General features: G+C 48.3%; 2 protein-coding genes across 6 annotated transcripts; both read right to left on the bottom strand.

Moving 5' to 3' along the window:
• Positions 1–1095: 1095 nt before the first annotated feature.
• Positions 1096–17568, bottom strand: ASAH2 (N-acylsphingosine amidohydrolase 2). Its single transcript, XM_021537056.2, has 20 exons — positions 17442–17568; positions 15888–15976; positions 15101–15250; positions 13976–14152; positions 13182–13309; positions 12711–12788; positions 12102–12222; positions 11289–11414; positions 10909–10995; positions 9309–9413; positions 9127–9208; positions 8716–8831; positions 7604–7698; positions 6712–6751; positions 5832–5927; positions 5258–5353; positions 4546–4695; positions 3775–3834; positions 2838–2926; positions 1096–1285 (listed from the first exon to the last, which is right to left on the bottom strand). The coding sequence occupies exons 1-20, from the start codon at positions 17566–17568 to the stop codon at positions 1096–1098; spliced, it is 2202 nt and encodes a 733-aa protein (XP_021392731.2).
• Positions 17569–24076: 6508 nt separating this feature from the next.
• On the bottom strand, positions 24077–112686 carry SGMS1 (sphingomyelin synthase 1). 5 transcript variants are annotated; one of them, XM_021537077.2, is made up of 7 exons: positions 112617–112686; positions 88436–88551; positions 36702–37520; positions 32995–33112; positions 29966–30119; positions 29144–29310; positions 24077–26615 (listed from the first exon to the last, which is right to left on the bottom strand). In XM_021537077.2, exons 3-7 carry the CDS (start codon positions 37316–37318, stop codon positions 26436–26438), a joined length of 1236 nt encoding a protein of 411 aa, XP_021392752.1. In that variant the 5' UTR covers positions 37319–37520; positions 88436–88551; positions 112617–112686; the 3' UTR covers positions 24077–26435. The 5 variants fall into 5 exon arrangements, with proteins under 5 accessions (XP_021392752.1, XP_077640935.1, XP_021392750.1 ...); XM_077784809.1 differs by lacking the exon at positions 112617–112686 and adding an exon at positions 95960–96454; XM_021537075.3 differs by lacking the exons at positions 88436–88551; positions 112617–112686 and adding exons at positions 58724–58953; positions 76325–76628.
• Between the last annotated feature and the right edge of the window lie 9210 nt (positions 112687–121896).

Raw genomic sequence — 121896 nt, 5'->3', positions numbered from 1 at the left:
CAGTATTGCAACTGCTTTGAGCTCCTCCGGATGGGGATCTCTGAGGCTGATTGCAGCTGGTTGGAAATGAATAATTCATCCTCTCCTACTGATTTTAAAGAGAGGCAAAATTATCTGATTGATGATTCTCTGAAGAATTAAGGAGATTGCATACAAAATTGGTACACATTATTGGAGCTTATTAAACATTTACAGTTGTTTAGCTGTCAGGCCCTACAAGAATCCTAAATCCAGACCTGAAATATGTTTTCTTCTCCCTGTGGCCTCTGATTCTTCCACTTATAGATGGCAGAGGAGATTTAGGGACTGTAGAGCTGTCCCATGGTAGCGCTGGTGGGAGGCAGCTCAAGAGGGACCTGCCACCAGCACTGGGTCAGGGTGGTCATGGCTTTGTCCAGGCAGCTCTGAAACCCTCCTGGGAAGATCTTCTACATTCCTGTGGTGAATTCCATTCTTTGTGGTGAAACCCTTTCACCTAACAGGTTTGGGCACTGTCCTTGTACCCTGCAATGGTAGCAATCCAAGCTGTGCTTGGATGAACTCTTGTGTGGGTTGGAGAGGGAACACAAACCCTTCCAGTGACCCACCTGTAGGTAACTCTGGGTGGCCCTTCATCCAGCCAGAGCCTGCTGGCCTTGGGTCCTTCATGATGCTCCAGCAAAACAGGCTGGGGTCTGTTCAGGGCTGCCTCACCCACAGCTTTAACTCATAAATTCAATTCTTACTGATTTCCATCTAATTGCCTCCAGGAGAGCCTATTCACCATCAGTAGGCACAGGTTTAATGACTAAAGAGGAATTTACATCATTATTACAGTAAGAATCAGCTGAAACCTGGTCTGGCCAGGATAGAAACCACTTGAGTGACGACACATGAGGAGACTCGCCTGCAGGAAAAAGCCAAAACTTCCCAGGAAGTTGAGCTTTGCACACCAAATGTTGACCAGCAGCACCCAAGGGGCAGCAGTGACATCCAGAGCCACAAAAAAACCCTCCCAGAACATCATGGAATCATCTGGAGTTGGAGAGGAGCCACAAAAACCATCCAAGTCCAGCCACCAAATTTCCTGCCCCTTGCTGTAGGGAATGGGGTCACCTATGGAGCTGTGATGTGAAAAGCTGAGGAGGAGCCCTCAAAGGGGACGGTGATGACACGAAGGAAGGACAATCTTTTCTTGTAGTGCCCGAAGTAGCGGAGCCGGTACACGCCGGGCTCCGCGCCGGCCGCGATGTGCCACTCGATGCTCACGTTGCTCTGGCCACGGGATCCTTTGCTCCAGTAAAACCTGGGAAACAGGCCCAAAACTGCAGTCAGCAAGGAAATCCCCGTTTTCTTGGAGCTCACTACGTGCCACGAGATGAAGACACTCCAAGGAAGTGTATTTTAAGTCCTCCTTGTGCAGGGAGCAGAGCTAAACACAGAGGGTAAATATTCATTTGAATCACTAAGTCTGTCATGTTTAAGCTCAGGACTTCTGGCACCCATTTCCACATCAAAAGCCCATTTTCTTTTACAGAATCCTTTCTGTTCAACCCCCAAAACTCTACAGAGAATGCTCAGCCCCAAAACCCCATATATCTCTTGGACACAAGGGATTGTTCAGCTGGTTCTGAGGGAGCCCTTCTTGGGGAAATGAAGATTCACCTACTGAAAGGTGTCACCAGCCTTGCTGCTTTGTGGATATTTTTCCTGAAGGCTGATATCTCCACCCTTCACTTTTCATTCTTCCAAACTTTTAAAAAAATTGTTGTCTGTTTATGCTACACTGTGGGAACTCAAAATGTCTCTCAGACATTTTTAGAGGTTCCAGGCCTTGGTCAGAAGCATTCTAGACCCTGGCAGACAGCTGAAAAACAACTGTGATTTTGAGTTTGAGCCATGGAATGAATTACCAACTTTGGGGTGGAACAAGCAATCACAAAAGGTTAGATAGTATAGTATAAGTAGTTACGAAGTAGAGGGGGAATTTTTTTAGTATTGTACAGGGGGGTTTTAGCACATGTACAGGGGGGTTTTCACTTTGTACATGGGGGTCAGAAGTTCTAAGATGGAGGAAAGTGGGCTGAACCCATCCTTCTTCCTTCTTCTTCCTTACCTCCATGTTCATGCTGATGTTGGCACTCACAGATTGGTTTAGAGTAGAAAAACACTTGGCAACGTAGGTAGTAGGTATTGGGGAATAATTGTAAACATGTTATACGTAATATATCTTATAAAAGATAGCAGCAGCCCTGGGCGGAGGGAGAGATGAAGAAGGCAGCAGATCGAGAGGATGTCAGGGGGTGTGTGTGCCTCTACCCAGGCCGCTGATCAAAGAGCCGCAGTCCAAGAACATAATCTGTTAGATAACTAGCAATAAACTGCCTTGAGACCGAACAGCTAAAGCCTGCGGAGTTTTTCTTTGGAAGCACGGGTTGGAGGAGGAATTTCACCACCGCATGTGGCCCCAAAACAAGGCTGGGGTTCTCACACTACACACCTGGCCAGTTTTCCCTGTGAGTCTGTCCTGTTTTCTCTTTGGCATCCTGTTTATCCCCACGGTGTGCCACAGGGACGGATATAGGCTAGGAGCAAGCTGGAGCACAAACCTTCTGTAATTCCTGCCCTTCTCTCCTCCCTTTCCCAAATTTGCAAGCCTCCATTCTAGATTCTGGAGGCAAGGGGAAAACAGTTGTGCCAAATTAACCCCACCAAATATGAGCTGATCCTCCTCTGGAGAGCATCACCTGCAGTGCCAAGACTGACCTGCAGCTGGGAGCTCTGGAATGAAGCCCTTAGGTGAGACTGGAATGACTCCCTGGATTCTGTGAGATGGGGAAATTGCTCAGGGAACCCACCTGGTGTCCCAGGAGGCATCGTTCAGCACCACACGCCAGCTGCTGGAAATGTTGGAGTATCTCTCCACCGTCAGGAAGTTGTGCTCAGTCTGGAATAAAACCACCAAAGGTAGGCAGACACTGAGGGACAGGCACGTCCCCACCTTCTGTGGCACTTAAAACTGGACAGGGACTCTGCTTCCTCATGTTTTACCATCTAATGTGGGAATTACTGGCAAAAGTGTTCTGTTTTACTGCCAAAGCACAAATTTAAGCTGATAAATGATGTGAAAAACTTATCTGTAGGAAGAGAATGGTCACAATGTCTACGCAAGGTGAGGGATGGAATGAATTAAGTGCTTTTCTAATTTCCTTTGTTTTGTTAAAGTAAAGCAGCAGGGTGGTAGGATGGAAATTAGAGACCAAGTTTGCCCTGGATACCAGCCTGGTCTAACACATACAACTTTAATAATATAAAGAGATCATAAACAACCCAAATTCACTTTGTTGCCCAAAAAGCTTTCTAGTGGTGTGAATTCCCAAAGCACACATCTTCCCCTGGTCTCCTAGCAAAGAAAAAAAATGCTATCCAAATATCCATTAATCCCAAACACCCCAATTCCAGCATCATTCCATCAATCCCAAACACCCCGATTCCAGCATCATGCCATCAATCCCAAACACCCCAAACTCCAGCATCATTCCATCAATCCCAAACACCCCAAACTCCAGCATCATTCTATCAATCCCAAACTCCAGCATCATTCCATCAATCCCAAACTCCAGCATCATTCCATCAATCCCAAACACCCCAAACTCCAGCATCATTCCATCAATCCCAAACTCCAGCATCATTCTATCAATCCCAAACTCCAGCATCATTCCATCAATCCCAAACTCCAGCATCATTCCATCAATCCCAAACACCCCAATTCCAGCATCATTCCATCACACTTACCGCATTCTCTGCAGAGTTCCTGGGGTTTGCACCCACAAAAGTCACTTTAGCAACTTCTCTCTGGGGGAGAAATTGAGATTTGTATTAAAGGCTGAGCAGCACATTAAAAGCATCCTTTGAAGAGGCTATTTGATGTATTCAGGGGGTGGGCTGGTTTTGTGGTGTTTTCTTGTGCTTGGTTCATTGTTGCTGTTGTTTTAAATTATTTATAATTTCACTTGTTGCAGCAGCAGTGGGCAATCTGTGCTTTGAACTGCTTCTCTGGGCCTTGCAATTCCACTTGTCCTGCTTGCTGGGTAAACTCCACCACTGCCCATAAAAAAGGGAGGAAATAAGGGACATTTTTCAGAATCCCTCCCTGCCTTACTGCAGGGAGTAAGGAGAGAGCAATGAGGTGAAAGCTCTTGCTCTGAACATCTTATCTAAATGCTGAGCATTGAAAACAGAACAATTTCTGACATTTTGATTTAATCTGATTGCTGCTTGTAAAAAAATCACTGTAAAATATTTACCTACTTAAGCTACTGCTATTTTGTTTTGAAGCAGAAGGGGAAATCTTCTTTGTGCTGAGTGAAGGGCTTTTATTTCCCCCTTTATCCACCCATTTTATTCCCATTCAGTACATGGAATGGAAATGCTCTGTCCCTTCTCAGCCGTGCCCACCAGAGAGACGAGACCTGTTTGGTCTGAGGGCACCTCAACTCACAGCCTTGTGGGGTGAGAATTTAAAGGTTTCTCCAGCAGGTTTTAGGGACTCCCTGAAGCTCTCACCTCTCGATACTCTTGCCTCACTTCTTCCAGCACATCCCCAAAGGTTTTGTTGGCTGGCGCGCTCTCGGCGCCGAGAGAAGGCAGCAGGGTCACGCTGGTTACGTTGAAAAGTGGGGGCTCTGGACCAGGGGACAGCTCCTGAGTGGCATTCTGGCAGAGGGAAAATGTGCTTGTCACACATCCACATGATTCCCTGAGGAAGCACAGCTCTGCCTCCCAGCCTCTGCTCGCACGGATTGTAGGGATAATTAAAGTGACGTGAAACCACAGCAGAGGATCTCCAGCCGTGCTCTGCCTGCAGGAGCAATCCCTGCAGGACACTGCTCTGTTGCTGGGGTCTCCTAAATCCAGAACATCCCAGGATATTCCTGCCCATTGCTCCAGCCCATTCACATGGTCACAGCAATAATGGGTGCCGCCAGGTACACCGAAAACACAGATTTTTTTTTTCTTTTTGGTAGAAAAGCAGCAACTTCAGGCTATGCTGAAGGTTTAGAAGTACTGATTGCCTACACTTTGACCTGCAACACCCCCAGAATTTCTCAACGGGTGCCAGAGCCCCATAACAGGAATTATTTTCATACCATTTCTCAAGGTGGGTTCTGAAGAGAGAGGGCAGCAATTGGGTGGCCTCGGTGAGCAACAGCCACCATCACTGACTTAAGATTTAGATGTCCCCAGCAGGCTGTGGCATGTAGGAAATTCTGCTTACCAGAGCAATAGCCTTGGCCAGGCCCCTGTACAGCTGGATGTAAGCAGAAAGGGTGTGTGGCCCATAAATAGTTGAGGCAGCCTCGTATCGTTGAGCCTGGAAAGGAAAATTTGGGAGAGGAGGGTTGGGAGGGCTCCTGGGTGGTTTGCACATCCCATCCCAGCCAGCTCAAGATCAGCAGTGGGCTATTTATTCCCTTTCTGATAAGGAGACAGCCCCAACAATTGGCCAAAGTATTTCTGCTGCAATTTCAGGTTACTCCTCATTCTCCAACCTGCTGCAAACAGGGAGGGCCTGTTTGCTCTTGCAGTTAGCACAGTTTTACCCTCTTTGCTCTTGCAGTTAGCACAGCTTTTACCCTCTTTTAAAGGCTTATGATGCAACTTGCCTCCTCCTCCAACTTTTTGGGGTGGGATTCTTCCAACCCCAGTTCTTCCAACCTTGCCTCCCAGTTCTCCCTGCCTGTTTTTGTGGCAAAGGAGAAGAACTCTAAACACACACCATTTCACATGAATTATTAGCCCTTGATGCCAAAAAGCTGAACTCAGATTCAATCCCCAGTTTTAACATTTACCTGGTATTCCTCATAGGTGGTGATGTAGTGGGTGTAGACATTGCACAGACCTGCAATCACAACGTTCATCCCTGGTGTCCCATGGGAATCAAATTCCTAAGGAGGGAAATAAAAGCCTTACCTTGAAACAACTGCTTAATGCACAACTATACTGTTGTTATTATTGTCATTGTTATTATTATATCAATATTGTTATTGTTGTTATGGTAGTTGGCATTGTTATTGTTGTTATTATAATTATTATTAACTATGACAGAATACAAAGTTATGGGAGGAAGGGGGCTGGATGCCCAGGAATGCAAACCTACAAGTGCAATTTGCCTTTTTTAAGGTCTCATATTCATTCCCCAGTGAAAAAACAGACAAATGACCTCACATTCCCATAAATCGAGGGGGTTTTTGGAAGCTGATGTCTGTATAGTCTTTTTAAAAAATCAGGGATATAAGTATAAGAAGGCCCAGGGAATTGTGGAGACAGCATCTGGGATTGGGTTTTATTTAGGCTGCAACCAGGATGTGTCAATCAAAAGGAAAAACTACTTTTGTCCTTTTTTTTTTTTTCTGCACTTGTTCTCATGTTGCAGAATCCTGGTAGGGATTAAGGAGCTGAACTCCTCCATCCCAGAGCCAAACCCCTGCTGGCATCAGTTGTGCCTGGATCCCTGTGGAATTGGCTTAAAGGACTGAAACCCGAGCAGTTGGTGTTTTGGGGAGGATATTCATTTCTCCTGCCTGTCAGGAAGCAGATGGAAAATCTGTCTGAAGAAAATGGGAGAAGGAAACATTTGTGGGACACGAGCCCCATGAGCCCAGCTGGGAGGAGGCTCAAGAAAAGAGAAGTTCCAGATGTGCTGTGCTCAGGGGAACCTCAGCAACTCACACTTTTAACAGCCTCCCGCAGCCTGCGTCCAGACATGGTCCTGGGGCATGGAGGGAACAAAGTCAGGCTCCAGAATCAGGGAATCCCAGAATCTTTTAGGTAGGAAAATCCCTGCCAGCCCACGGAGTCCCAGCTGTGCCCAGTGCCCACCTTGTCCCCAGCCCAGAGCTCTGAGTGCCACCTCCAGCCCTTCCTGGGACACCTCCAGGGATGGGCACTCCAAAGCTCCCTGGGCAGCCCTGCCAAGGCCTGAGCAGCCTTTCCATGGAGAAATTCCTGCTGCTGTCCCAGCTGAGCCTCCCCTGGCCCAGCTTGAGGCCGTTTCCCCTTGTCCTGTCCCTGTTCCCTGGCAGCAGAGCCCGACCCTCCCTGGAGTTCTGGAGAGCAGGGATCTAAAGCAGGAATTGCTGGCTGGACTTGCAGCACCCACCAGAAATTCCCACAGCAGCTCCAGCACTGCCCAACATCCCTGAAAAGCCTCTGTGCTCCAGTTCAACCAAAACACCTCAAAACATTTCACACCCATCACCACAACCAGGGAGGGGCTGGAGGCACCCCAGGGCAGGGTAGAAATAAAGGTACCAGAGATAAATCATTATGCTATTTAAATTTGCATCACTGCACCACCAACAGTCAGTGCAATTCATCATTGTGGCGTTTCTGGTGCCAAAAACAGAATCAGAATTAGCAAATTCCTTTGGTTTCTTGAAACTGCATTTTGTTACAACCAGAATGATTCAAGAAGCCTGTGTGCATCTCAGTCGTTCTCAGGGTGAGTTTGGGGAGAATTTTGAGGCTACCCTCCCCCTTTCTACCTGCAGGCAGAAGTGTTCCAGGAGGTTTGAGGGAAATCTGGCTGCAGTAAATGCAGCAGGACCCAAGGAATACACACGTGAACTCCCCGGGCACAGCAAGGATTGCCAAGGACCCGATGGCAGCGATCTGCACATCCACGATGTCTGGGTGCCAGGGGTGGGGCCGAGTCATCTGAGGGGCAGGAAAAAGTGCATAGAAATACTCTGGTTTAGTAGCAAAAAACAAAACAAACAAAACAATCTGAGGTGTTTTCCTTCCTACAGTCATCAACCAGGCAGATGGATTTATTTTGTGAATTTACTGGTAAATTAAATTTATTTGTGGAACACGTGAGAGGGTGCTTTACCTTCATATGATGGATCATAAGGCAGAAGTAAATACTATAGGTAAGACCAAAAAAAAAATCCCTAAATAAGGTTGCCAAGAGGGGCAGTTTTAGGCAAAGTGGGTAAAAAAAGGTCAGGGTAGCACCTAAAAACCCCTCACCTGCATGGAAGAAGGATAGAATTGGGATTGATGAGGAGATGAAAAATCCTACTCCAGTGAGCCAAAAAAGGGGTTTTTTTCTGAGGAGCAATTTGCTGGGGGCAAAACATGAATGACAAAAGCTTCTGAAGCACATCAGAAGCAGGAGGCCTGCCAGAGCATCCCTAAAATGTGCTAAAGCTGTAAGAATAAAGTGTAATTTACTCTCAGCAACACCATCCTGCATGGAGGAGGAGGCTGGGAGGAGCTGGGGGCCTCTTTTGGGGAGAGCTGAGGTGAGGAGCTGATTGAACACGAAGTGACAGCAGGGAAGCTTTTAACGAGGCTGGTGAAAGGAATAACAATGAATTTCCTTATGCAGAAGTGCTCTGAAGAACCCTGGACATGATCCCTCTGCACGGCAGCGTTTGCTCAGTGCCAATGGGAGCATCAGGTGGGAAAAGGGGCAGCGATTTCCAGTCAGAGTTGTAAAGCAGGATTTGGGGAGAGCTCAGAAAACACCAAGCCATGCCCTGAGCATGGGCTGGCATCGATGGAGCAGCAGCTCTGCAGAGCCCACGCAGCCCCTGCTCCCTCCTTGTTCTTCACCAGACATCACTGACATTGCCTGGAGCTCCCTGACAAGCCCAGGAGGGATTGGGATCTGTGATCCCAGCCCAGCGACCCCTGCACTCCCCAGGGCACACACAGGTGTGTCCTTACCTCTCCCGTGTTGAAGAGGATGGGCTTGGGCTTGTGGCAGGCTTTGGTTTCGTTCGATGGCTCTCCCAGCAGCTGGTCCCGGATTTGATCCCAAAATGGGTCCCCTTCTACTGAGCCTTAAGGGGGAAACCTCTTTAAAATCTGTTCCTACACCCCCTGCTCGCAGGTAATGAGGAGAAACGAGCAGAACAGTCCCAAACCAGCTCTTCCTTCTCCCTAATCTCCATCCCATCCCTTGCTCTCCTTCCTCCAGGGCATGGCCGTATCTTTTTCCCACATGGACACAGACAAACCTGTGAGGGAGTTTCCTCCACCTCCCCAAAAACCACCCCTTTGGATGCCGAGAAGTGACACTCCAGGGCTTTCAGTCCATCTGGGGGATGCCCCCATTGGGATCTGCCCAAAGATTACCTTGGGTGAAGTTGAAAGCCCCCACTCCGTCAATAGTCCCCGCAGCAAAGCTGTGCCCCAGGGCTGGCTTACAGGTTTTAACCTAAAGCAGGAGGGGAGAAGAAAAGGAAAAAGAGACAAAGCCCACGTTCCCCCGTGGTGGCGGGTGCTGCTGCAGGAACGCGGCGTCTCCCCGCTCTCACCGTGTGCGTGGCGTTGAGCTCCACGGACACGCTGCTCATGTTCACCCACTGGTGGGCTGAGCTCAGGGCTCCCGTCACCTCCTGGGAGGCTTTTTCATACAGCTCCTAAGGGACACATGAGGGGGAAAATAAATTCCTGTGGGACAAGCAGTCAGGAAGAGCCGTACGGATCATTTCCTCATTCCACCTTCCTGGGGCCTCTTCCAGGCGTAAATCTGAAATTCCCAAGTCCCTTTGTTTCTGTCACACTGAGCCCTGCAAGCTGTCCCTGTCTCTTTTACAGCTGAAACATGCCTCTATTTCAGCAGGGTGGCAACTCCCTTCCCCTGTTGGCCGCCTCTTGGCATTCCTCACATCTTAGGCCCAGCAGGAAAATGTTTTCTGTGAGGAAGAAGCGTTCTGCTCCACTCATGGCTCAGAGTGCTGCATGTATCTGCTGCACCCCGGACAGCTGCAGGTATTTCCTGCACACACTCAGCCCCTCGGGGAATGGTTTTCCAGCCCCACGTTGGTCCATGGGGAAGGTTGCCAGAAGTTATACAGGTTTCGTGACATTCCCAGAAGGAGCTGAGGGCACAGCCTTGGAAGGCCAGGAGTCTGGGGTGTTAAAGGCAGCAGCAGGGTTTTTCCCCTGTGTTTGATGCACACACCAGCACTCTTGGACTGGGGACAGAGGCACAACCAGCCTGGAGTGACTTCAGGGCACAGCCTCTGCAGAAACAGAGCAAAAGCCACCACCAAGCTTCCTGGTCCCCCTCCTCTGCTGGACACGCTCCAGTTCCTACAAGCTCCTGTTCCTGAAATGCCACCAAAAGCTCTCCTTGCACTCACTGCTCTCACATCACACAGGAGGGGAACCAGCAAATTCAGTCCAGGGTGGCTTCAGAGCCCACAGGTGACAAAAGGGAACCCTTAGGGCTGAGGAAACGCAGGGTCAAGCAGAGCAAGGGGAGCATCCTCTGTGGGGGTTTCAGCAACACTTTTTACCTCACACTTGTGTCAGTTTGGGAATGTGATGCCAAACTGGCCCACGAGTGGTGTGTGGTGGTGTCTCTGAGCTCTCCCAGGAGGATTTTTCCCATCATGATGTCTTTGAGATGAATGGATGAGGGATCCTCATCATAGCCCAGTGAGGAACATTGAGATCAAAACCCCAAACCAGCATTTTCAAATGACAACACCTGCAAGGATGCATCTAAATAAAAGTATGTGTTATCCAGTCTAAATTCAGGTTTCTAATCAGATGTGTTCTACCTGAGGAAATTTTTCACCACCATTAAGATTTCCTATGCTGTCCTAAGCCTAACAAATTCCAGGCTTTGAGGTCCTCTTGATTCCAGTAGACAGAGACATCACCAGCTGTTTGCAAAGCTCATTTACCCCTTAAAAACAAGATCAAGGAACTTCAGAGTAATTTGAATCTACAAAAATTCACCAAAGGAGACACAAGATATACAGAATATGGAATATAGGAGACAGAAGATAGAATACAGAATATCCAGGGGGAAGGGATCCACAAGGCTCACCAAGTTGTTGAAATGAGCATGAATTCCTGTCTTAGCAGCACTCACACACACTCAGAAAGCAGAATATCCCTTACCTTTGCTTTCAAGTAGATATTTTGCCCTATAATCCTGGTGCTCTCAAACATATCGTTCCCAGGCCCCTTGGCCATGCACATGGCTGCCTGTTGGGAAATTTATTTGGTGATCAGTGACTGTGGAGAGCAGCTGGCACTGCCAGCTGGGAACTGAGGGCTTCTTGCAGGCCACATCACATTTAGCCAGGGGGTTGCCACACTCAAGTTAAATTTGGGGTGACCAACCCAAAAATCGGGTGCGCGAGGAACAGAGCGCGGTCAATCCCTGGAAGTGGCATCCGGGGCAGTGCAAAAAGGCGATTTTTAACTTCCAGTGCCCTCCCCGTGCAGGGGGGTGAAGCACAGGGCCCTGCAGAGGGGGACGGGTGGGTCACACTCACCCCTCCGACGGGACAGGAGCTCTGGGGGTTGTCACAGGACTCGCCCGTGTTGGCGCAGAAGGGACCCCGCGTGTTGGGGGACACGTCTCCCAGGTTGGAGGAGGCAAAGGCGGCCACGAAGGAGCCCTGCCGAGGCCAGGGGAGCGCTGCAGCGCCATGCAGGGAAAGCTGCAAAGCCCACCCGCAGCTCTCCCTGCGGCTGCTGCGCCAAGCAGGGCTCTGGTTCATTCCCAAACTCACTGGCAGCTCTGGAATGGGGGTTTGGGCACATCCCAAGGGGTAGGGCAGGAAGAGCAGGGGAGAATTGGATGCATGTGCTGCCATTGCAGGGAAAAGAGACAAACTTCACACCACCTTGGCGTGCAGACAGTGTTTCCTCCTCCCCCTCTTCCACCTCAGCTCTCCCCAGCTCCTCATGTTGCTGATCAGATGTTTATGGGTCATTGGAGCACCTTGAGCAGGATTTTTTTTCCCTTCCAGGTGTTCACCACGACTGATTTACAAGGTAAGAACTATTGGAACTGGCTGCAGGGACACTTCCCAGGTTGTTCAAGGTTGAACGCTTCCAGGGATGAGGCAACCACAACCTCCCCAGATTTTAATCAAAATAAATGTGAGTTATTCCTCAAGTCTGAATAACTGCCACCAATTACCAGTTTGGAATGTCAAGAGTACACCTTTCAATTTCCCTTCTGAAAAAGGAAATAAATCAAAGCATTCACCTCAATCCTTGTGTTCCTGTGTTTGCCCTGCTGTCCCAGCTCACCCTCCCCGTCCCAGCCCTGTTTCCCCGATTCCTTTGGGTGCTCCCACCTCTCCAGGGAGCATTCCCTTGTTCTTCTCCTGCTCAAACAGGTAGGAGGCGTAGCCCACATTGTCACTGTTCACCAGGTGGTTGGAGTTGTTCATGCTCACCGGGTGCACAGCAAACCAGCTGAGAAGAGGTCAAAAATGAAATTAAAATGAAATAAAAAAGTGAAAATGCTCTGTTCACTCTGTGCAGAGGCAATTGACCTGTTCAATCCTATTGGATTTCAATCCTATTTAATTTTCCTATTCCCAGTTTGGGGGAATTTTCTTTGGGAGAATACACACAGAGGCTCATGGTGCTTAGGGATGGATTAACAAAAGCAGAGTATTCCCATCCTGTCCCTTCCTAACCAAGGGGGCTCATGGCTGAACAATCCAGACCTTGAGGCCTGACAAGAGTTTGTCACTGCCATTGTCAGGGCCACCAAGAGCTCCTTCAGACCTGAACTGACTCTTGCAGTAACCTGGAGAATTACATTTTGCAGATATTTCAATATTCAAAGGAACGAGGAGGAGTCAGTGATGCAAAAATCTGGGAAAAAAGGAACATCTTCATTCCTACAAAAAATAATGAGGGTTTGGAGAAAAACCTGCTGCTCTGGTGGTCAGTACCTGATAAGGCCTAGCTCGTGTCCATCTTCATCTACCATCTTCAGTAGCACCATTTCCTTATCCGTGTTGGATGAATACCTGGATGGGAGCAAAGCAGGGAAATCCCGTCAGAGTCAGGGCTGTGCTCTGGTCCTCTGGCAGGTGAAATCCCCACTAGGCTGAACAAGGATGTGAAAAGGTCATTCCAGGTACCACCAGCACACAGCAAGGCCTTAGAGAAGCACCTGGAACCAGCTGGGAAGGCGAGGGAGGAGCTGTGGCCGTCACTGTCCTCGGGCACTGCTCCTCCAAGGAATGGAGGTAACCCAGATTCCTGCACCGAGGACAACACTTTAATGCCCTCTGCCTCTATTTGTCAAATAAAGCACAAGGTCACATCCCTGACTGATTCCTCATGCTTAGGGAGGGCACCTACAGCTTCCAAGCCCTTTCCTAGCAGTTATTTCTTTCTCCTGCCCGGGGAGGTTTTACCTGTTCCGCTCGGACTCCGGGTTCGCAAGGTAGGAGAAGGGGCTGCGGTTGATCTGGCTGTTTTCTACCGTGCCTCTGTTTATAAAGAGCCTTCCTCTCTTCATGTTCTCGTGGGCAATATCTATGCTCTGCAAAGCAGCAAGACAGGGCCATCAGTCTGTAAGGCACATGGGAAGTTATCTGGAAAAACTCTTTCCTTCCCTCCCTGTCCATCCCCAACCCTTTCTTGGAATTTGGGGGTGCTTGTTTGTGGGACTCAGATTCAGTCAAAGGAAGAAACTGAGAGTTTCTATCCAGGCAAAAGCCTGGGAAAGAACTGGAGAAGAATGTAAATAATTCTTTATCTCTCTTGTTTTTCACATTGTTTATAGTTAAGTTCTATCACTGTGCATCAAGCACTCTGCACCAATGCTTTGGGTTGTTTTCACTTCAGGACTAATGGAGTTGGTCCTCACAAAGCTCTGTATAAAAGAGCAGTGTATTTTGAATAAATGGGAGTTTTACTCTCACAGCCTTCTGATCTGGTCAGTCTCTTCATTCCCGTCCTGCCTTGACAGCGACACTTGTTTGTTTGGGATGTTTTTTCCTAAACTCATCTAAAATTCTCCAAAATTACGACAACATTTTTGAACTACCAACGGCTGTCTCTGAAGAAAGGGTTCAAAGCTCCTGCTTTTTGAGCTGCAAACAAGCAAGCCCACCTCAAAGCGGGCTGTGCCACGTGGAGGTGCCACCCCAAACACCACAGCCAGAGCCGCGCTGGGCACCAGCACGCCGAGCTGGGCGACACCGACCTTCACAATGCCATTCACGATGGAGCTGAGGGCTGGCTGCACGAGCCCCTTGCTGGTGATCCAGAACAGGGTGTACTGGAAGTACCCCCCAGGCCCCGAGTGCGTGTGGGTCCCGCTGAGGATGACGTTGTCCTGCCGGTACAGCTCCCCGTACTTGCTCCGCAGCTGCTTCAGCACCTGAGGGCGAGGAGGTGCTCCTAAAAACCCCAACCAGCCATCCCCCTCCTCACTCTTCTCCTGCTGCCTGGCACAACAACAAGGTCGTAGCTGTTGGCTTGGCAGGAGGCTCAAAATAGGAATATCTGGTAAAAGACCTTTATATCCAACCTGAAGCGCATCCCAGATCATCCCAGAAGGATCCACAGTTCACCAGCACCTCCCTATCATTTTCACCTCTTTGTAATGAAGGGATGGGACTATTTTTGGGCTAAGAACGATTTATTGCTCAGATAAACATCAGTCTCAGAGGCTGTGAGATTTTAGAGGAGCAAGCACTCGGCCATAGCTCAAAGCAGTCACAAGCTCTTCATTACAAGGCAATACAGAACTTTCTCACCCAATGGATAGATACCACAAGGTTTATTTTGCTTTTCTAAGCCATCTCCTTTATTTTACTGTGGATATTTTTGCCCAATAGGCTTCTGTCACACTTATACACATCTGCTTCTGTTATAACTTCTAAACTCTCAGTTTATTCCACACAGCCACACCCCTACACTATAAACCCTTCACCATCTTATCAATGCAGTTTCTCACTTACTTAAGGCATATTCTTACTTACAACTATAGAAACATAAGTTTATGGGTTTTCTGCTTAATGGCTGTGTGCTGTATTTTTACATCAATCCAAGCTTCTCCCAAGGCTGCAGATCAAACCTTTCTGTGTCTGTGGAAGTTTCTGTTTTTCCAATTCCCACACCTCCCTCCCTCCTGCGCTGCACTAGGGGCACCAGGATAATGTATTTGTGATTCCAATGACCTCCTGGTGATTCTCCCGCTAAGAGAAGAACGAGCAAAGTCCAGCCTCATTTGCTGAGGGGCCCAAAGCTCTTCTCCAGCACAGACACAGCATCACCCCGAGGAAATGCCAAAGGATTCTCCAGCCCCTCCTTCACAGCCCTGTACCTCCAGCCTGACTCTCTGGGACACCATCCCGATGTCGGCGCTGACGAACACGACGCGTTTGGAGCCCTCGGGCTCTGCCACGATGAAGGCTCGGCTGTAGAGGCGTGAGAGGAGCCCCCCACCCACCTGGTCGGGGTTGGCATATCCCATCTGCAAGAGAGGAGCTCCATCAGAAACACGGAGCCGTTTATCCCTCTACTTTTCCTGAGTAGATATGCCTGGGGGTCACTCAACAACTCCGAGCTCCCGTTCTGTCTTGCCCCACATTCCATAGAATGGCTGGACTTGGAAGGGGCCTTAAAGCCCATCTCCTTCCAACCCCCCTTCCACCAGCCCACAGCGCTCCAAACCTCAAGGGAATTTCAACTTATGTTTGAAGGCGACACTTCTCCAAAATTACGACAACATCGTAATTTTTCTGGGGACCCCCAGCTCCCCATCTCCCCCAGGTGACGTGGCTGTGCACAGAACTGCAGAAGCAAGGAGCTTTTTGGTGCAGAAAAGGCTGCAAAGACCTCAGCTTAAGTGCTAAGGGCTCGGCAGATCTCTCGGAATGCCTCCCTGCCTGTGGAAATGTGAGGAAGGTGGAAAGTTCCCACAGAGCATCCTCCTTCCCAAGACCAGGAGTCCTCCAGCTTCTTCCCAGTGCCATTTTGTGCCAAATGAGTCTAAAGAAAGTGACATTTGGCAAGGCAGAGGCTCTAAACGAGAAATCCTGCAAAAAAATACTCACAAAGGATGAAAAATCAGCATTTCACCACCCCCATGAGGAATTCCCCCCACTCACCAGAGGGACCTGTGCCACAGGCCCCGTGCAGTCAGCTCTGCCAACACCCACCAAGTACTTTGCCTCCTCTGCAATGTTGTTGGTGCAGCCTGTAACAACAAATGGCAGATCAGTGGGCAGGTGAGTGAGCAGAATTGGGGACAAAAGAGGCCAAAGGGCTCTGGCTGAGTGCTCTGAGGGGATTTCCAGTGGGATCTCAATGTGCTGAGGCTGTGAAGGCCTCTGTGGTGACAAAGGGTGGAGCAGGCATGAAGAACCAGCCAGGGAGCTCTGCAGAGGGGCCACTGGACTGTGTCAGATGGGTGGTGATGCACAGCGAGGGGGAAGCAGCCCAGCATTCCCAGTTAAACCCAGCCCAGCATTCCCAGTTAAACCCAGCCCAGCATTCCCAGTTAAACCCTCCAAGCCCACCAGCACCATGCAGGAACCAGGTCCAAGTGCTGTTTGACACAATTCAGCTCAGCAGCAGTAAGAAAAAAGGGATGGTGTGTCAGGAGCTAATGGGAAAGGACTAGGGGAGAGAGAAGGACATGTCCAACACATCCTGTGTCCAGTGCTGCCTTGGTCTTCCCCCAAAAAATCACAGCAGAGCCAGCCGAAGCTCAGAGAAGGGAAAAACAGCTCTGAGCAGTGATTTCCAGACAAATGCTGAGGGAAAGGTCTCTCTCACCCCAACCACCAGGAAGGTGCAGAATTCCTTCCAGGATGGGCAAACCCATGGAAGAAAAGCCATGGGTGGCTATCAAACCATAATCAATCAGAAAGGTTATCTGCATCTCAGGAAATCCCAGAGCCACAGATCACTGCAGGCTGAGATAACACCGTGGGAAAATATGAAATATTTCTGTGTGCTTGCTCTGTTCCCACAGCCCTCCCCAGGCAGCTGCTTTGGGATCAGGGGACGCTCCATCTTCCCAGCCTGGCCTTTCCTGGGCTGTCACTTGAAACACAGGAGAAGGGAAACACTCACACTGGCCACAGACTGATGCCATTTCTGCATTTAAAATGACACCAGCCAACTGGGCCACCCTTTTGGGACTACCTTCCTCTTCCTCCTCCTCCCCCAAGAGCTCCGATACAGAGGAGAAGCACTTGTGCAAAACTCGGGCATGTTACAGCCTAAAAACATGAAGTTTTGAGTCTCAGGTGTGAACTCCATCCAATCTGAGACCAAAATCTGGAAGCTGGAAGGCCCCACTGGTGAGATGTTGAGTCCAGCTCCTGACACCCTCGTGCCTGTGCCCGGGGATGGGGTTGGAGGCATCAGTGGGCTGTGATGGGGCTGTGAAACCCCTTGGTCAAATCCTGGGAGTGAGAGGCTCTCAGCAGGCACAGAGAGGGAAGGGAGGATGGAAGGAAGGGATCCCATCCCTGGGGCTGCGCATCCACGGCCAGAGAGCTGCTGCTGTGGCTGGGTGAAGGGACCACGTGCAGAGGTGGTGGTGGCAGCTCAGGAGTGACCTGAGACCTCCACCTGTCCCCCTCTGATTTAAATCCTGGCCTGGGCACCCCCTGGAGCAGAGGGCTCGGAGGGGCTGGGATAGCCCCACTTGCCATTGGTGTTTTTGGTGAGGAAGTGCAGGACCAGGAGCACCACGGTGAGGGAGATCATCAGCACCAGGCACGCGATCAGGATCATCTCCAGCCGGGAGCAGGAGCACTTGGATCTCTTTCCAGGCATGCTGGGGCCACTGTGGGAGCAGAAAGGAGCCCGTGGGACATCCCAGGGAGGGGCACATCCCACCCAGAGCTCATATCCCACCTTCAGGGAGCCTCTTGTGTCCCCCAGCCTGGTGTCAGAGACAGCAGCAGCACAGAGGGGGATGAGAAATGGAGATTTCTATTTCAGCTTATGACAAAAATGTGTCTCCTGCTGGCAGCCATCACTTCCTGACACCAGGCCTGACAGGACAGGGAGAGCATCCAAATTCCCCACCCCGTGTCTCCCAAGACACTTTGCTCACCCTTCTGATGAGATCTGGCAATAAGCCCCACAATATTCCACCAGATCCTGTGTTCTCTGAGCAGCTGTAGGAGATGCTGAAGCTCAGAGCACGGCAGAAGATAATACTGTTACCATAATAAACATCATTTTAGGAATCTCAGCTTCAAGGTCCCTCCCAACACACACCAGTCTGTGATTATTCTGTGGTTAGAGAGGGAAGAACGAAGCAGAGAATCTGATTTTCCTGGCAGTGACATTTGCCAGCTCTGGTGAAGCTCCTGCCTGCAGGCCATTCCTCACAGGGAATGTGCCCTGGGAACAATGAGCCCGCAGGAAACACCAGCTGGAATGAGCACTTCTGCTCCTGAAAAGGCTGCAGTGAGACATGACATCAGCAGAGAGCCAAGTGGTCACTCAGACCTGCTCCAGGTGACCTCTCTTATCAGCTTCTTCTGCTACAGCACTCCTGGCTGAATTTCACAGAGCAAACATTGTAGTGACAACAAATCTAAAGTTACAGGTTTCCTGCCTGCCCTCTTTGTTGCCTGAGCGTGGCATTGGCTGCCAGGCACCCTGAGCTGTCCAGAACTATCCCAACCCCAGCCTGAAGCTCCTCAGCATCACACACACCCCCACTCCTCAGCAGCCCACTGATTAAACTGCCCCAAAAATGCTGAAGCCACGAGCCCCGAGCCTACCTGAGCTCTCAGCCGACCCAGCAGCTCCCAGCTGGAAAGTTCACTTGGAAAGTTCTTGTTGAGTAACCCCATGAGTCAAGCGTGGCACAAGATAAGGAGAAACCAATCAATAATTTGAATCCCACGGGGAGGCGATGGGAGGTTTTTCCCCGTGTGTTTCTGTTAAGCTGCAGACAGCATCTCCCTCTCCCAAAATAACCCTTCCAGCAGTGCACTGCTCGGCTCTGCAGCTTGAGGAATTTGGGAATATTGTTTTCCTCCTCTGCCTCATCACAACTTGGGCCAGCCTGTGGAATGGTGGCTGGATGTGACTCCTGATCCTCCTGGAAGTTCAGTGCTCAGGGTTTCCACGCTCTACTAGAAGAACTTGGAAACACGATTGTATTTTAAGTGCAAAACTATTTCTATTAATGCATTTCTATTTAACAAAAACTTTATTTATTAAAACCCACTTTTTTCCCCCACCTGTTTCAAGTCCCAGCTAGGCCTGGATAAATTCTGCAGCTGCTCAAATCGCTTTATCCAAAGGCTTTTGGCACTTGGCTGTCGGAATCTGTGCTATTGATGATCCTGAGATTGTAGAAAGTCTCTGTCTCTCAGCCCCATTGCCAAAGAAGCCATAATTGGTCTGTGCTGGTTCCAGGTTGTTTATTCTGTTTATCTCTCACATGTTCTGCTGCCCTGCCCAGCTCTGTCCTGCAGGGCAGCGTGTGGGGCTCTGCCCTCAGTGGGATGTGACAAACATTAAATACCAGAAACTCCCTGGGCTGCATTTACAAGAACGTGCCAATATCTGTCACCTACGTTGGACAGTGTGTCCCCAGCCTGAACCAACAGAAAAATGCCAACACCACAGTGAGACATGGAGGGCATGAAGGAGGAGAAAAAGGACAAGACACACCCAATTTCCTGCATCTTGTCCCCTTTGGACCCCTAATCTAGAATTCTAAAATTTGACTTTTGCACCCATGCCACGTTTAATTATTACTTCTATCAAACACTCAGAGCTTGTAATTCATCCTGTAAGATGGAAAACTCTTTTCCATGGGCAGAGATCACAGACAGTGTCTCTGGGGGCTCTGTCCAGGGGGACCCCAGACCTGCCAGGGCACAGAGGGAAGCCCTGGATTCCCACACTTGGTCTCTCCCCAAAGCAACAGGACCCATCTCACCCTGAGATGTTGGTGCAGCGGGGAGGGAAGTTCCAACCAGCCCTCTCTCCCTCCACCATTGTGGTGGGGATTAAAAGCTGGGAGCACCTCTGGCATTTTGCCTCCCCTCTCAGGGAAGGGAAAGGAGTTCCCATCACCTTTCCTACAGTGCATCCCTGATCCAAGGGTTAACATTCCTGGCTGTGGCTGCGTCAGCACCTCAAGGTCACGTTCAGCACTGCCCTTTGGCTCCGGTGGTTTTTGGACTGGCTGCTGGGGAGAAACAAGATTTCCTGATACCTTATCTCCTGGCTGGGATTCCCAAGGAACCTGCAGGCCCTGGAGGCAGCCCTGTGGGCTGGCAGATCTCCCTGGACACCGCTGTGCTCCTGGGAATGTTCGGTTCCCAAATTGTGTCCCAAAACCTCAGGGTGAGCTTGGCAAAACCATGGAGCAGCTGCTGTGCTGGCACAGGGATGAGCCAGAACAGGCTGGGCAGGGGCAGGAGCTCTTCCTGCAGGTGATATACATTTGCTGGAGCATCAGGAAAAGCTGATTAGAGATTGAGTTTTAAGGAATTGTTCTTGTGATGGAGAGTCCTGCCAGCCCCACCCCACAAAATGCAAACAGCTGAGGAAAAGTGGCTCTGTAAGCACCTGTGCCTGGGGGTGGAGGAGGAGAAGGAAGACTGGTGACAGCTCAAAACATGCCCTGGGGAATATTTCAAATTGTTTTCCTGTGGAGGTTCTGGGGACCCCCAGCTCCCCATCTCCCCCAGGTGATGGGACTGTGCCCAGAACTGCAGAAGCAAGGAGCTTTTTTGGTGCAGAAAAGGCTGCAAAGACCTCAGCTTAAGTGCTAAGGACTCGGCAGATCTCTCGGAATGCCTCCCTGCCTGTGGAAATGTGAGGAAGGTGAAAAGTTCCCACAGAGCATCCTCCTTCCCAAGACCAGGAGCCTCCAGCTTCTTCCCAGTGCCATTTTGTGCCAAATGAGTCTAAAGAAAGTGATGTTTTCTTTACAATCTTCATCCTCCTGAAACAAGGTTCCTCCCCATCGCTGCTGCCACGGGAGTGCACTCTGTGACCTCCCCAGGGGCTGCAAAAACAGCACAGGGATTTCAGCCTCAGCAGAAGGGTCCAAACCCACCTGGGATTCATGGATCCCCTGAAGGAATCAGGCAGAGCTGACAGAAGGGAAACCACTCAGCACAGGTGGCCAAATGTGCATTCTTCCCTCAGTGAACCTCCAAATCATTAAGAAACAGGATTCAAACTACCTCTATGGAGGAATAATAAATTAATTAAGAAAATTTGTTTTGCAATATAAACCCATAAAGCATTTACTTCCCTTTCCTCTCCTCATTTTCAGTTCCTCATCCCTCCCAAGCAAGACCAGATCATTTTAGAGAGGTGGCCTTTTCCTACAGCACATAAATTTCACTGTAAAACCAGGAGAGCTCCCTTTCTGTAAACCACCCAAGCTGGGACTGGGTAAAACTAAAGTTAACTGGGTAAAACTAAACTCTTCTCTTCAAAATGCTCAGGCCACAATCTTCTCTGTAAACCTTCCGAAACAAAACCTCTTCTGATGGGCAATGAAGAGACTGAAAATAACTTTAAAAATTGCTTTTTTTTTTTTTTTTTTTTTTTTTTTTTTTTAATTTAAATTAAAAGGCCTGGAAGAATTCCTGAAACTGGCTGCATCAAGCCTTTTGGCCCCCTTGTTCTAGGGGCCAAAAATCCCTTTTTTTGCTGAGAAGGCAATGTGGATCAGCTGTAATGATGGGCAACTCCCCAGTGCCAGGGCCTCACTCATCCCTGCAGGACAGAAACCTTGATTGCAGCTTGTTTGCTACACCCTGGCCAGGTCCTGGGCAGAAAATTGGAACAACCATCACCTCAGCATGAGCAGGTGGCTGGTGCAAAACCTGAGATCCTGGGTGTGAGGGCTCTCAGAGCTCTCACAGCCCCCACAATCTTCACAGCAATGAAGAGGCCTCTTACATAATGTTTATTTAACAGAAAATGGCCAAAGTCCTTTTGCTGGGGCTCAGGGTGGCAGGAGATAAAAGTGTTCAGGGTGGCAGGAGATAAAAGTGTTTGCACAGAGCTGACAGCAAGAACCCTGCCAGGCTTTGGCAAGGGCACACCAGGGCTGATTTACATGAAAATCCAACACCACGTGGATTTTCCTCCCTGGTCAAAACACACACCCCAACTCCAAGCAGCAGCTGGAAGTGGGAGCACTTCTTTGTGGTGGTAAAAGGTGATTTTCCTGCTGGAAAGCACACACATAGAGAGTTTAGGAAGGGCAGGCTGAAGGGAAAGGTAGCAGAATTGGAGCAATTGCAGTTTCTGAACTCAAAATCCTGCACTTCACTGGGTGACAGCTGAACTGAAGGGATACCTAACAAATGCAATTAAAATGTTCTGGGGTGCCTCACCTTTCCTTCCCCACCCTCCCTTGCCTTGCCTCAAGAGCAAGAACTCTCCTGCCCTCCTGGAAAATCATGGTGACTTTTTGCTGCTGTTAATTTATGGCCAGACCTGTGAACACCCCAAATTTCCCCAGGTGATGTGCCTTAAATATATCCAGGGCTTAAAGCCTCGCCACAAATAGAGAATATTTTGCTATTCCTCATCAGAAGGTGCAGCAGCAGCCCCAGGGACAGGGCACTTCCCTGGGATGTGGGAGAGCCCAGGGAAGCATCACCCCCCTGGAAGAGCCAAGCAGCACGTGCCAAGGGAAAAAGCTCTGGCACAAAACTGGGAAAACCTCAAAAACAGCAATGCAGACTTGGCAGATCCAAATTCAGTCCCACTAGGTTGTTTTTTTGGGGGGAAAATGGTCATAATATGAATAAGATGGGCTACTCTGTGTCCACCCATAGCAGCAGGGGCTGAGCTGCTGCTGCTGCTGCTGCTGCTGCAAGCCAAATTATGGGAGCCCTGTCTGCTCCCAAAACCTTGCAACACCTGCTCCTTCCATCATCTTGGAATCACAGAGTATCCTGATCTGGGAGAGACCCCCAGGGACCCATCAAAATCCAGCTCCTGCTCCTGTAGAGTGCCTGGGAGTGGTGTCCAAACATTTATTTATTTAAACAAAGGGTGCCGTGCCCAAATCCTGGTGCTCACTGTCATTCCCTACCCAACCTGCAGCACACAGGGACAGCCAGGGGCAGGACAGGCATTGAGGGGGTGCAAAAGGAAACCACAGATCCTTCTGGCAAATATTTGTGGCCAACAGCTGATGAGCTGGATGGGAGAAGTTGCCAAAACAGGAGCTTCTCTTCGGGCAGCGCTCTGATCCGCCGGCACCAGGAGAGAATGAGCACTGAGCTGTGTCCAGAGGAGAAGCAGGAGGGGGAAGCTGATGGGATTGCTCCTTCCAGAGCACAGGAAAGCAAAGGGATCACTGGCCTTCCTCCTCCAACACCTCCCATCCCTGTATTTATGGGTGTAAAACCTGCCCCATTGCTAAAGGCTGTTCTCAGATGGATCTCAGCACCATCAGTGCCCACGCTCCTGGCAGAGATCCTGTTCTGCCCAGCTCTTTCCCCACCCTCCCACCCTGAACCACCCTTTTCCAACCTTTTCTGGTGCAGATCCCTCTTCCCAATTTCACCCTCCTGGCACCTGCACTGCCCTGTCCAGGTTTGTCCCTCTACACCCAAACCTGGCTCCGCCTGTCCTCTAAAGACACCCTCAGCACTCAGCTGGAGACCACAGAGGATGGTTCCACTGGAGATCCACGAGTTCTGCAGGACTGGGGCAGCACAAGGCCGGATTCCAGCTTTTACAGCCTGGTAGTTTGCTGTGCTCACCTCCCTGATGGGCACCAAGCAAAGAGGAGCAGCAGGAGCTGGCAGGGAGAGGCAGCACTGCACCAGTGCCCAGGGCAAGGGAATCACTTGGGTGGTGGCTCAGCCTCTAACTGGGACAAGATTGGGTCCCTGGAAGTCACCCAAGGATCCCAGCCCAGCAACACAAAGCTCACAGGCCAAGTGATGCCAGAGGAGCCCCAGCAGCCCTGGCTGCATTCTCCAGAAAGCAGAGACTCAGGGATGGCTGTAGATGGAGCTTTGGGGGGAACACGGTGGGAAATGTGGGATTCTGCCCATCAGCACCGTGCCCCGACCCCGAGCCACGTCCCATCCCACCCAGGCACAGCGGCTCCCCGGGAAGGAGGAGCACAAGGCAGCACAAGCTCCACAGCCTGGGCTGAGCCAACGCACAGCAGTTCTGTCCCAAATCCACCCCTGGGCCCCTCCTCCAGAGGGGACATCGCCCACCTTGCCAGGCTCCCTTCCTGAGGCAGCAGCACGCCCTGCCCCAGCACAGCTGGGACCGTGAGGAGCCAGAGCCATGCAGAAAGTCAGACACCACAAGGCAGGGTTCAGCAGATTCCATTTAATGTCATGTGCATATATATCCATACATTTACTTATGTCAATGGTTCGGATGTGCGTGATGCCAGGTCTTGAAAAATCTACTCCTCGGGTCTGGGAGCGCCAACTCTCTCAAAAATCAGCTCAAAAATCAGCTGGGGTGGGGTAAAACTGACTTTAGCCCCAAAAGTTGCCAAGGTAAAGCCGTGAATTGAAGGCAGAGCAGCAGAGCTGAGTCCTAAATCCCCACCCAGCTCTGCAAAGCTGCTGCAAAGGGTTTGGCCAAGGAACCCCTCCCTCCTTTCCTTCCCTCCCTCCCTCCCTCCCCCAGGGAGACAGAACTGATCAGGAACCAGCTGCTCTCCTTCAGCACCCCAAGCACACCAGCCAGGCAGAGCAGCAGAAGCAGCACCCCACCAGCTCCCCAGGATTTTGGCCAAGGCAGAGAGGCAGAGATAAAACATCCCCAAAAAAATCAACAATAAGAAAAGAAGGGAAAAAAGACACTTTCACCAGCACGGACGCACAGAAATTGGCTTCTCTTCTCTTTTTTTTCTGGTGTGCAGGGGCCAGCACTGGCAGCTCCTGGGGGAAGGGATGCCCACCCTGCCCTGTGCTGCATCCCAGCAGTTGCAGGGTAGATTTTTCAAGGCCTGGAGATGGCTCCCAGGAAGGCTCCCCCCGCCCGCTCGGCATCGGTTGCATAGCATTTATTTCAGATAAGGCACTGTTTTGCCCAACAGCAATTCCACATCAATGCAGTTTCCATACAGTCCACATCGGATGGCCTACAGTGCAATAACATCAACTTAAAGGCAAGGTTTGGAAGAATAAACCCAGCTTTAAATTTCAACTGAATATTAAGAAGATAAAGGAAACTACATTTTTCAAAAGCCTTTTTTATTTTCCTTCACCATTGTTGTTTTACAATACAAATATCACCTTGTGAATACACAAAAAACCTACAGAAGATAACTCTGCTTCACGTAAAATACAGAATGGATATATATATATATTTATATATATATTTTTCTCTTCTTCATTCTTTTTTTATAAAAACTATTTTTGTTCTGCACATTGGCAAGTTTAGGATAGGAGACTTCCCCAGACATACAGTATGTATGGTAGGAGTGAAAACTTAGAATTACATGCAGTTTCTGCACAAATATTTTAAAGAAATAGATTATCTTTGTTGTTTTTCAACAACACTCCGACAAGGGGATGGAGAAACCATTCATAGTTCACTCAGTGATCATTTGTAAAATTCTTAAAAAACAGGAATTCATGGCTGTTTTGCTCTTTAAAATCCAGCTACCAAGTAGACAATAAAGTGATACTTTTTTAGCTTGACCTGCCCACAATGTGTGAGCGAGGTCGGACCCTTTTTTATTTGGTGGGGTGGGAGGTTTTTCCCTACACGTGGCAATTTCAACATTATAAGCAAATTTCCAGTTTAATTTAGCTATAAATGCAAAAATTAGTAATTATACAGTATATATAATTCTGCTTTCATGGAATACTTTATTTTAAATAAAAACATTTAAGACTGCCTACTGACCATACAATCAAGACAAGAAAGGCACTAGAAACATAGACAAATCTCTCTATCTCTCCCAAGAAGCATTTTCTTTAAATTTTTTTAACTCTCTATTCTCTGACATGTAAAAATCTTTTTAAATTTAATTTTTTTTTCATACACATTTTGAAAAATAAAGTTAGGAAATACTTAGAAAATCACTTTACATATTTTTCTCTTTTTTTTTTTTTGGTTTTTTGTTTTTTGCACTTTTTTGACACAGTCAGTCACTGCAGAATCTACAAAATCAGGATTTACCAAACCTTTCTGTGTCTATCATCTTATTCGTAGCGTGGTGCAACAGGTAGAAAGATTTCTTGATTTCACCCAAGGCAGATATTTAGAAACCTTCATATAGTCATTTGCTAGAAAATGGCTTACAGCCCAATCTTTGGGGCAAGAGATATGAAAAGTATGTTTTCCCAAGAAAATAATATGCTTTGTTCCCAGACGTGACTGGAAAGACCAGAACTTATGATATAAAAGCTTTTCATCTATGTCGTCGCATCATATACAAAGGAACATGGTGATGGGCAAATGCAAATCCCAACTCTATCGACAAGAAATGTGTAACAGTGCATGATCAGTTAAATTCTCTTTATTGTTGTCCAACGCAGATCCTTTGGAGAGAAAAAAAGATCACAGTGCTTACCAGGTAACTGAATAGGTCAGGTCCAGGGAGCTGCTAAAGAAAGGGTCGGGGAGCGGTGGATTTTTGTTTATGGCATCTTCTCTTGGAGGTGTGAGCACTTGGGACAGGTCCTTCCGGGGCCCTGGTGACGCTGTTACGTGTCACTCGCCAGGCGGCTGTACTTCACCTGCCGGCCCCGCGCCAGCGCCGCACACCGCAGGGGCCAGTGGTAGGAGCGAGGTACAATTCCTTGGACATTCTTCTCAAAGTACTGGAAGGGCTTGTACCACCAGACCCTTGCAAGGAGGTTCGTTTGGGAAGCTTCTTTTAGCACCTGCAGGGGGAGGAGGGTTAAAAAAAAGAGGATTAGGGAAGGGCGGGTGCTTCATTCGCATGACTTCACTCGGTGCTGTCCTGCTTCCTGCTGCTCCCAAAATCTCACCTCCCAAACTGAGCCCTGCACACACCAAAGCTGCTCAGCCCTGCCCACAGGACCTCAGCTGGTTGATGGGCCCACAGGAAAGGAATGAGCGGCCCAAAGACGGGTGTCTGCTCTCCTCTGGGAATGAAAATGCCATCCCAAAGCACGGCTGTTCCTTAAGTGCCTCTGAAATTCCACGTGGCTCAGGAATCACTTTGGGCCTGGCTGTGTGCCTGTGGAGCTGTGGGAATAAATCACATGGACTCCATTTTCTTCATGGTGGAAAAAGCCCCTTCTTTAGTCACATAACTCCTTTTTATACAGTTTTACAGACCTCCTGTGTGACTCCAGTTGGTCAGTAGCTTTCTTGCCATTTACTTTATTGGTTATTAACAAGTTGTTATTCTGTATTGATTGCTCTCAAACCCCCAGTGTGTACGTGCAGGAAAAGTTGCTTGTGAGAGATTGTTTTCATTTTTCTATCTAACAGTGCAAAAACAGTTTATGCAGGTGCTGGTTGTTTTTTACCCAGGAATAGATTGTTATGTTAAGGTGCTGCTCACACCAGGATTGCTTTCACATGGGAACTTGCAAAGGGCTAGCTTGACTTAGACAAAATGACAGGCCAGCCAGAGCAGGCTTGATTTTATAAGGCTTTTCTTTATAATTTTCCTACCTTACTGCAAGATGAAGCCCTGAGCAGGGAACGACCCAACCCATGTGGAGGATGTCAGAAGCCTGCCCTGCCCTCCACACGCTCCCAGAGCTCCCACCTACCTTTTGCTTCTCCCAGCCATGAGCAAACCCCAGCCCACAGAGAGTGCAGGTCCTGAGGGAATTATCCAACCCCCCTGCTGCCTATTATCCATGCCAGAGCCAGGGATTCCTGCATCCACCCACGAGCACAGGGCTCCTACACTGAGCTTCATCCCCATGTCAAGCTCGCGTCTCAAATAAATCCACAGCTGCTTTTCATTCTGAGGCCAGGCACAAGCCCCAGCAGGAAGAAGGAGGGAGCAGCACAGCAATGTGTGCTCAGGGAAGGATCAGGGACTGGCATTTCCCAACATCCTGGCAGCTCAGGGCAGCAGTGCTCCCCAGTCACATCAGGCAGCAGAAAGGAATATGTCCTCACCAAGGGCTCTGCTGAAGCAATTCCTCAGCAGGACTGGGGCACTCCTGACTCCAGCACTTCCACCTTGAAGTACCACTGCTCTGAGCCCAGGAGCAGAGCCAAAGCATGGAATCCTCTGAGGCTGTGTGACAAAGCTGCAGAGCGTGGGCACAGAAACACAGCGCCTCCCAAACTGACTGAACATCAAAGGGCACCTAATTTGCAATTAGGCACTTGGCTAGAAATGCACCACAAGGCCTGGCTGTGGTGCATTGCTTCAGGCAGCACCAAACCAGTGGAATAAGGAGGTGGGAACTACAAGGCCTTCAGGGGCCTGGAGCCAGATGACCTTTAGGGCCCCATCTAGCCCAGGTCATTCCACGATCATTCCATGACAGGATCTAAAAGCCTGCACTGTCACAATATAAATTCTTCTTCTACCATTGCAGCAGGTCTTTAATACACATAATAACCACAGCATATGCCACAGATAAGCAAAATATTTTTGATCATGAGCACAGAAAATATTTGGACACCAATATGCTGCTACAGACCTAAAAAACGTCTCTTAACTCCCTTGTCCACTATCCAAAGACTTGTGCATTTCCTCTCAGAGAATCAGGGAACTCCCCAAGTTGGAAGGGACTCACAGAGATTAATCCAGTTCCTGGCCCTGCACAGACACCCCCAACAATCCCACCCTGGGCACCCCTGGGGAGGTGTCCCAACCCTCCTGGAGCTCTGGCAGCTGTGCCCATTCCCTGGGGAGCCTGGGCAGTGCCAGCACCCTCTGGGGGAAGAACCTTTCCTAATCTCCAGCCTGGCACAGCAGAGGTTTCACTTTAGTCAGCATTGTCAGCTCCTCTCTGATTGCCCCAGTTCACCAGCCAGGGGAACTCTCCACCCCCTGAAAACATTTTTAAAAACCAGTTCCTTTTCAGCAAGTCCCCCTCCTGCACCTCGAGAGACCTGTGGCACAAGCCACAGAACACAGGACAACCCCAGCTGGCCTCAACAACCAAACAAAACAAATCCAAGGCAAAAGAATCTAAATGCTTTGTTGTTCTGTCACAAATGTGGCTGCCTGGCCCAAATTCAGAACATTTCAAAAAACTGAGGTTATCCAGGGGCAGGAGGGCCCTGCCTGCCTTTGGGATGACCTTCCCATATTTTTGTGGTCAAGAACCCAATTAATGATGCCTTTTTCTCCCCTGCAAACCCAACAGCTGGGGGGAAGAGAGGGACTCTGCACAGGACATGGGTGAGCCTGGATATTCTCACCCCTCCAGGCTACAGCAGGAGCATCCAAGGAGTGGGAGGCACTCACTTGCTGGTTGGCCATTGTGTGGTACCACCAGAATAGCCTTGTAGTGATGTAGTAAGCCACCACCACGTCCACAGTGTAGTGGTCATGAGCAAGGAGGATGCAGAACATGCCCACCATGCTGAGCGCCCAGCAGAGCCAGTGGTACCACCAGAGTCGCCGTGGGGAATCTGCAAAGAAGCACAAGCAGGGGTTACTCCCAAGTGGAAGCTTATCAGGACTACTGCTGGGATTAGCAGAGGTCATGGACTGCAATCCTGGCTGACACAGGGATGCCTGTGCTGAGATTAGCAGCAGGAATGCTGAGATCACAAAATAAGTATCACTCTCTTAAGGTGTAACTTAAAATTGTACTCGGGGTTAATGAGATCCTTGGAAATGATAAAGGTTATGAAATCTTTGATAAAGATATAATATAAGATGGCCAGTCAAATCAACCTGCTTGTGTTTAGATTGGGTTTTGGGAAGGAATTGTCCCCTGGCAGGGTGGGCAGGCCCTGGCACAGGGTGCCCAGAGCAGCTGTGGCTGCCCCTGGATCCCTGGCAGTGCCCAAGGCCAGGCTGGACAGGGCTGGGAGCAGCCTGGGACAGTGGAAGGTGTCCCTGACATGGCAGGGGGTGAGATGAGATGGCTTTTAGGTCCCTCCCAACTCAAACCATTACAATCCTCCAGTGAAGAATCTTCCCCTAATACCCAGCGTGAGGCAGTTTCCTCTCACCGTGGAGCACGCAGATATTTTAACACAAATTGTGTTCTCCAGTGAGCACACCAGAAACCCCTCAGTCAGGAAGAAGCACACAAGAGAAGGGCAGCAGGGCACTCACACTCTTTGATGAACAGGTAGGTGAGGGTGAGGATGACGGTGTGGCCACTGTACAGGTAGTCCCCACACATGTTGTGGGAGCCCGTGATGGACAAGCCTCCACCAGCAATCAACTTCATTATCCTTCGCAGGTGAGATTCCCAGTCTCCAAAGAGCTGGTGGGACAGCAAAACACAAAAGCACAGTGAAATATCACAGCTCAAAGCAATGGTTTTAACCAGCAATTTGACCTTTCAGTTCTTCTCCCTTTCTGCTTTGATCCACAAGATCAATCAGCAGATAAATAAATCCTCAGCCTTTCCCAAAAGCTGGCAGCACATTTCTAGCAGGAAAAAGACTGGAAATGAGATACAAGTGTTTTGATGTTTTGCACCTCTTGTAGCTGGTGCTCAGGTGAGATTTTCCTTCTGTTCAAGAGGCAGCACATACTTTAAAATGAGGTTTAATTTAGTTCATGTTGTTGGAACAGTGCAGGCTCTACTGGTGATCATCCAACAGAAACCAGGAGGAACTGCCCAGACTGAACAGCCAGCTGCCAAAGCCAGGATCTGATGAACAGAAGAGCATCTCACTCCAAACCCCAAGGCCTTGGAAAAGTCTGCTAATTATTTCTTTCTGCTTCCCATTCCAACAGAAACACGTGTGCTGTCTGTCAGAGCACAGGGCCAGACTTGTGCTTTGAATCCACAGCAGCCCAAACAGGGATCTCCCTCCACACCCAGATTTGCTCTGACCCACCCCTGACCACGGCACTGGTTCACAGAGCATTCCTGGAAAAACTTCAGTTTGCCCAAGAAAACCAAATCCAAGCAAAGCAAGTCCTTCCCAGAGGACACTCTGCTCCCTCTCCCGAGTGACCGAGGGCAGCTGGCACTGCCCAACACTTTTGCTGCTCTCAGCTCTTAGCCTAGGCCAAATTTTGAACAAATCCACAAAACTGCATGCCATGGGACAACCAGGACATGTGGAGAACCTCTGGGACCCATCAGGAAGCAGGGACTAATGGATCAATGCAGAAGTGTGCTGCATCCTCACCTGATTTTATGGTGTTTGAAAATCCATGGAAACCATTGAACTGTCAGAATGAAACACAGATCCCCCCCAGGCTGGCCATTATGTTTTTCTTTTAAAGCTTGGCCTTGCTTTAAGAAGTGGAAATTAATAATTTCTGATGGACTTGAGCATGTTCTTTGCAGGAATTAAACATTTCCTGCTAACAGTTGCTCACAAACACTAAACTGCTCCCCAAAGCCCACTTTTCACAATCACACAGAACTCAAAAAGGTGTTGAGAGGTTATTCTTTTCCCACCAGTACATTTAGGGCTTTCAAGAAAACTCCTTAATCTTATCAGGGCCCTCAGCTTGTCTCTACTTGAGTAATGAGAAGGATTTGCCAATGCCATAAATTCCCCAAACAGGCAGATTTATTCACTTCAGCCCATAAATACCTGTGTTCTCTCTTTTTTAATTTCCTAGCATTAGGCTGCTTAAACACAATGCTGAATCCTCTCCCACTCACTTCTCTTTCCAAAATCCCTCCAAAAGCCACAAAGGTTCCGCCCTGGCAAACACTGGCTGGACTTCATGAGGAACAAAAGCATTTTGGCTTTGTTTGGATGTGCCAATCCTCACCAAAACAACGACAGCACATGGACCAAATCCAATCAGGATTTTACTACCTACACCTCAGCACGTGGATCAAGTCCAGCCAGGATTTTACTACCTGTACTTCAGTGATTTTACAACCTGCCAGCTGATTTATGGCTGTGCTTCTGCCCTTTCTCCTGCTTCAAGTGCATCACAGCACAACCAGCCCCAGGAATTGCAGTAAGCACCAGGATTCCAGCAATGCTGGAGTGACCAGAGGTGGATGCAACACCACCAGCTCTGTCCCATCTCCACCCTGAGCAGGTGAATTACCCTTCCAGGCTGACCACAAGGGTCAACACCTCTGTCTCTGTAGCCTGGTTTCATCCACGGCTTTCACAAGCCTAATTTATCCCTCAGAGTCAGTGCTGGACTGGGGAGGAAGTGAGAAGTCCTTGTGCTAACAGAGTTGCAAAAATATGTGCAGGAGACACCCTTAGGAAAGTCTCTCTGTGCCATTTTCAACCACGAATCATATTTGGATTTGACACACAGAGGTTTGTATTTATTCAGAAATCAGTGAGTGACTCACACGTGGCAAAGGTTCAACAGTTTCAGTGGGGACAGGAACCTGCTGATCATGCAAATTAGTTGAAAATACCACAGAATTTGGGCAGCTCAGTGCTTTGAAAAGGGTGGGAATCGCTGCACTGCCCTGCAGAACCTGTCAACACCTCCACTGAGAGGGCAGCCAGTGACCTACCTGTAGAAGGGTGTCCCTGTCACACCAAACCAGCACTCTCAAAATTATTTGGGCTGATCTGGGCTGGTTTGGGCTTTCAGTTCAACCCATTCCACCCCTGCCATGGGCAGGGACACCTTCCACCATCCCAGGCTGCTCCCAGCCCTGTCCAGCCTGGCCTTGGGCACTGCCAGGGATCCAGGGGCAGCCCCAGCTGCTCTGGGCACCCTGTGCCAGGGCCTGCCCACCCTCCCAGGGAACAATTCCTTCCCAATATCCCATCCAGCCCTGCCCTCTGGCAGTCTGAATCCATTCCCTGTGTCCTGTCACTCCAGTTGCTGTTGCAGGGTCCCTCTCCAGCTCCCCTGTGTCCCTTCAGGCCCTGGAAGGAGCTGTGAGGTGTGTGGAGACCTTCCCTTCTCCAGGCTGAACAGCCCCAGCTCTCCCAGCCTGGCTCCACAGGGAAGATGCTCCAGACCCCTCAGCATCTCCATGGCCTCCTCTGGACCTGCTCCAACAATTCTATGTCTTTCTTATTTTGGGAGAACCAGAACTGTGCACAGTATTCCAGGTGGGCTCTCATGAGAGCAGGGCAGAGGGGCAGAATGCCCTCCCTTAGAAACAATTCTTGAGAAAGCAGTTTTGGGAACAGCAGGACAAGGGGGAAACAGGCAGATTAGGGCAGGCAGGAGGAATTTACCTTTGGAGAACACTTGAAATGCATTCCAGGTACTGGGAGTGTAGTCACGTACATGGTAATACACCGGTACAGGTATAGTGTGCCAACAATACAGAAAAATCTTCTGCTAATTATAGACCTGGCAGGGAGAAAAAACAGGCACAAATAAGGAGGTCGCTGAAGGCAAACAAAATCCACAATGGTAAATAAAACCAACCAGCAGCTGGTTTCTCCTGATGCTTTGGAAACCCGTGACACTATCGGCTTACACCTGGGAATGCTGAACTACTCCACAAATATTCCCACACCTTCCAGGCCAGGAACACAGCAGCAACACAACCCACACTGCCTTTGGAGGTGAGTACAGGAAATCTAAGGATTAGGGTGCAGAAGCCTGTGCAGATTGAGTGCTGAAGCCATTAAAGGGGGTTTCATGCCCCACACCCCTGCATTAGCTGTTGCCAGTCACTGACTTCCTATTCGAGGCAGGGAATAAAGTTACAGGATTTTCATTCCGAGATGAAAAGGAGTAAGTTTATTTCAGCTGACACACAATTTAGCGATTACAAAGGGTCTCCTGTATAACCCAGAGGAGTGAGAGAAGAACACATCTTTGCTGAGCAGCGTTATAAAGGAAGCAGTTCACATCAGCAAGGAAAGCTCCCAAATAAAAATGCAGAGCTGCCCTGGCTGCAGAACAGGGTGTTTGCAGGGAAGCCACTCAGCAGCCACAGCTGCAGAAACATTTATTAGTGAGGGCTGATGTTCACAGAGAGGGAAGATGCAGGTCTGGGGTACCACGAGGTGCTTCTGCAAAACCAGCATGAGCACCCAGGCTAAAGGATGGGCTCAGGAGGGACAGCCAGCCCCAAAACTGCCCCACTGGGGTAACACCTAAAAACACCTCAAAGAAAGACAATTAAACCTCTCCTGGCACATCTACCAGGACAGGGGCAACCCCTGGAGAGGTCTTAAGGAGAATTCACTGCCAGGTTAACAGAAATCAGGGGTGAATCCAATTAAAGCAATCACCCCTCGTGTGCCACTGGCTACAGGCCCTGTGGGGTTTGGCTCATTTTAAATCACTGTTCTTTGCAATTATGGCCATTTCAAGCTGCAGGTTCTGGCATTCACAGAATCCAAGAACAATCTGGATTGGAAGAAACCTTCCAGATCATCTCATCCCACCCCCTGCCATGGCAGGGACACCTTCCACTGTCCCAGGCTGCTCCCAGCCCTGTCCAACCTGGCCTTGGGCACTGCCAGGGATCCAGGGGCAGCCACAGCTGCTCTGGGCACCCTGTGCCAGGGCCTGCCCACCCTGCCAGGGAACAATTCCTAATTCCCAATATCCCATCCAGCCCTGCCCTCTGGCACTGGGAAGCCATTCCCTGTGTCCTGTCCCTCCAGCCTTTCCAAAGAGTCTCTCTCCTTTCTTGGAGTTTCCCTTCAGGCACTGGAATTCAGTTGTTGCTATTTTACTCACTTAAAAAAAAAATAATATTCCTATCAAGCTGAGCTCTTTCAAAATTCCAAATTGGCCACCTTTTAAATTCTCCAGTGCTTTTGGCATGGTTATTAAACTGGAGTGCTCCACTCTTGGAGGAGTATGAGTTTGCAGTGCCAGATCAGTAACACTTTGAGTGCCTTGATTTATCAGGAAAAATTCAACTCTTGCAAGCTAAACACATTTTGCACTGGAGCACTCACTGCTGTAAAACAGTATTCCAGATTTTTTTTTTCCCTCTCTTGGTGTAAACATGGGCAAAGCTGTGAGTTAAGAATGATAATTATTAATTTTGTTCCAAGAACTGAAATTTAAGTGTGGAGGGCACCATTCCAGTGGAGCAGGGGTTCTCCTCTGCAGATTTTTTCCTCTAATATCTCATCTTTGTGGCTTTTAGAACCAGACATGAACCTGCTTTTTCCTTTTTAACATAAAGGCAGATGGGGGTTGGGGATTAAAGGCTGAGCAACACCATATTCTGAAAGACCAAAGAAGAATTTTTCCGAGCACTGTATTTCTTTTCGTAATTAAAACTACCACTTGATTTTGCTGGATTTGGCATATTTTACCTTAGGAAAGTCTGAGAGAGCTCTGCACTGTAATATAAAGAAAAGATAAATGTAAAATGCTTGTATTTCCCTTTCCACCAGGAGGATTTGGATGAGTGTGAGACTCAGAGCTAGCCAACAAGTACAACCTCCACACTTACTCCTGGCCCAGAGAAATCCATTCCAGCTCTGCAGAGCTCAGCAGGGAACAGGCTGCTCCTTCAGCCCCATGAGCCAAAGACATGGCCAATCCTGGCACTGTGCTTCTCCCACAGCATCTGGGAATGCTTCCCAGAGAAGTTCATCTGCCTCAGCAGCTTCCTTGAACTCCCTGTGGGAACTGCAGAGTGCCCAGCCAGACCTGCTCCTGCCTTCTGGAGAGACACCAGCCCAATCCCATGCCTTGGACAGCATTAGAATCATGGAATCAGAGAATGTTGGCCTTGGAAAGGACCTTAAAGCCCTTCCAGTTCCACCTCTGCCATGGGTAGGGAAACTTCCCACTGTCCCAGGCTGTTCCAAGCCCCAGTGTCCAACCTGGCCCTGGACACGTCCAGTGATGAGGAAGCAGAAGTGAGGAAGGCCCATCTGGCCCAATGCCCTCCCTTTATTCCTGAATTAAGTTTCAAAGGGAGGGGATAACCCCAGCACAAAAGGGATTAATCTCTTTCTGCAGCACCAAGTCACCACCCCTTTGGTGTGCCCCATCCAAAATCACAAGAACAAGGTCTTCCAAATAAAGCCACCTTGCTGGGCTCCTGTTCCTGCCAGCACCTCTCCTGCTCTTCCCTTTCTGCTGCTCAGCCACAGCTCGGGCCTCTCAGACCTTGATCCCTCTGCTCATGGACAGAAAAGAGGGATTTTCATCTTCAAAACATTCCATGACCAGTACATACACTGACTAAGCTCTGTGACTCCCTGGCATCTTCTCCTAAGATCAGAAAAAGCCCTTCCAAAGGGGATTTCCCCTTTGGAAATGGGATGACCTTTAGGGTCCCTTCCAGCGGGTGTCTGATCCCTGGCATGGCCCTATTAACCCAACTCCTCCTTCTTGAGGGAAACCCCACACCACCCCCTCTAGCTGTTTCCCTTGGGTTTAAAATCATGGAATATCCTAAGCTGGAAGGGACCCACAAGGATCACTGACCCAGCTCCTGTTCCTTCACAGACACCCCAACGATCCCACTCCATACATCCCTGGGAGCGTTGCACAAACGCTCCTGGAGCTCTGGCAGCTGTGCCCATTCCCTGGGGAGCCTGGGCACTGCCAGCACCCTCTGGGGGAAGAACCTTTCCCTGAACTCCCTGAACTCCCCTGGCACAGCTCCAGCCATTCCCTTGGATCCTGGCTCACAGGTGCCCTGACAAGAGCATGAGTTGTGTCCCCTCTGAACAAACAGTGAGTTCAGAACATCATTTCATCCAATCCATGGCTTCTCCCCCATGAAGAAGGTTTGAGTTAACCACACAGGCAAACACAAGCAGGGGTGTTGCTCAGTTTCTCAGGGAACATTTGGACCTCTTCTGCACAAGCAGCTCACACTCCATGCTATTTCACCTTTGAAAACTGAGATAAGAAGATCACAAGAAGCTTCATTTTGTTTGGGTGCAAACCAGCACCTGCCCTCCAAAAGCTGTCAGAAGCACTCAAGGTTTGAAAAGGTTTTACTTACTTGTATTTTAAGAGCAGCCACTGAACAAACCACAGTCCTACAAGGATCATGCCGTTGATTTCACAAATAGAAAAAGCCCATTGCACCCGATCAAAGCGATCAAAAAATGCATCTGGGAGGGGAGGCTGCACCTCCTTGGGAGGCACTCGTTCATGAACCACCGAGATAGTCACCGTGGTGAAGACGAAACAAAAAAGTGCATAAATAAAAGCCAGGAAAGTCTTGCCCCATTCCATGGGATACTGCGAGCGCTCCGGCTCCGGCATGGGGATCTTGATCATCTCCTTCTTGAACCCGTTGGGGACCCCGTTGAGCTTGAGCGCGGCGCCGAAGCCGTTCTGGCGGGCGGCGTCGCCGGCGCGCACGTGCCCGTTGGCGTGGCCGTTCTTGTGAGCCTCCATGTGGTGAGCCATCTTCAGCCCCTCGATCATGTTCAACAGCCGCTGGCCGCTGTCGGAAGACACCCGGGACAGAGGGGATTTCTTGAAATCCTCCTCCGTCAGGTTGATGAGGTCCCGCCCGGTGAAGTTCTTCAGGGGCTCACAGTACTCCGGCACGGCATTGTCCGTCAGCCAGCCGGTCACCTCCTCGGGTGACCACAGCACCACTTCTTTCATCGCGCCGGGGATGGTGGCACATGGGCTTTAAAGGGGACAGCAGTCACTGCGGCTCCAGCGCGGCGGGGAGCTCCTCCTTGGCTTCATCTTGTCCCAGGAATGGCTTTGGCCAGAGGGGAGAGCCCGTCCCTACCCAGCCGACACCAGCGTGCGGCCAGCATGGGAAGCGCTCTACTTCATCTTCGTGTTGGCATTCTTCCTCCTGGGGAGGGCGAGAAAAACACAAAACCGGGCATTAGGACAGCATTTAGCCCGTGGTTCAGGGCCAAAACCAAAATTCCCACACAAAACCAGCTGTGCTCAGCATGGGCAACAGACTCTGGAGGGAAAAGAGCAGCAGATCTGAGCTCCAGCCTTGTACACACAGCACTGTCCTTCCCAAACTCGCTGTTGATTTCTTAAAAGATTTAACACCACTTTGCAGCTGTGGGAAGCTTCCCTCCTGCTCTGTATTTGTTACATTTTCCATTTCAATGCTCTAGTCCATGAGCAGCACCCAAACACCTCTTACAATCATCCTACTCATGGATTTAAGGAGCTACAGAGCAAATGTTTGGTATTATTTGTGGAAGAAACTTCTTCTACCCTTAACAGACTGGTACCTTAATGCAATGTGTGGCATGAGCAATTGAATAAGAAACCCATTTTTCATTCTGCAAGGCAAAAATCATAAATCACAAAATCCCAGACTGGTTTGGGTTGGAAGGGACCTTAAAGCTCATCCCATTCCACCCCCTGCCATGGGGCAGCCACACCTTCCACTATACCAGCCCCAACCAACCCATCCTAGAACTTCCCCAGGTGCCACATATAGTTATCAACACTAAAAAAATTGATGTAGATAAGCAAGGATCTACACTCTGGGCCAAAAGAGCAGCAGGAAAATCAATAATCAAGCAGATTAGCCTGAGAACAAACAGAAGCCTTTAGGTTTGCAGGTATTTAGCAGCTCTGTGAGGTAAATTTGACTGTTACCAGGGTACCCTGCTCCAATTCAAAGAAATGTTTTCTACTAGCTAAAAAAAGGAACCAGGAGAAAAAAGTTTGTTTTTTGTTTTAAAGAGGAACTAGGTAAGAAACTTCTACACTCAATGAATTGCAGAAATAGCTTAGAAAAGCTGATTGCTTCCAGTACAAAAGTTACAAGAACACACAAGTTGCTTGCTTGAAATCTCTTGAATTTTTGAGATATGAGCAGCAAACAAGGCAGGCAGTGATGGCAGCGACCACCACCAGCAAATCCTCAGGTCTGAGGTGTTTATTCAGCCAAAAACCAAAACTGCTCCTCCCTATAGAGCAAGGAGAGGAAAGCAGTGGCAGCCCCACAGACCACGTGCTCTGCTGCAGCATCACAAACATGAAGTGAGAAGGTAACAGCACAGGGAAAAAAAAACACTTCATATTTTCAGAAGTCAAATCAAGCCTTTATCAGCTGTAAGAATATTTTTAGCCTCTTACAGGCTCCCAAGTCTTTGTGTTTCATCAAAGAGAGCAAAGTTGTGACTGAGGAAAACCAAACTAATTTACCCTACTGGCATGATTTGAGCTGAAGTGGCTCAGAACAGATACAGAGCTTTATTCCTATGCAAACATGACCACACTGCACATCAATTCATTTTTTGACCTGTTACCTCTAAGCTCAGCAAGAAACACAAGGTGCAGTTTTTGTTTTTTCCATGGAAGGAGCTGTGATGGTGGGGAAAAGGAAAAGCCTTGGATGGAAGGACTGGCAGTACTTTGGACACACGAGGCATGTGCACACATTTAAATCCAGGGAGCAAGGCAGGGATGAAGATGACTCTTCCACTTTGTGCATATCTGTGTTGTTTTAAAGCAGAAGTGAGGATACAGCTCCATTTCCTTCCTTTTCTTTCAATACTGAGGAAGGCTTTCAAGCCACAGATTGCTTCATTATTCAAGTTGTGTTTAGCAAATCAGTATTTAGTTACAGAGCTCTGAACATGGAAAAAGGATGGCCTGAATTATGCATGGTAACCCACATTAGAAGCTCCTCCAAGGCCAGGACTGAGCAGCAACTCAGCTCCACCTGCCCATCTCCATGTGCTCACTTCAAATCCCAGCTCTGGCAGCACAAATTCCCAAGAGACAATCCTAACAGACTTCTTGTTGCTTCCCAGGATGGCGCCTCACAATGATAAAGCCAAAGTTATTTATTTTTAATGCTGTTCCCCCACCCGAGCTCCGGGCCCGCAGGAGCCATCCAGCCTGGCTTTGGGGTTGTCTGAACACTCTGTGGGCACCACAAGGTGGGCCAGCATTAACTAAACCTTTTCAGTTTTCAACACTGGAGTGTCTGAATCCCAGTTTCCCAAATCCCTGCCCCTGACAGAGCAGCTTCCTGTCCACCCTGACAACATTTTTAAGGATTTGGAATCCCAAAGACACAGTTCAGGAGCCTGTAGGCGACCTCCAAACTACATCTCCATTGCCAGGGAAGGTCTGGATTGGATACTGGGAAGAATTTCTCCATGGAAAAGGTTGTCCAGCCCTGGAATAGGCTGCCCAGGGCAGTGGCAGAGTCATCATCCCTGCCTGGAGGGATTTAAAACATTTGTAGATGTGGCACTCAGGGACATGGGTTAGTGGTGGCCTTGGGAGCGCTGGGGGAATGATTGGACTTGATGAGCTTAGAGGGCTTTTCCAACCAAACTATTCCCTAATGACATTCCATGAAAGCTTCCAGCAGGCTCCAGATGGAAAAATCTGTTGCCAGCTGCAAACAGCACTTGGATACTGGCACAAGAGTCCCAAAATGCTGGTGTGACCCCAGGATACCTGGCCTGGCAGCCTGACAAAAACCAACAAATGTGTGCCTTGCAGTAAAAATGCAGGTTTGGGCAGTATTGCTGGTAACTACCATCAGTTCCAAAATGTGCTCTCACACCACCAGTGTAAATCACTGTCAAGCACCTTTTGCAAAAGCAGACTAAGTGATAAAGGAGGAAAGGTAATCCTCTGCTAAGGACACAGGCCATGGAGATGAGCTGTTTTCACTGAGAGTTAAAATGAGGAAAACCAACTAAAATTTTTAACACCACTTCTTATTCAAGCCTGTTTTCACAGCCTGTCTAATGGGGGAGGAATAGGCAAAAAAGCTTCTTTACTCACACCTTCCAGTTTGTCACATTAAAAATTCCTCATTCCCTATGGTGCATCCATGAAAGCTTGATGGGTGTGGTGTGCAGAAACTACAGGGGACTCACAGCTCTCACTGACCCCTTCCCTTCCACAAAAGGTCTTCTCCTCTCCACACAAGCTGAAGACAGAAGGTGGGCACCAATGTCAGCTGCATGCCCAGGCTCACATGCCCAGGCTCAGCCTGGTCCCACGAGGATGAGGCACACACAAACCTCCCCAGCTCTGACACAGGTTCTTTAGCCTGGGTGACTAAAAATGCCCTCCATCTGCAGCAGAGCTGCCTCATTAAGGAGCCTGAAACCAACAAGGAATTATAAGTAACAATGTGATTATCATAACAATACCAACTGCACCATGATAATGATGCTGTGGTACCTCAAAATACCCACACCAGAGGGAGCAGGAGGAAACAACCTCATCAAGGGCTCTAGGTGGCACCTCCTCGTGTTTACAGGACCTTTCTTCCCTGTTGCCAGCAAACACTGAAGTGCTAACTCAAAACATGGGGAATAATTCCTACCACCACTTCCATCTACACCTTGGCCATGGCCACATCAGAGGGTTAAATAATTATTTGGGGGACACTGTTACAACCTTGCCTATCAAGACCTGTTCTTCTCAGATCAGCTGGGCACAGGGAGCAAAGGTGGGAGCAGCAGCTTTTTGGTTAAAAAGAAGATAATCAGCCATCAGCTGGTTACTCCTCCACACTGAGAATCATGGAATGATCTGGCTTGGGAGGGACCTTAAAGCCCACCCAGTGCCACCCCTGCCATGTCAGGGACACCTTCCACTGTCCCAGGCTGCTCCAAGCCCTGTCCAGCCTGGCCTTGGGCACTGCCAGGGATCCAGGGGCAGCCACAGCTGCTCTGGGCACCCTGTGCCAGGGCCTGCCCACCCTCCCAGGGAACAATTCCTTCCCAATATCCCATCCAGCCCTGCCCTCTAGCAATGGAAGCCATTCCCTGTGTCCTGTCCCTCCATCCCTTGTCCCCAGTCCCTCTCCAGCTCTCCTGGAGTCCCTTTAGGCCCTGCAAGGGGCTCTGAGCTCTCCCTGGATCTTCTCCTCTCCCAGGAAGCACCCCCAGCTCTCCCAGCCTGGCTCCAGAGCAGAGGGGCTCCAGCCCCTCCAAGGCCTCCTCTGGACCTGCCCTAACAGCTCCACATCCTTCCCATGCTGAGGACAAGGCCAGCTCTGGGGTCTCCTTGCAAACAGAAACGGTTGATTCTCAGTATTAACACTGATGAAACAAAACCACATCAACTTAAACCAGCAAAAAGCCACCTCCCTTATCCGTCTGTTCATCTTGAAACTCCTCCTAAAGTACTTTGAAACCCAACCAAAGCAAAGAAAATCTAAGCCTTCTGAAACCAAACTGTGCCCTGCTCGTGTTTGTGTTTTTACTCTCTAAGCTTTGCTGCCAGGACAACAGTCACTATAGAAATCAGTCAAATAATAAGCTATTTCAGCAACTCGTCACCAGGAGCCAGGAAATCCTTTCAGAGGCAGTGCTGTGCTCCACTTGCAACCCTCAGCATCCTTCCCTGACAGCCCAGAAAAGTTGAGAGGATTTGACCCTCGGTGAAAAAAATGAGGGTCTAAATGAGAGAGGTTGGTAAGCACAGCTGGAAGGTACAAAAATGGTGTTTTGGCCCTTGGAACCCAAACTCTGAGGTTCACACTGATAATGTGTGCACACAAATAAGCAGAGAAACCCAGCTGCTGTAAGGATTGAGGATTTAATGCTTTACAACCCAGCCCAGCAGTGAATTTCCCACCAATGATAACCAGGAGTCACACAGACACCGAGTGCCCTGGGTAAAAGCTGGGAGCTCTTGTCCTGTTTTTAGAGCACAAAACAAACTGTTCACAGCAGCAGGGCCTGACTCACTGCTACAGACACTTCCTCTCCAGGCATTTCATCGTGGCCAACAATAATGCTCTGACACCTCAGTAACTGGACATCCTGTACTTGACAAGCACCTCTGCACACCAATTTGCAAGGGAAGGGACCTGCCTGCCACAAATTATGTGCTGGGTAACCCTAACAAGCTCTCAAGCAGTGTTTCCCTCCCTCCAGGATAGATTTGCCTCCAAACCAGCATCACCCCTTCTGCACCACTAACAAGCAAGAAACTGCTGGCAGGGTAAAACAGGCCAGTAAAGCTGGGTTTGTGCTGGAAATGCAAATATATGCAAATATAAAATAGCTGTAAGTATAACACTGAGGCACAGGTGGGCTCACAAGTTGCACAGAGTTCTAAGATAGGTTTCCAAGGTCAGGCTCAGATGGAAAACAGTGGCCTGTGGACAGGAAGTCGGGGCAAGTGGAGCTACTACTATCAACAGAGAGGCTGGGATGAAAATGCAAAGCAACGCCCACATCCCCTGAACAGCTACTTACACAGCTTCAGAGGGAGAACAAGCTCTGCCTGAATACTACATAAATCCCTGAGCAGCCTGGTTTTTTCTAAATTACTTGATACCAAGAAGAAAAAGAAACCTTCACCATATATTTTCAATCTTAATTGAATTTTAAAAAAACCACCCAGAAATGGAAATCCATTTACGGGTGTAACAGCTCGGAACACAAGCCCAGAGTTGAGCATGGAGGATTTAAAACCTAAAGCACTTGCAGCACATTTGGATAATCAAACAGGTCCCACCTCCAGATGGGAACACCACCAGGGAGCATTTCCCTCTATGAGACTCCACCAGAGTTTGGAGCAGCCTGGTCTTAGTGGAATGTGTCCCTGCCATGGCAGAAGCTGAAACTGGATGGTCTTTAAGGCCCCTTCCAACCCAAACAATCCCCTCATTCTGTGATTTATAGCCCTGCACCTCAGCTTTCTTCCTCTGCCATCTTCCTGGTGCTTGGCAGTAGTTATGAAAACCAGCAAACACTCAGGAGGAGGCCTCACCTGACCAGCAGTCCCACCCCAGGAATACCTGCTAAGCAGGGCTTTTATTTTCCCTGGACAGAAATCCTGCTTCCAATGATCCTGGGATAGAAAGGATGGAGCAGGGAGGAGGGCAGGGCAGGTTTAAGTTGCAATTATTTCAGGCTAGGAAGTTGCCCGAAGTCAGGGAGGCAGAGCCAGCCCTTCTGCCCATTCCAAGGGTAAGCCAAGCACCTATCCCATTCTGTACTCAATTCCACAATCCCAATGTCTCAATCCTAAAAAAAATCAACATCTGCAACGGAAGCAGGACCAATATTGGCTTATTTTTTAACAGCTGCAATAGGAAAACTCTGCTCCCCACCCTAAATGCAAAAGGGGGTGTGAAAATATTAACAGAATATCATAAATCTTTAAAAATTAGTTTAGACTGGGTATTGGGAAAAAAAATCTCCCCTGTGAGGGTGGGCAGGCCCTGGCACAGGGTGCCCAGAGAAGCTGTGGCTGCCCCTGGATCCCTGGCAGTGTCCAAAGCCAGGCTGGACTGGCAGCACCTGCAGAAGGTCCCTGCCTGTGGCAGCAGGTGGAACAAGATGAGCTTTAAGATCCTTCCAACCCAAACCACTTTGTAATTTTATGAATTCCCTGCTCAGACACCAGGATCCCCAATGCTTCAGCAGCTTCCTACAGCCCACCCAGCACCCCCCAAACCAACCCACGCCGCGCTCAAGCCTTGCCCACGTGGGATCTGGCCAGGATCCCTGAGTGCCCGTGGGCTCTGTGCTCTGGCAGCAGCAGGCTCTGGCTGCTGGCCCAGCAGAGCTGAGCACACAGCCCTGTGATGCCTCGGGATCTGGGTCAGCCAGAGCCAGGGCAGGGCTGGGAACGGAGCCCCGCGTCCCCCTGCAACCCCGCTGGTGATCCGGCACTCAGAGCCGTGCTCCTGACACTGCCCAAACCTCCCCACACTGACACACAAACAGCAAAACACTGCAAAGGAAAACAGATCACACACTGGAAAGGCAGAAAGAGTGGGGTTTTTCCCCTACAAGGCAGGGCAGAAGGATGGAAGCAGGAAAATAAGGAGAGACTAAACATTTGTGACATGCTCCATATTCTAATTCAATTAGTGCAGGTGTTTTGAGGTTTTTCTACCTCCAGTGACTACCTAAAAGCCATTTATTATTAGAAAGTCAGATTTGTTGGAAACCTCTGGGAATCTAAGTGGCAGCACAAATTTAAAATTTAAAAAATCATGGGGACAGAAAGGGAAGTTGTGCCCCAGGGAAACTGAGAGCAGTCTTGTGACTGATGGTAACGTAGCTCTGAAATGCAGACTCCAGCATAATTTGCCAAACCAGCCATGCAGATTAGGAAAAGGAAACCTGGCAGAAATCACAGAGAAAGCAGATCCTCACTGAAGACTTAAATCAGTTATTTGACTGATATTTTTTTAATATTAGGGTTTGTTACTGGCCATGTATGAGACAGTAGCCAGACCACAAAAGTTGCTCCCTCCAAACTGCCTTTGCCAGGGTTGTAACTTAAAGCAAAAGAAAACTAAATTTTCACGCTAGGATTCCCAGCCTAGAATAATATTTCCATATTTCATTAGCAATATAAATATTTTATTTCAAACATCCTACTTTTGAAGTCCCAACACATCAGACCCACATCAAAAAGACTTCAAGCCTCCAGAGTTGAAATGTGAATATCTTCATGCACAATGCTGTTCTCTGCACTTTAGCTTTTCATAAACCCACCCAAAAAGACACACCATCAACATTATCCATTTTCAATGCCATTCGTCTTGGAAAACAAAACAATCCATGGGTTTGCCTTTATTAACTTAGTTTAATGTAACACCGAGTGTTCCTTGGTCTGAAAGACAAAACACCACGTGTATTCAAGATTACTTCTGGTATAAATAGTCTGAATTTTTGAACACAGAGTCCTCCTCTTTCCAGCAATACCTGCTCAGAGTTGCACCAAAAATCAAATAAGTCCCTTCAAGACATGTATATGCAGGAAGGAGAGGAAGGCTCTTATTGCATAGTTGGTCTATTAAAATCAGAAACACAGGAAAGGGAAGAAAAAGGAAAAAATCCCAAACCATCTTGACTGCCAACAAATTATGGGTGTACAGCCTGCACGGTGGGGATGTGTCTGACTAGAGCCAGATTTCCTGACACTGCAGATAAACTCCTGGCATCTTCATTTTTGTAGTTATGTTACAAGCAGGAAAAACCCTCTCAGTTTATTTGCCAAATCCTTTTTGCCAAATTTTATTTGCCAAATCCCAGAACCTTCCTTTACTCTCCACCATAGGAAGCCAAATCCTTCTGTTTGCAGTGCAAATCTTCCACGGACACAAATCCTCCCCTTCCCAGCCCAGCCATCCAGCACCTCCTTCTTCAGCAGCCACGAGGAGGGTGCCCAACAATTCAGAGCAGCTCTGGTCCCTGCTCCAAGGGTCTCTGGCTTTTGACTTTTATAGGCAATTTCATCATTGATGCTCAGTGTTTTGGGCACTGAATGAGACACTTTGATGATTCAACAAGCTCCAAATTTCAGAATTTGGTCTCCAGAAACCTAAGCCATTCCTCGCCCAGGGCTGCAAAGTAGCTTTATTTTGTGTCAGACTATTCCTCCTCATTCCATCCACTGTTCCTACTCAGCTGTTCCCAAACCATGTCAGATGTGACACTGCTCCCATCAATGATCTGTGACACCAGCAAATCCTGCTCAAATCTTGCTGCTGACAGCAAGTGAGCACTGAACCCAAAGAACAGGAGTACACAAACATCCTGAAACATGAAGCATTCCTTACTCTTTAACTGACAGATAATTGAAAATCATAAAACAACACTGAAAACGTGCTTCCTTCCACATTGACAGCAATGGTGACAGTGAGTACCACCAGGTACACATCAAACAACTGCCTAGAGCACAAGCAGGGTCACTTGAAGTCATTACAGTGTGTTCAAAGGCTGCAAAATATGTTTTACATATTCCCCTCAGCTCAAAAGTTATGATCAATTAGGTTCACAAAGAAAGAGAAATAAAGGAAGATAAAAACCTCAGCCATCTAACTGTTCTGGAAATGATGAATATTTCAATAACCACCTGAAAGGCTCAGAAGTAAATTCCTCCTGCAGACACATCCAATTGCTTCTAAATTTATTTTCTAGTGGCACAGTTGAGGCACAGGGATGTGCCTGTGTCATGCTGTCCTAACACCTTTATGGAGATGTCCATCACCACCTGGCTACGGATGATCCAGGAAGATCTCTGGAGCTGTGGCTCTCAGCCCTCCTTCCTTCTGCAGGCAGTCACTCCTGGCACACTGAGCAGGAAAGACTGGATGGCTGGGTAACAGCTCCACAGGCTGCACTGGTAGGGTTTGAATACATCAATTAAATCAGTTCCAAAGGCAACCTGTAATTCCAGCCAAACAAGGGAATCTCAGCCGGAGGGGCCGGGTAAGTGTGAGCAGCTTCTGTTCCTCCCACGGAAATCAAGCTGTGTTTAAAAATAGAATCCCAAAATGGTGTGGGGTGGGAGGGACCTTAAATCCCATCCAGTGCCAGCCCTGCCACGGCAGGGACACCTTCCACTGTCCCAGGCTGCTCCCAGCCCTGTCCAGCCTGGCCTTGGGCACTGCCAGGGATCCAGGGGCAGCCCCAGCTGCTCTGGGCACCCTGTGCCAGGGCTCACACCCTCCCAGGGAACAATTCCTAATTCCCAATATCCCATCCAGCCCTGCCCTCTGGCAGCTTGAAACTGAACAATATTTCACCTTCCAAACTCCCCAGCTTGGGGAACACTGTCACCCACCACTCACCCACAACCCATAAAACTGTTGCAAAGCACCCCGAAGCAGAGTGCAGAGCTCAGCCAGAGCTTTGTCCACCCTTCACAGCCAAAAATAACCAAAAACACTTCAATCAGATGCCTCCTGAATGGGTGGGCATGTGATCCCTCTCCTCCTGCCACAGAAGGAATGGAGGGGTGTCCAGCTGACAGCACAGCTTCGAGCAAACTTTCCTTACCAGTCTAAACATTTTCTTTTAACTACAAGAAGGCAAGCCAAAACTTACACTACAGACTGGAGGAGGCCCTCCCGCAGATGTGTTTCCTCTTGTTATAAATAACAAATACAGCTATTGGCTTTCACATTTACGTATTAACTTTTGTTTTGTAAGTTATTATTGATCACAAAAATCTTGACATAGTACAATTTGTAATTACTGCTTTTGATACAGTATAATCTGTCAATTTATGTATATAGCTTTTATAAATAGTGGTGTAATAGATACTATCTCAGACTGTAGCATAATAGAGACTGTGAAATGTTGAAATGGTTTTTCATGTAACTAACTCAGAAAACAGTGTAAAATAATTAAATGATTTCCCACATTCAGGCACTATCTTACCTGAAAGACAAGATAACAGAAACAGAAACCCAAGCGGAGCACCCAATAAAAAGAAGAATTCACTGACCCTCATTATCAGGAAGTGAAAATACAACGAGATGGAACCACAGGAAAAAATAAATTATATTAGTTTCATCTACAAGATGGCATGAAGACAAGTCAAAAGTTAAAACTCAAAGGAATGTTTGAATATGTGTAAACTCTTATGAATATATGTGTACCCCCTATACTGTAACAGTATATAAAGAACGTGGTTTAAATTAATGATGTGCAAGTAGCCAAGCATCCCAACACTTGGATTTATCTCTTTTGTCCCTTAAGAAACTTTTATAAACATTTTAAATAGTGAGCTGTGTTTCTCACAATCTCACGAGGCTGTGCATTAGTGCAGCTCCCTGCGGGGCACCTGCCACACGCTGCTCCCAGCAAACACAGCCCACTGCTTAGATAATCTCAGTTAGTACAGGCACTCAAAAGCCACATCCACCCTTGGAAAAACAATTCATAAAAGTCAGCATTCCATCTTGGGAAGCAGAAATGGGAATTAGCTATTTAATTAATGAAGGGACGCGTCGCTTCACAAAGATCACTGCAAAACCAAGCCTGGGTTTCAGAGCTGCTGCTGCACACACAGTTAACATGCAACAAGGGCCAGCCCTGCATCTTACAGCAGCCAGAACTGCAGGAACCCAGCAGCTCTGTTCTTCCAGAAAGAGGAACCCAAACAAACCAACCTCCGTCCCTTCTGTGGCAAAGTATCGCATGACCAACCAGCTCCAGAGGCATCTGGCTGAAGGATCTTTAATTATTTGTTGTTGTTAAGTGTGAACAGATGAGAGGGAGGGAGAGGAGGAAAGATTTCAATCTGCAGTCACATGCAAGCAGGTGGATGAAGCTCAGATTAGCAAGGTATTAAGGAGAGTAAGGCAGGGATGCCAATGAGGTGCTGCCTGAAAATAGCCCCACTCTGACCTATCTCCTCTCCCAGATGGATCAGGAGATCCATGGCCACAGAGCAAGGGCTCTCTGACTGCTGGAGAAGGATGGGAGATTGCAAGAATATTGGAAAAAGCTGCTGAGGCTGAGGCTGAGGATAAAAGGGGAATGGCCAAGTAGATAATGAAGCAGTTCTGAATTTTTGAACAAAAAGTCCCCTGTTTCCAGCAATACCTGCTCAGAGCTGCACCAAAAATCAAGTCTCTTCCAGACATGTATGTACAGGAAAGAGAGGAAGGCTACCATTGCATAGATGGTCTAGAAAAATCAGAAGGAGATGCAGGAGAGTGTGATGCTCCTTCCCATCTCCCTGCAGCACAGGGAGAGAGCTTGCTGGGAATAAGCCCTTCCCACAGGTAAATACTCAGGAGATACTTTCCCTAGCAGGAATCCAACATCCCTGCTGCGTGTGAGTAAGCAAACAAAAAGGGGAAATGACAATTCTGCTGCTGTTTCTGATGTGCAGGGGCTCCTGTGAGCCGGAAGGGTGAGGTAAGATGTTCTGGTACTGCAGGAATTCATCTGGGGGTTTAGACTGGATGCTGGGAAGAGATTGTTCCCTGGGTGCAGCAAGCTGGGAGAGTGAAAGGTGTCCCTGCCCATAGCAGGGTTTGGGATAAGAGCATCTTTAAGGTCCCTTCCAAGCAGAACCAGATTGTGTGTTCTGACAAGGAGCCCTTGGGAGCAGGACACTGGGAAAAGCCCATGGAGACACCTCATGACAGGCTCTGAGTCCTCAGCATTCCCTCCAGGCCTGGGAAATGCATATGGGCCTCCAGAATATTTTAGGAGTACAAACAAATAAGGGCCACCTTGCACAGCTGCTGCTTTACCCACCCAGCCCACAACCAGACTTGCTCTACAGGCCTGTCCTCGAGCTGTGCTCTGACATGCAGCTTTTAGATATACCTCCAAGACCTTCTAAGGTTGATAAAATATGATATTTCAATAACAGGTTATTAAAAAGGAAAAAAAAAAATCTTCCTGCAAGTCACACAAGAGCTGTTGAAATGACTACTGGTGGGAAAAATACAATGGTATTCTGGAAACAAGATCAAGTACTGTGAGTGTTCACACCAAAAGATGCTAACCTGTCACAGAAGTTGGAATTTGGAGGTTGTTCAGGTCTTTTTGTTTTGTTTGTGTGTTTTTTAGAGGTAAGGGTGGGGCTACTAGATATAGCACAGGATATAAATACACATGAGATTGTCTTTTAAAAGTAAATATATTATTATCTGTCCTTGGGCATTGCAAAAGCTTTTCACTGGGTCTGAAAATAACCTAAGTTCACAAGTATTTCATGTGGGTGAGGGGATAAAAGTGCAGTGGCAGAGATCCTGATGAAATATGCAGCTCACCCTGTGTGGCACCACAACAGCACTGACAACAAGGGTCTAATTCTAGGTTTGATATGACATCAGCAGGGGTCTGGAATTTATCTATCCCAAGACAAACTTGTGCTGGTCTGGATCAGTCTGAAATGTAAGACATGCCACATATGGCACCATGCAAATTCAGATTTAACGGGGACACAGTTGAGCTCAGCCCACAGAAGCCAGCAGCTCTCAGACAGCACAAGGGGGCCACGTTCCTGTCTGGTTTTGGGATTTCTTGCCCTCCCCAAACACGATCTGCAGGAGCCAGGTTGCCAGCAGCAAGGCTGCAGGCTCTCCTTCCTTTCTGGAGGAGCAAGGAGGAAGGATCAATATTCAGAAAGCTCTTGAGAAGCAGTGGAACAGCCCCTGGGGAGCAGAGCAGACACAGCGCCAGCCCAAAATTCAGGAAACCTGGAGCTCCTTAGCCCACTAAAAGCCACTTTTTGCCAAGTAACCAATTTCCTTACACTTTCCATTAAATAAAACATGAAGGGCAGGCAGAGACATAAAATATGAATGCACACACGTCCGAAAGCAACAGGCCCTGTTATTGTAGATGCTGCATAAATCATTGAGGACAAGAGGACTTGTGTCCCCTAAGGGAGGGCACAGAATTTGGGGTCAGTCAGCAAACAAGGGAGTTTGATATTAAGAAATATTGCATCTGTGTTCACCTTTGTGATCTGCACTGCCGAAAATAGCAGAAACCACTTTCGTTCATGTATTATTTAGTCAGGCCAGATGGGTGAAAGGCAGAATCAAGCCTCAAGACAAACATCAGATGATTTTGGTGTGGACCTCCACCAAACACAGCAACTGGAATAGGATGGCACAGCCCAGAATCCCAGAATGGTGTGGAATTGATAAAACCCACCCTGCCATGGGCAGGAACACCTTCCACAGTCCCAAGCAGCTCCAAGCCCTGTCCAGCCTGGCCTTGGGCACTGCCAGGGATCCAGGGGCAGCCACAGCTGCTCTGGGCACCCTGTGCCAGGGCCTGCCCACCCACAGGGAGTCTCACTGGGAATTCAGCCAGAATTACCAAAATGCTCCTTTCTGTCTGATTTCCCTGCCTGGGGCCACAACAGTAGTTTTGAACTGCACTGTTGAAACTCACTGCTATATCTGTTTTCCAGAGCTTTGCACACAAACACAACATCTTTACAATTTCAAGTGTTCGTAGTTACAAGTGTTGCTTTGGCAAATTCCTCCAGGGAGGAGTAATAGCTACTTTATGGAAAACTTGCCCCCAGTCACTGCCATCTCCTCTTTCTTGAGATTTTTTATGTCAGGCAGTTGACTGACAAATAACACTGCTGCTTACAATACACAACATCTTGCCTTTTTTGTGTTTGTACAACTTGATTGAAAAGGCACAGCAGCTTTCACACAGCTGGTGGCAGACAACAACCTCTAAGTTCAGTCAGGACAACCCTTTAAGTAGCTGAAAACCACTCTCCACTGTGAAAATGTGGCCCGAAGTATTTTTGGACTACCTTTTTTCAATGTGGCCTTGAAGTGATCTTGCAGGCAGATGGATGAGCTCAGGATAAAGACTCTACTCAGCTCTGTAAGTGAATTCTCTAGGCAAAACATGCAAAGCTCCAATCCAGTGGTGCTCAGGTCTTTGAGGGACTTCACACTGCTCTTTCCTACCTGACAGGAGTACAGAGCTCAACAGGTCCCCGTTGAAAATCCAGAAATTGCCAAGTCTGCCCTAACACTCAGCTTGTGGATGCCTTCTCCTCTGATTATTCAGAGGTTCAACAGAACTGGAAGTAATCTTCATGCCTAAAGTTATTTCTGAGTATAAATTCACTTCAGAGAATCCCAGAACAGTTTGGGTTGAGAGGGAACTTAAAGCCCATGCAGTTCCACCCCCTACCCCAGGCTGCTCCAGCCTGGCCTGGGACACTTCCAGGGATCCAGGGGCAGCCACAGCTGCTCTTTGCAGCTTCTGCTCACCTGCTTTTAAAGATACTTTTTAGGCAGGACTCCCTCTCTGCATGGAAGAGCATGGAGGCAAGCTGTATTATGCAGGAATCTCACAGAATCAGGGAAATCACAAAGAAAAATCAGGAGCATTCATCTCAAACTGAGACCTAGAGAAGAACCAGCAAGGGGTGTTTGTGCTCTTTGGCTTTTTTCTTTATTTTCCTTTCCATCTCAGTAGAGTCTGTTCTTCCTTCTCTCCTTTCCTCCATCCTTTGAGGCTGCTCCCAGCCCCACATGTCTGACCCTTTCCAGCCCAGTGGCACAATCCATATGAAAAATCACCAGGATCAGGACAAAGTGGGGAGGCTGCTAAACCAGGGGAATGCCAAACCACCACCAGAGAGAACGGGCAAAGTATTTTAGACACCTTTGTGGTGTCTCCTCATCCTCCTCCCCACCCAAAAGAAGGAGAATCAGTGTTAAAGGATCCCAAGAACTGTAAATAAATGATGACCCTGTTCATCAATGAGCTCAGGCTGAAATGAAATGAAAGCCACAGCAGGCTCTGTAATCACTCAAAATAAACCCCTCCAACGGGATCACTCCTGCCCTGATGGCTCAATTATGCCTGGGCAGAACGTTACACAACATTAAACATTAACAAAAGTCTGAGCCCGGCTCACTTTTCTCCCAGATAAATCCAAATCAGTAACCCACTGCTCTTAGCTTAAATAACCCAGAATTACCAGATCAATTCTTTTCCCACCTTTCCCTTCACATCTGATAAAAGCCAGGCCACCAAACAGAGAGAAAAATGTTTGCAAACAGTCCCTGTGCTAAACAGTTATATTGTTAGACTACATGTGGTTTGGGAGAGAGGTGCTGATGTAAATTTACTAGCTCAGAAATTAAACCAGGGCAAATTGTTTTGGGCCATGAGGCTTCACTCTCAGCTCCCCGGAAGGACTTATTCCCTCCTCTAAAATCCTGTTCCCAGCAAACAGTTGCACCACTTCTGTTCCCAGAAACTGCAAGATCTATCAAGGCAAACATAGCAGAAAGCTGCTTTCATTTCTCATCTGGCTTTTGCAATATCACTTTTCATAACTCCACTCGAACTACAGATCCCCTCACCACCTGAAACCTCTGTCGCCTCTCTCTCTGCAACTGTATTAACACAAAATAAAGCTTCTCAAGGTTTGCCCAGGTGAGATCACAGAGTACAGAAAGGCTGAGGCTGGAGGAGCGGAGTGGGCAGCTGGTGGCACCTCCCTGCTCCAGCAGGGCCATCCCAGAGCCCAGGGCACAGCATTGTGTGCACACAGCTCTGCCCCAGCCCCAGGGAGGAGAGCCCCCAGGCTCTGTGCACAATGTGCTCAGGGCTGGCACTGCCCAGGGAAGAAGTTGTGCCTCCTGTGCAGGGGGAATTGCTGGGGCTCCTCTCCAGCCTGAGCAGCCCCAGCTCCCTCAGCCTGTCCTGGGCACCCCGATGCTCCAGGCCCTTGCTCAGCTCCAGCAGCTCCTGGCCCTGCTGTGCTGAGGCTCCAGAGCTGGACACAGCACCCAGAGGTGCCTCCAGGGCTGTCCCCGGGACAGGATCCCTCCCTGACCCGCTGCCAGAGCTCCTCTGCTGCCCCAGCTCCCATTGCCCTCCTTGGTGTCCCCCAGGTCCTTCCCCACGGAGCTGCTCCAGCAGCTCCTCCCCAGCCTGTGCTGTTGGTGGGGTTGTTCTTTGCTGCTTTAACCTCAGTATAACATCCAAACACACTGAGAGAGCTGAACAATGCCAGGATTTAGGTGGGGTGTGACTGGTTTAGAACAGACAAATCAATGTCCCCAGGCTGAGATGAAAAGGGAAAACTTCAAAACACCAAAGGAGTTAGAAATAATATGGAAAAAACCCAGAAAGGTGGGAAGATGAAGAAACTGAAATCAAAGCTGCACCAAAACTCACTTGCTGGTGGTCTTTCAACTAAGTCCTTCCTATCTTTGATATTAATATTCTAAAATCCCAAAGCATCAGCTTCTCCAATACAAATAAACTGGAGTCAGATGTGCTCAGTTTCATTGTTTTAAAAAATAAATCAAGTATTACAGCATCCATATTCTTAGTGATGAAAAACATGTTTGACTGCTGAAGTAGTCTTTTAAATTTACAAGAAAACAGTGTTATATCTATCACTGAGACCAATGAGGTTTTACCACTGGTTATGAAAAGCAGCCCAGTAATTCCTGAGAAATCATGCTGAAGTGTTACGAAACTTAAGTGAGTAAAAATACCTGCTTGTCTTCAACATTCTTTTTCAGAGATTGAAGTGCAACTTCAATTCTTAAATTCACTTTTTTAAAAGGTAGAACAATTCCAGGTAAGGGTAAACTCTGACTTGATAATTAATTCTACTTTGTTTTCACGGCTTCTCAAAATGAATAAATTCTGTTTGTCTTCAAAGTATCTGCCCAGGAAATGAGACAGGTTTTCTGAACCAAGTACTAGATAAACATTCTTTAGCTATGATAAATAACTGCTGTAGTCCCTTCACCAAGTCCTTTGCAGGGAATGCTTGGTACAGGATGCATCCTGGGTTTTAGAATCTGTCTAGGATGGATATCCAGGATATCTGAAATACCCTGGATATTTCTTTCTCAACACTGTACAGAATGGGTCACTGTTTCTCAGTGTGTGGCTGGGAGCGCTACAACAACAGGAGTTGAACCGAAGAGCAGCAGGAGAACTCAAACTGTTCTAAAGGCTGATAAAGAGTTTAAAAAAAGTTAAAGAAAGCAAAGAAAAATAAACTCAAACCCCCAAAACCAAAGACAAAAAAAAACCCCAAAAAAGGCAGCAGGAAACAAACTTTTTGCAAAGAAAATAATGGTTTTCCTAACTGGATTTTAGAAATTCAGTTGTTTAAGGAAAGAAAACAAAAAATATATCAAAAGGACCAGTGATAATCACAAGGAACTGTGATAAACACTGAAGGCTGGTGACAAACACTATAGAGTGAACACTTCCTAAAAGCAGCACTTTGAAAGTCCATGGTTTCCAAAGCACAAGTTATTTCCCCTTGGCTTGTCTGTTGACTCTTTCTCCTGACACTTTACACACTTATTGCAAAATAAAGTCTCTTCTAAGAGTGTCATATTACACATTCACATGCACTGAAATCACACCCTCAGTACTTTTTTGTTTTACTTTTTTTTCCCCCCCAAGTAGAACTCTCCTCATAAAACAGGAGAATAAGAACAATTCAAAGAGCAGAGTAAATCTCCTTAAATCTTTGTCCTTACCTTGGGCACACTAACCCAGATGAACTTAAACCCAGCCTTTCCAATGGAAGCTTTGACCTGAATTCCAGTGCCTGCACACCTGGGACTGTGTCACCTGTGCCAGCAGAGCTCAACAAGCTTTTCTCAGAGGCATCCCCCTCCTCCTCTCCTGTGCCTGGGTAATTCCACGGTGGAAAACCTGCTCTTTTCCTGGTTTTCTGCAGGCAAGGAGCACGAGCAAGTCCTTCCCCTTTCGGTGGCAGCAGCGAGTTGTGAGAGCAGCCCTGCTGGATGCTGAAACCATACCTCACATTTCCTAATCCGCCTTTCTATTTTTAACCAGAGTCATTCCCCCATCTCCTCTGCCATGCAGACAGCTGCAGAAAGCAGCTGGAGACAACAAAGTGCTCCATCAGGGCAATTTTCCTGGCAAAAAAACCATTCTCAGGCCAGAGGACAGGGCACAAGGGACACTCCCAAGGTGTGCTCCTTTCTCCTTTTCCCTTGTGGCCACAAAAGCTCTGACTGCACACAGAGTGTGGCAACCTGGTTACCCCAAAGGCCCGTGGCTAACCTCAACTGGCTGAGATCTCATCAGCACCTCTTGTCCCTAAAAGCTCAAAAGAGGAAGGCTCCAGCAAGGATGCAGAGCATGGATCTGCTCCTGTACTGTGATCCTGCAGGACTGGGAGGAGGAACCACCCTGCCCTCTACAAGGCAGCATCACCACCTGACACAGCACTTGGGAACACTTGCTGGGGTGTCCCCAGCACAGAGAACTCCTTCCACAAGCTCAAACCTCCTGGGGAAAGGTCTGGAGTCACCTTCTGCTCCAGGTTTGGGTATCTCCTCCCGCAGGCACTTGGTGTCGGGTGTCACACGATAAAGCAGCTTTAAAAAGCTCAGCTTTAAAAAGCTAATGCGCAGCCAGGCTGTAAAGTTAACCAAGCAAAAAGGGCACTTTCCTGAGCAGCAGTTTGGAGCTTTCCCAGGCAGCTGGAAAGCTGGGCACACAGAGCACAGGCTGTGCAGGGCGCTGAGCCGTGCCAAACTTGGACACAGAGCACTTGGGGCATGGGCTAGCACTGAAAGTGAGGTCCAGCTTTCTGAGCTGTGCCCTCCAGTTGGACCCGTTTTCTCGTCCTGGAGATGCCTGAAAATGCCCTGGTAGGACCAGGCAGACCTTTGGCAGAAGACAACCAGGCTGCGAGTCTGGCACTTGAAACAGACCCAGCTTAGTGGGGGGAAAGGCACAACTCCAACACCAACTCAGGGAGCTTAGAGGAGTTTAGCTGGAAGTTTTGAGTCATGCTCTTGGACATGGGCAGCTAGAACAGCTTAAGCCCTTCTTGAACCCTTTTTCTTTTGTTCAGGCAACGTCTGCAAACATCACAAATGGAGCTACTTCTGCTGTTGTCCATGTGCTACAGATTTTCCATGCTCTAAGTCACTCACACAAAACAGACTCGCTGCCAACATGATCAATCAAAACATAAAGCGACTGCAGACAGGACTGTACAGACTCTAAGTATTAATGCTTCAGAGAAACCCATCACTTACGTACCTACAGAAACAAAAGTCAACCAAAACAGAAGCCTGGTGTGGAATTAAGCACAGCAAGACCCACAGCAAATCTTCCCAGCTCAAACGGATTTGAATCACAGGATGCCAGGAAACGAAGCTGCGAGCAAAACACTCCGTAAACCCACGTGAAATTAAATTTCATTAATGAATGACAGTGTTTACAAGAAAGTAAATGCTGTGTTTCCCTCTGCCTTAGCTGGAGCTTAGGAAAAAGACCGCAGGGTGTTCAGGTCCTCTCCCATCATTAATCCACTGGACTACAGCACTTTGTTAACAGGCACAGAAACCACGGCAGCAGCAAACACCCACGTATGAAACCAAGATCTGCAAGTAATTTCATTTCTTACCTTCTGGAAAGGGGGAGTTTCAGGGGCAGGAAACCTCTTTAGCATCTTTTACAGGCACCAGGCCTGTGGGTTAATGATTTACCTGACAGTGCTGTTAAGCAGATTAGATAAGAGTGGTTTTGTTATGGTCTGTTTTCCTGCTTTTGTCTGCATAACCAAATCAACTGGCAAATGAAGAAGACAGGGTGTTACTTGACAGAGCAGGAAGAAATTAATGCTCCTCTCAGTGTGCTCACACCATCCTGCTGTAAAACCACATTTTTTATAGACACACATGCCCATATTTACACACACAGCCTAAAAACCAATGCCTGGAGTAGCTCTTCTCTGTGTGTACACTTGTGTGTTCCTATACACAAATATATGTATCAAAAACACATACGGATGAGTCACTGCAGGCAGTTTGTTTTAGCTTCTTACCCAGAAGAAAAGAAAAAACCCTTGACTCATTGCTCTAAATCTATTACAAGGCTTCCAGATTAAAGCATTGAGTTCCAAAGAGGTTTAGGTTGAGAAGAAAAGGCGGCTGTGCCCAAAATGCAGAAATAGGATCACAGTCCCTGGAAAGACTCCACAGCTCACGGATAAAGTTCTGTTCCCCCAGTGCACTCCGAGAGGATCTCTGTGTTCCCCCAGTGACTCAAGGACTGTTCTCCAAACCCAGGGCCACCCTGCTGTACAACCGCAGCTGTGTTCACGCCACGGGGCAGCGGTGACACCGTGACAGACACAGACATGGCACAGGCACAGCCGCTCTAGGACATCACAGAAAGTCTAAAACACCTTCTTGCTCCTGCTCCTTCACACAAACACTGCCAGCAACTGCCCTGGGGATATGAGGCAGCAGTCAAGGGGCAGGTCAGGCATGGGGAGAGCTGCCCGAGGTGCCAAAGGGGACAGCAGATTGTCCCTGGCTGTCAGTTTGTGCAGGCAACGCCGCTGCCACGCTGTGGAACTCCGGTTATCTCCCGCAGGTGTGCCGCAAACAAACCTAGATACCGGGGGAGATTCCGTGCCCCAGCAGGAGATGAGGCTGCCTGATGGAAACACAAGCCTGACACAATCTGGGGGACAAGCCACCGGCAGATCATTGCTGTCCTGCAAGCTGGTTTCGACTAAGAAAGACACCAACCTAAACTAAAAGCCAAGACTAAAACCAAGCAGCAAACAACAAAGTAACCACAAGTTTAAGCGCCACTTTCAAAAAAGTCACCCAAGGAAAAAGTCAACCAACTCCCCAGAGCTGTGCTGTAGACCCGACTGTACCCAAGCCCCTCTGTGGCTCCCCAAACACAGCCCCCGGCCGCCCAAACACTCCTCTACACTCAAACGGGACCGTGCGGAGAGGAAAGCGACTCACTGCGGGAAATCAAACGGGACCGTGCGGAGAGGAAAGCGACTCACTGCGGGAAACGAGGCGGGCGAGAGCAGCAGAAAGGCGGCTTTTCCTCTCGCGGCTGCAGGCAGCCGCGCCGCTCCCGCAGCAGGACGGGGACGCGGCGGCGGCGCGGCCACTCCCGGAGCGCCGAGCGCGCCTCCTTCGCCAGCCCCGACTTCCTCGGCCTTCAAAGTTGCCTTTCAATTTCCCCCGGGCTGCGCTTCCTCAGGGCTCCTCTCCCAGCTGCGGGAAGCGTCTGCGGAGGGAAACGCGGAGAGGTGAGCGCAGATGCAGGGCGGCGGAGCGGCTCCTTCCGCGGGCGCGCCAGTGCGTCAGCGCCGGGAGAGGAGGGGACGGAGCGCCCGCCACAGGAGAGCTGCGGGAGAGGAGGAGGAGGAGGAGGAGGAGGAGGAGGAGGGAGTGCCAGCCCGGCCCCGCTGGTGCAACCGCTCCCGGCAAATGCACCGGGAAATCGGGACACCGCCGAGGTCCAGGCTGATTCCTACTGTATGCGTGGAACGCTTTCATCAAGTGTCACTTTTGAAAGCTGAACACAGCACCTAAACCACAGGGAAATGGGTACATCACCGAAGTTCAGTCTGCTGATTCCTACTGTACCCGTGGAACGCTTTCCTGAAGTGTCACTTTTGAAAGCTGAAAAAGTCACTGCAGGGAGGAAGGATTCATTTTTCCAGTATATATGTTAAGTCCTACCCTACAAATAAAAAAAAAAAAAAAACTTCCACCACAAAGAAAAATCGTGTTCCACCACACAAACACGAAGCAAAACAACCAACACCCCGAGCTTTCCATGAATTTTTTGGCTCCACCCCACTGGTGCCACCAGCAGCAGTCTCTGGGCAGGCAGCATCAGCGGCCCCCGAGGCTGGCATCCAGCCTCTGTCCCAAAGGGCACAGCAAGGACTGGAAGCACACAGGACCTCCTGCCCGCGGATCCAGCGGGAAAGGCTGCTGAAAGCATCCCAGGTGAGAGGGAGCAGAGGATGTCTGCTGGCTGCTGCCTCGGGCCAGCGGGGAGTTGCTGTAATTCGGTACAAAACCACAACACAAAGCAGGCTGAGTCATGTTGGGAACACTGATGGGATGAGCAGCGCTGGCAGTGTTTTCCAGCACAGCACGGACTCTCCCCAGTCTGCTGCCTGCTGGAGCCAACAGAGACACTGTCCAGGAGTGAAGTCAGAGGCGTAGGAAGCCGCCTGCTTCCACTCCACAGATGAAATAATGTGGAAAGTGAAAAATAGGCAACGGCAGTAACAAATAGCAGCATCAAGTTTTCTGAGCTCCATCCCGAGAGAGGGAGCCTGTTGCCAGGAATACCGAGGAATCTGCAGAGCCACATCGAAGAAGCACAGGGTGGAAAAAGAACTTTCACAAGCTGCGCACAGAAATCCTTCCACACTCATCCTATCATACAGAAAACAAGTATTTTAAAGGATTAGTTGCTTTGGGGTTTTTTAATAGATTCACACCCCTGAACATGGCCCAGAAGTGCTCGTTCCTAACACATGGAGACAGCCAAGTATCCAGTGGAACAATGTGCTCACCATCAGCTCCTCCACAAAGTTTACACACCTGAAAACAGCCCATGGTCAAGTCCAACTCAGCTCATTTTATTTAAAATCTGAAGAGATGTGGAATGAGCTACCAGTGAGCTCTGTATTTTTTCCCAGCAGTCTTTTAATAACTGGACTCTGTAACACTCAACAGATGTCATCTGCCCAGCCTGGCCCCCCTTTCCAGCAGGGATTCTGGGGTGAAAACAGTAATTGCTCATCACCTGAAGATTCCTTAGACGTAATTCAGTCGGTACCAATCCTGTAAATCCCTCCCACTGAGAATATATATAAGGAATCTACAGCTTAATTAGAAGATGCCACAGGCCAAGGACTCCTTGTTATGCTGACAACACTCATGTCTAATTTGGGCCCTCACACACCTCCCAGGACAGCAGAAGTCACCTGGTGAGGCCAGAGGCCAACTCAGTAACTCCCTCCAGACAATAAATGCCTTCATATTTGACAGAAATGCTCTTGTGTTTCTTCAGCAGATCTTATCTTGGCAATATTTTTTCCCCCATGATCCAGGCCTGTGTGAGTTCAGTGACCTCAAGGCACGTAAGAAAGCCAGCCCTGTGTTCCCACGAGTCAGGTGGGGCCAGAAGGGAGAAGAGAAGACAGTTGGACAAGTATTACAGGTAATTAAAGGTGTGCTTTGAGAACACTTTTTCAACCATGGTGCATTTAAATACTGCATGTGTCCAGACAGATACAACATAACACCCTGTAATGCCCTAAACAAATAAAAAGAAACACAATGAACTCTCCCACTGGATGTGCAAAGAAGAGCTTGTTTTCTTTTTCTCCTACACAGTCCTGCCAGGACATATTTAGCCTAAGGGCTGAAAGAGAGGACAGCCTGAGCTGATGACATAATTTTCTTTCTATAGGATTGAGTATCTGGGACTGCTGCCCTCAGTTCAGTGGCTGTTGCTGTTTCACCTCTACCTTCCCCCCTCCTGCTTCAACAGGAGAGTGACAGTCGCCTGAAAAACGCCTGAAGAATAGAGATGGCCACAGAGATGTTGCTTCTTTCCCACCAGAACATGAGCAATGTGACAAAAACCAGATTTGAGGTTGACTGCTGGCACTGAGGAGGAAGGGCTGCTACTGAGCTCCAGTGTTGATGTGTGTTGATCATTCAAGAACCACATGCATTTGGAATGTCTTTTCAAAGGCCTGGGGAAAGGCCTTCCTCTGCCTAAACATCAGAAACAGTCAGATTATGTTGAGCACCCTTTTACCCTGCCCATCAGAAAAGAATTGTGTATTAGCAGATGAAATCCAGCACTGAGGGTGGCAAAAAAAGTCTCGGGTAAGTAAGAAAAAACTGCTCAGAACGCCAGGGTCCCTGGGGCAGGAAAATCCCTGCCAGCCCACAGAGTCCCAGCTGTGCCCAGTGCCCAGAGCACTGAGTGCCACCTCCAGCCCTTCCTGGGACACCTCCAGGGATGGGCACTCCAAAGCTCCCTGGGCAGCCCTGCCAAGGCCTGAGCAGCCTTTCCATGGAGAAATTCCTGCTGCTGTCCCAGCTGAGCCTCCCCTGGCCCAGCTTGAGGCCGTTTCCCCTTGTCCTGTCCCTGTTCCCTGGCAGCAGAGCCCGACCCCCCCTGGCTGTCCCCTCCTGGCAGGAGCTGTGCAGAGCCACAAGGTCCCCCCTGAGCCTCCTTTGCTCCAGGCTGAGCCCCTTCCCAGCTCCCTCAGCCGCTCCTGGGGCTCCAGCCCCTTCCCCAGCTCCCTTCCCTGCCCTGGCCACGCTCCAGCCTCTCCATGGGACTGGGGACCCAGAACTGGACACAGCCCTGGGGTCCCTCAGCAGGGCCAGCTCAGCACTGTGACTGTGTGATGTGTTCAAAGGGCTTCATACAAGCAATTTAAGTCTATACGTCCACCCCATGTATCCCAAAAAACCTTCAAAGTTTTTTTTTTTGTCTGTCGGTTCAAGTAACTTGTCCTGGTCAGTGACACATCAGAAAAAATGTGCTACAGGAGCATTATAAAGCTACTCTGACCTTTGCTTGCATTAAAACACTTTGAAAAGTAATGTGAAACTTTGTTATTACCTGTGTAATTAAATAATAATTATTATTTCATCTGTGTTACAGCATTAACAGCCATTACAACTTATGTAGAACACTGTTAATGGACAGTTGCTTTTGAAACTAAAAATATTTAAATTAATGGGGTTCTGAAAGAAACTAAAAAATATGAAACAGCTTCGTGTACAATCTCTGAAGTCCTATCAGAACAACTTCCAGAAGCACCAGATGAAATGCTTAGGTGTGTTTGCTGACACAAAGGGAGATTCCAGAGCCTGACGTGCTCATCAGTTCCAGCAATTAAGTTTCCCGGAGGAATGCTGTGTCATGGAACTGTGACTCACAGAGCAACGTCCGCAGGAAACCACTCTTCTCCCTGTCTCCCTATAAAAAGCTCAGCCTTGCCTGCAAGTTGAACTGAGTTCCCTCAGCAGAATTCCTCCAATTTCAGCATCATGTGCTCCAGCACGAATGCAAGAGCGAAGGTGTATTTTAAACCCTGGCAGCAAACCAGAATCCTCTGGAAAACCAGCTGGAAGCTCCTCCTGTTCCTGGTTCAGCAGGGAGTTAAGAAACACCTGGTGCTGCTGTGTTTGGCCACGTGGGATGTCCTTTGCCCTCGCAGCAGTTCTGCAAGCCGGGATGCTCTGCCTGGCTGAGCTGATCCACTGCCTCCCTCCAAACCCCCAGACATGGGGCTGCACCCGCTGGGACAGCCCTGAGGGATCACACACCCTCCTTGAGCACACCTGTAACTCTAAAAGGGATGGCAGGAGCAGCAGTGGGATCCCAAACCCCCGGAGGTCCACCAGGATATGGGACTCACAGTGAAGTGTCCTCACTCTGTCCCAGTCGTCATCCAAGCAGCTCCTGGAGATCTCATCTAATCTAAATGGCTAAAATCCTCACTGTGCTCATCATGTGTGCTTCCCAGGTGCCCAGCCTTCTGTTCTTTTCAATTCAAGGTCGTGGTTGACCTTTAGCTCCTTGGAGAAACACATGGACCATCCCAGGAGTGGCTCTGCAGAGCCAAACACCCAGCACTTCTTCAGGGGAAAAGCTCTGGAATGGCAATTCCATCCAGGGCATGTGCAATTACATACCCATGTCAAAGTAAGAATTTAATACCACTGAGGTCCCTTTTGAGCCTGGGAGAGTTAGGCTTTCTATAAAAGAGAAAAACAGAAACAAGAAGGCCTTTTCAAACCCTCCACTCAACTATAAGGACATTTTTCACAGGGCAGGGTATCACTCCCACGTGTGTATCCCATATCCAGCTACAGCACTTCCAGCTTGGGAAGTGCCACTCCTAATTCCCTGATCCACTAATTCTGCCCTCCCAGAAGTCTCATCACCCAGGTGTGCTAAAAACCTCCAGTTAAAAAAGTCACCACCTCAAAATTCCAATCTGCTTTTGTCTTTTCCAAACCCAAAATTTCAACCCAACGGCCTCCGTTACAGATAGTTTCTCACCAAATAGTGTAATGGAACACAGATTGGTGTCCCACTGATTTTTCCATCTAAAGAGTTTGCTGTTTGCCCCACACCTTGGGACAAGGGCTATGGTTTGTATACCAGCAGTTTGGAACTATCAGATGCTCTGCCTTCTTTAAGGCCTTAGACATATCAAGCAAAATAAAACAACAACCCCAAACTACTAAAACTAAAGCCAGCCAACAACCCCAAAAACAAAGCAAGAGTTAATACAGGATGATGTTTGGTGCTAAAGTTCAACAGCAGGGCTCGTGGGTGTGGAGGGGGCTTTTTTCCTGTTAAAGATAAATCAACCCTGTCTCCACATCCTGAGTGTTTTCTTGCATGCCACACCGAGCAGGAAGGCAGTGAGAAATCCACTCCCTGGGGCTCTTCAGCAAGATGTTTGTTTGTTATCCCAAACACCCGACCTACACCTGCTGCTCCTGCCAGGAGCATCTCCCTCCCAGCCAGGCAGCAGACCCAGACCGACACACACTCCACTCCAAGAGTCTGAACGTAAAACTTCCATTACCAATTCATCCCAGCCTCCAGTTCCCTTCTCCCTGCGGAGCTGGCAGCCACCATCCAAAGGTTAAATGGCCCTGACACCTCCACCTATCCAATAGCTTTGTAATTAATAAGCATGATGTGGATTAATATTCAAATACACACTTCCTCTGCCCCAAGGGCAAAGGGAACATTTCATCAGGAGTGATAAGGAGCTGTTTGTGAGGGTGCACGGTGTTGTATTCCCAGTATCCTGTGTCAGGGCTCTGCACACAGGTGAGCTGTGCAATTCCATCATTCCAGCTCTCATCCTCCTTCTTGTGACTTCCCTGGCCACAGGTTCACCTGGGTTCTAAGGATGACCTTAATTAAGAGCTGGAAAGAACAGATTATGCTCAGGAAGCCAGAGCCATTAATCTCAAAGGCTTAAAAGGTTTACAGGGGAAGTATGTTTAAAGTCCCCTTACCTCATCCTACAAAAAAGGGAATAGGCAGCAATGCCACCACAAACAAAGGCTGCTTTTGGTGGCACTCAGATAAAATCTAACTGTACTTTTATCTCCACCAATGATCAAAATGCAATAAAAATTAGGCCTGCTAGACCTTATTTTTATGACCTTGACCTCCAGTCCAATTTATTCTTAAAAGATGCTCAAGCATAAGCTTTGTATAAGCATGAAAAACAATAGCCTGGTCCTTCTACCAGGACCATAAAAATTCTGCTTTCTGGAATATATGTCCTAAAAAAAATCCACATTCAATGAAATCCCAACTCGTATTTCTTACAGGGACACTTTTCTACAAGCACCTGAATTATGTATCTCTCACTACAATTCCAAACAGGAACTTGAACAGGGACCTGAAGGAACTTCATCCTGCTCCCACCAAAGCCAAGTCTCAGCAGCTTTGACCACAAAAGGCATAAAATCATGGAATAGTTTGGATTGGAAGGGACTTTAAAGCTCACCCCATCCCACCCCTGCCATGGGCAGGGACACCTTCCACTGTCCCAGGCTGCTCCAAGCCCTGTCCAGCCTGGCCTTGGGCACTGCCAGGGATCCAGGGGCAGCCACAGCTGCTCTGGAAACCTGCTCTGTCTGGGCTTCAGCATGTGTTGGAATTTGAAATATAACGAACTTTTAAAACTTTGGGGTTGTAAGTTAAAGTTTAGAATTAAATATAGGAATTGATTTGAAATCTTGGGAAGGGATTTGAACTTAAGTATTAGAAGTGAAAATGTAGATTTATAGTTTAAAGTAGAAACATGTTAAACTAAATTTTTTAAAAATTAGAGTTTTAGAATTTAAAATATAAAAAATAAAGTAGTTTAAAAATAAAGATATTAAAATATAGTACTGTAAGTTTGTGTGTTATAACATAATTAACTAAAAAACTTACACAATAACATAAAGCCAAATATTTTTAAATTAAGTAAAAAACATAAATATCCTTATTAGCAGTGTTTTATTAGTAAATAACTCCATTAAAAGTCTTGTAACTAAAAGTCTTGTGACCTTCTAAACCATACTGTAGCAATATGAACCAAACTCAACCTTTCTACCTATAAAAAGATAAAAAATAAACCCACATAATCAAAAACAACTCCAAAGTCCTATCTCTAACTCATTCAAAACACCTTCAAAAATCCCCATAATCACACACTAATTCAACTAAACTTCTATTTCCAACACCAACATATTATGCTGCAGTATACACAGAGCAGCTAAATCAAGCCATGGCCAAATACCTTTCCCCTGGCATTCATCATGCATATTTTGGCTGGCATTTACTGTGCTGGCACTTGCGTTTCTGTTCTTGACACCAGTCACAACACACAGATTATGTTTGTGTTTTCAAACCCCCAAACACCAAAAACCCCTCTCCAGGAGCACAGACAAGGGGATTCACTCTGCTTGATACCAACAGCAGGAGGACCTGGAGCTGTGGAGCCAGTCCAGAGGAGACCATGGGAATGCTCCAGGGCTGGAACCCCTCTGCTCTGGAGCCAGGCTGGGAGAGCTGGGGGTGCTCCCCTGGAGAGGAGAAGGGTCCAGGGAGAGCTCAGAGCCCAAAGGGGCTCCAGGAGAGCTGGAGAGGGACTGGGGACAAGGGATGGAGGGACAGGACACAGGGAATGGCTTCCCAGTGCCAGAGGGCAGGGATGGATGGGATATTGGGAATTAGGAATTGTTCCCTGGGAGGGTGGGCAGGCCCTGGCACAGGGTGCCCAGAGCAGCTGGGGCTGCCCCTGGATCCCTGGCAGTGCCCAAGGCCAGGCTGGACAGGGCTGGGAGCAGCCTGGGATTGTGGGAGGTGTCCCTGCCATGGCAGGGGGTGGCACTGGATGGGCTTTAAGGTCCCTTCCACCCCAAACCATTCTGGGATTTTGATTCTGTGATTCTGTAATAGCCTGCTGCCTCTTGGTTATTCCGAGTGGTTTACCCAAGGTTGTCACAGAGCTGATTCCACAGGAGTTATGTGGGGTAGGTGTGTATCTCAAACTGGGGACACCACATCCCTGCCATGCTCTCAGTCAAAGAAACCTCTGGTATTTTTTAAGGACCTGTAACTACTCCCAAAGGCTGACTTCGCTTGGGTACTGTTTTGCTGCATCCACAATTTCCTAGAGCAAGAATAGCTCAATTTCTCCTCCATCCACACCAAAGAGCTCCAATCCAGAACATCTCCACAGAACTTCCACTGTATGTTGTGTTTCCTAAAAATCACTGTCAGAGGTTTTACCCCTGCAATTACAGGTCACAAAAATGCAGCTTGGTTGGGAGTTAAAAATATCTAATAGGGAGTAAAACGGTGAAGGTAAATGCTTCAACTTTCTAGAGAGGTAGACTCACCTTCTTGGCTGTTTATTTACGCTGAACTGTTATATTTGCTGTGGGTTTGGCACTTCTGCAATGAAATAGGGCTCAAACATGCTCAGCTTCATACTGAGCTCTTCAAAACCTTCAGGTGTTACTTTCTGTGTCTTCTACAGCTCACAAGCAGCAAAAAGTAGCAAATGCAGCTTCAGATGTCAGAAAATCTGACCTTAAACAAATGTCTTTAGATTGCAAACTAGGCTACAAACACAATACAGACTATTCAGTTTATACCTTTATAAAACTATCACCCAAATTCCTTATTTTAGACTCAGACCGAGCACAATAAGAATAGAAAGGCTTGGGAAGTTTCAGAGCCAGGGCTCTGAAGGGCTTAGAAAGCTACAGATGAGGCAAAATTCAGTTTTACTGTAAGGAAATCACTTCCACAGTGCAACCACAATATTTGGGGAGCAGGGGGGAGAAGCAAAAGCTGCTGAGCATCACCCGATGAGGGGGGCCAGCACCCCCTGAGCTGTGCATGCAAGCAGCTGATGAGACAAGTCCTGCTGGATTATTAAAGAGCCCTTGTCCTGAGCCTGGAGGCTTTCAGCAACTCATTTCACAGCTCCTCTCTAAAACCACCCCAGAGTTTCACGCCTCCACCCCTCGGAATGAGAAGTTCACTGTTTTTGGGGGTGGATGTCAGTGCATTAGTCAAACAGAAAAAGGCGTTTACCTTGCCAGGCTTCCTGTCCTTCCCAGGTGATAATTTCTCTGACTCTCCAGGCCTCCCTTCTCCCCAGCAGGAGAAGAAAGGAACGCTTTCTCCTGCAGGTTTGCTTTCAGTTTGGCTCAGACCGAGAGATTTCTTCCAAAGCAAACACTCCTGCAACGTCACCGCGGATATAAATAGGCAGAGGAGAAGGAGGGAGAAGCACAGCCCTTCTGGAGAGACTGGAAACACGCAAGTGAGGGAGAAGATCAGACAGAAATAAAGCCTTTCTTTTCCTAAAGCGACACGCACAGCCTCGGCTCGGACACCACAACCGGGCTGAAGGATCCAAGAGAAACATTGCATCCATCCATCAGAGTGGAGGTTCTCACAAAGCCTGGCTTTTGCCAGGAGCTGAGCTGTTCTGCTGCCACCCTGGAGCTCACACACAGGGCTGCACGTCCAAATAAACACCAGGAGAGCCACCTGCAGCCACCCACCCAGGTGGGCACGCAGGAGAGCCTGCAGGGCTCCAGGGGCCATTGCCCTGGATCCCTGGAAGTGCCCATGGCCAGGCTGGATGGCGAAGGAACACCCTTGAGAGGGGATCTCATCCATCTCATCTCTCTCTCCTGCCCCTGGGAGTGGATCTCAGCCTTACAGAGAGGAAAGAACTGGTCAGGGATGTGAAGGTCTGGGCACCTCTGCCTGCACTGACCATGGAGTTCAGAGCCCTCAAAGGAAGGAGCTGAGGGAAAGCTGCACCACAGCCCTGGGCTTTAGGAGAACAGGCTTTGGCATCATCTGCAGGGGTGTGCCTGGAGAACCCCCTGGGCTTGGAGAGGAAAGGGACCCAAAGGAGCTGGTTGGTAAATGGATCACCTCCTCCAGGCTGAACAACATCCCAGCAAGCAGCTGATGGAGCTGAAGGGACAGGAGGCCCCCATGGAGAAGCACAGAGCTCCTGAGCAGAGCCAAGTGCAAAGAGCAGGGCAGGGGCAGGTGATCCAGCAGGAATCTCAGAACACTGATCCTGCAAGGTCAGATGATCCACGAGGAATCTCAGAACACTGATCCTGCAAGGTCAGATGATCCACGAGGAATCCGGGAACACTGATCCTGCAAGATCAGATGATCCACAAGGAATCCGGGAACACTGATCCTGCAGGGGCAGGTGATCCAGGAGGAATCTCAGAACACTGATCCTGCAGGGGCAGATGATCCACGAGGAATCTCAGAACACTGATCCTGCAGGGGCAGATGATCCACGAGGAATCTCAGAACACTGATCCTGCAGGGGCAGATGATCCACGAGGAATCCGGGAACACTGATCCTGCAAGGTCAGATGATCCACGAGGAATCTCAGAACACTGACCCTGCAGGGGCAGGGGATCCAGCAGGAATCTCAGAACACTGATCCTGCAAGGTCAGATGATCCACAAGGAATCCGGGAACACTGACCCTGCTGGGGCAGGTGATCCAGGAGGAATCTGGGAACACTGATGGGGCAGGGGTGGGGCTAAGAGAACCAAAACACATCTGGAATTGAATCTGGCAAGGGATGTGAATTGAAGGGTGCCAGCGAGGCCAGCCTTTGGGAACTGCAGGCCCCTGAGGCCAAAGGGGAGATCCAGACAAAGAAGACTTCTCCTCAGTGGAAGAGGATCAGGTTAGAGGCCAGGAGGCTGGACATATTCATCCCATGGGACCTGGTGCTGAGGGAGCTGGCTGCTGTCACTGTGAGGCCACACTTGATGAACTTTGGAAACCATTTCCAGTTACCTCAAGGACAAGAGGGTGATCAGAAGTAGTCAGCAGGGACATATGAAGGGAAAAAATCCTGCTTCACCAGCCTGGCCTCCTCCTAGGATGAAACAATCCTGGTGGATGAAGGGAGTGCAGAGGATGCTGTCTGTCTTGGCTTTGGCAAGACTTTCAACACTGGCTCTTCTCACACCCTCAGATGAGCTGGCAAAGTATGGGGCAGCCAGAAGGGCAGGGAGGTAGGTGGAAAAGTGGCCAAATGGGCAGGCCCAGCAGGGAGAGGTCAGTGCCACAAAAGTCCAGTTGGAGGACACTTCCCACAGGTTGATATGAGAGCCAAAATCCTTTAACCTCTTTTAATGACCTGGAGGATGCACAGAGTGTGCTGGTGACACAATAACTGGGGTGAGTGGCCAAGACACCAGAGGGTCACACTGCCACTTGGATCAACTCTAAAAGGCTGGAGCAAAGGGCAGGCAGGAGCCTCACGTGTTCAAACAAAGGAAAGGCAGAATCCTTCCTCCACCTGGGGGGGAGTAACCCTGGGAGCCAGCACAGGCTGGGAGCTGACAGACTGGGAACAGCTCTGCCAAGCAGGACCTGTGGGTCTGGTTGACAACAAGCTCCCAGGAGCCAGCAATACACCCTCCCAGCAAAAAAAAAAAAACCACACCAGCTGCATCACAGGAGTGACCCTTCCCCTCTGCTCAGCACAGGTGACACCATTCCTGAAGTGCTGGGCCCAGTTCTGCACTCCTCAGTGGGAAAGAGACACAAAGAGAATCTGGCAAAAGGCCCTGGACAAGCAGCTCTGGGTGACCCTGCTCAACAAGGTGACCTTCCAAAGGTCCATGGACCTTCTAGAGGTCCATGCCAAGCTCAGCTGGGCTGTGATCCTGGGAGCCTTCAGCCAGTCCACTCTCACAGCCTGACATCATTTGTGAGAGCCACAGGAATTCAGAAGCAGCAGCTCAGCCCTGTGTAAGGCACAGTGCCACAGTGTCACAGGCTGACAGTCACAGCCCAGCTCAGCAGGAGCACCTGACATGGGCCCTGTCTCACGCCTGGGGTTGAGATTCAGTTCCCAGCCCTTGGCCGTGATTTGACTCCATTTCTGCTTTCTCAATGTGACACAGGGGTCAGAGACTGGCAACAGACCAGTCAGGAGGTGTTTCATCACTCACATTCCATAAAGATCCCTTACAGTCTCCCTCTCCCTGAGTTTTGCTTTCCTTTTGCCCTTTTTTTTTTCCTCAAACATCACCATTGGGATGAACGCTTTAAAAAAGCCCTCAGCTCCACAAATGCTCTGTTACACCTCTAAAAACCAGAGGATGATTATCCTTCTTATAACAATGCAAGAAGAGTCAGACATGGATATCATTTAAGTTTTCAAGCCAAAATCTTCATTAACTTAGCAGGCAACTACTTCTTGCTGGTGTAAAACAACAGAAATACTAAAGTTTTTTTATTTTAAGGCCAAAAGATAAATGAAAGTTGTAATTTCTTTAAATGTCCAGCATACCCTGTTCCCACAGCTGGAAGTGGTCTAGCAAAAAGAGGCCAAGTGAGAGAAATCAGCAAAACTGTACAGAATTGATCTTACCTATCAATATTTCACCCTAAAAAGGAGGGACAGGGAAGAGTCCATGCAATATCCAGGTTTTTGTCCAAAAGCTCCCAATAAAACATGTTTTTCTGTAACTGTCAGTGCATTTGCCTTGCCTGGTTCTCAGTTTAGCACACCTCCTCCTCCTCTCTTTGCACATACACTGGGGGCAGAGCAGGGACAGGGAGAGCCCAGCTGGGCTCTGCTGTGCTGGCAGCTGGCACAGCTGGGGCCAGGGCACTCGAGGTCTCTTCACACAGCTAAAGAGAAAGGCACCAGTGCAGTTTTAAACTGACTCCCTGCAAGCATTGGTTCACAAGGATTTAAGGCCATGCACGGTTCTGGCTTCTTGCCATGGGTGTTCTCCCAGTGTCAGCCTGGTGTCACCAAACCCAGATGCTCCACGTCACAAGGGACTGCTGGGGTCAGCTGGCCCAGGCCCTGCCCCAACCAGGTGCATTTTCTGGTAGGGTCTATGGCCATACCATGGTTCCATCCAGGAGCTTGGAAAGGTTTTATGGACTGTTCCTCTTGTGGCTACCAAGCTGGATTCTAGTATAACACAAAAGGTTGGGCTGGAAGTGTCTGAGAGCAGCCCTGGAGAAGGACCTGGGGGTGCTGGGGGTGAGAGCTGGGCCCCAGAACCCCCCCGTGCCCTGGGCTGAGCCCCAGCGTGGGCAGCAGGGGAGGGGGGGATTCTGCCCCTCTGCCCCTGTGCTCAGGTGAGACCCCACCTGCAGAGCTGCCCCAGCCCTGGGGCCAGCACAGGAGGGACCTGGAGCTGCTGGAGAGAGCCCAGGGCAGGCACCAGGATGAGCAGAGGGATGGAGCAGCTCTGCTGGGAGGAAAGGCTGCACAGCTGGGATTGTTCACCTGGAGAGGAGAAGCTCTGGGGTGACCAAATTGTGGCCTGAAAGAGCTACAAGAGACATGGAGAGAGACTCTGTACAAGGGATGGAGGGACAGGACACAGGGAATGGCTTCCCAGTGCCAGAGGGCAGGGATGGATGGAATATTGGGAAGGAATTGTTCCCTGGCAGGGTGGGCAGGCCCTGGCACAGGGTGCCCAGAGCAGCTGTGGCTGCCCCTGGATCCCTGGCAGTGCCCAAGTCCAGGCTGGACTTTGGGGTTTGGAGCAGCCTGGGACAGTGGAAGGTGTTGTTGCCTGTAGCAGGGGTGAAATGAGATGGGCTTTAGGGTTCCTTCTACTGTTCTGGGATTCCATGAGTAGGTGCACAAAGGCAGCCCCAAAACAACACACATTCCCTGCAAAGATCCACACAGGGGCTCAGGTCCTCAGCTCACAGATTCATCTTTAAAATTCCTGCAGCTGTGAACTTGAAGACTAGACCAGCATCTCCAACCATCCAAGCAGCTCTTCCTGGGGAGGCTGAGGAGTTGCCTTACACCTGTGGCACTCGGGGCACACAACAAATCCCATTTATACAGGACTTTTGGGTAGCACAAGCCACTGTTTCATACTGAATTAAACCCCATAAAGCAGAAGCAACAAAACACAGAAAGAACTACTCTGGACTTGCAAGGGAAAGGAGAGGCTGCTAATTACAGCCCAACTCAGCTCCTCACTGTCAGCCAAGCATCACCAGCCCTGTCTCTGTGTCACCCTGCTGGAGGACATTACCAGGAGGTTATAGGTGGCATTGAAACCCAGAACAAAGCAAACCAAGGGGGAATCAGGGATGCTGCATGTCCAGCACATTGCTGTGCCATCCACCCCAAGGATCCTGGGATGCTGCTGGCAGAGAAAGGAACAATTGGGAACTAAAACCACAGGCACACACACATGAAGAGAAATTATTATATATTGAAATTGAACATCAATCCAGAGGCAGCCAGGACTCCATCCTGCCCCAAAGAAGCAGATCTGGAGCCTGGGTATCACCTGAGGCAGCTACATACCCAAGATGTATTTTTGGAGTGGCCCTGAATCAAAAAAAGCAGGAACTGAAGCAGAGGGAACATCCTTACACCCACACTGAGGGCAAGGATGGTGACCAACCATAAACCAACACAGCACAGCCAGGCTTTTCACTGCCCAACAGAAACCCCAACAGAGTTTAGGATGGTTCATCTGGTGACAAAAGGAACGGTGTTCCTTTAACAGGGCAGTGTGACAGAGAGAACACAGTAGCTCTCCCTCCTGCCTAAGAAATGCTGCAGGACTTTGTCTGGTCAATATGTTACAAATGCAGAAAGATTTTGACACAAAAGACCTCCATTATTCATTAAACACTTGCAATACCAACATCTTCCCCCTCTAAGTCACTGCCCTTGCTTAGTTGCTCTTGCTGTTATGAATGTGACCCTTTGTTTATACAGCAACAGACTGGTTTTGGTACACTGCTAAATAAAGGAAAATTCAAACTTCCACATCCATCATGCAGTTCTAAAATAAAACAGGAAAAAACTCACTTTGTCTTCAGCATCCCAAAATGGACCAGGCTTTCCAGGGCTTTCAGTCCTAAATGAAAGCTGACCGTAAAAAAAATCCCTTGTAAATGTTTGTTATTCTAATTTTAACCTCTGGACATTTTTAGGGCCAATAATAAAACAAGATCAAAACCCAAGAGAGCAAATAATCCACACAGGGATTCTCTCCTGCCTGTGCTGGTTCAAAAGTCTTTCTGAGATTTGGGAGATATTTTTATTTTTAAATCTCTGTTTAATTTCTTGTACTGGAAGCATTAAATCCCACCACGATGTCAGATCAAAACAAGTCTCTTAGAAAGCAAGGGACAAGGATTCCCATGGGAACCAACACTGTCCAATATAAATACCCACAGAACCCACTGGGCAGCAGAAACCCCTTTTTAATTTGCCTTTTCATGGTGAAAGGAACTCAAGGAACACAGGGATACCTTGTGCCAATACACTCTGGTAAGCACTTCCCCAGGCTCTGTTGGATCCCACAGAGCTCTTTCATCCACCCAAAATCTCCAGAAGTGTTCAAAACATTTCTCTCAAGCCTTAATTGCATCTTTATGCATCCAAACCAGATACAGTCACGGTTCCACAATAATTTTCATGCCCAGACCCACTTTTTTGGTTTCTAACAGGGGAACAGACCACAAAATCCTTGTGGATTTTGGACCAAGAGTGAGATTTTGGACAAGAGTGAGAGCAGCCAGACACTGTGCAGCTGGTGTCACCTGCAGAGACTCATCACAGTGGCACAGGGACCACAGCTAGCCCAAAATCTCCAGGCAGAACTACAAATTAAGATCTCCAGGACAGCAGCTCTGTTCTTCTTTATGCTCCTGCCCACAAAGGTAATCCCTTAGGTGCAACCAGACACCCTGCAGTGTGTTTTGGAGAGTTACTAAGAGAAGAAAAAACAAACAACCAAACAACAAAAGCCAAAATTGGGCTGCTGGGGTGAGCAGCTGCCTGCAGGGATAAACTTCACTTGCAGAGTGCTGGTGCCAAAAGGCTTTCCCCAGTAATTCTGACCTTTATTCCTTGGCCAGCCTTGTCCAAAAAAAGCAGTGAGAAGAACTATTCCTGTGTCTCACAATTCTGGCCCTCCTGGCTGTATTATAGCCTAGAGTCTTCTTCCATTTTATCATCAATCCAAGTAACAAATCCATAATTTCGCTGTTTAGCTTCCCTGTCCACCCTACAAGCTTACCACACACGGATGGGACTGCCATAAGCTGAAAAATGCACCTTCCTACAGCTTTGGTGGCCAGTGGCCCCTCAGTTTGATCTCCTGATCCACCTGCTATGGGACCTGGCATTTCCTTGTCAAATACAAGCTGAATTTCCCTATTCCAAGTCTTTTCCAGAGTGCACACAAAGTGGAGATGCCCCTATCCTCGACCTAGAGATCAGAAAAGGCATAGTTCTCTGGAGGTATCATCCCTCCTGCCTGTCCAAAGACATCCTCTGGAGACCTCACTCTGTGTCTGTGCTGCCCTAAATCCTCGTCCTCCCTCTGTGTCAGAGTTGCAGTTTGATTCCTGAGCTCGCAGTTGGGCTTTGTTTAGAGGGTTCTCCCCCTCCTTGTTTATTTTAATCCATAAACCTACACACCCATAGCTCCAAAAATAACAAGTGACAGCAGAAAAAGGCCTCCAACACAGCAAAAAAACCTTAAGCACATCATCAATACAAAAGCACTTTCAAACATAGAAATTCAAAACCTCAACAGCACCAAGCAAGTGCAATAATGCAATTTTTAAATGAGCCCAGGTCAATAGACAGGATGCCAGTGAAGTGACCTGTGTGACAAGTTACAGCTGTTTGTTGGGAAAAAAGATGTCACACTTCTGATTCAGTCTTCCCTTTAGTTTCAGATCTCTGGATTAACTGAGCTGGCCACATATCACAGTTCTCTCCCATCTCCAGCTTTTCTGTCCCTGTGACCTCTGTCTCACACCACAGGTCTAAGACTTTTTAGCAGTGTCACAGCAGTACTTTGCATATGATGACATAGAGGAAATAGCTTCTTGTTAACCATTCCAAGGGTAAGAATCAGCAGGAAAAGGCCATTGCAGGCAGCTTATGAAACACTAATTACACGAGGAGCAGGCAATCCTGGAGGTGAAAGGCATCTGCCAGCCAGGCTTTTAGTGGGGAAAAGGAAGAAACCTGACATCAAGACAGCTCAAAGTTTGTAAATCTTACCTAGATGAAGGTAATTATCTCCTTATTAAGTATTCCACACTTATTTACAACGGTTACAAGGGCAAATCTCTGGATTCAGGGTAACCATCCTGCGACATGCACCCTAAAGTGCAGAATGGTTTGGGTAACCTCCCAACCCCCTGCCACACAAGTGATCAGTAACTAAATAACAGGCCAAGGACTTGTCCTGAGCAGTTTATGCTTAAATCATCAGACTGTGCAGAAGAGACAGGGAAAAAAATTAAAAGTATGAGTTAATAGAATCTTGCTGCTTCCTGCTGCACACAGGCTTGTTTTTTTCCTGCAACTACAGAAGAGGGATTTATTTTTTCCAGCACCACTTTCAGCTGCCACAAGCAGGCTATTGTTTGGATTTACCCAGGCAGCAGCAGTCCCCATGCAAACCCAGGGCAGCAGGATGGACTGCCAGGAACTGAAATGGAACAGAAGGGAGAAGAGAGATTTGTACTAAATACCTGCTTGGAGCAAAGCCAGAGGAAGCACATCAAAGAAGTCCTGGGATACTTCCCAACATCCAGGTGCCCGCAGGGATGGTGTGCATCAGGTGACAGCTCAGCAGCCTCTTCCAGCACACATCTCCCAGCTCGTGCCCCAAATCCAGGCAGCCCCAAACTGCTCAGGCTACGTCTCTGCCTCCTCCCCCGCACACCACGGCATCCTCTCCCATTCAAGAAGTGATTCCCCAGCCCTTGGACACACCAGAATGAGTCATCTGGGTGCACTGGTGCCTTCACGCCAAAAACTCCTGCTCGTCCCCGGCGGAGGGGCTGAAATGCTGTGAGCTCACTTGTAGCTGTGGCAACAGGAATGCAAATCCTGCCACACTGAAAAACTTCACCACCAACTCCTCCACTACACGGGGACTATGTGTGAGCAAAAGCAGTTTTTTTTCTCTTCCTCCCTGAGGATAAATTGGGTTTGTGAAAGCTGTGCCCTAAAGCGAAAATCCAATCGGCAGGGCAGAGTTAAACCAGACACACATTGCTTTAGCTGTGCTTCAGTGCACACAGAAAACAGGCACAGAAGAGTTTGGAAACAGGATACAAAACCAGGTATGAGGTCTCTCACTGCAAGGGCTTTACTCACTGTTTACACCTGGTAAGGAGCTACTTCATTTGCAGCCCCCAGTTTCAGGCTAAGCGAGTTATACCACGGCTGGTTTAATACAATAAAGTTACACTGGATTTACAGACAGGGAGGAGAAAATGGCTATGAGTTAATTGTTCCCTGGCAGGGTGGGCAGGCCCTGGCACAGGGTGCCCAGAGCAGCTGTGGCTGCCCCTGGATCCCTGGCAGTGCCCAAGGCCAGGCTGGACAGGGCTGGGAGCAGCCTGGGACAGTGGAAGGTGTCCCTGACATGGCAGTGGTGGATAAGAGGGCTTTATGGTCCCTTCCAACCCAAGCCATTTTATGATTCTATAATTAAATTATCTGTTTTTCAAAAAATGATCAGAATTCTAAAAAATATCAACATATTGGAATGTAAAACCATGAGCTTTTCTTCGGGGATAAGTAGGATATTACTAACAAAAATGCAGGCCGTAACTGCATACAGCAACAAGAGGTTAAAAACAACTGAGGGGGTGGTGAAGAAAGAGGGAAAAAAAAAAAAAAGCAAGCCTCACCTAACAAGTTTCCAAGAGCAAAACCTGTGTGAACTGCAAGACCTGAATTGCAAATTTAGCTTTGGTGAGAATTGTACCTCACTTGCAGGGTATCTACCTGTGGTTTGCAGAAACTTCTTAGACAAGCTTCAATATCCTGAATGGCAAACAAAGAGTAAACTCCCACCCTGCATGTTGAGAAATTTGGGTGGGGAACTGGGAGATTTCTGGGCTTGGTGGGGGCTGGTGTTTGTTTGGTGCCTTGTGGTTTGTTGTATTCTTTGTTCCCCTTTCCATTTGGGTTCTGGAATGCAAACTGTTTTCAGGAGTAAAAACCCTGCAACCTCAGCTTCACCTGCGAGTGAGCAGAGGCAGTGCAATCCCACAGGCAGGTTATTCTGTCTGGGAGCAAAGCAAAGAGCTAAAAGCAGAGGAAAAGGAGAGTTACCATGGGATACCGGGATGCGTCACTTCTCTTGGCTCTCCTGGCGCCACGTGACACCTTCAGCCACCAGTGAAGAACTCAGCAGATGGGATAGAGGAAAAAAATGGAAAAAGGTCCCCAGATTATAGCAAAGTTTAGGCTTTAAAATCTATTGCTTATGGCTACAGAAATAGAGGCAACAATATTTATCTATAAACCAAACTATCTGTCTATAAATCTATTGCCACGGAGCAGTAAATACACGCTTTCCCTTCCAGCAGTCATCACCATCTACATTTTTCAGTTCCCTACAGTAAATTTAGCCCAGGCACATGCAGAAATACCACCCTTGCCATCTCAGAGAGAACTATCACTTGCCTTTCAGAGGAGGCAAAGCAGGTCAGTAGTTTCCACCTCGCTCATAAATACAGAAGCAGCCACTTGACAGCAACAGACACGAGCAGGCAGAGTTCAAGAGAGATCAGAAGAGGGATGAATCACTTGGAATTTACTCTCCTGTTATCACACAGGTCACCAAGCCCATGCCTTGGGCTGGAGCCCACTGAACCAAGAGTCTTTCCATTTTCGAGGTATGGCTGTTGAGCATGTGTGTGCAGCATGTCACTGACCCCACACATGCTCACCACTCTTGGGTTTCCACCCCACTCAGACCAGGATCAATTCTCAAACAGCTCCTGCTGCGAGTCTTTCTTCTCTGCACAAAATCCCAGAGTAGTCCCATGTTTGAGGATTTCTCCCCTCCTTTCACAGCAGCCAGTTTCTTTCTAGCAGATCAAAACAGCTCTGATTCAAAGGACTTCATTCCAACTCCATCCTCCTCCACCTCCCAAAACCTCCTAACACCCACACGCTGCTGAACAGCAAAATCTCCAGGGAAATTCAGTCCTTCCATATGGCAGCCAAGCAGGCCCCTGGGTGTAGTAAAAAGCTCTGTGCAGAGAGGAACCTTTGCCCTCCCTGGGTGAAGGTGCAATCCCAGCGTTCCAGCTCTACCCAAACATTGCATCAGGCTGGGAATCCAGTGTGCAGGGAGCTGCTGGGGCCCATCTGCCTCCAGTGCACCAGGGTAACCTGAGCATCACCCCAGCACCAGCTGGCACGCTGCCACCCCAACCCACCCGCTCCCAGCACGCTCCAGACTGCAGAATTTTGGGAAAGGAACACAGCCCAATCAGCCAAGACAGCTGCTGCTATCATCTGCTCCTCAACACCAGCTTTTTTATCACCTGAATCTTTTGCTATTCCTCACCTGTTTCCCATTACCTACCAAAACTAGGAAATCGTCTGGAAGCCAAGAAATCCCACATTTCATCTGCTACTCCAGGTTGTAGCCCCTGTGTTACACAGCTACACAACAGCTGGGTGTTATTTCTGACCTGCTTAAAAAAGGAAGCTTCAGGTTTCTACAAAAAGACAGTTATACCTTTTACAAAAAAGGGAATGCAGGTCCTGCACCTGGGCAGGAACAACCCTGGGCACCAGGACAGGCTGGGGAGGAGCTGCTGGAGGAAAGCAATGGGAATATGGATGATTTAAACTTACAGGAATAGCACAAAGTTATAACAAACATATTCCATGTTATAGCATGAGAACAGCAGCCGGTTTTATGGCTGTTTTATAGCACTTGTAGGAGGAAATTTTTAATACTGTTTTATTCTGAAAACTGCTGAGTTTGTTGATTTGCCCTTGTGGGCTGTGCTGGAAAATAAGGAAGATATTTTGCTCTGTGGGGAAGGACCTGGGGGACACCGAGCTGTCCCCGGGCCAGCGGAGGCTCCTGGGCCAAGGAGGGCAATGGGAGCTGGGGCAGCAGAGGAGAACTGCACACCATCAAAGAAAAGCTCTCCCTCTTATAAGCTCATTGCTTCCTTGCTTGTTGTTTTTGGGGTTCTTTTTTTGAATGAGGAAGGCTGGGTACAGTCATCTTCCTTGAAGATGCAAAGCTCCCAATCTGTTTAACATTCCTGTCCTCGCTTCTTCCCCTCATGATCATTTCTTTATTTATCTCCTTTAATAAAACAGTCGTTCCATGCCTTTCATCACCTTCATCATCCTTTGCTGAACCTTTTTCTTTTTGGAAATGGAGGATTCAGGACATGGAAATTCATGGAGAAAAAGGTCATTTTTATAATTATTTTTACTGTAGCTTGTTCTGTTATCTACTCCTTCCCTAACAATATTTATTCATTTACTACTTTGACTTTGCAGCTATTTGCAGTGAAAAAACCTCCCAATTCAGAAAAAAGCCTCCCAAGAGCAGAATAAAACCCAAAACTAATAATGTTTTTGCATGCTGCCAGTGTTGCAGAAAACAAGCATTAGGCTTTAGAGACAGGAAAGAGCCTGCAAAATGCAGTAACTTCTCAATATCATGAAACAGATACTTCCAAAACTTTTCTTAAACCAGAGCAGCAGAAAAAGGCATTAACCACATCCCTGGCTGTGCATGTGCCTTCCTCCACTCAGCTGAAGATCATTGTTGGTAATAAAACCTCAAATAAATACACATACACATACCTAGGTCACCTGTATTTATTATTTCCTCATGCAGCACCAGCAAATTGACCCCTAAGGAGGTGCACAGAAAATGACCTGGATTTTTATTAGTAACCAATTGCTGCTCACAGTCCCCACAGTTCTGTGCCATTAATATTCACAGTACACCCAGGGGCAGAGCTGTAGCTTCAAACTCCTGCTGGGACACAGATTTTTAATTTTTAATTTTTTTTCCCTGTTTTCAGCATCTCAAACTCACAGGATGACAACACAGGATTGCTTTGAAGTGTCCATTTTCACTCTACCTCAAATTACCACAGAGAATCAGGCCCTGGCTGAGTATCAGGATTCTCCAGATAAAACTAAACAACCAATGCATCAACATGGAAACAATGGGTGGGTTTGTGTAAACAGAGAAGAGCTTCAGATTTCCCATGACTTTTACAAGGATGGTGCCTCTTGCACAAGCAAGAAGCAGAAGGATGCAAAAAAATACTTGCTGTTTTATTAAGCCAACTTATCTAAGTTTTTAGACTTGTTTTTTGCAAGGCTGTGGTGTAAAAATGAAGCTGTTCCTTGGGTCAATTTGTCAGGTACTCCTACTGCACAGTTTTGGATGCTGTAACAGAAAGGAAGGGTGAGAACAGGGATTTCACTGAAATGACCATCTAGAACCCCCCGTTGAGAAGACAGATAATAAACAGGTCCACAAAAAAACAGACTCTTAGATATTCTGATGCCTCAGGTTTAGGTTTTATATATTTCAGATTCTCTGCTGCTTTAGTGTATAGGTCTGAGCTTCACATTAAGGCACGGTGAGCTCTCTGCACAGAGCAGGGAGACAAAACAATTCCTTCTCTAGCTGGGCACCAAGGACAAATTATCCAATCTCAGGCCCAAGAGCACAAACAACATGGGCTGATGAGAGAAAAACAAGCAGGATGGGACTTTATAACCTAAAGCTGGAATTGGACAATGAGCTCCAAGGTGCAAATGGAGCAGAACTGATCCCAGGGAGAGCCCCCGTGAGCACTCGTGCATTTTGGGACCATTTTGGTTCATCTTGGGTGCAGCCCTGGCTGGGTTCTGGTGCTGCCCAAGGTGGATCCATTGAGGAGATCCTTTTAATAAATCCCTGCTTTATTCTTGAACTCTGTCCAGCCTCTGTTCTAGGTCAGCCTTCTCAAGGCATCAATTCCATATGGAATTTCAGGAGGAATTTCTCCATGGAAAGGCTGCTCAGGCCTTGGCAGGGCTGCCCAGGGAGCTTTGGAGTGCCCATCCCTGGAGGTGTCCCAGGAAGGGCTGGAGGTGGCACTCAGGGCTCTGGGCTGGGGACAAGGTGGGCACTGGGCACAGCTGGGACTTGATGATCCCAGAGATCTTTCCAACCCTAATGATTTGAATTTCAGGCTTCAAAAGAGTTCTCCCTTGTAAAATTCAAACCACATATCTGTGGGCTGTGAAACAGCATTCCTCTGCTTGGGGCACTCTTCAGGCAGTCAGGTTGTTGTGTGCTCTGTCCCATTCTTTTCCAGGATGTCACCTCTCTCCAGACCATCTCCCCCCACTGTTTTCCCTCTGTACAGGGAAACCTTCCTGCCCTGCCCATGTCCTCAGGGGTTCTGAGCACAAAACTCATGTGCTGGCTTTGAGCAGCCCTTACAAAGCACCAACACAACCTTGTGCTGAGTATTAGTAGAGTGTAAGAAAAATCATTTGGAGAAACAGCAGCTACAAGAGAGCTCCTTGCTTTATCTCCTCTGTAAACAGCTTTTAAACTGCCAGCTACAGCTAGGAGCTGGAGACAGAAGAGACATCCCTGCAGCTGCTGACAGGTAAGTTTATTTGAGCTTCAGCACAAGCATTTAAAGATGAAAGAGCACAAGGAAGGTGCTGAAAGACAGCTGACAGCTTGAGGAGTACGCACTGGTTTTCAAATTGTTTCTGTGATGTAGGGTAATGCATGTGATCACAGCATTCACCAGGAATTAGATCATCCATTTAGCAGCAAGTTTGCCTGATCAACTGTCTGGGGACTTCAAACAGATCAGCAAAACTGCAGAGCTGGAGACACTGTCTTGGTATTCAGCTGCCTTCCCTGAGAAGCTTCCCAGAGACCAAAACATCGGCAGGGAAATCAGAACAAAACATTGAGAGCAAGCTGAGTGCTGCCCCTGAATTTGGGAAGCAGCACCAGGGCAGGGCACTCCAGCTGGCACAGACCACCAGGACCTGGGCAGGGCAGACACCAAGAGCTGCCTCAGCTCATCTGGATCAGCACCAGCACCCACAGAACAGCTGAAGCCACCCCATTAACATACCCTAATAATGACACAGCCATTGTGCAAAGCCTGTCCCTCACCTTTCTGCCTTTCTGGATGTGCCACACACAGCTCAGGGAGCTCCCCAGGCTGCAGCAGCTTTCCAAGAAACTCTTAGCAAAGCGTGGGGAATTTAGTGATGTGTCGGTGTCTGGAGATGACTGTGAAGATGCTTCACAATGTAGGGAAGGGCAGGGAGGAACCTGGAGATGGGAGCATGCTCTGGACAGGAGGATATTTAAACTTGCCTGGATGTAGCAGGGATGCACACATGATTTGAATAGCTGGGACAGTCACACAGAAGTCTGGTGACAGAGCAGACACCCTGTGTTGGCACTACAAAATCCCTCAATATGTTCATATAAAAAATATTTCCCCCACCCTTTGCTGTGTATTTATCCTTGCACAGCAAAATACGTGAGGTGTAACTTTTTGTCTTCTTTAGTAGTACATGAAAATCTGTCAGAACAGCTGCTGGCAGCCTTGCAACTCCTCCCTGGGAATGGGGACAGCAGAGGCAGGGCAGCTCAGGCCAGGAAAAAAAACCTTTTCATTTTCATGCATCTTGCAAACACAGAGAAAAACATTCAAGGAGTGAACCGAAACAAAGCATCTTGTGCAAGAATCCAAATAACTGTATTATCTGCTAAACAGTAAAACTGCAAAAATGTGGAGTCATTTTAAACAAATGCATCTGTCATTAAGATAATGACCAAATGAGTCAGTGCTTATCCAGTAAGAGATATTTAAAAGAATCACAGAAAGGTTTGGGTGGGAAGGGACCTTAAAGCTCATCTTGTTCCACTCCCTGCCATGGGCAGGGACACCTCCCACTGTCCCAGGCTGCTCCAAGCCCTGTCCAGCCTGGCCTTGGGCACTGCCAGGGATCCAGGGGCAGCCACAGCTGCTCTGGGCACCCTGTGCCAGGGCCTGCCCACCCTCCCAGGGAACAATTCCTAATTCCCAATATCCCATCCATCCCTGCCCTCTGGCACTGGGAAGCCATTCCCCCTTGTCACTCCGTCCCTTGTACAGAGTCTCCATCTTTCTTGTTGGCTCCTTCAAGATACAATCTGGTCACCCCAGAGCTTCTCCTCTCCAGGTGAACAATCCCAGTTGTGCAGCCTTTCCTCCCAGCAGAGCTGCTCCATCCCTCTGCTCATCCTGGTGCCTGCCCTGGGCTCTCTCCAGCAGCTCCAGGTCTCTCCTGTGCTGGACCCAGGGCTGGGGCAGCTCTGCAGGTGGGGTCTCACCTGGGCACAGGGGCAGAGGGTTTAATTCAACACAGGAACAGAGCCTGTTCCATCCATCTAAGGACTGAGGCTGGGGAAAAACAACTGATTAACACCCCAGCTTTCCCAAAAGGCACAAACCCAGGGTGCTGCCCTCAGTCTGTGGCTCCCAGGGTGCAGAGCAAGAGGTGCCTTAAATCTCTCAGCGTGGTTTGAATACAGCTCTGCTGATTGCAAAGAAAGCAGAGAGCAAAACAAGATTAGAGCTCAGCGAGACAGCGTGCCCCTCGTGAATCCAAATAAACAAGACATTTTGAACTATTTCCAGCATGACTTCAGCACAAAATAACATTTGCACATCAGTGTAATAGCTGATGTTTTAACTGCTTGTTAAGGGAGCAGTCACGAACTGCAGCCTCGAGTTCAGTGGTGGCTGCTCAGCCTTCAAAGGAAGCAAAAAGAGCTGTAAAAGAGCAGTGCTGCACTTGAAAGCCTTTCAGAAAGCACTAAATTTATTTGTGTTCACTCTTGAACCCAAGGACCCATGGCCTGCCCTGTCCCCACATGCCTTGTGTGGATGATGAGGCACTTGGAAGGAGCTGGAATGGCAGCAGCCCTTAAATCCCAGCTGAAACCTCATGGGCTCCAGAGTCAGGGAGAAAAGGGAGCCAAAGCCAAGGGCACAAGTCCAGAAGATGCAAACAGGAGGGAAACCCCAATTTCCCTTTGAACCTGTGCAAGGACTGGTGACACACCCTCACAGGAAATCCTATTACTGGGGGCCCTAAGCCATGAATCAATCCCGGAGTCATTCAGAGCCAGCCTCAGGACAAAGGAACAGTCAGATGCTAATTCAGGCCACAAAGCTGAAGAGGGAACGTTCCCTTTTTGGATGAAGGATTAATCATCAGCAAGTACAACCTATTTTCATTAACTGCAGCCATTTCCTGCTAGCACATCCTTTCCATTTTCCAGGAAACATGGGAGCAGCTACATGTCTGAAGGCAAATAAATTAGGAGACAAGAAGGAAATTATCCACAGCACCCAGAACAAGCCAAGCCACTGAATAAAGTAACTAAAAAAACTCTACCAACACCCAACTTGATTGATTCAACAAATTGAAAACAGAGTATATAAAATCTCTGCTCCAAAATTCCATTAAACCTTTAGTTTTGCAAATGCCAAAGATGCCATTGCCCAGAGAGGCCGTGGATGCCCCATGCCTGGAAATGTCCAAGGCCAGGCTGGATGGGGCCTGAAGAAACCTGGGATGGTAGAAGCTGTCCCTGTTTGTACCAAAACCACCCAGGCACATCCTGCAGCATCCTCTTAACATCCCTACTTCTCTGGATAGTTTTGATTAATGCAGCTGGAAAAAAATTGGGAGGATTCATCAAACCATTTAGGTTGGAAAAGATCTCCAAGACCACTGAGTCCAACCTCCTCAGTCAGCAGCAGCTTCAAGCTCAGGCTTGCAGCAAAACAAACCAAAGGTGTGACTTGAAAAACCAATGTCACAATCGACGTGTGGCCTACAGAGGACACAGGAAAACTCCACATGATTCATAAATTCCCCCCAAGGTGCTTTTACGTGCGTAGGAAACAGCTACCACTTCTAACAAAGATTATTTGAAATTCACAGGGTGGTGAATTTTTGTGGTTGATGGATTTTTGAGTTTGTGGGATTTTTTTTTTGGTGGTGATGTTTTGTTCATTTTCTATTTAAACATGTGCTCTAGCCACCTGTTGCCCACTTAAGGGAGATCTCACCATTTTGTGTTCTGCACTGGAATTTACTTTTAACCAGTCCAAGCCCCTGCTGTATTCACACACTATTCTATTCCTGAGCAAACAACTTAAGCAGGAATATGTTCAAAAGACTGCACATATGCTCTCTTCCCATGGAGCTAAATGTGGTAGGTATGAGCATACCTGGCTGTAACAAGCTGAAACAAAAATCACTGAGACACAGAAAATGAGTTCCAGGCACAAAGCCCTGCTCTCACTGCTTTAAATAGTCCCTGTTACACTGTGATTACACAGCAATCAGTGTTTGCTTTGCTCTCTGAGCCCAGGGTTTCTCCTTCATAGCCACTGAAATTCAAGTTTAAAACAGAATTCAGCAAGCAGCTCTGTCAAACACATTCCGTGCCAAGCTGGAGGATGAGTATATTTATATAACAAAAGGCTTCCTGGATTATTTTAAGGCTTGAGTTCTGCAAAGGGAACAATTGATGAAAGGGATGTTTTTCCTTTGTTTAAAAAAATAATACTCATAGCAAAAAGGAAAAAAGCCATTGAAGAGACAGCAGTGCCTTGATATTCCACTGTGAGATCCCTGGATCACAGCAGAGTCATCCACATGCTCTCTGACCTCACAAGTACAGAACCTGTGTTGTCACAGGTTGAGATAAATACAGGAAAAAACAGAGGTCACAGAAACCAAGGCACCTGCAAGTGAATATCTGCACATAAATGACAAGCTGTGCCAAAGAAACACAAAATTATTTTAGGTTGGAAAATCCCTCCCAGCCCATGGAGCCCCAGGTGTGCCCAGTGCCCAGAGCACTGAGTGCCACCTCCAGCCCTTCCTGGGACACCTCCAGGGATGGGCACCCCAAAGCTCCCTGGGCAGCCCTGCCAAGGCCTGAGCAGCCTTTCCATGGAGAAATTCCTGCTGCTGTCCCAGCTGAGCCTCCCCTGGCCCAGCTTGAGGCCGTTTCCCCTTGTCCTGTCCCTGTTCCCTGGCAGCAGAGCCCGACCCCCCCTGGCTGTCCCCTCCTGGCAGGAGCTGTGCAGAGCCACAAGGTCCCCCCTGAGCCTCCTTTGCTCCAGGCTGAGCCCCTTCCCAGCTCCCTCAGCCGCTCCTGGGGCTCCAGCCCCTTCCCAGCTCCCTTCCCTGCCCTGGCCACGCTCCAGCCCCTCCAGGGCCCAGACTGGACACAGCCCTGGGGTCCCTCAGCAGGGCCAGCCCGGGGGACAAAGGAACAACCCAACAACACAGACCCAGCCACACCTGGTTGCAATCTTTTCCCTTCAGCACAGAGCAGAGCAGCCTCCTCTGCACCTCTTGATGTTCAACCCCGATTAAAGCTGCATTAAACTTTAAGTAATAGATGTCTGCATTATTCATCACTGCTGTGTATTGGATGCAGAGCAAACAGAAGCTGAATCAATACAGTGACAGGAGCTTCGGGTGTCTGCTCAAAGTGTCACCTGCTCCCAACACTCATGTACTTGAAGAAGGGTGGGGAAAGTAGGAATTTTTCATAACTGCTCTAAACAAGCCTTGGTATTACAGTTTGTCCAGAGCAGTGACCCAGAGGTAGCTTTCAGGGAGAAACAGCTGCAAAAAACCCGCTCATCATTCATCTGACCTGTGACACACAAAACTATAATTTCCCTCTATTTCAGCAGCCTTGGTGTTTAGTCATAGACTTTTTCTCAGGATTTCTGGTGATATTTCTTGATTATGTGGAAAATCCACTGAACATCTTCATTATACAGCCTTTGAGATCCGGGGAAATGCAGTATTGGGACAGCCACAGGAGAGGGGCTAAATCCAAATTTTCCAAAGATGAACGTCTTTGAATTCAGGTGGATTAGGAAGAATCCCAACTGAAAGGTGCTTTTCTGCTTTGTCTCCCACAACGGCCTCTCACAATCAGCCAGTTAAGGCTCACGAATATTTCAGAACATTTTCAGGAAAAAGGCAAAAAGTTTCCCAACTAGGAATGGGAGGCATGAGAGACTTGGTTCATTCAAGGTGCTGGACACTGGGGCTGCACACAAACAAATAACAGCTTTTAGAACACTCTTTCTCAGAATCTTTACACCCAAAACTCCACTTATATTTTCTGATTCTCACTACACCTCCCCTCTACCTCTTCAATCAGTCATGGAGCTTTCCAGCATGGATCAAACCGAACAAAACCATGACAAATCTTATGAGATGCCTTTCAGCAAATCCTCACACAGCTTCAAAGGATTACTAAAGACAAAAACACAAATACATGCAGCAAAAAAGGGCATACACCTTATTTATTCTCTCTTGGCAGGTCATTTATCTATGCCAAAGCCAGAGCTGGGAACAGAACACAGGTATTCCAGCCCCCATTCTGGCTGTCTAAACAGTATATCACTCCAATTTCCACAACCAGAAGGGCAAAGGTTTCCTTACAAGCAGACTTTTGGGAGCATTTATCCATAATCTACATCTTCAAGTTCTGTTCTTAGTCATCCTTCCCTGGAAGCAGCAGAAGGAGAAGATCTAAGGGATCTTTCAGCCATCTTTCCCCAAGATTTTACAATTTAATGCTGGAGTTAGACAGTTTGTGAAATATCCAAAATGTCCAATACAAGAACTTACCCCAGTTCAGGTCACAGTAAACAAGGTACTGAATGAACACAGCACTCCAAAACACATGTGCTTGAAAATGCAAAATGCAAGATGCTCTGACCTACCTGAAATTGCTTTTCTAGCCAGAGCACTCGATGCATCAGGTTAGAAACTCATTTTGGAGAGGAGAATCAAAGCTCAGACGTGCTGCTGGCAGCTTCTCACGTAGTCATGAGAGTCACTGTCAACAAAACAGCAAACAAAGAAAAATAAGGACATTTGAGAAGTGGAGCTAACAGCAAGCCTTCATTAAAGCATCAGGAGGTGTTACAGTGTGAAGATGGCCTCAAGGTCTAACAAGAGTTTGGATATACAGGGAAGGCCATGCTAACATAGAATCATGGAATGGTTTGGGCTGGAAGGGACCTCAAAGCTCATCTCATTCCTCTCCTGCATGGCAGGGACACCTTCCACTATCCCAGGGGGCTCCAAACTCCATCCAACCTGGCCTTGGACACTCCCAGGGATGGAGCAGCTGCATTTTAAAAACAGTATTTCCCACAGTACTCAGAAAGAGAAAATATCCTTGTGTCCAAATGGGCCTAGATGAGGTTTGGAAGAGACCACCACCCCCAGAACATGGGTTTCCCACTGCCACAAACAGGCTGTTGACCACCCTGCTACACCCAGAGAACCTTTTCTTAACTACAAGAGCAATCCAGAAAACTCATGGGATACACACTGTCATGTGGAGCCCCAAGTAAAGAAATTAACCTCAATGTTTTCTCTGAAGGGAGCTGCTGAAGTGACCCTGGCTCTGAACCCTTCATCACACAAGCCTTTTCTGACAGTCTCCAAGAAAACCAAGATCATTTAGGAGAGAGAGGAAGAAGCAAAGAGAAGCAAACCCAAAACGCTCGTGGCCAAAATCCTCAGGTGGCAGCACGCAAGGACAAGGGTTTCTCCCCATCCCTGTGCCCACCTCTGCCAGCAGGAGCACACAAACCACTCATCCTGCCCTGGGAAGCAAACCCACTCTTCATCCCATCCCTCCAGCCTCCAAGGGACACAAAAGCAGGGTGTAGATTCAGAATAGCATTACCCTGTGCTCCATAGGGCTCTTCCAATCCAGCTTTCACTCTTAGATAAAGGAAAAGCAGAGGTCTCCCTGCTCCATTCACATTAGTACAATTCACACATTTCCACTCAAATACAAGTTGGAGAGGAAGGGGGGATAGATAAATCCAATTCTGCCTGTTGATGCAGCACCAAACCCAATGAGCTGTCTGCCAGGAAACAAGCAGCTGGAAGCTTGGTAATTCTTTCTTGAGACTCCTTTTTAGCTACATTTAGGATTACTTGGAAAATTTGCTTTTCAGTTTTTACACTGCCTCACCTTCAGTGAGTGCTGCAGGGAGGGGGACACCAGGAACCTCCACCTGCAGGCCAGAAGATTCTTCTGTGCCACAGGCTGGAAATCAAACAGCTTTTGTCCATCTGGACAGAGCCAGGGAAAGCCCTGCCAGCCTCCTGTCCTGCCTGCTGTAGGACCATGAGAGGTGTCACCCATCCCAGAAAATTCTTCTGTGCCACAGGCTGGAAATCAAACAGCTTTTGTCCAAGTGGACAGAGCCATGGAAAAGCCTCCTGCCCTGCTGCTGTAGGACCATGAGAGGTGTCACCCAAGCCAGGAAGGGCCAGTTTCCATGAGTAACTGGCCATTATCTCACAAGAGCAGCCCTCCCAACTTTATCACGCTGGCTTATCTGCAGAGTTTGGGGAGCCCCCAGAAGCCGCCTGTGCTGCCCCAGGAGGAAGGGAAGGCTCCACACCCTTCCAGCTATGACAGTTCTTGTGGATCTCAGAGCACTCAGTGCTGCTCAGACACAAACACGTTTTTGATGAGCAAGCTGTGAATCAGCAGCATTTGCTGTGAGAATCCCGAGCTGCTCCCTCGCAGCTGCTGCAGCCTCTCCCTCTCCAGCACAGGGCACAGGGAGCCTGCAAGGACAGAGCCTGCCACATCCAGAATGATTTCTGGGCTGAAGAAAGGACAGGAGGAGCAATTCACAGCGACAGTTTGGGTGCTGGCAGCAGGACTGCATGGCAGGGTTTGATTAGAGCTCCTTCCTGTCTGTCCTGTGGTACACACAGCACTGCCCAACTCTAACACTGCTAACACACTTTTCAGAAAACACAAGGTCTGTTTTCCCCACACCAGGGAGCCTGTATGCCAAACTCCTCCCTCCCCTGAGGGCCACCCTTCTGCTTGCAGAGCACTGGCTGCTGTTCTGCTGGGGACAAGCTGCTGGTTCAGGGCCCTGTTTCCCTACACTCAGTATCCCTGTGGAAACGGTTCAGCTTCTGGAGTTGCTAAGTGATGCAGAGCCAGGGAATATCTGCACGTAAATGACAAGCTGTGCCACAGAATCACAGAATTATTTAAGTTGGAAAAGCATCCTGCTCGATGCTATTCACAGAAAGGGTGATGAAGTTCTGGAATGGCTGCCCAGGGAGGTGGTGGAGTCAGCATCCCTGGATTTGTTAAAAACAGACTGGATGTGGCACTGGGTGCCAGGGTTTAGTTGAGGTGTTGGGGTTGGGTTGGACTCGATGATCTTGGAGGTCTCTTCCAACCCAACCCAGAGATTCTGTGAATTCATCTAACATGACCATGCTCAGCTCTGGCTGTGCCACCCCCTGCTCTGACAGCCAAAGTGTTTCCTTTGTGCAGAAGCACCAGCTGAGAAGAAATCCAGGAGGTTTTGATGCTGTGAGGATCAATGAGTGAAGTTACCACCAGCCTTGTTCTTCATGTCACAGCACGGCTCAGAACCACCAAGCAATGGGACCCAAACACCTCCAGAGCTCTGCTGGCTTATTCCCAGAAGTTTCCCCATTTTCTAGCACAATGTCCCAGCACAGCCTGCAGCAGGCTCAGAGTGGGAGCTCCATCTTCTTCTCAAGAGTCAGCTCCATCTCTGACTGATGCATCTGGAGATGTCACAGCCAGTGGAGATCTGCAGGATTCCCAGAGAGAGCACGTGATTCCTCTTACTAATATTCAGATGTTTCCCAGGTGAATGCTACCATCCTTATTATCCACGTGGAATTACAAGCAAACCAGGATTTAGGAGAGTTAAGTGGCCACATCTGAGTGCTGAGGGCCACTTCGTAGACTTTACAGAGCTCCTTGTGCTGTTCATCAGCAAAGCTTTGGAGTTGAGGGTTCTCCTGTGTCTTTTCCTTCCCCACATCCACACAAGCAGCACCATGGTCAAAAGAGCAAGAGCAGACTCTTGTCTTGTTTTCTTATTCCAATTAACCAGCAGGGATCAGGAATATCTGTGAGAGCTGGATTAACCAGCTGAAGAATGATGCTTGGAGAAGGCACCCCCATGACTAGAGCAGCCTGGCACAGGATATTTCCAATTTCACTGCTTTTTTTTGCACCATTTCACCAGTACTGAAGTACTCTTTAAAAATACTCTGGAGAAATTCAGCCTAAATAGATCACTCACACAAGTTCACCAACCCAGTTTGCTCATAGATTGAAGAAATCAAATTAATTGATTTGGAGACAACGTAAGGGATTTTGAGAGGACGTTTAGCTGATGCCTAGGATGTCATTTAATCCTCCTCACAGTTAATTCTTTGAGTGTAGGGAGCCAGTAAAATTTGTGGTGCAGCCCTTACACAGAAAAACATCTCCACAGGCGTGCTAATCACGGAACTATTTTGCAAATTGTTCCTAATCTACAGTTGCTTGTCTCTGCTCTCTTCCTGCAGAGACAATAAAATCATCCAGCTAATAGCAATGTGCAAGGGAAGGAATGGTCCTCATTTGGTTTAATAGACAGATCTGCACTAGGGAACCACTAAATAGTGCAGTGATGAACTCAGGGAGGCAGCCCAGAAACATCTCTTCCATCTTTTGGGCAGGGGAAGCTGCTAGGAGACCTGCCAGCACAATGCAAACTCATTCCTAGTGTCCCAAAAAGTGAAAAAACTGTTACTGCAATCAACAACAACATAATTATGTGAATTAGCAGGGTTTGTTCGTGGGATTATTTTTCTTCTTAGTTCTTGCAGTACCATGGTGTATCATGAATACACCTGACCTCTGCGGCAGGAGACTCTTTCCCTATCTCCAAAATAATCATTCCTGTTTCTAGACCTCCTCCCCCACCTTATTGTTGCTCATCCTTCCAAAAAACACCTTCCAGGGCACAATTCTCTCCACAAACCTGGCCCCAGTGTTGCTATGACCCTTCTCACCCCTTAGGGAGCCACGTGCCCCAAGGAAATCTTGGCCCTCTATGGATGCCTGTACACTGGGAAGTGACTTGGTACACACTGATATTTTTAACAGTCCCCAAAGGGTGAGATGCCCAGAATTCTTCAGATTCACCCAAAAATACTTTGAAGAGAAAAAGCAAAGATTGGTTAATTCTAAGAAAGCAATTATGGCTAGGTCAGAAAATACTAATAAGATGAAACACAGTGCAACTACTCACTGTTGAGGCCTTGACAGGGTGTTCACAGCCAAAACCACCAAGATAAAAACCCAGGTTCTGATCATTTAGACATGTTAGGGATAAGTAATTCAGGGAATAACCAGAGTTATGGACCGCAGTGACATCAGAGAAGTTTCCTGGTGCCCATCACCAATAGCAACCACTTCATATTACCTATTATACAGCTTAATTTTATCAATCAAACTGGTGTTTGGCATCTCATGAACCATTTTCCAGGGACTGGTACCTATTCTGGTTTTGCAGGAGGGTGGGATAAAAGTTGAGGACTCCATGACAGGCTTGGTCTAAATGCTCCTGCTAAAGAGATGGAGACAGAAATGGCTCACCTTGACCTGTAGATAATGTCAGAATTCCCACTGTACTTAAATCCATGACTTCACAGCCAAAAGCCTCCCTGCCAAGTTATCCACTGATTCAGAAATGAGCCACAGCAGTTTAAACTAAGCTCTTCTCATTTTGCAAGTGCCTTGAAACAGCAGGACCTCAAACATATCCCACCTCTTAACAGGTAATAGCTGAGACTCAGCCATTGCAAGGACAGGAAAAAGAGGTGTTCAAGGACCAGAGAGTTGAGAAACCATGAGATTTCTAAGTTTTTAACACCAGAACAATTCCTAGGAGGATGAGACTTCACTAAGTGAAACATGACTCCTGCAGAGCAGTGGTGTGATGGCCTGGGAAGGAGGAGAGACACCAGGATGGCTGCTGGTGCTTCCCTGCAGATCCCAAAGGGATCCCTACAGATCCCAAAGGGAGGATCAGAGAGACAGAGTCATTTACAGCCTGCAGAGAGCACAGGGAAGGAGCAGGGCTCCAGCCCAGATCTGCTGGCTGCTCTTCCAGCCCCAGCAGGGTTAAGAGCATTAGTCCAGACTCAGGGGGACAGGATCCTGAGTTGGTGACTGAGTGTCTGAATGTCTCCTTTGTGGGCTGCCCTGCGTCACCACAGGCACGGAGCTCGCTCCAAGGACACATGGGGCACGGCCAATTCCACAATTCCACAAGGATGCTGTGGTTCTCCTGGGCAGGGAGGCCTGGGGATACTTCTCAGGACAGCTAAAAACAACCTGTTCCATGAAGAACCCTGAGAGCTCCACTGAAGTGGGAAAAAACACACCTAAACACATTCTGCTCAAGTGGCAAATACCTCACAATGAGCCCAAGCAGTTTTCCTCAAGTTACTGCAGTAATTAAAAGGCCTTCTGAGTATAAAGAATGTGCTGCTGGCACTTAAATTTATAAAGGAGGCTTCTTTGAGCTCTTAAAATATCATTCCATCTCTATGTGGGTCTCATCTAAAGTGAGGATTTGCACAGTAATTTTATTGATATCAGACCAGCAAACTTCCAGGCATGCAGCTTGTTAACCTTTGCAAATCACCCTCCTTCCAAGGAAAACTTCATCAAAGAACGGCTGAAAATGGGAAAAGGGAAAGTATGGCCCCCATGGCACCTTTAGGAAGGAGCCAGCACACCCAAGACCAGGGATGACTTTTTGCAGATTTTCTTTGGTGCTGCAAACACTCAATGAAAAGTCAGGGTTGAAATGAAATAGGTCCACTGTTACAACCCCCAAAGTCAGTCAGCCCAAGCTTTAGGGTTTTCATTTCCTTCATAGCCTCATGCAACAGAAAAACCACAAACAAGCAGAAACACAGAGAAGCAGCAAAAAAAAAAAAACCACGACCCAAACCCTAACCCTCAAAGCTGCTCAGCCGTAGCAGTTAAATCAACATTTAAGAGCAGCTCAACTGCCCCAACCAGACAAGGCTCTGCCTGAGGCTTTGGCTACTTTCAGCTCCAGGAACTTCCTGAGCATGGATTTAGGAATCCTTTGGGAAATCTCTCATCCCAAGAGCTGCTCAGCTTCCCCCCCACTCCCTGCAACTCGATCCCACTGAAACTCTTTGTATCCACAACGCTCTGGCAAGGAGTTGGACAGGTTCCTTCAGGGAGGAGTCTACATGCCACTGCCTACTCCTTGGGATTCCAGGCCCTGCCTCATCCCACATTTTTCAGTCACAGGAGAGCAAAAAAATCCTTTTTTCTGGCTCCCAGGCCACACAGCTATGTTTACATTACATTAATAAGCTGGGAGGGTTTGCTCGCTCACAGACACCAGGTTGAGAAAAAACTCTTCTCCTCTGCAATAAGATGTAGGAGAGACTTTGGCAATTCTTTACTGTAAAACAGCAAATACCAGAAATGTGCTTCTCCTCTAAAGCAAAGCAGACTTTATCTCAGTAGGTTCCTCTATGATTCCTAAGATGCCACACTGCAATTTTCCAGCACATTTCTAGCTGCTCCTACTTACTTACTCAGTAATATCCAGTGGAAATTTGGAGGAGAAAAGCTGATTGCTGACTCTTCCATAAATAAAAAATAAACTGGTTACGGATGCCAATAATTTTTCATACAATAAAGGGCTTGGAATGTGATATGCCAATCAAAATTAACATTTAAATGTGACACGTTGCCCCACTCCATCCCACTCCTGGCCATCAAGTCTGTTAGAGGTCCTTGTTCCCACTGCACTTTTCCCCATGGCTGCATTCCACTCCAGGGGTAAAGGTTGCCTGTAAGCACTTTAAACAGTATGTGAAAAGCTTTGTTTATCCAAAAATATTTTAGCTCTGAGAAACATTAAAGCAAGATGTAGATTTCGGCATTTGCACAGCAAAGAACTGCAACTCCTACAGATATTGCCAGAAATTTTTTTTTTCCTTAAGGCTTTCCAGCTATGAAGGACTATTTTGCCAAAGCAAAGCTACGAACAAAAAGTGTCATCTCTTAGCAATGGGCTGCAAAAGGTTGTCACAGCAAGGTTGAGGATGAAGCAAGGCTGTCATTTCTGTCTTGCTCACTTTTTTCAGAGCAGATAATTGATCAAACAATAGGAAGAACCTGAGGGTGCAGCAGGAATACCCAAAACTTATGGGATCTTCCCCAGTAAGCAGCTCTAGAAAACCACTATCAAAATAAAGGGAATTCCCCTGCAGGCTGGACCACAACTTCCCTTACAGGAGTGAAATCCAGCCAGCCTGCAGATCACCTGCTGTACTCCCTAACACTCTAAAACACTCATGTTCAGCCCTAAAACACTCATACCCACCTTAAAACACAACTGTGCCCCAAGCACTCAGCAAGGCTGCTGTTTAAAACAAGAGGAATCAACCACAGTGGTCACCAGAGGCAAAAGCATGACAATCAAACAACAATCACAATTCAGCTGATCCTAGTTCTCCCAGGAGAACAGCACTGCAAGACAGCAATATTTAGAATGTTATTGCCTAAAAGCAGCTTGTTTTCCAGCTCCAAACTCTTCTCATTTTTAAAGGCTGCTGTAGACATGCTCCCTGTTTCAGCAGAGGAAATAAAATGTGCTGGACCCTGTTGCCAAGGCCAGGCTACTGAGCCTGGGGTGTTCCTTGGAGAGGGCAGGGGACACTTATCTGCCACTCCACTGGTTCTGGAGCAGTTATCAATTAGAGCATTTTCCTGTGCTCAATCCTTATCTGTCTCTACAGGCTCACCATCCCAGAGCTCCAGATCCATGTTTTTCTTGGGATATGGTTTTGCTGTTTTCCCCCTGCCAGGGAATTCCCAACCACCAGCTGGGTCTGCACCAGTTCCTTACACCTATTAACTGCTTAATTAATCAATGGACTTATTTCTTTCTACTCTGCAAAAGTAGAATTAACCAAGTAAAAACAGAAAAAAAAAAACCCAAAAAACCAAAACGAAACACACAGACCTTCACTTACTCCTAGTGTCTTCCAAACTGGAATTTGCCTGGTTGGTGTGATTTTAAACCAGACTTTAATTCCCTTTTTTTTTTCTTACACCTGGGAGAAAAGTAGTTACACCAGGCATGCTAAGTGCTAAAATTAACTGGTTTGCCTAAATGCAACACATCAAGCCAGCTGCAGCACTTCCTGAGGTACAGACTACAAAATCAGCAAGTCACACAAGATCCTCAATGCTCAGTTTACCAGAAGTTAAAAAAGGAGGGGAAAGAACAGTTTTACACCTCTGAGAGCACTGGAGGGGCAGAAAGGCAGGCTGGCCATAGACCAAAAGGCTCACTCAGCACCACCATCGCCTTTAGAAAGGAGATCCCTCTCCATCTTTGTCCAAAGACACTTTCCAAACCTGTGGGGAGAGGATGCCTAATTCTGAACCACACAGAAGTCATCGTGCAAGAGGCACCAGAGCTGGGGCCAGCTGCCAGCTCAAACAGAGATTTCAGTCCTTGCTGCCAAAGCACAAAGAGCAGCAGGCAAAGCTGCCCCGTACCCATGAATTTAATGTCAACGCTAAAGCAGACAAAGAGGTTGGAATACAAAAGTGCCCTTCAGGCCTCACTGTCTGCTCCATTGCTTCTCCAAACACCAGTGAAATGGCACAACTGTCCCAGTCAGCCCAGGGAAGTTACCAGTGTAGCAAAAGCAGAGCAAACCTTTCAATGGTTTCAACTGGTGACAGAGCAGTTTATGGCCACCTCATCTGGGACCTTTCCAAGCCACTGCAGAGCATGGCAGCACAGCAGAGAAGAAATCTGTTCCCTTCCCTTTCTGAGGGTTATCCTCACCTCAGGGACACTGTAACAACCTATTTGCCTTCTCCAAATCCTGAGGGGGGGGTTTTTTGGTTTTTTTTTGTTTTTTTTTTAAATTTAGGGTCTGGATAAACAGCAGCCCAGAGAGCAGAGGAGCATTAGCTCAGTCCCAGCTGGGTGGTGACAGCCTGCACTGCTCAGCCCCAGCTGGAGTTCCCAGACCAGAAGAAAGTCTCCCAGCACATGGCACACACACAGCAATAAAACCTGAAATCGGTGATGCTGTCTCATTTCCCACTCCTCTGCACAACACCGTTTATTTTTAGGTCATAACTCCTGATGCAGGATGGAAAGGAAGGGTGGGCACAAGCACAACAGCTGCAAGCAAACTTGGAAACACCAAGAATTAAACATTTCCACTTCACATTTTGTTAAAACAGCTACACCTTCACCTCACACTGAGTATTTCTGGAGCCAAGATTTGTACTGGCACATGGATGTCACCTTCTCATGTGGCTTCCCAGCAGGCACAAGCTGCTTACAGAGCCTGTCACCATCATAAAACCTGAGCCAAGGGAGGGTCAGGTTGGACATCAGGAGGAATTTCTTCCTGGAAAGGGTGGGCAGGGAGGTCACTCAGTGCTCTGGGCTGGTGACAGGGTGGGGATGGGGCACAGCTAGGACTCCATGGTCTGGGAGGTGTTTTCCAACTTAAATCCATCTGGGAGCCTTGTGAACTACAGCAAATGCTGCTTTTTTGCCTCTTGCTTCACAGGGAAAGAACAGGATTGAACAAGCTGGGTCAGGTGTGGGGGAGGAATATTGAGCAGGTGACTCCTGAGTAGTGGCTGAGCAAGGAAATGTCTGGTGTGAGAACTGAGAAATCAGTGAAACTCTGCCCAAGTCACTTGAACCAAAGGCAGTAACCAAACCCAGTACACCACATCAGAGCAAGAGTTCCACAGTGAGACCTGGGCAGCAAGTCAGGAAAGGCAGAGACACCTCGTCACCTTCCTGCACAAGGCAGGAAAGCAAAGCTCAGGAAAAATCAGCAAACTGGCCATGACCAAGCACACCTCCTCCTGAAGCAGCTCTCTTTCTGGAGAGCCCATTTTCACCTCAGCCAGCCAGCAAGGAAGGGATGCACACCCAGAAGTGCCTTCACCAGCCTGAAGCTCTGCTGCAGCTCCTTCCTCTCCTCTCTCACAGCAAGGCTTTTTATTTCTTAAATACATCAAGCACGTCTCACAAACCTCTCGTAGCCACTTAAAGCCAGGGGTTAAGTGCAGCTCAAGTGAGGCAGCATTTCTGCTGTTACACTAAAATTGTCTCACATGTTGCTTTTTCTGTTGGTGCCACAGGCATCAGAGGGAAGCAGGAGGGAGCTGAAGGCAGCAAGTGCAGCTACAGGCACAGGAAAGCAGCTCCAGGGTGGCTCTGCACAGGTGACTCGGCTGGGGTGCAGCCTGCTCCCAAATCCCACAAACAGAGCCCATTCCCTGGGTGTCCAGAGGCAGGGGATGTGCTCTCCATGTGCTGGGAGTGCTTTATTCCTCCTGGCAGGTGAGCAGCAAAGCTCCTGCCAGGGTATCACGCCCAGGGAGGGACCACAGACCTCAAACTCCCAGCAAGGCTTTGCCCTCAGCTGCCCCACACATCAAATCCAGCAGGAACATTTCTCTCCTGAGAGTCTCCTGGGAAAAGAGATTCTTCTGGCCACTGCAAAGAAAGAATAAATGAGCCACCTGCACACAAATGCACTGAAGACAAGGAATTCAAACTGGGTTTGCACTTAATTCATTTGCTGCAGGTGAAGCTACAGGATGACACCTGTGACAATCAGGTTTGTGTTTAATTAGTCTAGAAAGCAGCTATAAGAGTAGCAATTGCTCTGTGCTAACCATCCATACACCCTCAGTCTGATGCAAAAGACCTCTAAACCTCAGGAAGAGATTTTAAACAGGCTTAACAAGTGGCAGATGACTTGCTGGAGTTGAGAGGTCATCCCCGTGGGAAAACAGCACAATGTGTCCATAAATAAAGTAACTCGACAGAACAAGTACAGCTGAGTCCTAAGGAAGCAAAACAAATTCAATAAATTGAAACTTCCAGCTACAGAAGTTATGTCAATTTTCAGAGGTTCCATAGTTCACAGCAGGAATTTGTTTCACATGCTCCAAGCTTTTTACTCTCAGTCTTGGCCTCAAAGCCATCAGCTTGGAGAAGGAATTTAACTTGGAAAAGGTATTTTCTGGACAACACAGCCTGTTTTTAATCTTGCTTCTTTCAGGCATTGCTGCAACAATCTTCCTGTGCAGGTAAACAAATGGTAAGGGATGATAATTTCCCAGGCTTTGATGGGTATACAGGTAGAAATTCCATATAAAAAAATATATCCTTCAGAGTTAGCTTTGGAGAATGCTCTGTTAGCTAAGGCTCTGCCTTCACCATGGAAAAAGCCCTTTGGGACAGGCAAACCTGGCCATGCACTCTCAGCATGAGATCTGGCAACCTGTCGAAGTGCTGCTGGCTATTCTGCAGCAGACATTTGGCAGGAATTCCACAGCTTTTCCTGGAATTCCACAGCTTTCCTTGAATTCCACAGCTTTTCCTGGAATTCCCTCCCCCCCCCCCCCAGCAGCAACAGCTCAATCCAGAGTACTGCAATGAGGGAACACACTTTCACTTTGAACACAACCAGATTGTGATTTAACTCTGACCCCTTCAGTCCCACCCATTCCCAGCCCAACACTTTGCAGTGGTTTTGGTATTTCAGCAAGAGCTGCCTTCCCCTTTTCCTCCTGAAAGTTTCTGTAGCAAACGTTGACACCCAGTTATCAAACTGTGGCTTTTCAAAGAGACACAAATTCCCTGAAGAAACCAAAATACTGGATTGGAACAGGGGGGAGGGAATTCCCTACTGTGGTCTGCTCCTGTTAAAAATACCCAGTCTAAAGGCTGCACCTGCACAGGTGTGAGAGATTAATAATATCTTCCAAACAAGTCTGTGAACAAGGAAAATATAACTGGCTTTTGCACTACTTCCCTTTTTGAGAGGCCATTTCCTGCAAAGCATCCTTTACTCAAGTTTTCCATCAGCTTTGTAAACGCCCAACAGCTTCTTTCAGCTTCAACTCTTCATCAGATGATTTATGAAGGGTGCAAAAACACTACACTGGCAGGAAAGAGAAAAACTGAGCTCCACAAGTGTTATCTGCAAATTTGACCTGAACAAAGCAACATATTTTTGCTTAAAATTAACAGAAAATAGGGTGGGAAATTGAGCTAAATTTTCCATAAAATGGGAAAGTGCTGCTGGGGCTGCAGACAAATCCTGTGCTCAGAAGCAAGGAGTCACTATCAGTAGGAAAGACCTTCCCTGGAATGCACAGATGCCTTGTTCAAAAGGGACAACAGGAACACAACACCAAGAGGAGCCCTGCATAAAACCACCAAAGTCATGACAGCAAACAAACCCATTTGAAAATGGTTGTTTGTCCCCATTTCTGTGGAACAGCCCAAAACAGGGATTGATTGTCTGCTTCCAGTTCCCAACACAAGCAAGAAATTTAAGCTCCCTCATCCTCAGAAATATCAGCAGTACAAGCTATCCCATTTCTCAGCTAAAGAAACTTTTCTATTGCAGATTTGACAAGCCAGCTGGCCTTGTATCTGGCAAAAATACAGTTTCTGGATCCACCTCCCCAAAACTGGACACACCTCAGCATCAGGAATCTATTCCACCCCTGTAAGAGCCATCTGCAGTATCTTGGGGCTCTGACCAAGCAATTAGTTCCTCTTAATTACTGGAATGGGACCACCCCCAGCTGGAATTGCAGCCAGCTCTCCCTCCCTGCCCTGCCCTTGGGGGGATTCTGATCCCTGACTCCAGCTTCAGGGAAGCTCTGCTGGGAAAAGCAGAGCCTGGAAATGGGATCCTGGCTGCACTTCTGGATGTAAACATGCAGGGGGATATCCTGCAGGACAAGCAGGTCACACAGCCCTGGCACAGTGACACCCGGGAGCTGGGAGGGAGCAGCACTGGGATGCCTCCAGTTGCATCCTGCCTGACCACAGCCAGCTTGGGGAGAAGCCAGACACGTCCCCCCTGCAGGATGAGGAGCCTCCCTCCTCTCCCCTGCAGCTCTGCTCAGTGTTTGGTTCTTAAACGAAGGGGAAGGAAGTGTGGCAAAGCATCCTCCCCATCCCCACAACCCACACTTGGAGGGGTGTCCCAGTGCCCACAATCCTAAACTTTGAGGGTGTCCCAAACCAAACAATTCCACACCTGAAGGGGTGTCCCAATCCACACAATCCTGAACTTTGAGGGGGTCTCCCAATCCCCCCATCCCCACACCTGGAAGGTCGTCCCTGTCCTCCACAATCCTGAACTTTGAGGGATGTCCCAGTCCACAATCCCACACCTGGAGGGGAGTCCCAGTCCCCACAATCCTAAAGTTTGAGGGTGTCCCAATCCCCCCAGCCCAACACTTGGAGGTGTGTCCCAGTTTCCCAGGAAGTGTGTCCCAATCCCCATAATCCTTCACCTGGAAGAATGTCCCAGTCTCCACAATCCTGCATTTTGAGGGGTGTCCCAATGCCCACAGTCCCTGTCCCCCATAATCTGAAACACAATCTGGATGACACAACCCAGCTGCAAAAAGGGGAGCTGAAGTCCCAAAAGCAGGAGAAGGTTCTGCCCTCATCAGATACAGCCACAGATGTTCCTCCATAGGATTTAAGATGGACTGACATGCCTTGCAAAAGCAGTTTAATTGAGATAAAATAAAATATTCTCCATAAACTCTAATACAAAATAAAAATCATCACAGCCCCTAAATTTCTGATGCTGACTTTACCAAGCCAAGCTTTGTTTCCTTCTTCAGCATATTAAAAATCCAGTTAATGCTTCAATGACTGAATCACCAGTTGTTATAAACTATCTACATCACTTTCATCCCCTCCCTGAAGTTTCTGGGAAATTCATTGCATCTGCATATGACAGGAGAATCCAAGTTTGACAACACTTGCCAGAACAATATTCCTGCACTCTGAGCACAGGGAACAGCACACACAAACAGGGGGGCTGATCTGGCAAAGGCAGCTGCTGCTGGAATGCCAAATTCCCCTCCCCTCTCACCTTACCAAAAACCCCAAATGCAGCACAAGGTTCCCCAAGAAAGACAGGACTTGGGGCTCATCGGACAGGACAGAGCCTGTGGAGATGGGAATGGACAGGGGGAGGTGGGAATGGACACCAGGACATGGGAGTGGACAGGGGGAGGTGGGAATGGCCATCAGGATGTGGGAATGGACAGGGGGAGAGGTGGGAATGGACACCAGGATATGGGAATGGCCAGGGGGACCTAGGAATGGATATCAGGATGTGGAAATGGACTCCAGGACATGGGAGTGGACAGGGAGAGATGAGAATGGACACCAGGATGTGGGAATGGACAGGGGGAGGTGAGAGTGGACACCAGGACGTAAGAGTGGACACGAGGAGGTGGCAGTGGACATGAGGAGGTGGCAGTGGACACCAGGACATGGCAGTGGACACCAGGACATGGCAGTGGACACAGAGGAACAATGAGCAGACCAGGAAAGCCACAAGGACTGCTCCCAGAGGTGATTTCCAAGTGTGTGATTTTATCTGCACTTCTGAGCCTCGCACAAACCTCGCTCTCTCTGATACCAAGAGGCAGCACCAGAGGTGGCAAGTCAAACCTGGGAATATTTGCAGAGTCACACTGGGAATACTTGTATTAAACACTGTGCTTAAAAGCGTGTTGCTTTGCTGCACATCAGCACTTCCATGGAGGAATTATTTAAGTACACAGCTCTGGAAGCACCTAAGGAAGTGTCCAGATAAGGAATAGCTCTGTTCCTTCTCCTCTTCCCTCTTGTCTGAGGAACTGCAGGAATGGTGCTGCCCTCACCCTGTCACTGTAAATCATAGCAATAAAAATCCCAATTAAAACCTAAAAGGTACTTTGCTCAAGACAATCGGGCAGAACAATCTGTCTTCTAAGGGCCTGACTTGAACACTTCAGTTTTAAAAAGTCCATCCCAAATAAAATAAGTAGGTTATTAAGCACTCAGCAGTCCCTTCACATAAATGTCCATGGAGTAATTCACTGTTTTTATTAAAAAGGAAATGTTTTTAAAGCAGACCAGGAAAGGAAACAAATCCTCAGAACCAGAAGATAATACTGCCTCCAGAAAAGCCACTACAGAAACCATTCCTCTTTTTTATTTATTTTAATTCTTTGACCACTTTTAAGGCTATGAACACATCAGCATGTTCAGCTCTCCAAATTCTTCTTGTGCCACTTTGCAATGTCTGTGGAAATAAATGAACCTTTGAAGTCTGTGGGGCCTCTTCCATGACCATAACACCACAAAGACAAAAGGACGCGAGAACTCTACACCACATTCTGCACTCAAGCACTGCTCCAGCAGCCCCAAATCCAACAATCCCAGGCAAAGATTGGCAAAGAGACTCCACAACACCTGAGCACTTCTTTCCAACAGTGAGTAGCACCAACTGAACAGGGCACATCTGGTGTGCAAATGTTACACTGGAATACACCCCACAAGCTGCACTGGGCTCTATCCCAACTATCCCAATTTAGGACAGTACTGGGAAACAAGCAAGTCTGAGCACTTCCAGCTGTGTGCACACAACCTGGCACTGCACTGACACCAGCAAGTGTCCTCCAGTTATTTCCAAAAGCAAGACCCACTTCAGCTCATCTGCTGCAGACCCTCAGCTGCCTCCTGCTCTTAAATAAAAATAAAACTCAAAGATACCTCAGTCCCAAACACAAAGTTTGACAGAGTCACTGCAATAGTTATTCCAGTTCAGGGGTGCAGAAAATGTCATTAATGCTTTGCATGACCCAGGCCTGAAAGAAGCCCGTTACTGATATTCCTGTGCTGCTGTTTCCCTCAGTGTTGTTATTTCCCTCTTGATAAGGCCCCACCCTGCCAGGCAAACCACAGAGCATGTCTCCAAAACATCATGGAATGCCCTTTAATACTGGAAACTGGGAATATGAAGACAAGGAGAGGGAAGAAAAGACTGCTCTTTAACAGCCATTAATTAAATCAGCCCAGAAAGCCCACTTGGAACAGATGAACCCCAACCTTGGGGTGAACCTGAAAGCAGAGATTCAGTGATAGGGATCAGAGGTGATAGCTCTGAGGTGTTCCCTCCTCCCCTGGGTGCCAAGGTGGGAAGCCTCTGCCTGCCACAAGCCACCCTGCCACCACAAGCACTCCCTCACAGAGGAACACACCAGTGTTCCAGGCTGGGAAATTCAACAGGCTCCTCTCCAGAATCATGGAATGGCTCCATCCTGGCTTGGAAGGGACCTTCCAGCTCACCTCTGATGAGTTCTGCACATGCAGTGAGGCCAGAGTTTGGAACCTGCACCTTGCAAAGGTTGGGAGCTCTGTGTCCCCACATCTCCCTGTGTCAGGAACAAACATCTGAGCCCCCTCTGCAAGGTGCCAGCTCTGCAGGAATGCAAGGCTTCCATCCCATAATACTCATGGTGAAAAGTGCAGCAAGACAGAGGCAGGCAAAGCCTTATCCACCTCACAATTTCTGGGAAGATCAGAGCAGAAGGGCCAAATGCTCCTTGGGTTAACCCATGCCCTGGTTATTATCCAATCTTCAAATAAACACAAGTCATTAATTTTTTAGCATGACATCACATCCTGCAGGCTGAATTTCAACACACAGCCATAACAGTGGAACCACGTGAAGAAATACAGCATTCCCTAGGATTTCTAATCTGCTTTCCAACCTTTTACCTTGGAAAGACCTAAATGGATGTACTGGACATCCCTGGAAACATCCTTATTCTGGAAACAAGATCCCCAGGGAGTTAAACACAAAGACAAAACAGTCTATGAAGTCAATCAACGTTTTGTAGAGTGGACAATTATTTTAAATATTTGCTCATATCCAGCTACAAATGGGCAGCATTAAAGCACAATTACAGTGTGAGAGTGATTACAAAGTTATGAGGTTAAAGGAGATTGTTTGCATTAAGTACAAGAAGTCTAACAGGAAGAATCATAAAAGGATTTCAGACTGGCAGCCACTCAATAAAGTGGCCAAAGACAGTTCCCTGCAGACAGTTATAAATGTTATAAAGGGCTCAATTCACTTTTGCTCTGATGGGCCATGAGTTAAGGAGCAGCAGTCAGAAATTAAGATAGCTAAAGTTCATTGAGAACATCAACTCAGCTGGCCAGGCACACAGAAGAAAACAGCTAATGGCCCTTAGTGCATCAATCTGGGGCACCTGTATCCGATATCACCTGGGTCTCAGGTTCCTCCCTCTCCTCCCCTGGCACTGAATCAAGCTTGCAGGGCATCTCCCCACACCAGGTGGGAATCCCTCTCCCAGAGCAGCCCATCTCCTTCTTCAAACCCCAGTGGGACCCTGAGAAACCTGACATTTCTTTGGGGTTAGGCCTGCTCAAAGGAGGAAGTAATAGAGATTTGCCTGTGGTTTGTGAATGTCATCTCTACAAGTTTCTCCCAGCCACTTACACTTCCTGAGCCTATGGCTGAACTCTGGCATTCCCTCTCAAAAACATTCTTAATTCTTGGATACAAGACACGTGGATGGATGGGTCTGTGTCTTCTCAGCACAGACACTCATTTTCTTGCAAGCAAAGCAAGTCTGAACTCAAATAATCCCCTTCAGATAAATGTGCTTAGGGCCCTGTTTTTGTTTTTAAAATGGCCTTTGATAACCAATCTATTTATGTTTTGAAAGGGAGAAAAAAATGTATTAGGAAATTGCACAGGCACAAAAACAAAGGCAGTATCTGACAAAGAGCTTTGTTAATTTGTGGGTAATTGCTCATTACTGCAAAATAAGGTTTTTGCAGTGTTTCATGGAGAGTAGATAAGAACCCCCAGCCCATTACTGAGTATTGCTTTTGGCAAAGGCGAGCTTCTCCCAGGGTGGAGAGCCTCCATAAAACCACAATTCCATTAAATACAGATCCTGACATCCCAAAAGCACCCAGGGAAAGGGAACAATTTGTTCTGTCGAGTCATTTAGCAGGGATCTTCACGTGCTTGCACTCCCCCTTTTCTGTCCACTCTTGCCTTGTTCACAGCTCTGCTTTGGGCATCACCTCCCCCACTGCCTCTGCTGAGCACCCCAAACTTCAGCACTTTGGAACATGGGTGTTCCCCTCCCTTCCCCTAAGTCTGGTTTACTCTCTTATTCCACTAAAAATGTATTCCCTAGACACTCAACACCCCACAGGCCACTGGCACCCCCTGCAAGGGGCAAAGCTCACCCACAAGTGCTGGATTTTCCCTCCCAGTTAAAGCAAGTGGGTTTGGAGCCCTGATGCACCACAGAATCCCAGAATGGTTTGGTTAGGAAGGGACTTAAAACCCAACCTATTCTACCACCTGCCATGGCAGGGACACCTTCCACTATCCCAGGCTGTTCCAAGCTCTGTCCAACCTGGCCTTGGACACTTCCAGGGACGGGACAGCCACAATTTCTGTGCCAGCACTGAAGGAGGACACCCTGGAATGCTCCCTCTCACCACTCACATGGCCAAGCAGGTATTCCAGCAGCAATCGCCCTCAAGGCACTTTCAAGGTCTTTTTCATCATCCTAACAGCAGAGCCATTTTTAAGCCTTTCAAATAGCTTTAAATTAACTTCCCTGACAAACTTTTGCAGAGCAATATAAGCTGGCTACATAAAACTCCAGGCAGGGCCACAGAGAAGACAAAAAGCAGACCTGAGAGCAGAGGAGACACTCGATTTTGATGGAGCTGGTTCATTACTATGTAGATTCAAAGCCATTCCTGTGGTTACTGAAGCACTACCCCAGCCCTCCTAGCAGGCAAAAATTCATTTTGTGTACAAATAGGGCTTTTACAGATTTGGCACAGTGCTCGACTGCAGAGTCAAACTTTTGAATGCCTGATAAGATTTTGCTTGAAAGTGGCAGGAGAGCTCATGCCAGGAACCCGTATGAAATGCCAGCTCAGTGGCAGAAGGTCAAAGCCTGGTATCAGGAGATTTAATGAAAGTGTTTCCAGACAAACTTCTTAAAAGCACTGTGCTATCTAGGGAGGCACAGATTTACACATTTGGAAAGCCAAGGACCAATCTTTATGACTCCTTTCCAATCCAGGGTTATTTCTTTAATACTTTACCTCACAAAAAGCACAGCAATAGTGTCTCCTTTTCTGTGTCTATCCAATCCTTGGGTATTTGGTTGAAGTTAAGAATAAAGAAGTGTTTATTGCCAGAGTTGATATTTCACAAAAAAATCAAATTTAAAAAAAAAAAAAAAAACACCAAAACCATCAACCAAACAAAAAAAACCCCAAACAACCCCCAGCTCCTCCCAGAACAACAAACTCTCAGGTGCAGAAGTTGCTGATGTCCTGAATAAAAACCCCAGAAGACAGACGCAGACAACTGAGTTTAAAGATCAACAATTAACCTTTCTCCAGCAGTGCCTAAAACTATGGCTGGAGAAGCAGAAATTTAAATTGAACTGAAAGGTTCTATAATCTTTACCATTTTTACTGAAGTGTTTGAGGTTAAGTTGGTGTCAACAATGACCCTTCAGCAGACGTCAAGCATTAAGACTTTCAACATAGTGGATTTTGCCAGCTGTCACCAGGCTGCAATGTACAGAGGGACACTAAAACCCCATCAAACCCTGATCTGTCTGCTCAGGGTCTCCCTTTCCATCTACACAAATGCACTGTTGGATTCACTCACTCTTAAGAGCAGATTTGCAAGTGCTCCTCCACTCTCCCATTAAAGCATTTCAATTGTCTGCCTCTGCCATTTTAACAAATTCAAGTATAAGACTTTAAATTCAATTAGCACAAATCTCAGTGCTCCCAACATTAAATTTGCAAGTGACATTTAGTGGCATTCAACACACACGGAGCTAAGCTAATACACTAATGGACCAGCAAGGGAAATTGTAAAACACTCCCAATTGCAATGCTCTTTTTTAGTAAAGGAAATTAAAGGAGTAGGCTGCAGTGGACAGGAGGAGATGGCAGCTATGAAAAATCCTTCTTAAGCCAAGGCTGCAAAAGCTCTCCTGTCCAAATCCACCTGCTCAGAAAGGGGCACTTTTAAGGCTCTTTCAGTCCTTCAGACAGGATTTACCCTGGTTTTACTTCTGTTTCTTCCTAATTTTTCTGATGAAGGCTTACACAATGCAGCCCCACTGTGTGCTGTTCCCCAGACACAGAGAGCAGGATAAAATTCCCAAGCCTTGTCCCACACAGCTAAGAAGGATGTGACGGTGCCCACAGCACCCCAAAAAGCCAGTCCAGCAAAGCCACCTGAGGAATTCTGCTACCACACCTGTGCCTCACCCAGCTTGCTAAGGAAGCTGCCACTGGAAAAACCCAAAGCTAGCTAGTGGACTTCAGAGATTCCTTTTTTTTTTTCCCAACTGGCAATATGCTTTGCTTTTGTTTCATTTAAACAGAAAAAGCTACCTTCAAGCAGTTTCAAAATCAAGGAGACACAAGGCAGACCAGGCTAGAAAGTCAGGGAGGAAAAAAGTGTTAGAGTCATGGCTCTAAGCAGAGGGAGATTTATTTTGTTGTGTATTTAAATCTAACCAAATTAGGAAAGGCTAAACCTAGGGAAGATGCTTCCCCAGTAAGGATTTATTAGTGGTTTTCTTTGATTATGGATGTGTAATTGGACAGCAGGCAGGACTGCAGCAGCACATGAAGGAAACATCAACAGGACATCTGTCCCACTCTCGATTTGCTCCCCTGATTGGATGAATCAACTATAAAGCTCAGCAACAGCAGTAACTGCATTTCTTTAAGAAACATGTTACAGTCTCCAAAATTAAGTTTTCTCTTTCCAGCTTTTGATCAAGGACTATTAGAACAAAGCTCATGGCTTACTTTCAAGAATGTGGGTTTTTTCTCTCCTCAACAACAAAACCACATTTGACAAGGCCAGAAACAATACAGACAAATATTTTAGAGGTGTCTAAATCCCAGAATCCCAGAATGGTTTGGGCTGGAAGGCACCTCAAAGACCTTCTCTTTCCACCCTGCTGCCACAGGCAGGGACACCTTCCACCAAGCCCCACTACACACCTGGCAGCTTATTAGGATGGATGTTCCTTAATCCATGAAACGACAAAGTAACCTGCACCAAACACTGCCTCTGCTAAGTAGATTTTCAAAACAATAAATATGACTGGGATGAAATAATGCCAAAAAGTTGGTCTGTTTCACACAATCCTCAGTCTTCTACATTTCCCCCAGCATTTTGGAGAAGGAGGGGACAGGACTTGATAATTAACTTAATGATGTCACACCACACACTTTGGGAATTCAAGCTGTATTAAAAGCTGGAGATTCCATGCAGAACACCAGCCTTCCAGAGGGCTCCTGCCCCTCTCTTTGTGCTGGTGCCCTGGGCCCAAAAAGCCTCCAATGACGCCAAAATTCCTTTGGAAAGCACTGCCAGTACACGGGAGCTCAGTTCGTGACCATCAGATCCAAGAAAGCTCTAAAAAAACTCAGGTTTTTGAGTTCATTTTAAGCTCACCTCTACTTCAGAGCGCTTTCTCCCCATACAGCTGGATTTGATGTGCTGCACTTGAATCACGACTGAAATAGCATCAGGTGCTCTGCTCCACTTCAGCAAAGAACAGCCTGGACCTACCTGGCTGGGCAGCCTCAGAAATCCTTCCTGCCCCACTCAAGTCCCTGCAAACCACCCCAGGAAACAGGGACCTCGTGCATGTCCAATAAAAGCAGCCTTCAGGCCTGTGTGCAACATTCCTTCACTTTTTGGTGATGCTATATGGATTTATTCTATTACTCCAACAGGCCCTTTCCCCAGCAAGGGTCTGGATTCTTTCTGAGCAGTTTTTTTTTTTTTTTTTCCCCCCACAGGTTGTCCTGCTGCCCCAATTAAAAAGCCTTTAATTCCGCAACCATTCCTTAAGGCCAGGCTGAAATTGCTTTTAAATCTGAGTAAGTCCCAGGCCACCCATATTTAGTGCACCAATTAACCAATGCTGAGTGATGCAGAGAGGCAGCAACCAGAAGAAGGAAAAACTTTTAACCCACAGTGCAGGGGTGCAGTTCAAGGGAACTCGAGAATTATCTAATTAAAAGTAGTATTAAAATTAAAAAGCTATTCAAGCTTGATGAGTGTTGAGAGAAGCAATGAGATCCATGGAAAACAACAAATCACTGCCTTTTAACCATTCACTCTGAGCAGTCAAATAACATCCATAATACCTGCAAGTCCTGAAAATCATCCACCTACTTGGATTTATTAAATTTGTGTCACATTAAAAGCTAATTAACATGAGAGACGCTGTTCCCAGGTTGATAAAGTAGAAGGAGAAAGAAACATAATAATTTGGGAATCACCATTTGTTGCACAGATCACAAACACAGTCTAAAGGCAACTGAGCTGAATTTAGTTCTGCTCCACATGCTCAAAAACTCAGAAAAATCACAGCAATCTCTCTGGATTTAGAGGGGGTTTATTACCCATACTGTAAAAGCAGCCTTTACCTTTCGTCTGCCACCAACCAGGTGGACTGCCCTCTCTTTCCAAACTCTACACAACCTCTCTAAGCTGGAGCAATTCTAACATCTGCAAAATACTACACAAAACAAACCAGAATGCAAGTCCAACACAGCATCCACTTCCCAAAAAAACACAGCCAAGCCCAGACCCACCAAGACCCACAGCACCACTTCCCCTGACTTCAGCCAGGTGGTTTGTACTGATTCTGTGTTTTGCACTGCTTCACAGCTGGGCATGGAAGCCAACAGAAAAGCATTTTCAGCCATGTGGACTTGGGAGAAGGGAGTATGAAGGCATCACTACAAATCCTGCTGTCACACCAGGCTGCACCATCAGCCAAAGTGACACGAGGACATTCATCGACATCCCGGTGCTGCTCTGCTAGGAGAGGCTGCCTGCATCAGCAGGCTTCAGCAGCACCATGTCAATATGGCAGAGCTCTCGTTTTTTATAAATAATAATCTTTTACTCTCTCTTCCCATCCTCTCTCCCTGTATTTATGGTGCCTTGAAGGCATCGAGGCACTCTTTAATGAGGTTTTCACACAAGACAGAATAAATTAGAAACCTTGATCAAAACAGGCCCTCCAGGAGGAACACAGTACAAAGACAGCCCCATGCCTTATACACCGTGAAAAATCCAAATACTGCAGCCGGGCAGTCAGCAAGCTGTTCCATGAGCAAACAGGGAGCACATCCTCCTGCCAGGGTGCCCGTGATGGAGAGGTCTCTCCTTTTCATCCCTGTTCTGCCCCGAGCCTGTCTGTCCCCAAGAGGGGGACAAAGCCATCACCCCCTTGCCACCCCAGAAACCTCAGCCCCAGGAAGGAAGCACAGACTCAGTGTCACTGGGATGGGATTGGGGTGGGATTGGGGTGGGATTGGGCTGCTCCCACTCACAGCAGATGCCTCCAGCTTCCCCTGGAGCAGGGAGTATCCTGCCTTTCCATCCCAGCCATCAGAGGGATGCAGCCCCGGGCTGAGGGGAGTGGGCTCACCCCCACACTGCCACCCGAGCTAAGGGGACCAGATGTCCCCACAGAGCCCCTGGGGCAGGCAGGACCAGAGCGGCCACCCCAACACCCGGGAGGAGGGACAGACGTGAGCGGGGGGAGGACAGCGCTGGCTCCTGGGGCTGCGGAGCTCCCCGGTGCCACCGCACCGCCCGAGCTGCCGGGACCGCTGCGGAGCCCGGCTGCCGCAGCTGCCGGCGCCCCGGGGGCAGCCCCGAAGCGGGCTGCGGAGCTCCCCCGGCAGAGCTCCGAGCTGCCGGGGCTCCCGCGGCCGCAGCCCCGCTGCGGGGCTGAGCAGCCCGCCCGCTCCCCGGGGCCGCGGGGCCCAGACCGCCCGTGCTGCGGGGCCGAGGCTCCGTCACACCCCCGAGCCCCGAGCCCGCCCGGAGCCGCCGCGGCTGCGGGGGCCGGAGCTCTGCCCGCGTCCCCCGGGGCCGCCGCCGCGATGAGGAGCCGCAGCCCCCCGCGGCACGTCCCCGTGGGGCGGCGGCGGCCGCGTCCCCGCTGTCACCGCCGCTGTCCCCGCCGCCGTCCCGTCCCGCCGCCCCCGGGCCTGCGCTCAGCCGGAGGCCGCTGGCTCGGCGCTCACTCACCGTGCGGAGCGCGGCTCGGCGGGGCCGGGCGCGGGCGGGTCCCGGCGGTGCGGCGGCCGCAGCCCGCTGCCCGTGTCCCGTTCCGGCGCCCCGCTCCCGTGCCCGTGTCCCGTGCGGCGGGCGGGGCGGGGGCACCGCGCACACGTGACCGCCGTGTCATCCCGGCCGCCATCTTGTGCCCGGCCCTCCCGGCCGGGGGGCGCTGCGCCTCGGCATCGCCTCCGCAAACCCGTCTGCGTCCCCATTCCCATTTCCCATTCCCATCTCCATTTCCCATTCCCATCTCCATCCCCATTTCCCATCCCCATCTCCATTCCCATCCCCATCTCCATTCCCATCCCCGTCCCCAACCCCGTTCCCATTCCCAACCCCGTTCCCATTCCCATCCCCATTCCCGTCCCCATTCCCATTGACATCCACAGGCTCAGCACAGCCTGTGGTGTGCAGGACCAGCCCGCTGCTCCCTGTGTTTTGATCCCAGGATCATTGAGGCTGGAAAATCCATCTGAGTCCCAGCAGTGCCCAGAGCACTGAGTGCCACCTCCAGCCCTTCCTGGGACACCTCCAGGGATAGGCACTCCAAAGCTCCCTGGGCAGCCCTGCCAAGGCCTGAGCAGCCTTTCCATGGAGAAATTCCTGCTGCTGTCCCAGCTGAGCCTCCCCTGGCCCAGCTTGAGGCCGTTTCCCCTTGTCCTGTCCCTGTTCCCTGGCAGCAGAGCCCGACCCCCCCTGGCTGTCCCCTCCTGGCAGGAGCTGTGCAGAGCCACAAGGTCCCCCCTGAGCCTCCTTTGCTCCAGGCTGAGCCCCTTCCCAGCTCCCTCAGCCGCTCCTGGGGCTCCAGCCCCTTCCCAGCTCCCTTCCCTGCCCTGGCCACGCTCCAGCCCCTCCAGGGCCCAGAACTGGACACAGCCCTCAAGGTGTGGCCCCAAAGAAACCACCTTGAAACCATCTGGGCATATGTAGTCCCTCCAAAATACTAAATTCTGACATCAGTGTAGCTTGCTCCAAGGATCTGAGGTGTAGCAGGGTGTGAGAGCTCCTAAATCCATCTGGCAGCTTTCCAGTACCTAAAGGAAACCTACAGGGAAGACGGAGAGGGACTTTTTAGAAGAGCATGTAGTGCCAGGACAAAGGGGAATGGCTTCCCACTGCCAGAGGGCAGGGTTAGATGGGATACTGGGGAGAATTCCCTCGTGATCCTGGACTGGGATGAACACATCCTGTCCCAATATCCCCAAAAGCAGAGTGCAGGGTGTTGGAGCAAACTCTGCTACCTGCCTTTATTTCCCTCTGCAGGAAGCTCTACTGGCCATTGGGCTCCAGTTCTCTGTCAGCTCTGGAGATGTGAGAAGTCAGCTGTTACTAATAAAATCTCAGTTAAACTCACAGGATAATTTAGTTTCAGAGCAACCCCTGGGTGTCACCATCCCCAGTTAGAAAGAGGCTCAAATTTTGTTCTGTGACCAGTAACACCCATTTCAAACCTTGAACTTCATAAATTGTGACTCCTAACACAAAACTGGGTTTTTTCCATGCCAAAAGGTCAAAATCCTTTCCTGGTGCCCTCAGAGGGGTTCCTGCAAGTGCTAAGTCTGGTTCCCTGCAGGGCTGTTCCCCAGCCTGGGAAGATCTGCAAGGTCTGATTACAACTTTTCCAGTATTTCAGGCATTTTTCCAGCCAGGAGATTGTGGAGATAGCAGAGCCACACATCCAGCTCCCCCTGTCCCAGGCATGGGAGGATGATAACACATGGGAGGGACTGGATATACCGGTGTGTTTCAGTAACACTGAGCAAGAGACACATTTTGCTGATCTTGGCACATAAACAAAACAAAATCTGAAAAAAACCCTTGTGAATTATCCCAATCAACAAGTGATTGCAGACATTACCCAAGCAAAACTAAGAATTAAGCTTGAATAAATAGTAATTTATGCACTGGGACAGGTGAAACACAATGGTGTCCTGGGCCTCTGTAAAGAGCTGTCAGTCCTGCACTTTCTAAATATGGAGTTGAGCCATTCTGAGAGAAAATTCTCTGTGTAATAAAATGCAAATTTAGGGCCAGCTTGGAAGTTATTTAAAGTTTGCTGTGACCTGCAGCTTCTTACAGATTTTCATCAGTGCCGGTGAAGAGTGAACAAGTTTTGTTTGACCTCAGGATCCAGGCAGCAGCTTTCACCCTGTGCAAACTGTTAGGTAGTTAGGAGTGGAAATGCAGATGGAAGAGAATGGCTTTGGAGAAGGGTTCTGGAGAAATCCAGGAGCATGGTGCTGGGGACACCAGATGCCAACAGCTTTGATTCTCTCATCCCTGAGGAGGGATTTCTTTGTGAGTAGATCCAATACTGGCAGCACCGTTCTGGTTTTCCCCAGGTTAAACTGGCCTGCATGAGGAAGAGGAAAGCAGGAAGAGTTTAGGAATAGGGAAGGCTTTTGGGGGTGCTGGTGCATCTCCCCTGGGGCCGTGGAGCCTTTGGAGGGTTTGGCAATCCCAATTCCAATGTATCTTTCCATTTGCTCTCCTTGTGCAATGCCATCAGGACAGGGGGGGCTAAGGGGGTTCCTGCTTTTCAGCAGGGCGCTGTTTCCTTCCTGAATATGGTTTCTTGCCATCCCATCTCACAATGCTCTAACAGGATTAATGTTGTTGACACTTCCCTCGTACAATACATCGCCCCTTTCCGGGGTTGCTCCCCCAGGATGGGTGTTTTCCGGCAGATAATACCAACCTGCTGCTGTGCAAATTGCTTCCCTGGGAGCCTGACTTCCCTGTTGGGAATGACAAAGGGCCATCCAAGAGGCTTAGGAATAGCTGTCCCGGGCTGTTGCCTGGGCTTAATCCTGCTGAGCCACTGAAAACAGCATTTCCTGCCTGCCTACAACAAACCCCCAAGTGTGGGGGAGATTCCAAGAGTGTGCCAGCACCAAGCCAAGGTTGGATGGGGCTTGGAGCCCTGGAAGGTGTCCCTGCCCATGGATGAGCTCAGCTGGGGGTTTCTTCTGCTGGAGCTTTGAATAAATTGATCAATCAGAATCAATGTGAATGGATCAACAGTAAAATGCTAATAGGTCACAGTCATTAGGCATTGGTCAATAATCCTTAAATCAATGATGTTCCAGTGGAAGAGATATTTTTATTTAGAAAGGTATGTTGACTATTATCAGGCTGATACTTTATTAATTAACTAATATTGAACAACTTAATTAAAATTTCAATTACCTTCATCCTACCTCACTCACTAAGGTCCTTCTTTGAGGGCAGCAATGACCCTGTACCCATCATTTATGCCATCATTTGATGACATCATTTCCTCACTGATGGTATTTATGACATCATTTCTGTGGGTTGCATTTAGTGCCTTTATCCATGACACCGTTTACACTCAACAGCACCATCAGCTCAGTGTCTTTGAGATATCATTTTGGTATAATTTTGACCCCATACTCCATCATTAATTCAGCGTCTTCACATCAAACCCTGATGTTTGATGGGTTTGTACTGACTGTGATGCTTTTAAAAGCCTTAGAAATAGAAACAGCCAGAGAGGTCGTTGCTCCAAATGTGTAGAATCCCACAGGGCTTTGTCCCTGTCCCCTGATGGTAGCAAGGACTGTTCAGAATAAGGCAGCAGAGCAAAAAAAATCAGAATTAAATGCATGGTGAATGGAGTCGAGCAAAGAGCACAGTGGCTGTGGCTTTAAGGAACTGCAGGGCAGGTCTGTTAGCTGCAGTATAAATGAGAAAAGAGACCAAAATCCCTGTTTCCAAAGGATGCAGGAGATTCCAATTCAGCTACTTTGTTATTCAAGCAGTGATTAATGGTGAGGTGGCGTCATCCTCTCTGATCAGGGATATTAAGCAGTGATGGGTTGCAGACAAACAGCATTATAAATGCAAGATTGTTTCAGATCATTAGGAAAATACGTAAACTCATTTCTTTAATTAATCCGGCTTTAATGGCTGATTGCTTCTGATTAAAATAGCACATGTCTGGGGGAAATGCGTCAAAATTGGAAGTCAAAGGAGAAACTCTTAATGGAGGGAGGGCAAAAACATTTCCCCATTTAAACAGAAGAAGAGAGGAAAATGAAGTGTGGAAGATGGTGAAAGAAGGACGTCAAGGCAATTCCAAGGGGAAAGCAAGCCAGTTCTCCAGATGGGACTGGTGGGTTTCCCAGGGGCACAGGGGGTCATTGCCTTGCCAGAACATCCCTCTGGAAGCAGAGTGTCCTGGCTGGGCTGGGCACTGCTCTCCCCAGGGTCCTGGAGACTGGCTGTGTCCCTGGGCTTCAGGACTAGAAACGGGACAGCCCGGGGCAGCACCATTCCATGCTTTCAGTGGATGCACACAGCATTTCCTTCAGCGCCGTGCCAGGCATTTCCCGTGGGATAATGAAAGGGTGACAGAGGATCCCGAAACACGGCTCTGGGATAAAAGCTGCAGCTCCTGCTGGCCTGGAGATGATGAGTAGCCGTGGGGCTGGGAGCGGGATGGAGCCGAGGATTCCAGGTGTCCTGCTGCAGATATCCCCGCTCCCGGCCCCTTCAGCGAGCTTCTCCAGCATCCCGGGAAGATATTCTCCTCCTCTCCCTTGCTGCTACCGGGGTTTGCTTCTCCTCTTAGGGGAAAAAAGCAGTTTCAAGAAAGCGCTGTATTTTCTGAGAATGGTGGCTCCCCCACCCCTTTTCCTGCCCCGTCTCTGGCTCTGGTGCCTGCTCCCGACCAGGCTTGTCAAAGCCTGCCAGGCCTTCCCGGGCTCCTCACAACCCGTTCATGGAGCAGGGTGTTCTTAACAACCCCCTTCAACACCAGCATGTGCTTCGCAGCCCTCTTGCTGAGTCAACAAGGAGGGCACGCTGCCACCCTCTCCGGGTCGGAGGGTCACAGGTGGTGCGAGGTGACAGGGACAGCAGCAGCTCCACGGGGCCATTATCTCTGTGCTCCTGTTGTGGCAGGAGTTTGCATCTGATCTGCTTTGAAATTCCTACCGAAAGAATACTTCACGCGCTGCAGCCCTTCGGCTTTTCTCACGATGCCAGCGCTGCTCGTCCCAAAAGCTTTTTTCTCCCCCTCCTTCATGAACTGTGAATAAATAAACGTTGAAGTGGATGTGGATCGTTGCTGTGCTGCATGTCTCGGCGTGCCTGTTTCCTTGGAAAACCTGTGCTTATCCCCAAAAGGGATTTCCAGACACAGCAGCAGGGCTCAGCCGAGCCTGGACCCGAGCCGGCACTGCTGCATCCTCCTCCCTGCAGACGGAGCCTGCGTGCTCGGGCAGGTCCGGCAGCCCAAAAGCCATTAATTATGGAGTCATTAAAACTCAGCTACCTCTCCGGGCAGGAGTTGGGAGAAGAAAGCCTTGCTCTGAGAAATCAGCAGCGTCAAGGTGGGATTTTAGCAGTGCTGTGGCTCTGCAGTGACTCAGGGTAGCCTGATTAGCTCCAGGTTTTCAAGAGAGATTACCTTGCGGATGCTCCCCGTATTTATTTTGCCAGCAGGTTCATTCTGCAAGCAACATACTGAAATCCTGGGAAAACAGGAGGGAATGGCTTTGCCAGTGCTCAGGGCTGAGCTTACAGCACGGCAGAGGCTGGGAAGAGGCAGGTTTCTTGAGGCAAGAGGCTAACAGTGAATTTATAAGAATAAGAATTGTTTCCTTGGGAATGGCTGGGGCTTCCTGTGATGCAGCTGTGCCCCGCTGAGCAGAGCCCATCCCAAATGTCCCCAAGATGTCTCTGAGCGGGAGAGGCCACTGGATCCTCCTTTGCCCCCTCCTCCTCTCTGGATGTGAAAGCCTGGCTCCCACAGCCTCTCCTTACTTTCCCTGGCTGCCACCCACTCCTGCCAGGCTGTCCCCAGGCTCGCTGTGCTTTGGAGATGCCTTGGAGCCCAGACTGGTCCCAGTGCCCAGCCATGGCCTCCCCAGTGCAGAACAGGAGGAAATGTCCCCCCTACTTAAACTGATGTCAAGTTGACAAGCAGGGTGATGCCTCCAGATCATCTTCAAGTCACCTCCTTTGGAGACCCAGGAAAATTTGGCTGTCCCCCTGTGCCAGGCCACTGAGTTCCAGGCCATGTCACCTCCATGGTGCCCAAGGGGCAGGAGCAGAAGGATACCTGGAGGCTCCCAGTGAAGCTCTGTGTGGTTTTCTGCTGAGCCCAGAGGTGTTGCAGTCACCAGTGGCAGCTCTCCCGCCTACTTAGTCCTGGGATTCCATCCTGGAGGCGATTTCATATCACAATCTCTATTTGTCCTTCAACTCATGTGATTTTGGGAGCTGCCATTGCCAAAAAAAGGTTTGGAGATTCTGTGCTCCTGTTGTGCTGGCACCCGGGGAGGGCACAAATTTCATTCCCAAACTGGATTTTCTCGGTTTTCCCTGTAGGGGCAGCAGTTGCCTTTGAAGCCAGACCAAAGGAAGAAAATGATCTGTATTTTAAAAACAAACTCCTGTTCCCAGAGACTGCAGCTCTGATAACAGGACTAACGTCAGAATGAGCCTTTGCTAAGTGGGTTTAGCAGTTATCATGTTGAACTCAGTGCCTAAAGCTGCCTAGTGATTGTGCCCTGTGTCCTCAAGCCAACTCCACTCCTCAAATTGGCATAAGGTATATAAATAAAGCTGCTTTTGATGATGATCAACTACAACAACAACAACAACAATTGATATTTTCATTGTTGTGATTGATTGCAGTCTTGCCCTGGAGCGGAGATCTCCAGATCTCTCTTCCCAACACTGTTGCTGTCATGTATCAGGTGAGGGAAATTAAGGATATGGTGTTAGGGAAAGGCTCTTCCCCCAGAGGGTGCTGGGGCACTGACCAGGCTCCCCAGGGAATGGGCACAGCCCCAAGGCTGCCCAAGCTTCAGAAGTGTTTGGACACCACTCCCAGGTACAGGGTGTGATTATTGGGGTGTCTGTGCAGGGTCAGAAGGAGGACTTGATGATTCCTGTGGGTCCCTTCCAACTCTGGGTATTCTATGATTCTGTCCTTAAAACAGAATAAATCTCCATCTGGATCCTTATATCCTTTCAAGGAAACATCAGATAAAACAGGTGGATATCCTCTTACCAAGCTTGATAAATATATACAATCAAATAAACATTGAGGGCACCGGGTTCTCCATGTGAGGATGAGCATCAAACATTTTCCCAGCTTCAGGGCTTCTACAGTTTTCCCTGCAACAGCCTCTGGATATAATAACCTGGTGCTGCTTTCAGGAAGAAAGGAAACAAGGGGAGAAGCTGATGATAAGGTTCTCATTTTGATGGCAAATGTCGGTAACTTGAAGATTTAACACCCAAGTCCAAGTGGAGCTAGAGAACAGTACTCGAGTGGGATTGCAAAGCAGTATAAGCCATAGAAAACTCAGAATGATACAACCTCCTCCCTCCTGCTGAGCCTGGACCCTTTCAGCATGGCCACACAATTTATAACTGAAAAAAAAAATCATTTCCACCTCTGCTAAAAAAACAAAAGGCAGCTCAAAGCAACTTGGTGTCTCAGGCAGTGCTGGGGCTCAGACCTTCCTCTCCCGGGCCGCCGGTGCCTTTCAGAGGCGAGGATGGCAGAGGGTGTGTGGGAAGAAGGCGGGAGGTGGAGCTGCTCCCATCACATCCAGCGGGAGTTTTGTGTGGAGCACAATCCCATTAGCGGTGTTATTCACGGGTCACGGCCTGAGGGCTGAGGGTTGAATGTGTTTGTTCTGCAAATTGGGCTAATATTGTGAGGAGCATAAAAGAGGATGTGTAATGTGTGTTTGGCCTCTGTTTGGAAATCACAGCAGAGAATGTTTCCTTGAAATTGTATTAGCTCGGATCCAATCTTAGGGTAACTTACAGCTAGGAAAGGCTTCCGTGTCATTAATAACAACCACCATCTTTTTAATGTTTAATACATCAGAAATCAGAGCAAAAAACTTTTGCTGTGATTTCTGCTTTTATCCTCAGTTATCAATCTATAAAATTATTCAATAAATAAGAGTAATGCTGAACAAATAATTGCTTAGCAGTGGGTATTGCAAATAGATTTTACCTTAACTTTAGCTTATCCGGGTTGACAACTTCTGTTGTTCTGCTCTTTCCCTGGAACTCATCAGATACCTTTGAAGCAAGTTCAGGAGTTGTATTAAAAAAACATTAACTAAATTTTGATCTAAAATAACTGCAAAAATATTATGTTATGTGTTTAGACCTTGCCCATTTTTGTGCTATTAACTTAATCTTTTCTGCTTTGGGAAACCATCAGTGGGAGCCCAGAAGGATCTAATGTGTTCTATTTGCAGGATCCACTTCTTTGGCTGTAAGTACTTCTAGATGGAAGAAAAAGAGAAGATGAAGAAATTATTTTCTTCCATCTACTTCTAGATGGAAGAAAAGGATTTGTACTTAGCTGTTCCTGGAAGTTTGCTCTTGCATGAGAATGGTAACCATTATTGTATTTATCCACTGAAATTCTATTTGCACTTTCTTCTTCCAGATCATAATGTGATTTTAGTTTCATGCCAAGAAATTATTGTTAACCAGTATTTTGCTGGGTTTTTTAGAGATTGGTTTTATCTTTTATGCTTTGTCTCCTTATATTCTAATGAGAGAACCATACAAAATCAAGCTGATTTCAATTGGATAACCTGAAGTTATACAAAAGGAACAGTGGAACAGGGGCCTGAATAAGGAAGGTCCAGAACAACCAAGGGGCTTGAACAAGGTGTAAGATTCATGTCACCAAACCCTGTTGTTTGTGCAAAGTAGATGTCAATATGTTCACAACATAAATTTGTCAATCTTTTGATTGATAATAATACAATTGTAAATATTAGTTTTGCTCTTGGTTTGGAATGAGACAGCTGGAACAAAATGAAATCTGAAGCCCCTCGAGTCAGCCAAGGCTTGGGCTTTGTCCTGGAAGGTGCTGTGACACCCAAGTGAGCTGGCAGCCAGCAAAGGGAGAGGGTGCCCTGAGTTTTTGGGATAAAAATGCAGATTGTGGAGATGGCATCCTAAGAGCCACCCAAAGCTCAGGTTAACACAGCAGGCTCACCCTAAAACAAGCTGTAAGTGACTGAAATGCCTCGTTAGATGGGCTGTGGAGTCAGATTTGGAGCTGGGGATTGTCACAGGGCTGTATCAAATGCCATTGCCAGTGTGGTGGCTTCACTGTCAGACCTCCTGGCCATCATTCCCTTTGTTGATCTCGCTTTTCTGGTGGCACTGCCATTGTCTGTTGCCTCTGTCCTGGCTGAAAACAATTCTTTCTGCAGTAGCAATTTGACTT

The sequence above is a fragment of the Lonchura striata genome, chromosome 7, assembly GCF_046129695.1.
Source record: "Lonchura striata isolate bLonStr1 chromosome 7, bLonStr1.mat, whole genome shotgun sequence".
In the NCBI taxonomy this organism is placed as follows: Eukaryota; Metazoa; Chordata; class Aves; order Passeriformes; family Estrildidae; genus Lonchura; species Lonchura striata.
This window is presented reverse-complemented; position numbering and strand designations above follow the sequence as displayed.

What these genes read in the sequence shown, in the direction of transcription:
- ASAH2 (XM_021537056.2), bottom strand. Translation starts at nt 17,568, where the DNA reads ATGCCTGGAAAGAGATCCAAGTGCTCCTGCTCCCGGCTGGAGATGATC. An exon ending in GGCTTTCAACTTCACCCAAG is followed by an intron (nt 8,832 to 9,126) that starts GTAATCTTTGGG and finishes TTCCCCCTTAAG; the next exon opens with GCTCAGTAGAAGGGGACCCA. An exon ending in TGCGGGAGGCTGTTAAAAGT is followed by an intron (nt 5,928 to 6,711) that starts GTGAGTTGCTGA and finishes TTCCCTCCTTAG; the next exon opens with GAATTTGATTCCCATGGGAC.
- SGMS1 (XM_021537077.2), bottom strand. Translation starts at nt 37,318, where the DNA reads ATGAAAGAAGTGGTGCTGTGGTCACCCGAGGAGGTGACCGGCTGGCTG. An exon ending in CTACCTGTTCATCAAAGAGT is followed by an intron (nt 29,311 to 29,965) that starts GTGAGTGCCCTG and finishes GCTTCTTTGCAG; the next exon opens with ATTCCCCACGGCGACTCTGG. An exon ending in ACACAATGGCCAACCAGCAA is followed by an intron (nt 26,616 to 29,143) that starts GTGAGTGCCTCC and finishes CTCCCCCTGCAG; the next exon opens with GTGCTAAAAGAAGCTTCCCA.